The sequence below is a fragment of the Rattus rattus genome, chromosome 2, assembly GCF_011064425.1.
Source record: "Rattus rattus isolate New Zealand chromosome 2, Rrattus_CSIRO_v1, whole genome shotgun sequence".
NCBI classification, from domain to species: Eukaryota; Metazoa; Chordata; class Mammalia; order Rodentia; family Muridae; genus Rattus; species Rattus rattus.
In genome coordinates this window covers 12782866-12927044 of record NC_046155.1, presented here as the reverse complement: position 1 = coordinate 12927044, position 144179 = coordinate 12782866, and the positions used below count along the sequence as shown (strand labels likewise).

Genomic DNA, 144179 nt, shown 5'->3' with positions numbered 1-144179 from the left:
TATAGTTCGATGGAAAGAAACTTGCTTGCCATGTGCCAGGCACTAGATTCTATCCCAATGCTACCAGAATAAAATGAGATAAAATAGTAGAATCTTACATGAGTTTAAAAACATTTAATAGAAACTATCCCTGAGAAAATCCATTTGTTGAACTGAAGAAATATTAATTTGAGGTAGATAAAACTGCCTTTGTACAGGTTCTATATAATTAAAATGTGAATGCTATAGAAAATTTTGCTTTCTCCACAGCCTTTTTGAATGCACTCTTGACCTCTTTGTTCCTCAGGCTGTAGACCAGAGGGTTCAACATGGGGATGATCATGGTATAGAACACAGATGCCATCTTGTCACTTCCCATGGTGTGACTGGAGCTGGGCTGTAAATACATGAAGATGCCTGACCCATAGAAGATGGAGACTGCAGTGAGGTGGGAAGCACATGTGGAAAAGGTCTTCTGGCGTCCTTCAGATGAACGCATCCTCAGAATAGTGATGAATATAAACAGGTAGGAGATCATGATGACCACAATAGAGAAGAGATCATTGAACCCCACCACAAATAAAATCACCATCTCACTGACAGAGGTGTCTGAGCATGAGAGGGCCAAGAGAGGTGGGGCATCACAGAAAAAGTGGTCTATCACATCAGACTTGCAGAAGGAGAGCCTGAAAATGTTCCCAGTGTGAATAGAGGAATTCAGGAAGCCACAGACATAGGAGCCTACAGTCAGACAAACACATGTGTTTGTGGTCATGGTGGTGGTATAATGCAGGGGCTTACACACTGCTGCATAGCGGTCATAAGCCATGGCAGCCAAGAGGAAGCTTTCCGTAGTTATAAAGCTTACAAAGAAGAAGAATTGCATAGCACAAGCATTGTGAGATATGGTTTTGTCTATTGAAAGGAGACCTGCCATTACTTTGGGAGTGACAGCTGAAGAATAACCAAAGTCCACCAGAGACAGGTGACTGAGAAAAAGATACATGGGTGTATGGAGGTGTGAGTCCAGCAGAATCAACCCTACCATTCCCAGGTTCCCAAGCAAGGTGCTGAGATAGATGAGAAGGAAGACAATGAAGAGTGGTATCTGGAGCTCTGGGTCATCTGTTAACCCTGCAAAAATGAACTCAGTCACCTTGGTACTGTTCTCCATTGGGGATCATGTGCCCTATAGCAAAGAGAAAGAAGATAAGAATGAGAATGGAGAGGATGCTTCTGGTCCATTCTGTCTATTTTCTGCATGCCTTCCTTCAGCATCTCAATGTTCCTTTCAAACATTCTGATACAAGCAGTCTGTGGGAACAAAATTCAAGTTTTAATTAAAAATAGATCATACTATGTTTAGAAAAAAATGATGTGTCTCAATCTAATAACTCAACCTATGTTGAATTGAGGCCCAAAAAATGGTCATCATGAAATTCTTAGATAAGTTACTCACTGGAAAATTTCAAAATTCCTAACTTTATAAAACAAAGGTATCCCTTATTTTACACTATAATAGTTTAATGTCTTTATTTCTTCTGTATATGTAACAAAATACCATAAATTTGACAGAATATAAGTATCACAAATTTATCAAGTACTGTCCTGACAGTTGGAAAAATCTAAGACAAAGATATTAGCAATCCATTGTCTGCTGATTTCTTGGTCTTTTTCTCTCTTCACAAAGCAAAAGAGGCAACCATCTCTCCAGCCTTTCTTTCCATAAACATTACTCTCATTCATAAGAGGTCTTTCCTCATGTACTGGCCATATTTAAGACTCCACATTATGACTCTCACTTTGGAAATAACAAATTCAACATAGAAATTTGGTGACAAAAACAATAACATGTAAATGTGAGGTAAAACAAATTAATTTCAGTTCTAATTTTTTATTATTCTCATTGTGTCAAATCTGTCATAGGATAACTTAAGATACACCATCATTTGTTAAGGAAAATCTCGTGGTATTATGTAGTTCATTTGACATACAGTTTATCATAACATAAAAAAAGCAGGACAAAATCCTATACAAAGAATAAAGGCATCTATAACCAATGGCACTTAAATTTTATTACATTAATAGAGGTTTTAGATTTTACACACTGATGTTTTTAATCCGGGGGAAATTTATCTAGAGCAGAGGGATCAAGACTTTAAATATTCTTAATGTTAATTTAAATGTTCTTTAAATATTACTCACCTGAATAAATAATGCAGGTGAATAATTTTCTGTTTTTGAAAAAATTTAGGAATTATCTCAAAAACTGTTACCAACATTTTATTATATGTAAAATCAAGTTCTAAACAAATATTACAGTGAAAGAAAAATAACTTACTTTAGTCTTTTTTAAAAAAATGGGGAGGTTAATAGGAGAATATATCTTATTTGTAGAAGGAAATGAATAACATGAGAAGGGATTTTAACTCAGGAGGGGCAAGTTAGGCAGGTAAAATAACACTGTAAAAGTTATAAGGAATCAATCACATTATTACTTATTTACAGAATATTACCTATAATACATATAATCTGTGTGTATATATACATACATATATTAAATAAATTTATTACACTTAGGCTGATAATCCCTCTCCCAGGAATCATAAACTATGTAACAATCACAAAAATAAAATGCCAAACATGTAGTCAACAGCTATCTAATTCGACTTATAGCCATCTCAACAGTAGGGAAATAATGTCTAATGCGAAAACCTAGCTAACAAAGATCATGAGTCTTAAGAGTATCTTCTACTGTCACTTTACTAAATGAACTAATAATTTCTTACTGCATCCTTTAACCACAGATAAATGTGGCCTCACCCCTCACCAAAGAAACTTCTTTTTGCAACAGAAAAAGACCATTACAGAACAATGCAACTGTTTAAAATAAAGAGAACAACTGATCATGAAGGTTCCAGGCCCTGTGATTACACTTACTATATAACTCCCAAACCTACAGCTCAGGGAACAACATGGAATGAACAGAAAGTATGTAAAAGCGAGAGGATCAGGAAATCTGCAGTGAGATTGTGTCTCCCAAAGTGATAGAAAAACTTCATCCATGAAAACTTAACAATATTCTAAACAAGAGGCGTAACAGCAACAAACATGGAAGGGGGAAGTCTCACAGGTCTCTACTGCTAGACAAAACCTAGTCAAATAAGGAATGCTGAAAATGGGAGAAATAGTTTTCCCAGAGATGAGCACTCTAATTGGAAATTCAATACAAAGAGGTCAGCCCTGAAGTTACATACAGAGAAGTAATACTAAATGGACTGAGCAGGAGATAGATAGATAGATGGATAGATAGATAGATAGATAGATGAATGATAGATAGATGAATGAATAGATAGATAGATAGATAGATAGATAGATAGATAGATAGATAGATAGATACATGGATACATGGGTAGATAGATAGATAGATAGATAGATAGATAGATGAATAGATGAATATGACAGACAGACATAAATATAGATATAGATAGATATAGAGAGGTGTGTGTTGTGTGTGTGTGCGCATGCGAGTTTGCGCACACGCATGCACTAGAATAACAAGAGAGAGAGAGAGAGAGAGAGAGAGAGAGAGAGAGAGAGAGAGAGAGAGAGCACGCAAGGTATCTAAAATGGAAGGAACCAGAAAAAGAAAAGAGAAGGGGAAATGGCAGGATTAATATTGTAAAAATGGCCATCTTGACAAAAACAATCTACAGATTCAATGCTATACCCATCAAAATTCCAACTCAATTATTCATAGAGTTAGAAACAGAAATTTGAAAATTCATTTGGAGTAACAAAAAACCCAGGATCGCAAAAACTATCTTCAACATTTAAAATCTTCTGGGGAAATCACCATCCCTGACCTCAAGCTGTATTACAGAGCAATAGTGATTAAAAAAAATTGTATGGTATTGATACACAGACAGGCAGGTAGATCAATGGAATAGAATTGAAGACCCAGAAATGAACCCACACACCTATGGTTACTTGATCTTCAACAAAGGAGCTAAAACCATCCAGTGGGAAAAAAAAGATAGCATTCTCAACAAATGGTGTGGCTCAATTGGAAGTCAGCATGTAGAAGAATGCAAACCAATCCATTCTTGTCGTCCTGTACAAAGCTCAAGTCCAAGTGGATAAAACCAGATACAGTGGATCTAATAGAAGAAAAAGTGGGGAAGAATCTCAAACACATGGACGCTGGGGAAGATTTCCTGAACAGAACACATAATGACTTACTCTAAAATCAAGAATCGACAAATGAGACCTCAGAAAACTGCAAAGCTTTTGTAAAGCAAAGGACACTGTCATTAGGACAAATTAGCAACCAACACATTGGGAAAATATCTTTACCAATCCTATATCTGATAGAGGGCTAATATCCAATATATACAAAGAAGACAAGAAGTTAGACTCCAGAGAATCAAATAGGGTACAGAACTAAAAACAGAATTCTCAGCTGACAAATATGGAATGGCTGAGAAGTACCTAAAGAAATGCTCAACATCCTTAGTCATCAGGGAAATGTAAATCAAAACAGCCCTGAGATTCTATCTCACACCAGTCAGAATAGCTAAGATCAAAAACTCAGGTAACACTACCCAAAGACTATACATGGACTGACCCTGGGCTCCAACTGCATATGTAGCAGTGAATAGTCTTGTTGGGGCACCAGTGGAAGGGGAAGCCCTTGGTCCTGCCAAGGCTGGATCCCCAGTATAGGGAATTGTTGGTGGGGGGAGGTAATGGGGAGTGGACAGGGAGGGGAACACCCATATAGAAGGGGAAGGAAAGGGGTTAGGGGGCTGGTGGACAAAAAAACAGAAAAGGGATTAACATTTGAAATATAAATAAGAAATACCCAATTTAATAAAAATGAACAAAACTAAAACTGATTGCTAAATAAATGCATATACAAACTAACTTGGGAAATTTGAGCAATCAAAACAATAATAAAAATAAACCAACTTTATCACGAAAAGTTAAAAAAAAATCTCAGGTAATGACAGAAGCTGGTGAGGACGTGGAGAAAGGGGAACAATTTTCCATTGTTTGTGAGATTGCAAGCTGGTACAAACACTATGGAAATCAGTCTGGCTGTTCCTCGGAAAGTTGGACATAGTACTACCTGAGGACCCAGACATACCATTCCTGGGAATATACCAAAAAGATACTCCAGCATATAACAAGGACACACTCCATTATGTTCATAGCAGCCTTATCAATAGCCTAAATCTGGAAACAACCCAGGTATCCTTCAACATAAGAATGGATACGGAAAATGTGCTACATTTACACAATGGAGTACTACTCAGCTATCAAAAACAATGACTTCATAAAATTCATAGGCAAAGAATAGAACTAGAAAATGTCCTCCTGAGTGAGGTAACCCAATCATGGTATGTATTCACTGGTAAGTGGATATTAGCCCAAAAGCTTGAATTACACAAGACACAGTTGATAGACCACGTGAAGTACAAGAAGAAGGATGACCAAAGTGCAGATGCTTCAGTCCTTCTTAGAAAGGGGAACAAAATTATTCACAGGAGGACATATGGAGAAAAAGTTTGGAGCAGAAACTGAAGGAGTAGCCATTCAGAGCCTGCCCCCACATGGATATACAGCCCGTATATATACAGCCACCAAACTAGATAATGTTGATGAAGCTAAGAAGTGCACGCTGACGGGAACCAGATATAGCAGTCTCCTGAGAGGCACACCCAGAGCATGTCAAATACAGAGGCAAATGCTAGCAGCAAACCATTGAACTGAGAACAAGGTCTCCATTGGGGGAGTTAGAGAATGGATTGGAAGAGCAGAAGGGGCTTGCAATCCTGCATGAAAAACAATGCCAACCAACCAAAGCTCCCAGGGACTAAAGCAACATCCAGAGTACAAATGGACTGACCCATGGCTCCAACTGAATATGGTGCCTTTTTGGGCACTCATGAGAGGAGAAGCCCTTGGTCCTGTCAAGGCTGGACCTCCAGTGTAGGAGAATGTCAGGGTGGGTAGGTAGGAAGGTGTGGCGGTTGGTGAGGGAACACCCTCACAGAAGAAGGGGTAGGGGAGATGGGATAGGAGGTTATGGAAAGGAAACTGGGAAAGGGGATAGTATTTGAAATGTAAATAAAATTACCCAATAAAAAATAGAGAAGATGAAATGATATAATTATATTTTAATTGTATTTTTAATTAATAATGGAAACAGAAACTAAACAAACAAGAAGAGAGCAAGAATTACAAAGGTCTCTTGTCATTATTCGTTACAGTGAGAGAAAGGGTTTGTTGGTTGGTTGGTTGGTTGGTTGGTTGGTTATTTTGGTTTTTTGCCTTTTTGGTTTTGGGGGTTTTTTTGTTGTTGCTGTTGGTTTTTGTTTGTTCATTTTGTTTTGTTTTGTTTGTTTTGTTTGCTTTTGTTTGGTTTGGCTTTGCTTATGTTGACTGGTCTTGAATTTACACCAATCCCAATGACTCTGACTCCAGAATACTGGGGTCTCAGCATGTTCCACCGTGTATGGTTTGGAAACTGTCTAATGGATTGAAACATTATGTAATTTACTTCAGAAAATTTTTTTTAAAAAATACAAAGCATCCTTACAAAATATTATTTCTTGTCATACTAGTGCATTCTTCAAAGAATAGCACAAGGTATAAAACTTTCTTGAAGTCTCCTCCACTCCTTAATATTCTAACATTATTATACAGGTATAAGTCTACTACCTTGTTAATGCAGAATAATTAATTTTATCTTAATTTATTATTTTATATACAGAGAAGTTGAAATTTTTTGTGACTATCTGTATAATATTTGATATTTACTGTGTTCCTATCGCCAATTTAGAAACTACTTTATCATCAAAACTTACAAGTGAAGTAAATTATTAGTCAGAACTCAGAGATATGGAAACTGAAATGTACTCACATGTGAAAGCTAAAGAAAGCAAGCAAAGCCTAAAACTAACTTCTTTTCAAAGTAAATCTTGGCTCTCTGCCATGAAGAAATGCTATTTTAAACATGTTCATCTAACCTAAAAATGAGTACAAGTATTTGACTGACTCAGTGTTTGAGTGTTAAATTTATTGTCTAGAGTCAGTATGGATAGCTGAAAACCATAAATGTGGAATTAAATATGAATGTCAGTTTGTGTGTCTTTATGAAATAATCTACATTTATGAATTACAGTATAGAAACAAGAACTGAATCTACAAATACTTATATAGTTTTTAAACCCATGAAAGGAACCACTGATATTAAAAGGAACAATGCTTTTGGTAACATCCATATGCCACACAGAGTGTTGGCTATTGCTGGCTCCTCTACTCTCTCCAAAGGTACTTGCTGTTCCCTGTGGTTCACCAGATTATGGGCTCATTTCCAGGATTACACTACTATACAGATACATGCCACACATCCATTGACCTCCAGAGGCTTCATGGGCTGGACTATCTACAGCTGAGAATAATGCTTGCTCTCATAACTACATGATGGTGATTGAACTACTAAACACTTTAATCCACCCATCACAAGTTCGTAAACTATATCACCCACTCTAGAAAAGCCTCTAAGAGAAAATGGGAGCTTAAAATAACAAGTTCATAGTCTCATAGTCGGTTGTGGCTTGCATAAATTTTTACTTATTTTATTGCAGTATAAACTATAATCCAGCTTGCAAGCCTGACTTCCCCCTTATGTGATAATTTTTTTTTCTGTTCTGAGGGTTTTTTTTAAATGATAATGAGCACCCGGATTACAATGACATTTTATGTTGTTCCCAATTCAGTCAATTCAACAATTAATCCAGGTAGCTAATATTAACATATTGTCTGATAAAAAGTAAGACTAAAGACATAATTAACTTGTTCAAAATCATAGAAGCCTATCTGTAAAAATAAGAATCAAACAAAGTCTTTCGTTCTCTTTTGTACCTCATATAAAACACATATGTTCTAGTGAAATCTCATTGTTATTGAGGTACATCAATTAATTAATTAATTAATTCTAGCTATATGAAACATATTATTAAAACTGACAATATGGAAATCAAATATGTGAAAAGGCTAAGATTAGCCTTTCAGCTGCCACAGTTCACCTCCCTAAACTAGAAAGACAGTCAGTTGAGCTAGAGACTTACCTTCCTTCCTAAATAACACAACATTCTAGTCCAGCACCCTTGTATAGGATCAGGTCTTCAGTCAGAAATTCAATCCTTAAATGAAAGAATACATCTTTATTTGGAAAGTCTTCCTTAGCATATTATGAAAAGACTAAAAGTTTACTGAGAGCTATCAACAAATATATCTTATTTGGTGATAATCATTTCATCACTTACAGCTTAATCAATATCCAGTATGAAGCCTTTTACTATAAGAAAATAGAATACTTGCCATCCTTTTACTTGAGCTGAAGTCATGACATCAATAAATGTGATCGCTACAGGTTTTACTCCCTGGCCAATATTATGGGATTTAAATAATAAATCATCTCAAGGAGAAGTCATTGTTATTATTAAGTGATTACTAACATTTAGATGAATAAATGAATGATCATAGTGGCTCTAATACTCTGGCTGCTCCCTCTACATGAAGACAACAGTAGATAGATTATGATTTAATGGGTTGAAAAGGAGCCAGGAGATAATTATGTAGTTATGGAGCTCTGAGGGACAAAAGTATCCCATGAGAGTTTCAAACACTTTATCTCATCTGACTAGTAATCAGGTGACTGCAGCATCCGTGGGGATCTATCTTCACTTCTGTGGAAAAGCATGGGTATAGTTGCTTTATATATGATGGTTTCCCTTGAAAATGAACATGCCAAGCCTCAGGATAATGTTCAGCATCATGACTCATTGTGGCCATTAAAACACAGAGTTGCAAAGTATATTACTAAATAGAGTGAGTTCAAGAAACTCATCTTCTCTGAGTGGCCTGTGTAGCCTCCTGAGACCACAGATATATCTGGAGTTATACTGCTACCAAAGACTGTACCTGAGTCTGTAGCCATACTGTGGCCAGAATCTGTGTTGATGTCTGTGGCCTGTGTTGCCACCAAAGGTCTTGTGAATGTCCATGGTCTATATTGCAGCATAAAGCCATGTTGATGTCCATAGGCCATGCTGTGGCCAAGCACCATATTAATATGAGTGGCCTGCACTGCCATTTGAGACCATGATTTTGGCCTTGGCCTGTGTGGTCATTGAGGGCTGCGATTGGCATTTGTGGCCTGTACAGTGGTAAAGGCCCAGGTTCATGTCCATGGTCTATACTGCCAAAGGAGACCTTGCTAAGATCAGTAGCACATGCTGATGCCAGGGACCATATGAGTGTCTGTGGTCCACATAATCATGAGAACCGTTACATGTAAATCCATGATCCACTCAACTGCTAACTGTAAAAAGAAAGGAAGTTACTTTTCCCACAATTCAAGCTAATGGTGCAGAAAAAGAGACATACAAGGCTTCTGTGACAACCCCTATCACTACCACATCTCCAAAAGAGTAACAGACTAGACAAAAGACATATAGGAAAACTCTTGTTTCAGGTCTGAATCAGTACACTGACCAGACCTTGGGTGCTGGCTCTGTACCCACTCCTACAACACCCAGAGGAAGTTTGACTTCCAGAGGCTCTGAAATATCCAGGATCACAAGAGAGACTACAACATCTGCCCCAAAACCTGAAGTAACTGGGTCACCCAAGATCCAGGGACACAGAAACCCTGGCCCAAACAGTGGCATGGTCTGAATCTGTACCCTGAGCAGACCTGGGGTGCTGTCTCTGCATCCACTCTTACAACACCTAGAAGGAGCCCTACTCCCAGGCTATCTAAAATGCTGAGGGTCACAGGATCACAGGATCACAGAGCAAGCTGGACTCCCAGGAGATCGGACACAACCAGGAGCTCTGACAAACTCAAGATCACAGCTGAGGCAAAAATACCTTTCAGAACACCCAGCCTAACTGGGGCCACCAAAAGAACCAGGAAAACACAGACCACTGCCTAGAGAAAGGCACAGGTGCCTTACAGCTTGCACCAGTGTCCTGAGCAAACCTAGGGCTCTGGCTCCCCACCCACTCAGTAACACCCTGAGAAACTTTGACAACCAGGAGCTCTGACACAGCCAAGATCTCAGGATCACAAGATCTGAGAATCACAGGATCACAGGAACAGTTGGACAAAGAGGAGTTCTGATACAAACAGTATCACAAAAGGGACAGGCTCCTGCAACAAGAAGGGCAGGTAACATTACAGATAACCAGATGGCAAGAGGCAAGCAGAAGAACATGAACAATAGAAGCCAAGGCTACTTGGCATCATCAGAACTCAGTTGTCCCACTATAGTGAGTCCTGGATACCCAATCACACCGGAAAAGCAAGACACAATTTTAAATCATATCTAGTGATGATGATAGAGGACTTTAAGAAGGACATAAATAACTCCCTGAAAAAAATTGCAGGGGAACACTGGTAAACAGGTAAAATCCCTTAAAGAGAAAACACAAAAATCCCTTAAAGATTTACAGGAAAACCCAACCAAACAGGTGAAGGAATTAAACAAAACCATCCAGGATATAAAAATGGAAATAGAAAAAAATCACAAAGGGAGACAAATATGGAGATAGAAAACCTAGGAAAGAGATCAGGGCTCATATATGCAAGCATCACCAAGAAAATATAAGAGATAGAAGAGAGAATCTCAGGGGCACAAGATAACAAAGAAAGCATTGACAAAAGAATCAAAAGAAATGTTAAATTCGAAAATGTCCTAACGCAAAACATCCAGGAAATCCAGGACACAATGAAAAGACCAAATATAAAGATAATAGGTATACAGAAGAGAGTGAAGATTCCCAACTTAAAGGGCCAGTAAATATCTTCAACAAAATTATAGAAGAAAACTTCCCTAACCTAAAGAAGGACATGCCTATGAACATACAAGAAAACCTACAGACCTCCAAATAGACTGGATTAGAAAATAAACTCCTTCTGTCACATAAAAATAAAGAGACCTAATGTAAAAAAAAGAATGTTAAAAGCAGTAAAAAGAAAAGGCAAGTAACATATAAAGGCAGATCTATCAGAACTACAACAGATGAATCAACAGAGACTATAAAAGCTAGAAGATCCTTGACAGATGTCATACAGACCCTAAGAGAACAGAAATGCCAGCCCAGGCTACTATGTGCAGCAAAACTCTCAATTAACATAGATGGAGAAACCAAAATGTTCCATGACAAAACCAAATTTACACATCTTTCCACAAATCCAGACCTACAAAGGATAATAGATGGAAAACTCCAACACAAGGAGTGAAACTATACCTGGGAAAAAGCAAGAAAGTAATCTTCTTGCAACAAACCCAAAAGAAGAAAGCCTCACAAACATAATTCCACATCTAACCAAAAAAAAAAGAAAGAAAGAAAGAAATAAAAGACTTCTTTTTTTTATATTTTTTTATTATTATTATTAACTTGAGTATTTCTTATATACATTTCGAGTGTTATTCCCTTTCCCAGTTTCCGAGCAAACATCCCCCTCCCCACTCCCCTTCCTTATGGGTGTTCCCCTCCCAACCCTCCCCCCCTTGCTTCCCTCTCCCCAACAGTCTGGTTCACTGGGGGTTCAGTCTTAGCAGGACCCAGGGCTTCCCCTTCCACTGGTGCTCTTACTAGGATATTCATTGCTACCTATGAGGTCAGAGTCCAGGGTCAGTCCATGTATAGTCTTTGGGTAGTGGCTTAGTCCCTGGAAGCTCTGTTTGGTTGGCATTGCTGTAGATATGGGGTCTCGAGCTCCTTCAAGCTCTTCCAGTTCTTTCTCTGATTCCTTCAATGGGGGTCCTGTTCTCAGTTCAGTGGTTTCCTGCTGGCATACGCCTCTGTATTTGCTGTATTCTGGCTGTGTCTCTCAGGAGCGATATGCATTCACATTTTGATCATCCGTCTTGAGTTTCATTTGTTCTAGGCATCTAGGGTAATTCGAGCATTTGGGCTAATAGCCACTTATCAATGAGTACATACCATGTATGTCTTTCTGTGATTGGGTTAGCTCACTCAGGATGATATTTTCCAGTTCCAACCATTTGCCTAGGAATTTCATAAAGTCATTGTTTTGATAGCTGAGTAATATTCCATTGTGTAGATGTACCACATTTTCTGTATCCATTCCTCTGTTGAAGGGCATCTGGGTTCTTTCCAGCTTCTGGCTATTATAAATAAGGCTGCGATGAACATAGTGGAGCACGTGTCTTTTTTATATGTTGGGGCATCTTTTGGGTATATGCCCAGGAGAGGTATAGCTGGATCCTCAGGCAGTTCAATGTCCAATTTTCTGAGGAACCTCCAGACTGATTTCCAGAATGGTTGTAGCAGTCTGCAACCCCACCAACAATGGAGGAGTGTTCCCCTTTCTCCACATCCTCGCCAGCATTTGCTGTCACCTGAGTTTTTGATCTTAGCCATTCTCACTGGTGTGAGGTGAAATCTCAGGGTTGTTTTGATTTGCATTTCCCTTATGACTAACGATGTTGAACATTTCTTTAGGTGTTTCTCGGCCATTCGGTATTCCTCAGCTGTGAATTCTTTGTTTAGCTCTGAACCCCATTTTTTAATAGGGTTATTTGTCTCCCTGCGGTCTAACTTCTTCAGTTCTTTGTATATTTTGGATATAAGCCCTCTATCTGTTGTAGGATTGGTAAAGATCTTTTCCCAATCTGTTGGTTGTCGTTTTGTCCTAACCACAGTGTCCTTTGCCTTACAGAAGCTTTGCAGTTTTATGAGATCCCATTTGTCGATTCTTGATCTTAAAGCATAAGCCATTGGTGTTTTGTTCAGGAAATTTTTTCCAGTGCCCATGTGTTCCAAATGCTTCCCTAGTTTTTCTTCTATTAGTTTGAGTGTATCTGGTTTGATGTGGAGGTCCTTTATCCACTTGGACTTAAGCTTTGTACAGGGTGATAAACATGGATCGATCTGCATTCTTCTACATGTTGACCTCCAGTTGAACCAGCACCATTTGCTGAAAATGCTATCTTTTTCCATTGGATGGTTTTGGCTCCTTTGTCAAAAATCAAGTGCCCATAGGTGTGTGGGTTCATTTCTGGGTCTTCAATTCTGTTCCATTGGTCTATCTGTCTGTCTCTGTACCAATACCATGCAGTTTTTATCACTATTGCTCTATAATACTGCTTGAGTTCTGGGATAGTGATTCCCTCTGAAGTCCTTTTATTGTTGAGGATAGTTTTAGCTATCCTGGGTTTTTTGTTATTCCAGATGAATTTGCAAATTGTTCTGTCTAACTCTTTGAAGAATTGGATTGGTATTTTGATGGGGATTGCATTGAATCTGTAGATCGCTTTTGGTAGAATGGCCATTTTTACTATATTAATCCTGCCAATCCATGAGCATGGGAGATCTTTCCATCTTCTGAGATCTTCTTCAATTTCTTTCTTCAGAGTCTTGAAGTTCTTATTGTACAGATCTTTCCCTTGCTTGGTTAAAGTCACACCGAGGTACTTTATATTATTTGGGTCTATTATGAAGGGTGTCATTTCCCTAATTTCTTTCTCGGCCTGTTTCTCTTTTGTGTAGAGGAAGGCTACTGATTTATTTGAGTTAATTTTATACCCAGCCACTTTGCTGAAGTTGTCTATCAGCTTTAGTAGTTCTCTGGTGGAACTTTTGGGATCACTTAAATATACTATCATATCATCTGCAAATAGTGATATTTTGACTTCTTCTTTTCCGATCTGTATCCCCTTGACCTCCTTTTGTTGTCTGATTGCTCTGGCTAGAACTTCAAGAACTATATTGAATAAGTAGGGAGAGAGTGGGCAGCCTTGTCTAGTCCCTGATTTTAGTGGGATTGCTTCAAGAATAAAAGACTTCTTAGAATTGAATGAAAATGAAAGCACAACACACTCAATCTTATGGGACAAAATGAAGGCATTGCTAAGAGGAAAACTCACAGCTATGAGTGACTGCAAAAAGAAGCTGGAGAGAGCACACACTAGCAGCTAGACAGCACACCTAAAACCTCTAGAACAAAAAGAAGCAAATAGGAGTAACTGGCAAAAAACAATCAAATTCAGGGCTAAAGGCCGCCAAGTAGAAACCAAAAGAACTATACAAAGAATCAACAAAACCGGGCGGGGTGGCTGACGCTGCGGGGTTGAGGAAGTTCCTGCGGGTGGCTGTCACCGCCCCGTTCCTCTCCCAAAGGTGTTCTCCTGAGGCTAGCTGCCTGCGGGCGTCGCCCCGGGATGGAGCACATCCGGACAACCAAGGTTGAACAAGTAAAGTTACTTGACCGGTTTAGTACCAACAACAAGTCACTGACAGGAACACTGTATCTTACGGCCACACACCTATTATTTATTGACGCTCATCAAAAAGAAACCTGGATACTACACCATCATATTGCCTCCGTGGAGAAACTTGCTCTGACCACTTCTGGATGCCCACTCGTGATACAGTGCAAGAACTTCAGGATTGTGCATTTCATTGTTCCCAGGGAAAGAGATTGCCATGATATTTATAACTCTCTACTGCAACTATCAAAACAAGCAAAATATGAAGATCTGTATGCATTCTCTTATAACCCCAAGCAAAATGACACTGAGCGGCTGAACGGGTGGCAGCTCATTGACCTTGCTGCAGAGTATGAGAGGATGGGAGTGCCCAATGCAAACTGGCAACTGTCCGATGCCAACCGAGAGTATAAGGTCTGTGAGACGTATCCCAGAGAGCTGTATGTTCCTCGGACAGCTAGCCGGCCAGTGATCGTCGGCAGTTCCAACTTCCGGAGCAAGGGCAGACTTCCGGTCCTGTCCTACTGCCAGCAGGGCACTGAGGCTGCCATTTGTCGATGCAGTCAGCCATTGTCAGGCTTCAGTGCCAGGTGCCTAGAGGATGAGCATTTGCTTCAAGCCATTAGTAAAGCCAACCCAGGAAACCGCTACATGTATGTTGTGGATACCAGGCCCAAGCTCAATGCAATGGCTAACAGAGCAGCTGGAAAAGGTTATGAAAATGAAGACAACTATTCTAATATTAGATTTCAGTTTGTTGGAATAGAAAATATTCATGTCATGAGATCCAGCCTTCAGAAATTACTGGAAGTGAATGGCAGCAAGGGGCTTTCTGTCAACGATTTCTACTCTGGTTTGGAGAGTTCAGGATGGCTTCGTCATATCAAGGCTGTTTTGGATGCTGCAATCTTCTTAGCCAAAGCAATAGTGGTTGAAAATGCAAGTGTGCTGGTACACTGTTCGGATGGGTGGGACAGGACCTCCCAAGTGTGTTCCCTCGGTTCACTCTTGTTGGATTCCTACTACAGGACAATGAAAGGATTCATGGTTTTAATAGAAAAAGATTGGATATCGTTTGGGCATAAATTTTCAGAGAGGTGTGGCCATTTGGATGGTGACCCAAAGGAAGTCTCACCAGTGTTTACTCAGTTCTTGGAGTGTGTGTGGCATCTGACTGAGCAGTTCCCACAAGCCTTTGAGTTCAACGAAGCGTTTCTTCTTCAGATCCATGAGCACATTCACTCATGCCAATTTGGGAACTTCCTTGGCAACTGTCAGAAGGAAAGAGAGGAACTCAGGTTGAAGGAGAAGACTTACTCCCTGTGGCCTTTTCTTTTGGCTGACAAAAAGAAGTACTTAAATCCTCTCTACAGTTCCAAATCTCAGAGATTGACAGTCTTGGAGCCAAATACAGCCTCTTTCAATTTTAAATTTTGGAGAAACATGTACCACCAATTTGATCGGACGCTCCATCCTCGGCAGTCTGTACTGAACATAATTATGAATATGAATGAGCAAAACAAGCAGTTAGAGGAAGACATTAAAGACCTAGAGGCTAAAATTAAGCAATGCAAGAGTGGCATCCTAACGAAGGACTTGCTGCATGCCGTTCACCCTGAGTCGCCCAGTCTGAAAACCTCGCTGTGTCTGAAAGAGCAGAGTCTGCTCCCGGTGAAGGACACACTCCGAGCTGTAGAGGGCAGCAGCCCAGCAGATAATCGCTACTGTGACTACGCTGAGGAGTTTTCCAAGTCGGAGCCTGCTGTGGTCAGCTTGGAGTACGGCGTGGCCCGAATGACTTGTTAGCCTCCTTCAGTGTTCCCTGGATGGCTGTAGTGTGAGGAGGGTCTGTACACATGGGCAGGAGGTCTGAGTGACTTAGGGGCTTAGCAGCAGGTGAATAGCTGAGAAAAGGGAGCAGCTCTTGGGAGGAGTGAGTCAGCCAAGTGCCACTGGCAGTGTGAGTGCTGTTGTGTGTGCTTACTGGAAATGATTTACACAGTGCTAGTGAGCTGGCAGTCTGTTGATTCAGATGTTAATTACAGCCAAACTCAATAGCTTTCCTTGAGTGTGATGTAACTCTGAGAGAACAGACCTGACAACCTGAACCCTCAATGACTGACATGGCATGTGCTTTCAGTTCTGGAGCTGTGGCCGTTTGCGCATTCTGCCACTTAGTGACATTTTATCATTGAAGTGCCATGTGAAGTACTTCTGAGACAGCCTTAAAGTAGACTCTCGGTTTGTTCTGTGGGCTTTATAGCCGAGGACAGGATGTCTGATCTCTCCTTTAATCAGCCTTATTTCGTATGAAGAGCTGCACTCTCATTACCTGGGGGCCGCACACTGCAGCGCTCTACGTGGAGAGCTGTGAGTACTCCGCTAGTTCGTGATTAGCCAGCTCCACCCGTATTGAAATTAGTGCTACGGAAGGCTTTGTTCTGGTTGTCAGTTGTCTCGAGCTGCAGCTGACAGTTCATTATTCACAGCTTAGAGGACTCATTTCTTAGGCCACTATAAGCACATTTGGCATTTACTTTCGGCTTACTGCAGTCTATTAATTCCTCCTCTGGTTGGCTTTAATCCTTTGATAACTGTACATTTAAAGTGGCAAAGCTCCAAAGTGTTCTGAGTACTAGACACATTTTTACCTTCAGAGCAGCTGCCTACAGACTTTCAGGTAAAGGAAAGGGGGAGTGCTGGTGGTGGAGATTTGTGTGGTTATGATTTTAAAGCGACCATTTTTATGTAGAGCATATTTCTTTTCTCTTAATATAGATGGGACAGAGAAGGGAGCACTGAGGGAGGCAGTTAATGTCCAACAAACAGCAGCTTTGACGCTGGAAAAGGGTTTATTTTGCTTTGTTGGACTCATCGTTTATCCCATGCACTGAGACATACGTATCTGTTTTTTAAAAATCACTTGCAATTGGCAGTATTACCAGCTGGCTTTCAAACAAAGTTTAATACCATTGATGGTATAAGGTACAGTTCAGGGGCACTATGAAATCTGTGTACGTTATCTTATATATCTCCTGATTATATCTATATCTGTAATATTTCTTGTATTAGTTTTGAACATATGTATCTTTTTTTGGAAAAAAAAGCTTTATTGTATGTGATTTTATCTAGTCCTTATTTTTCCAGTTTACTTGTGTAAGCCCTTATGTAATAAAACACTGCATTTTAAAGCATAACAGAAATATACTAAAAAAATACAATGTATAATTAACAGTGTTTAGACATTGGGAAGGGAAACTTAATCTCTGAGGCCACACATGAAGTTCCGTGCCTTGGTTCCAGTCAGGCTGTGGGTTTAAACTTCTATGGCAGACTTCTTAGTCATCTTTTCGGTTCATTATGCTAATCATCAATTTCACATGTATATATGTGTTTACATGCTCACACACAGATAAGATCCTGAGTGGCCTTTGGGCATATGTTGGCAAAAGTCTGTAAATGTCTTATAAAATTAGGTTTACATTCTTTTGGTTTTGGGGTCTATAAAATTTAAATTATTTCGTGTATTATTTAAAGGGAATTAAATGTTCGTGTTTTAAAAAAAAAAAAAAAAAAAAGAATCAACAAAACCAGAAGTTTGATCTTTGAGAAAATCAACAAGATAGACAATCCCTTAGAAAGCCTAACCAGAGGGCGCAGAGAGTATTCAAACTAACAAAATTAGAAATGAAAAGGGAGAAAAAACAACAGAATCTGAGGAAATTCATCAACTTATCAGCTACTATTACAAAAAACTATATTCAACAAAAATGAAAAATCTGGATGAAACGAACAATATTCATGACAGATATCAGATACCAAAGTTAAATCACAATCAAATAAACCATCTAAACAATCATATAACTCCTTAAGAAATAGAAGCAGTTATGAAAAGTCTCCAAACAAAAAATAGCCCAAGACCAGATGGGTTCAGTGCAGAATTCTATCAAACCTTCATAGAACACCTCATACCAATACTGTCCAAACTATTCCACAAAATATAAACAGAAATAGCACTACCCAATTCCTTCTATGAAGCCACAATTATGCTTATACGTAAACCACACAAAGACTCAACAAAGAAAGAGAAATTCAGACCAATTTCCCTTATGAATATCAACGCAAAAATACTCAATAAAATTCTCACAGACTCGATTTCTAGCAGGAACCACAACCTCGCTGATCCCGACCCACATCTCACTGCTCCCAAACACCTTGGAAGAGAGAGCTCACCGTTCCGACAGATGGGCACTCCTGAGACTGCAGAGCAGGCCCTCCTGGTTGCCGCCCTCATGGAGAGCTCAAAAGCAGCCCCCCACAAGCAACTTGAGCTGTGGGACCACAGGTAAGACCAACTTTTCTGCTCCAAGCAACCTGCCTGGTGGACTCAGGACACAGGCCCATAGGAACAGCTGAAGACCAGAAGACAGGAAAGACTACACAGCTGAAAGCAGAACACTCTGCTCCCATAACTGGCTGAAAGAAAACAGGAAAACAGGTCTACAGCACTCCTGTCACACAGGCATATAGGACAGTCTAGCCAATGTCAGAAATAGCAGAACAAGGGAATACCAGAGACAACCAGATAGCCAGAGGCAAGCGCAGGAACCAAGCAACAGAAACCAAGACTACATGGCATCATCGGAACCCAATTCTCCCACCAAAGCAAACACTGAACATCCAAACATACCAGAAAAGCAAGATCTAGATTGAAAATCGAATTTGATCATGATGCTGGAGGACTTCAAGAAAGACGTGAAGAACTCCCATAGAGAAACAAAGGAAAACATAAATAAACAAGTAGAAGCCTACAGAAAGGGATCACAAAAATCCCTGAAAGAATTCCATGAAAACACAATCAAACAATTGAAGGAATGAAAAATGGAAATAGAAGAAATCAAGAAAGAAAACATGGAAACAACCCTGGATATAGAAAACCAAAGGAAGAGACAAGGAGTTGAAGAAACAAGAATCACCAACAGAAAACAAGAGATAGAAGAGAGAATCTCAGATGCAGAAGGCTCCATAGAAATCATCGACACAACTGTCAAAGGTAATGTAAAACGGAAAAAGCTTACTGGTCCAAAACATACAGGAAATCCAGGACTCAATGAGAAGATCAAACCTAAGGATAATAGGTATAAAAGAGAGTGAAGACTCCCAGCTCAAAGGACCAGTAAATATCTTCAACAAAATCATAGAAGAAAACATCCATAACCTAAAGAAAGAGATGCCCATAAACATACAAGAAGCCTACAGAACTCTAAATAGATTGGACCAGAAAAGAAACTCCTCCAGTCACATAATAGTCAAAATACCAAATACACAAAATAAAGAAAGAATATTAAAAGCAATAAGGGGAAAAGGTCGAGTAACATATAAAGGCAGAACTATCAGAATCACACCAGACTTCTCACCAGAGACTATGAAAGCCAGAAGATCCTGGACAAAAGTCATACAGACCCTAAGAGAACACAAATGCCAGCCCAGGTTACTGGGCAAAACTCTCAATTAACATATGGAGAAACCAAGATATTCCATGACAAAACCAAATTTACACAATACCTTTCTATACATCCAGCACTACAAAGGATAATAAATGTCAAAGCCCAACATAAGGAGGCAAGCTACACCCTAGAAAGAGCAAGAAACTAATCTCTTGGCAACAAAACAAAGAGAAGAAAAGCACACAAACATAATCTCACATCCAAATATAAATATAACAGGAAGCAATAATCACTATTACTTAATATCTCTCAACATGAATGGTCTCAACTCCACAATAAAAAGACATAGAGTAACAAACTGGATTTGAAATGAGGACCCTGCATTCTGCTGCCTACAGGAAACACACCTCAGAGACAAAGACAGACACTACCTCAGAGTGAAAGTCTGGAAAACTACTTTCCAAGCAAATGGTCAGAAGATGCAAGCTGGAGTAGCCATTCGAATAAAGAATAAAATCAATTTTCAGCTAAAAGTCATCAAAAAAGATAAGGAAGGACATTTCATATTCATAAAAGGAAAAATCCACCAAGATGAGCTCTCAAGCCTAAATATCTATGGCCGAAATACAAGGGGACCTACATACCTAAAAGAAATCTTACTAAAGTTCAAAAGACCCATTGCACCTCACACAATAATAGTAGGAGACTTCAACAGCCCATGCTCATCAATGGACAGGTCATGGAAACAGAAATTAAACAGAGACGTAGACAGACTAAGAGAAGTCATGAAATGAATGGACTTAACAGATATTATAGAACATTCTATCCTAAAGCAAAAGGATATACATTCTTCTCAGCTCCTCATGGTACTTAATTTTTGACAAAGGGGCCAAAACCATCCAATGGAAAAAAGATAGCATTTTCAGCAAATGGTGCCGGTTCAACTGGAGGTCAACATGTAGAAGAATGCAGATCGATCAATGCTTATCACCCTGTTCAAAGCTTAAGTGCAAGTGGATCAAGGACCTCCACATCAAACCAGATACACTCAAACTAATAGAAGAAAATTTGGGGAAGCATCTCGAACACATGGGCACTGAAGAAAATTTCCTGAACAAAACACCAGTGGCTTATGCTCTAAGATCAAGAATCGACAAATGGGATCTCATAAAACTGCAAAGCTTCTGTAAGGCAAACCACACTGTGGTTAGGACAAAACAGCAACCAACAGATTGGGAAAATTTCTTTACCAATCCTACAACAGATAGAGGGCTTATATTCAAAATATACAAAGACCTCAAGAAGTTAGACCGCAGAGAGACAAATAACCCTATTAAAAAATGGGGTTCAGAGCTAAACAAAGAATTCACAGCTGAGGAATGCTGAATGGCTGAGAAACACCTAAAGAAATGTTCAACATCTTTAGTCATAAGGGAAATGCAAATCATAACAACCCTGAGTTTTCACCTCACACCAGTGACAATGGCTAAGATTAAAAACTCAGGTGACAGCAAATGCTGGCAAGGATGTGGAGAAAGAGGAAGACTCCTCCATTGTTGGTGGGATTGCACACTGGTACAACCATTCTGGAAATCAGTCTGGAGGTTCCTCAGAAAATTGGACATTGAACTACCTGAGGACCCAGCTATACCTCTCCTGGACATATACCCAAAAGATGCCCCAACATATAACAAAGACACATGCTCCACTATGTTCATAGCAGCCTTATTTATAATAGTCAGAAGCTGGAAAGAACCCAGATGCCCTTCAACAGAGGAATGGATACAGAGAATGTGGTACATCTACACAATAGAATATTACTCAGCTATCAAAAGCAATGCCTTTATGAAATTCATAGGCAAATGGATGGAACTGGAAAATATCATCCTGAGTGAGGTAACCCAATCACAGAAAAACACAAATGGTATGCACTCATTGAGAAGTGGCTATTAGCCCAAAGACTTGAATTACCATAGATGAACAGAACACATGAAACTCAAGGCAGATGATCAAAATGTGAATGTTTCACTCCTTCTTTAAAAGGGGAACAAGAATACCCTTGGCAGGGAATAGAGAGGCAAAGATTAAAACAGAGACAGAAGGAACACCCATTCAGAGCCTGTCCCACATATGGCCCATACATATACAGCCACCCAACATCTTTAGACAAGATGGATGAAGCAAAGAAGTGCAGGCCGACAGGAATCAGATGTAGATCTCTCCTGAGAGACACAGCCAGAATACAGCAAATACAGAGTCGAATTCCAGCAGCAAACCACTGAACTGAGAACAGGACCCCCGTTGAGGGAATAAGAGAAAGATCTGGAAGAGCTTGAAGGGGCTCGAGACCCCATATGAACAATGCCAAGCAACCAGAGCTTCCAGGGACAAAGCCACTACCCAAAGACTATACATGGACTGACCCTGGACTCTAACCTCATAGGTAGCAATGAATATCCTAGTAAGAGCACCAGTGGAAGGGGAAGCCCTGGGTCCTGCTAAGACTGAACCCCCAGTGAACTAGATTGTTGGGGGGAGGGCGGCAAGGGGGGGAGGATGGGGAGGGGAACACCCACAAAGATGGAGAGGGGGAGGGATTAGGGGAATGTTTGCCCAGAAACCGGGAAAGGGAATAACATTCGAAATGTAAATAAGAAATACTCAAGTTAATTTAAAAAAGCCAGAAAAGTTATTTTGGTACAATGTCTTTTCCTTTAAATTTGATATTTATATGAAGTGTGTTTTTTTTACCCTTGTATCATACTATACAAGTACAAAAAAAGGAGATATTGTCTACAAGGAAAAAAATCTGAGGCTAAAGTTTGATACAGTTATAATCTGCTATAAATAATGTAAAATAAAAAGTCTATCTTTGCTCATGAAGATCTTTTGTATATTTCAGGATTCACTTAATAAATATTGGCTATTACAAAAAAAGAAGAAGAAGAAGAAGAAGAAGAAGAAGAAGAAGAAGAAGAAGAAGAAGAAGAAGAAGAAGAAGAAGAAGAAGAAGAAGAAGAAGAAGAAGAAGAAGAAGGAAAAATCCACCAAGATGAACTCTCAATCCTAAATAGCTATGCTCCAAATACAAGGGCACCTACATACATAAAAGAAACCTTACTAAAGCTCAAAAGACACATTGTACCTCACACAATAATAGTAGGGGATTTCAACACCCCACGCTCATCAATGGACAGGTCATGGAAACAGAAATTAAACAGAGACATAGACAGACTAAGAGAAGTCATTAGCCAAATGGACTTAACAGATATTTATAGAATATTCTATCGTAAAGCTAAAGGATATACATTCTTCTCAGCTCCTCATGGTACTTTCTCCAAAATTGACCATATAATTGGTCAAAAAGTGGGCCTCAACAGGTACAGAAAGATAGAAATAATCCCATGCGTGCTATCAGACCACCACGGCCTAAAGCCAGTCTTCTATAACAATAAGGGAAGAACACCCACATATACGTGGAAGTTGAATAATGCTCTACTCAACGATAACCTTGTCAAGGAAGAAATAAAGAAAGAAATTAAAGACTTCTTAGAATTTAATGAAAATGAAGGTACAACATACCCAAACTTATGGGACACAATGAAAGCTGTGCTAAGAGGAAAACTCATAGCTCTGAGTGCCTGCAGAAAGAAACAGGAGAGAGCATATATCTGCAACTTGACAGCACACCTAAATGCCCTACAAGAAAAAGAAGCAAATATACCCAGGAGGAGTAGAAGGCAGGAAATAATCAAACTCAGAGCTGAAAATCAACCAAACAAAGAGGACCATACAAAGAATCAACAGAACCAAAAGTTGAATCATTAAGAAAATCAACAAGATAAATCCTTAGCCAGACTAATGAGAGAACACAGAGAATGTGTCCAAATTAATAAAATCAGAAATAGAAAGGGACACATAACTACAGAATCAGAAGAAATTCAAAAAAATCTTCAGATCCTACTACAAAAGGCCTTAATCAACAAAACTTGAAAATCTACAGGAAGTGGGCAATTTCCTAGACAGATACCAGTTACAAAAGTTAAATCAGGAATAGATAAACCATTTAAACAACCCCATAACTCCTAAAGACATAGAAGCAGTCATTAAAGGTCTCCCAACCAAAAAGTGCACCGAGCCAGATGGGTTCAGTGCAGAATTCTATCAGACCTTCATAGAAGACCTCATACCAATACTATCCAAACTATTCCACAAAATTTAAACAGAGTGCTACCGAATTCCTTCTATGAAGCCACAATTACTCTTATACCTAAACCACACAAAGACCCAACAAAGAAAGAGAACTTCAGACCAATTTCCCTTATGAATATCAACACAAAAATACTCAATAAAATTCTGGCAAACCGAATCCAAGAGCACATCAAAACATCATTCACCATGATCCAGTAGGCTTCATTCTAGGCATGCAGGGATGGTTTAATATATGGAAAACAATCAACATAATCCATTATAAAAACAAACTGAAAGAACAAAACCACATGATCATTTCATTAGATGCTGAGAAAGCATTTGACAAAATTCAACACCCCTTCATGATAAAAGTCCTGGAAAGAACTCGAAAAGCTTGAAGGAGTTCGAGACCCTTATGAACAACTATGCCAAGCAACCAGAGCTTTCAGGGACTAAGCCACTACCTAAAGACTATACATGGACTGACCCTGGATTCTGACCTCATAGGTAGCAATGAATATTCTAGTAAGACCACCAGTGGAAGGGGAAGTCCTTGGTCCTGCTAAGACTGAACCCCCAGTGAACGTGATTGCTGGGGGGAGGGCGGCAATGTGGGGAGGATGGGGAGGGGAACACCCATAAAGAAGAGGAGGGGTAGGGATTAGGGGGATGTTTGCCTGGAAACCAGGAAAGGGAATAACACTCAAAATGTAAATAAGAAATACTCAAGTTAATAATAAAAAAAAAAGTCCTGGAAAGAATAGGAATTCAAGGCTCATACTTAAACCATATTCAGCAAACCAGTAGCTAACATTAAACTAAATGGAGAGAAACTTGAAGCAATCCCACTAAAATCAGGGACTAGATAAGGCTGCCCACTCTATCCCTACTTATTCAATATAGTTCTTGAAGTTCTAGCCAGAGCAGACAGACAACAAAAGGAGATCAAAGGGATACAGATTGGAAAAGAAGTCAAAATATCACTATTTGCAGATGATATGATAGTATATTTAAGTGATCCCAAAAGTTCCACCAGAGAACTCCTAAACCTGATAAACACCATCAGAAATGTGGCTGGGTATAAAATTAACTCAAATAAATCAGTAGCCTTCCTCTACACAAAAGAGAAACAAGCCGATAAAGAAATTAATGAAACGGCACCCTTCATAATAGTCCCAAATAATCTAAAATAGCTTGGTGTGACTTTAACCAAGCAAGTCAAAGATCTGTATGATAAGAACTTCAAGCCTCTGAAGAAAGAAATTGAAGAAGATCTCAGAAGATGGAAAGATCTCCCATGCTCATGGATTGGCAGGATTGATGTAGTAAAAATGCCCATTGTACCAAAAGTGATCTACAGATTCAATGCCATCCCATCAAAATACCAATCCCATTCCTCAGAGGGTTAGAACAATTTGCAAATTCATCTGGAATAACAAAAAACCCAGGATAGCTAAAACTATCCTCAACAATAAAAGGACTTCAGGGGGAATCGCTATCCCTGAACTCAAGCAGTATTACAGAGCAATAGTGATAAAAACTGCATGGTATTGGTACAGAGACAGACAGATAGACCAGTGGAATAGAATTGAAGACCCAAAAATGAATCCACACACCTCTGGTCACTTGATTTTTGACAAAGGAGCCAAAACCATCCAATGGAAAAAAGATAGCATTTTCCACAAATGATGCTGGTTCAACTGGAGGTAAGCATGTAGAAGAATGCAGATTGATCCACGCTTATTGCCCTGTACAAAGCTTAAGTGCAAGTGGATCAAGGACCTCCACATCAAACCAGATGCACTCAAACTAATAGAAGAAAAAGTGGGGAAGCATCTTGAACACATGGGCACTGGAGAAAATTTCCTGAACAAAACACCAGTGGCTTATGCTCTAAGATCAAGAATCAACAAGTGGGATCTCATAAAACTGCAAAGCTTCTGTAAGGCAAACCACACTGTCGTTAGGACAAAACAACAACCAACAGATTGGGAAAAGATCTTTACCAATTCTACAACAGATAGAGGGCTTATATTCAAAATATACAAAGAACTCAAGAAGTTAGACTGCAGAGAGATAAATAACCCTATTGAAAGATGGGGTTCAAAGCTAAACAAAGAATTCACAGCCGAGGAATACTGAATGGCTGAGAAACACCTAAAGAAATGTTCAACATCTTTAGTCATAAGGGAAATGCAAATCATAACAACCCTGAGATTTTACCTCACACCAGTGACAATGGCTAAGATTAAAAACTCAGGTGACAGCAAATGCTGGCGAGGATGTGGAGAAAGAGGAACACTCCTCCATTGTTGGTGGGCTTGCAACTGTTACTACCTTTCTGGAAATCAGTCTGGAGGCTCCTCAGAAAATTGGACATTGAACTACCTGAGGACCCAGCTATACCTCTCTTGGGCATATACCCAAAAGATGCCCCAACATATAACAAAGACACATGCTCCACTATGTTCATAGCAGCCTTATTTATAATAGTCAGAAGCTGGAAAGAACCCAGATGCCCTTCAACAGAGGAATGGATACAGAAAATGTGGTACATCTACACAATAGAATATTACTCAGTTATCAAAAACAATGACTTTATAAAATTCATAGGCAAATGGATGGAACTGGAAAATATCATCCTGAGTGAGGTAACTAAATCACAGAAAAACACACATGGTATGCACTCATTGAGAAGTGGCTATTAGCCCAAATGCTTGAATTACCCTAGATGCACAGAACACATGAAACTCAAGAAGGATGACGGAAATGTGGATGCTTCACTCCTTCTTTAAAAGGGGAACAAGAATACCCTTGGGAGGGAATAGGGAGGCAAAGTTTAGAACAGAGGCAGAACGAACACCCATTCAGAGCCTGCCCCACATGTGGTCCATACATATATAGCCATCCAATTAGATAAGATGGATGAAGCCAAGAAGTGCAGGCTGACAGGAACCGGATATAGATCTCTCCTGAGAGACACAGCCAGAATACATCAAATACATAGGCGAATGCCAACAGCAAACCACTGAACTGAGAACGGGACCCCCATTGAAGGAATCTTAGAAAGGACTGAAAGAGCTTAAAGGGGCTTGAGACCCCATATGAACAACAATGCCAACCAACCAGAGCTTCTAGGGATTAAGCCACTATCCAAAGACTATACATTGACTGACCCTGGGCTCCAATCTCATAGGTAGCAATGAATAGCCTAGTAAGAGCACCAGTAGAAGGGGAAGCCCTTGGTCCTGTCAAGACTGAACCCCCAGTGAACGTGATTGTTGGGGGAGGGTGGTAATGGGGGGAGGATGGGGAGGGGAATACCCATACAGAAGGGGGGGAGGGGTTAGGGGGTGTTGACCCAGAAATCAGGAAGAGGAATAACAATCGAAATGTAAATAAGAAATACTCAAGTTAACAAAGCTGGAAAAAAAATATTTAATTATGAAAGGCGAAAAAATTCTCACAGACTGAATCTAAGAACACAACAAAACGGTCATCCATCATGATCAAGTAGACTTCATCCCAGGGATGCAGGGATGGTTCAATATATGAAAATCTATCAACGTAACCCACTATATAAACAAACTCAAAGAAAAAAGCCATATAATCATACCATTAGATGCTGAGAAAGCATTTGATAAAACTTAATACCCCTTCATGTTAAAAGTCTTGGAAAGATCAGGAATTCAAGGCTCATACCTAAACATGGTAAAAGCACAACGTAACCAAAATCAAACTAAATGAAGCATGAAATGAAGCAATCAAACTAAAATCAGGGACTAGACAAAGCTACTCACTCTTTCCCTACTTATTCATTGTAGTACTCGAAATCCTAGCCAGTGCAATCAGCCAACAAAGGAGGTCAAAGGGATACAAATTGGAAAGGAAGAAGACAAAATATCACTATTTGAGATATTAGTATACTCAAGTGACCCCAAAAGTTCCATCAGAGAACTACTGAGCCTGAAAAACAACTTCAGCAAAGTAGCTGGATATAAAATTAACTCAAACAAATCAGTAGCCTTCTTGTACTCAAAGGATAAACAGGCTGAGAAAGAAATTAGCGAAACAACATCCTTCATAATAGTCACAAATAATATTAAATACCTCGGTGTAACTTTAACCAAGCAAGTGACAGATCTGTATGACAAGAACATCAAGTCTCTGAAGAAAGAAATTGAAGAAGAACTCAGTAGATAGAAAGACCTCCCACGCTCATGGATTGGCAGGATTAATTTGTAAAGATTGCCAAGTTGTCAAAAGCAATTTATAGATTCAATGAAATCCCCCATCAAAATTACAACTCAATTCTTCATAGAGTTAGAAAGAGCAATTTGGCAAATTCATTTAGAATAACATAAAACCCAGGAGAATGAAAACTATCCTCAACAGTGCAATAACATCTGGGGAAATCACCATTCCTCACCTCCATCTGTATTACAGAGCAATAGTGATAAAAAGTATATGGCACTGGTACAGAGACAGGCAGGTAGATCAGTGGAATAGAACTGAGGACCCAGAAGTGAAGCCACACACCTATGGTCACTGGAACTTTGAAAAAGGAGCAAAACCATCCAATGGAAAAAAGATAGCATTTTCAACAAATAGTGCTGGTTTAACTGGAGGTCAGCATGTACAAGAATGCAAATTGATCCTTTTTTATAGCCCTGTACAAAGTTCAAGTCCAAGTGGATCAAGGACCTCCATATCAAACCAGAAACACTCAAACTAATAGAAGGAAAAATGGGGAAGAGCCTCAAACACATAAGGGAGTGGGGAAATTTTCCTGGAATGAACAACAATGACCTATTCTCTAAGATCAAGAATAGACAAATGGGATCTCATAATATTGCAAACCTTCTTAAGGCAAAGGTCATTGTCATTAGGACAAAACAGCAACCAACAGATCAGAAAAAGATCTTTACCAATCCTAAATCTGATATGGGGCTTATATCCTAAATCTACAAAGAACTCAACAAGGTAGGCTCCAGAGAGTCAAATAAACCTATTAAAATGGGTTACAGAGATAAACAAAGAATTCTCAGCTAAGGAATATCAAATGACTAAAAAGTACCTTAAAGATATGTTCAACATCCTTAGTCATCAGGGAAATGCAAATCAAAACAACCCTGAGATTCCACCTCACACCAGTCAGAATGGCTAAGATCAAAAACTCAGGTGACAACAGATCTGGTGAGGATGTGGAGAAGAAGAAACACACCTCCATTGTTTGTGGGACTGCAAGCTGCTACAACCACTCTGAAAATCAGTCTGGGGGTTTCTCAGAAAACTTAACATTGTACTTACTACCTGAGGACCCAGCTATACCACTCCTGGGCATATACCCAAATAATGCTCCAACATGCAACATAGACACATACTCCACTGTGTTTATCGCAGCCTTATTCATAATACCCAGAAGCTGAAAAGAACCTAGACGCCCTTCAACAAACAAATAGCTAAAGAAAATGTGGTACATCTATGCAATGGAGTACAACTCAGCTATCGAAAACAATGACTTCATGAAATTCATAGGACAATGGATAGAACTAGAAAATATCATCCAGAGTGAGGTAACCTAATCACAAAACTACACACATGGCATGCACTCACTGATAAGTGGGTATTAGCCCAAAAGCTCGAATCACCCAAGATACAATTGACAGACTACATGAAGCTCAAGAAGAAAGATGACCAAAGTGTGGATGCTTCAGTCCTTCTTAAAAGGGGGGCCAAAAATATTCATAGGAGGACATATGGAAACAATGTTCAGAACAGAGACTGAAGGAATGGCCATTCAGAGGCTGCTCCAACTTGGGATCCAGCCCCTATACTTACAGCTACCATTGCTGGACAATATAGATGAAGCCAAGATGTGCATGCTGACAGGAGCCTGATATAACTGTCTCCTGAGAGGCTCAGGCAGAGCATGACAAATACAAAGGCAAATGCTAGCAGCAAACCATTGAACTGAGAACACGGTTCCCATTGGAGGAGTTAGAGAAAGGATTGAAGTAGCTGAAGGAGTTTGCAACCCCATAAGAATAACAATACCAACCAACCAAACTCCAAGGTATTAAATTACTACCCAAAGAGTACACATGGACAGACCCATGGCTCCAGCTGCATATGTAGGAGAGGATGACCTTGTTGGGCTCCAATGGGAGGAGAACCCCTTGGTCCTTCCAAGGCTGGACTCGCCAGTATAGAGGAATTTCAGGGCAGGGAGGCAGGAAAGTATGGATGCTTAGGGAGGGGGAACACCCTTATAAAAGAAGGGGTGGGGGATGGAATAAGGCGATTATAGATGGGAAACCTGGAAAGCAAATAACATTTGAAATGTAAATATAAAATATCCAATAAAAAATAAAATATATACAAAGACCTCAAAAAGTTAGACTCCAGAGAATCAAAGAGCCCTCTTAAAATTGGGTACAGAGCTAAACAAAGAATTCTCAGTTGAGGAATATCAAATGGCTGAGAAGTACCTAAAGAAATGTTCAACATCCTTAGTCATCAGGGAAATGCAAATCAAAACAACCCTGAGATTCCACCTCACACCAGTCAGAATGGCTAAGATCAAAAACTCAGGTGACAGCTGATGCTGATGAGGATGTAGAGAAAGAGAAACACTCCTCCATTGTTGGTGGGATTGTAAGTTGGTAGAACCACTCTGGAAATCAGTCTGGAAGTTTTTCAGAAAATTGGACATAATAACCTGAGGACCCAGCTAACCACTCCTGGGCATATACCCAAAAGATGCTCCAACATATAACAAGGACACATGCTCTGCTATGTTCATAGCAGACTTAAGGAACCCAAATGTCCTTCAAGAGAAGAATGGATATAGAAAATATGGTACAGCTACACAATGGAGTACTGCTCAGCAATTAAAAACAATGATTGCATGAAATTCATAGGCAAATGGATGGAACTAGAAAATATCCTGAGTGAGGTAACTCAATCACAAAATATCACACAGGGTATGCACTCACTGAAAAGTGGATATTAGTCCAAAAGCTCTGATTACCCACAGACCACAGGAAGCCCAAGAAGAAAGATTACTAATATGTAGATGTTTCAGTCCTTGTCAGAAGGAAGAACAAAAAATATTCATAGGAGGAGATGTAGAGACAAAGTTTGGAGCAGAGACAGAAGGAATGGCCATTCAGAGCCTACCCCACCTGGGATCAGCCCATCTACATAAAGCCACCAAACCCAGACAATATCGCTGAGTCCTAGAAGTCCATGCTGATAGGAGCCTGATACAGTTGTCTCCTAAGAGGCTCTGCCAGAGCATGACAAATACAGAGGCAAATGCTTACTGCCAACCATTGAACTAAGAACATGGTTCTAATTAGAGTTGTTAGAGAAAGGAATGCAGGAGCGGAAAGGGTTTTCAACCCCATAAGAACAACAACACCAACCAACCAGAGCACCCAGGGACTAAACCATCATCCAAAGAGTACACATGGACAGACCCATGGCTCCAGCTGTATATGTAGCAGAGGATGGCCTTGTCCAGTACCAAAGGGAGAAGAAGCCCTGAGTCCTACCAAGGCTGAACTCACACTGTAGGGGATTATCAGGGCAGGGAGTTAGGAAGGAGTGGGAGGTTAGTTGGGGGAAAGGGGATAACATGTTTATAAAAGGAAAGAAAGTGCAAAGGGACCAGGATTGTATGAAGGGGACCAAGGTGAGGAAAGGAGTGGTTTGCAAGGAAGCTAATATTCCAATCCAAGGATTAAGATCTATAATTAAAAAAGCATAGGCATTAGAATATCCAGTTATGTAGAGAGCAAATGTCAAATGCATTCTGAGAGACTACATATAAAGAGAAATAAATGACCATTCTTATAGTTGGGTCCTAGATTATTTTATTTTCCTTTTTATTGATTTAAATATTCTTCTGTATGGAGATGTATTTGTTTTGCAAGCAAAAATTGTTCTAATTATTATGTTTTTAATATATGCCCTATTTCTGTGCATCTAATAAATTCCCTTGCATATGAGAAACCAAAAAAATATATATGCAATAAAAAAGAGGAAAAAATAACCCTGAGATTCCACCTCACCCCAGTCAGAATAACTAAGATTAAAAACTCAGGTGACAACAGATGCTGACAAGGATGTGGAGAAAGAGGAACACTCCTCCATTGTTGGTGGGATTGAAAGCTAGTACAACCACTATGGAAATCAGTCTGGAGGTTCCTCAGAAAATTGGATATAGTACTACCTGAAGACCCAGATATACCTCTCCTGGACCTATACCCAAACAATGCTCTAACACATAACAAGGACACATGCTCTACTATGTTCATAGCAGCTTTATTTATAATAGCCAGAAGTTGGAAAGAACCCAAATGTCCTTTAACAGAGAAATGGATGCAGAAAATGTAGTACAGGTATACAAAGCATTACTACTCAGCTATCAAAAACAATGACTTCATGACATTTATTGGCAAATAGATGGAACTAGAAAATATCATCCTGAGTGTGGTAACCCAATCACAATGGTATGCACTCACTGATAAGTGGATATTAGCCCAAATCTTGAATTACCCAAGATACACAGACCACATGAATCTCAAGAAGGATGACCAAAGTGCAGATGCTTCAGTCCATCTTAGATGGGGGAACAAAAATATTCATAGGAGGATATATGGAGACCAGGTTTGGAGCAGAGACTGAAGGAATAGCCACTCCAAGTCTGCCCCACCTAGGAATCCAGCCCATATATATACAGCCACCAAACCCAGACAATATCACTGATGCCAAGAAATGCTTGCTAACAGGAACCTGTTATAGCTGTCTCCTGAGAGGCTTTGCCAGAGCATGACAAATACAGAGGTGAATGCTCACAGCTAACCATTGAACTGAGAACAGAGTCCCCATTGTAGGAGTTAGAGAAAGGATTGAAGGAGCTGAAGCAGTTTGCTACTGCATAAGAACAACAATACCAACCATCCAGAGCTCCTAGGAAGTAAAGCAACATCCAGAATACACAAGAACTGACCCATGGCTCCAGCTGCAAATATAGCAGAGGATGGCCTTGTTGGGCACCAATGGGAGGAGAAGCCCTTGGTCCTGCCAAGGTTGAACTCCCAGTGAAGGGATTGTCTGGGCAGGGAGGCTGGAAAGTGTGGGTGGGTGGGTGGGGAAATGCCCTCATAGAAAAAGAAGTGGAGAGGGGGAGGGGGTTCATTGATGGAAAACTGGGAAAGGGGTTAACATTTGAAATGTAAATAAAAATATCCAATAAAAATAAAAGAAAGTGGAAATGGAGGAGAGAGGGAAGATGAAAATTCAAGACTGGACTGTATTAAATGTTGAACAACTTCTTCCCTGAGTCATCTACAAATCCATCATTCTTCAGTTCCATAGACCACTGAGGAGTCATGGATCCTGGACATTAAAGGCTGTCCATCTCTCTTAAAAGTTACTGTAGGACAGAAATGGTAGAGGACACACAAGGTGTGTGTGGGTTCTCCAGGCCTCTGCTGCAGGAGCTCCTGATGTTTCCATACAGTAGTAGCCATGTAACAAGAAAATTTGTTGCCTTGAATTTTAACTTCCTATTCAAAAACAACTTCTTTCTTTCTTTATCCACAAGACCTGTGAAGTGTCCTCAGATCGTGGCTTCCCCGTGCACAATGTAAAAACTAAATTTTGAGCTCAACATAAATGATTGAGATTTCTTTGGTTTATATTTCAAGTAAGAACGATGTATTTCTGTGCCCCATACATATACAGCCACCCAATTAGATAGGATAGATGAAGCAAAGAAGTGCAGGCTGACAGGAATCGGATGTAGATCTCTCCTGAGAGACACAGCCAGAATACAGCAAATACAGAGGCAACTGCCAGCAGCAAACCACTTAATTGAGTACGGGACCCCCGTTGAAGGAATCAGAGAAAGGACTGGAAGAGCTTGAAGGGGCTCGAGACCCCATATGAACAACAATGCCAAGCAACCAGAGCTTCCAGGGACTAAGCCACTACCCAACTACCCAAAGACTATACATGGACTGACCCTGGGCTCCAACCTCATAGGTAGCAATGAATAGCCTAGTAGGGGTACCAGTAGAAGGGGAAGCCCTTGGTCCTGCCAAGGCTGGACCCCCAGTGAACAGGATTGTTTGGGGGATGGCGATAATGGGGGGAGGATGGGGAGGGGAACACCCATATAGAAGGGGTCGAGGAGGTATTAGGGGGATGTTGGCCCAGGAACCGGGAAGGGGAATAACAATCGAAATGTAAATAAGAAATATTCAAGTTAATAAAGATAAAAAAAGAGAGACTTTATATAATAAAAAAAAGAACAATGCATTTCAGTTGGAGGTTTTCTTCTTGAGATTGTTTTTCTTTTTTTTTATTTGTTATCACTGTATTTAATTGGTCTGTAGATTATTAATTTTATTACACCTATGTCATAATGGCATCAGATTTACTTTCAACTACTATTATTTTGCTCTTTGCTTTTCTCTGTCTTCGTTTTCTTTTTATATTTTTACTTCCTGAGAGCATCATACAGGAGTGCCGCACCTCCGTCACTGCCCCCATTGGCTCTCCTTCATTTAACTCCTCCCACATCCTTTTCTGCCAATTCATGATGCCCTCTTCAATTATTATTATTACATATATGTCTTGTCCATTGGTAGTGTCATTATGTTGGTCTTGCTCATATTGTTAAGTGTTCATGGGTACACTGTCATGTCTAGGGTACATTGTCTAACAGCCCAAATTCTGGTCCTCTGGTTCTTGTTAAAGCAAATTCTCACACAATGGAGTACTACTCAACTATCAAAACCAATGACTTCATGAAATTCATATGCAAATGCATGGAACTAGAAAATATCATACTGTAGAGAGCGGCGTGGCGAAATAAAGATGGCGCCGACATCCAGCCTTGTCTGGATGTCGACAACTTACTGCGCATGTGCAGACTTGTCCCCTTGCTAGGGCGGCCATACGATAATGAGATGTAGGGCGCCCTCCAGTGGTGAACAACGGTACTGCACATGTGCGGTTTTTGCACCAGGTGTCAGTTGACCGTTAATATGCTAATGGGGTGATTCATTCTCCGCCAATCCCTGGAGGACAAGTAGTGGGGTGATCCATGCCCCACCAATCCCTGAGAGATAATTAGCATACTGTTGTGTATATAAGTCGAGCGACATTGCTGCTCACATTGCTGCTCGGGGTCCCTGTTCAAGAGAGCTGTAACACTAAGAGAGCTGTAACACTAAGAAGAGCTGTAACACAGTAAAGGCTTGTTCGCAGAAGAATCCTGTTGTCGCGAGTCGTTCTTGCAGGCGGGACATTGGGCGCGCGACATCATCCTGATTGAGGTAACCCAATCACAGAAAAACACACATGGTAGGCACTCATTGATAAGTGGATATTAGCCTAAATGCTCAAATTACCCATGTTGCACAGAACACATGAAACTCAAAAAGGATGACCAAAATGTGAATGCTTCACTCCTTCTTTAAAAGGGGAACAAGAATACCCATAGGAGGGGATAGGGAGACAAGTTTAGAACAGAGATTGAAGGAACGACCATTCAAAGCCTGCCCCACATGTGGCCTATACATATACAGTCACCAAACTAGGTAAGATGGATGAAGCTAGGAAACACGGGCTGACAGGAACAGGATGTAGATCTCTCCTAGACACAGACAGAATATAGCAAATACATAGACGAATGCCAGCAGCAAACCACTGAACTGAGAACGGGACTTCCATTGAAGGAATCAGAGAAAGAACTGAAAGAGCTAAAAGGACTTGAGACCTGATATGAACAACAATGCCAACCAACCAGAGCTTCCAGGGACTAAGCCACTACCCAAAGACTGGCCCTGGGCTCCAAATTCATAGGTAGCAATGAATAGCCTAGTAGGTGCACCAGTGGAAGGGGAAGCCCTTGGTCCTGCCAAGGCTGGACCCCCAGTGAACAGGATTGTTGGGGGGAGGGCTGTAGTGGGGGGTAGATGGGGAGAGGAACACCCATATAGAAAGAGAGGTGGAGTAGTTAAGGAGATGTTGGCTTGGAAATTGGGAAAGGAAGTAACATTTGAAATATAAATAAGAAATACCCAATTTAATAAAGATGAAAAAAAAAGCAAATTCTCTTTAGATTTTGAAATCCTGGACTTTACGGTGAATTACATTAATTGCATCTATAAACACCATCAAGCACTTGGCACATAAGAATCAAATATTAATTACTACTTCCTTCTCATACAGATACATTTTCTTATATCATTTAGCTCATGGAACAAGGTATGAAGGTTAGGTTTGCACTATGCATCTTTGAGTCATTCTTATCTTAAAATATAAAATTCCAGGCAGATTTGTTTCATTCTTATAGCATCTAATTGAAAAATACAAGAATGCTACACGAATCCAGAAATGAGGAGGGTTAGTGATAAAATAAAAATAAAAGAATAGGTATAGAAAGCTATTATTTGGATTTATATTAGATTGGCCAAAATTTATAGTTCTGAGAAATGCAATAATTCAATTCAGAACATAAACATCTCTTTTTCTGGTCCTTGGAATAATTTTCTGTTTTCTCCAAATGTTCTGCATATGTTGGTCAGTATATTAGGCAGAATGACAGTATGGAGAGCAGACTCTCCAAAGAAAGGTGTGTATATTCAGGTTAGAATTTAAGCAATTCAATTCATCTATTGAAACTGTTCCATTATTCCATGTGTCTTATTATGTACTACTGAAGTTATCTCAGCACTTCAGTAAAAGCATATGCATGCAGCAAATACAGAGGTATGCAGCTAGGAAGCAGAAATAGGAAAGTGAGAGGAGACAGAGACCAGGTATTAAGATTTGATCCTAAATCATCTGACTCTTAGTCCAAACTCTACCACTCTCTTCAAATTATGAAGGATACTTGGTTGGTATTCGAAAGTTAAATAGTAATCAAACAATGTTGAATAAGTAGACAGAAATGCTAATTGCCCAGGTTTGATCACTGTAAAGATTTAGTTTCTTGGCATATAATCCACAAATGTGTACAATTAAAAGAATAATTAATTACAAAAGGAACTTTAGCTTTCTAAATCATGGGTCAAAAAATACAAACCATAATACTGTATATTTTACCAGACTGATGAATTAAAATAACAAAACTGGGGAGATGTCTCAGTAGGTAAAGTATTTTCCATACAAGCATGAAGACAAGAGTTTAGATTTCCAGTACCACATAAAAGATAGGCAAGGCAGTATATGCCTGTAACTCTGGAACTAAGGAAACAGAGATGGGCAGATTCTAAGCTTGCTAGCCTATTTGGTGGGTTCTATGTTCAATGAGAGACATTGCTTCAAAAAGAATTGGAGAAAAATATTCAAAGTTGACCTCTGACCTAGACATCCATATACACAGGCATATGCATCCCACACATATATGTGCACATATATGCTAAAAAATACAGAGAAAATACAAATAAATAAAATTGAAGGTGTGATTCTTATACTAAATTTAATAATAAACTTTTCTTGCAGATAATAACAAGGCAGTGTAATTTGGAGACATTTACCTGTGTACTTTCATCTGCTTTAAACTACATCATTAATACACTTCTATATAAAAGCTATAAACGTCAGAAATTATTTCTGTTGAACAGGTCATCATCTTCCAGAAGGAAACATTTCCAAGTGTTGCTTTTTATCCCCTTTCCTATGAACTGAAATAACCACTATTCTTGGGAAAGGTGAAACTGAAATTCTTCAGACATCAAAAGTTGCAGCTGCTCAGGAGGCAATCTACCCCTTACTTTGCTGTCTACTTCCCATTCACACTAAAAGACTGAGGGTAAAATTTGTTGAGTATTTTCAAGAGAGCACTTTTCACTTCTCTGTTCCTTAGGCTATAGATCAAGGGATTCAACATGGGAATCACTACAGTGTAGAACACAGATGCTATTTTGTCTGTGTCCATGGACTGACCAGAACTGGGCTGCAAGTACATGAAGATGATTGTGCCATAGAAGATGGACACAGCAGTGAGGTGGGAAGCACAAGTGGAGAAGGCCTTCTTTCGTCCTTCAGAAGACTTCATGTTTTGAATAGCAATGTATATGAAAAGGTAAGAGATGATAATTACCAAGAGAGTGAAAAAGACATTAAATCCCACAACAAAAAAGACAACCAACTTACTGATGTGTGTATTGGAGCACGCAAGAGCCAAGAGTGGGGGTATGTCACAAAAGAAATGGTTGATCTTATTAGAACCACAGAAAGAGAGTTTAAAGGTATCTGCTGCATGGACTGAGGCATTGAGGAAGCCACAGGTGTAAGAGCCAATGGTCAGGATGGTACACACCCCCGTGGTCATGGTGGTGCTATAATGAAGAGGTCTACACACTGCTGCATGGCGGTCATAAGCCATGGAGGCCAGAAGATAGCACTCAACAGTGGCAAACCCCACAAAGAAGAAAAATTGAGCTGCACACCCATTATAGGAGATGACCTTGTTCCCTGACTGGAGTGCAGCCACCATCTTGGGAGCTACAGCTGATGAATACCCCAAATCTACAAAGGACAGGTTACAGAGAAAGAAGTACATGGGAGTGTGGAGGTGGGAGTCTGAGAAGATGATGACCATCATCCCTCCATTTCCAATCAGAGTGGCAAGGTAGATGAATAAAAATATCAGGAGTAGAGGAACCTGAAGATTGGGGTCATCTGTCAACCCCAGCAGGATGAATTCTGTCACTTCTGTGATGTTCTCCATTGAAGTCATCTTGAATTTCACATAATGATTAAGGAGAATGAAGCTATAAAACAGAAAGTTATAAAGGTATAAAAATAAGACACTAACATACACACACAAACACACACACACACATATATATATATATAGTACACCATATAAGGCACATGTTCTACCCTCTAATTTTATTACAGTGCTTAATACTTTGAGATGAATACAATATACCTATTTGACATATCAGAAAGATAATAACTTGGCAATATTAAGTGAAACTGTTTAATAAAAGTCAAAGTAAATTTATCTCTTTGTAGTTTCTGAGTTCAAACTGGATGTGCATGCACATTATTATGTGGTTGTATCTGGCAAAATCATTTTTGAGTCCTTATTCAACTTTCTTTTTTTATAATTATTTTGTTGGTTTTTTGTTTTGTTTTTGGTTTTTTGGGTTTTTTTACTTTATTTTACTTGGATATTTTATGTATTTACATTTCAAATATTATCCCCTTCCCCCCTCTCCCATTCTTCCTCCCCCTGCTTCTGTGAGGATGCTCTGACTCCCACCTTCAGCTCCTTCAGTCTTTCTCTAACTCCTCCATTGGGGTCCCCGTATTCAGTCTAATGTTTGCAGTTAGCTGCAAACATTCTCAACTGTATTAGTAGGGCTCTGGCAAAACCTCTCAGGAAACACCCATATCTGATTCCTGTTAGCCAGCACTTTTTGGCATCAGCAATAGTGACTGGGTTTGGTGACTGCATATGGGATGGATCCCCAGGTGGGGCAGTCTCTGGATGACTTTTTCTTCAGTCTCTGCTCCCCTTTGTCCCTGTATTTCCTCCCGTGAGTTGTTCAATATTGTTCTCCCTTCTAAGACAGAATGAAGCATCTACATTTGGGTCTTCCTTCTTGAGCTTCATATGATCTGTGAATTTTTTCTTATGTATTCCATAAGATATTTGGATATTTGGGCCAATATCCACTTATCAATGAGTACATACCATATATGTTCTTTTGTGACTGAGTTACCTCACTCAGGACTTACTCAACTTTCAACAATCAGAAAATGAATACTTTGAGTTAAAATGTGCAAATCCATTCTTTCTTCTCTACCACATTCTGTCTTAATAATATGCCCTAATAGAAACTTCATAAAAAACTTTTGTATGCATAAATCGCAATGACCATAGAAATCAATAAAGTACACTACCCACAATATCTTGCTCCAAAATATCTACCTGAATTTAATACATTTATTCTTAAAAATCAAAACTTTGGGTCTGATTCTACTAAAAGAGAAATGTAAACACCTACCCAGCTATGATCCCTTTGATCTACAATGGTGTCCTGTCTGCAAAATATGCTTGGACAATGGCGACACAGAGCTTGTGGGGTAGTCAACCAATGTTTGATTTGAATTAAGGCCTACTCTCTGATATGGAAGCCCATTCCTGACACTGCTTGGGAGACCAAGAACCAGAGGCTAGGTAGCAGAGAAATCTAAGATAAAACCAAATACTGCTGATCTTCTTTAAAGAATGTAGTGATAAAGTAATCACTAGTGGTATTCTGCTATACTCTTATACCAGTTCCTTATTCATCCATCAACAGAAAATATGACTCCAGTAAATGGGAGCAAATACAGAGATAAATATCCAGGTATTACACAGATAGAGAAAGGTAGAAGTGGGAAGACAGACAGAAGAATAGACCTTGGAACACTTGGCTCGAAATTGAACGTCTCCATCAAATTCCTTCTCTCAGAGCTCAGGAGGAAGAGATGCAAAAATAGTGTAAGAGCCAGAGAGGATGGAGAACACCAGGAGCACAAGGCTTCTAAATCAATGAGCAAAGCTCATATGAACTCACAGAGACTGGAGCCATAAGCCCAGGACCTGCACAAGTTTGCACCATGTCCTCTGAGAATGTATTATGGCTTCCAGGTTAGTGTTTTTACTGGACATTTCAGTGTGTGAAAGAATGGATCTCTGATTTTTGTGCCTTCTCTAAGGCTCTTTTCCTTCTGTTGGTTTGCTATGTCCAACTTCATAGTGGTGGTCTTTTTTTCTTGTTATATTTTATCATTGTTATTTTGTCGTCTCTTAGAAGCCGTTCCTATTCCAATTAGAGAAAAGAAATGCTTCTGGATAGGAGGAAAGGTGGAGGGAACTGGGAGAAACAGTGGTTGGGGAAGCTCTAATCAGGGTATATTATATGAGAAAATAACCTATTTTTCAATAAAACAGGGAAAACGATCCTCTGTAAATTATAACATGCAGAGAACTTTTCCATCTTTAGGTTATGTCTTGTGGCAATATATTTTATACTCTCTTTTTTCTCACTAAATTTTGATTTCTGGGTCCCTTTTTGATTCATATGTGTGATGGCTGGGAATTCACACCATCCATGACACGTGTCTCCCATAAACCTTGTTATAGCATCAGTACACTATCCATCTGATAAAATGGTATTTCTTCATAAGTACTAAAAAACTACCACTATAAAACAAAAATGATAATGATAACTGATAACTACAAAGTCACATAAAGGTAGTATTAGAAATGGAATTAAAACCTTGGTCAATTTCACTCTAAATCCAGGTATTTTAAACATAGTTTCTAATATTATTATAAATGTATTCTTGAAGCATAGAACAAGTAAAGAGAGACTGTAGTAGTTATGTCATGAATGTTTTAAATATATAAATGATTATTTCATGATTCTATTAATATAAGTATACATACTTACAAATATATATAAACTTATAATTGTGTGTAGAAGTCATTGTATTGGTACTATTAGAGTTAGGTCCCTTTTGTACCCTCGAATCACTTATGCCGTGATTATCATACATTTAGTTCTATAGCCAACCAGCGTTTTGACTGGATTTAGGACCTTGAAAATAGTAATGGTATTAATTCCTTCTTGGCTCACTCAGCCCACCATGGTCCCTTGCACATAAAAGTAAATATGTGGTGAACTGAATAGAACATCAATGCCAAGGTAATAAAATAAATTTCATGCTATTAAAATTAACAACAGGCTGCTGATCACTTGCCTACCTGAGTCCATATTTCCTGTCAAAATGTTAGCTGATAAATACTCAGAAGAAAAAAATGTGTCTAGAGATGATCAGGACTGGAGAAAAGCTTATGTCCTACTTTGCACCATGTTCTCCTTCCAGTAAGTTATCCTCTTCAGGAAGCATTTGCATCATAGACTTGCCTGCCCCTGCAAACACCATAGGTTGAAGTAGGCTCAGAAGAAGAAAGAGAAGATATGCAGAAAGAGAGAAGGATAAGAGAGAACTGGGAATTAGAAGAACACTTCCTTTCTGCTTTGTATCAGTTTGCCTTTAACCACTACTAACAATTTGCTTAGAAGCCCTTTCTATATAAAACAAAACTAAGACATAACAGCCAGTCTGACCATGCAAGCAGGGTGCCTGGTTTCCCAAAAACTGGTCCAGCCTTTGCAAACAGTATTGCACTACTACTCCCAATTATATCTTCTCCTGCCTCTTTATACTCTTGAAGAAATTTTCTAGAGTTTTACGTTTACAACCTTCTTTGCTTGTGCCTAGGCTTATAAGCAGTAATATTTTAATCAACCCTCCAAAAGACAATACATTCAATTAAAGTTAACTGGCATTTTTGCTTTATTCTTTCTTCTGACATTTATGTGCTAATGTAGGCGACATTGTACTCTGTCTCTTTAGCAGACAGTATCCTAAACTAACATATCAAAAACTTGAAGTACGTGTTTCTTCTTGAGGTCACATAACTACTTAATTGCTCATGTATAAACTTAGGACCAGAGCATCTCAGCATCAACATTATTAATAAAATGAGCTGGACATTTAATTGGTGCAGATCATATGGCTGTAGGACATTTAGCAGTTCCTCTGACCTCTACTCACTAAATTCTTGAACACATACCCTCCAATTTTTACCAAATGGTTCTATGGAAAAGCATCCCTTTATCTCCTGATATATAGTGCCCCTAATGGAGGGTATAATTCTAAAGATTGTTCAAAAGAACTTATAAAAAAATGTGTGCAATTACATGGTTGGATAAATATAACATGGAACACAGATGATATAGAACACACAGATGTGAAAAAACTGAGTCCTGATGACATGCCTCATGTTCAAGTGACAGGGACAAAGTCAAATGCTTCTGTCAAATGTTGCTGCTTATTGATGAAGTGATTATCGGAAGGAAGGTAGCTTTTCAACTCCTGTCATTGTTTGATGAAGGAGACATATAAACCATCACACATCATAAGTCAACCTATTTTTCCTAACACAAGGTAAGATAAAAACTGAAAAATTTTCAAGAACTAAATGTAGCTGACTGAGTGGGAGGGAGAGCACTCTCATACAGGCAAAGGGTGGGGGAATGGCAGATGTGGGCTGGGGACTGGGGGGGGGCAAAGTAACCGGGAAGTGGGACATCATTTAAAATGTAAACGAATGGATGATTAATAAAAAAAAATTAATTACTTAAAAAAGAATTCTGAATTATTTTCCAAAACACCTCCACAAATCCTTCTGTAGTTAATTATATATATTCTATTCAGGTATATTTCAGATTTCATCAAAGGAGTATGAAGACTCCCTCAGTTATCATACCCCAATTGAAATGTTGGTAGGATGACTAAGTGTCATGAAGGAAGAAACAAAGACCATTTGTTGGTCATTTGATGGATGTTTTTGCTTATTATTTAAGTTACTGGCATGCACAGAGGGGACTTAAATGCTTATTAAACAAATACAAGAATTTCAGTACCATATCTAAGTTGAGACTGTAGCCCTTTTTGAGACAAGGGCATGTTGTATTGTTCAGGTTGACAAAAAATAACCCTACTATCTCAAGCTTATGAATAACTGGCATGAAAAACATGCTCCCCCATGCTTAGTGGGAATAATAATGTCCATGGTTATTTGCTACAGAACTGTAGGCAAGTCAGTTTCCAACTATCAAGAGAAAATGAACTGGAGTGAAATAAGGGGAAATTCAGCTACTGTGTGCTCAATAGTTTAATACAAACTAATTAATGATGACTTTATAAAGCTGTGCATTAGACATCTGAATTTGTTTCTTAGTGTTTTATGAGCACCATTTGGTGGCAAAATCCCATCTAGTAATATCACTGGCTCTCCTGTCTCTGCAAAAGTGTCAGAAAGTAACTATAAAAAACTTCTGTATATTCTTCTGAAGTGGAGCAGATGAGTCTGGCAATTAGAATCTGGGTATTTTGTATCTATATTCTGTCTTCCTTTCTCCAAGACCACACCTTTATTTCTACCCACAGTGTAAAGAATGTTGCTTTAATTTATTTAAAAAAAAACTAAAAGTCATGGAAAACATACCTATGTTCTTGGACTTCTAAGATCTTAATTCAGAACTGGATTCAAACACTTTGCTTTCTGAAGCCTGAAAAAGAAAATAACTGCTTGCCCTCTGAGAGCCTTTAACTTCAAAGAGTAGTAGAATTCCTGAAGCTGTGTGAAGACAGTTCAGAGACCCCTACAGTTTGGATGAGAACCACACCAAACTTGCTGAAAGGCTGAGATCTCCAAGAGATTGATGTCTATGTAGATTCAAGATCCTCTGAAGGGAATATCCCCAAGGAATCAACTCCAATCCAGAGCTCAGTGACATGTAAACATACAATCAAACAACACTTTCCTGAGGGAACTAAGACATTACTATAATAGGAACATTCTGGAAAGACCCCTCAAGGGACAAAGAGAGCCAATTTGTTCTGGTAGTAGGCTAAAATCATTAATAGGAAAATTCTATCTGGTATCTTGAAAGAAATCTTTGAGTATACACTTTTCCCTCACCTTACAAATTTCATATGTTGGAAGATGGCTCTTTACTAAAGTCTCAATGGGAAAGAATGTTTAAATAATCAAAACAGACTGTCAAAAAAATCTCTATTTCTCTTAAATTCCATTAATATTGCAAAAGTCCGTGTACAAAGAGTCCTGGGAACAAATACTTTCCAGAAACTCTTTTCTAATAAACTTAATTAAAAATAAGCTCAAGGTAAGAGGAAACTACTCTCTGCCCACATTCCTGACCCATGAGGAAATCGCCTCATGCCATCTGTGCCCCCTGGACACAGGGACCTAGGAACAGACAGGGGCAAGACCTGCACCTAGAGCTGAAAACCAGTCACCAGGAGTGCTTACACACCTGAGGGCAGAGGTAAGAACAACTTTTCTGCTCCAAGTGACCTGCCTGGTGGACTCAGGACACACAAAGGCAGAAGTCCTCTGGGACAGGGCACTTCCAGTTTCTGGTTGTTTCTGGAACTGATCTGAACTGATCTAACAGCCCCCAGCACCCAAATCCGGTGGGGGAGAGAGCTGAACACCCAGAAGTGTGGACAATCCTGAGAACTCAGAGGAAACTACTCTCTGCCCACATTCCCCAACCAAAAGGAAATCACCTAGTGCCATCTGTGCACCCTGGGTGCAAGGACCTAGGAAGAGTTAGAAGCAGAACTGCTCAGGATTCTGCCTGTGTCAAGAGCTGAAAGTCAGTTGCCAGGCGAGCCTACACACCTCAAAGCAGGGCTCTCTGTTCCCAGATCTGGCTGACAAAAAAAAAAAACAGTTCTACAGGAGTGCCGACACACAAGCCTACAGGAGGGTCAAGCCACTGTCAGAGACAGCAAGACAAGCTAACACCAGAGACAACCTGATGGGGAGGCAAGAGGAGGAACCTAACCAACAGAAACCAAGACTACTTGGCATCATCACAGCCCAGCTCTCCCACCATGGCAAATACTGGCTATCCAAACAGACCAGAAAAAAATAGATATAAAATCATATTTTATGATGATGATAGAGGAGTTTAAAAGGGACATAAATAACTCCCTTAAGGAAATACAGGACAACACACATAAACAACTAGAAGCCCTTAAACAGAAAATACAAAAATCCCTTAAAGAATTATAGAACAACACAAACAAACAAGTAGAGGAATTGAACAAAACTGAGAGGGATTTTAAAATGGAAATAGGAGCAATAAAAAAGCACAAAGGGAGACAACGCTGGAGACAGAAAACATAAGGAAGAGATCAGGAGTCATAGACGCAAGCGTCACCAACAGAATATAAGAGAGAGAAGAGAGAATCTCAGGGGCAGAAGATACCATAGGAAACATTAACACAACCCTCAAAGATAGTGTAAAATGCAAAAAGCTCCTAGCACAAAACATCCAGGGAATCCAGGACAAAATGAGAAGATCAAACCTATGGATAATAGATATAGAAGAAAGTGAAGACTCCCAACTTACAGGGCCAATAAATATCTTCAACAAAATTATAGAAGAAAACTTCCCCAACCTAAAGAAAGAGATGCTCATAAACATACAAAAAGCCTACAGAACTTCAAATAGATGGGACCAGAAAAGAAATTCCTCCCATTCCATAATAGTCAAAACACCAAATGCACAAAACAAAGAAAGAATATTAGAAGCAGTAAGGGAAAAAGGTCAAGTATCCAAATTAACAAAATCAGAAATGAAAACTAGGAAATTCAAACAAAAGCCTATGCTCAACAGAGCTGGAAATTTTGGAGGAAATGGGCAGTTTTCTAGACAGATACAAAGTACCAAAGTTGAATCAGGCTCAGAAAAACAATCTAAACTGAAGAATGCAAATCCATCCATTCTTATCAACATGCACAAAGCTTAAGTCCAAGTGGATCAAGGACCTCCACATCAAACCAGATACATTCAAACTAATAGAAGAAAAAGCCGGGAAGAGTCTCGAACACATGGTCACTGGGGAAAATTTCCTGAACAAAACACAAATTGGTCATGCTCTAAAATCAAGAATTGACAAATGGGACCTCATAAAACTGCAAAGATTTTGTAAAGCAAAAGACACTGTAATTAGGACAAAATGGCAACCAGCAGATTGGGAAAGATCTTTACCAATCCTACATCTGATAGAGGGCTAATATCCAAAATGTACAAAGAACTCAAGAAGTTAGACTCCAGAGAGCCAAATAACCCTATTAAAAATGGGGTGCAGAGCTAAACAAAACATTCTCAGCTGAAGAATATCGAATGGCTGAGAAACACCTAAAGAAATGTTCAACATCCTTAGTCATCAGGGGAGTGCAAATCAAAACAACCCTGAGATCCACCTCACACCAGTCAGAATGGCTAAGATCAAAAACTCAGGTGACAGCAAATGCTGGTGAGGATGTGGAGAAAGAGGAACACTCCTCCATTGTTGGTGGGATTGCAGACTGGTACAACCATTCTGGAAATCAGCCTGGAGTTTCCTCAGAAAATTGGACATTGCACTCCCTGAGGACCCAGCTATACCTCTCTTGAGCATGTACCCAAAAGATACTCCAACATACAACAAACACACGTGCTCCACTATGTTCATAGCAGAGTTATTTATACTAGCCAGAAGCTGGAAAGAACCCAGATGCCCTTTAACAGAGGAATGGATTCAAAAAATGTGGTACATCTACACAATGGAGTACTACTCAGCTATCAAAAACAAGGACTTCATGAAATTCATAGGCAAATGGAATGAGCACAAAAATATCACCCTGAGTGAGGTAACTCAATCACAATAAAACACACTTGGTACGTACGCATTGGTATGTGGATATTAGGCAAAAAGCTCAAATTACTGAAGATGCAATCCACAGACCACAGGAAGCTCAAGAAGAAGGATGACCAAAATGCGGATACTTCCACTCCTTCTTAAAAGGGGGGGAAATATCCATATGGGTGATATGGAAGCAAAGTTTAGAGCAGCAACTCAAGAATGGCCATTCAGAGCCTGCCCTACATATGGCCCATATATATACAGCCACCAAAACTAGATAAGATTGATGAAGCTAAAAAATGCATGCTGAACGGGACCGGATATAGATCTCTCCTGAGAGACACATCCAGAGCTTATCCAATACAGAGGTCAATGCTAGCAGCTGAACTGAGAATAGGACCCCCTTGGAGGGAATTAGAGGAAGCATTGAAAGAATTGAAGGAACTTGCAACCCCATGAAAGCAACAATGCCAACCAACCAGAGCTTCCAGAGACTAAACCACTACCGAAAGACTATATATGGACTGACCCAGGGCTCCAACTGCTTATGTAGCAGAGAATAGCCTTGTTGGGGCACCAATGGAAGGGGAAGCCCTTGGTCCTGCCAAGGTTGGACCCCCAGTGCATCGGAAAATGGGGGTGGGGCAATAGGGGGATGTAGAGGACGAATACCCTATGAGGGAGGGGAAGGGAAGGGAATTGGGGCTTATGGACAGGAAACTGGGACGGGGAATAACATTTGAAATGTAAGCTCCTAAAGACAGGAGCTATCATCTCACAAGATGTTGATTTAGGTACTATATGCTTTTACTCTATCTGGAGCAGGAAAGCTCTCACACAAACTTCTTATTTCTTACAGAATATGTTTCAGTACTTGCTGCCCTCCAGAAATGTTATGTGAAGAGCACAACTCAAGCACTGCTTCGCCTGCCAACCAGTTCTGTGGGTCTCCATAGATTCCCAGCTCCCTTTAAGCTAAGTCTTAAGGCCATCTTAACCGTCCTAATGTATCTTTAGGTATTAATACCGCTTTAATACAGCTCCTCATGTTGTGGCGAACCTCAACCATAAAATTATTTTTGTTGCTACTCCACAACTCTAATTTTGCTACTGTTATGAATAGTAACGTAAGTATCTGTGTTTCCCAATGGTCTTAGGTTACCTCTGTGAAAGTGATTTGGCCGTGAAAGGGGTGAAAACCCACAATGATCAGAACCACTGATAGCTACTGTGCTAACAGCAAGTTCTCTCTAGTACCAACATCTAGTGTCTTGGGCACTTGGCAGCTTTCCCAGTCTTGTATTTTAGTGAGTTCTGCTAATAGCCTTAGTGAATACCTGCATGTAGCTCATCTCCAAAAGAAGTCACTCCTCATCTTAAAATATGAGGAGCTTTTGTTTGTTTTCTGGGTTTCGTAGGTTTTTTGTTTTCTTATCTCCTTTTTTTTTAAAAAAATATTTATTTGTTTTATGTATATTAGTACACAGTTGCTGTCTTCAGACACACCAGAAGACGGCATCAGATCCCACTACAGATGGTTGTGAGCCACCATGTGGTTGTTGGGAATTGAACTCAGGACCTCTGGAAGAGCAATCAGTGCTCTTACCCACTGAGCCATCTCTCCAGCCCTAGCAGTTGACACCAGAGCTGTGAGCATGCTATGCAATTTTCTTGTCTTTATTTTATCTGGGAGGGCTTTTTTCACATTCCTAATTTAAGGCTGATTTGGGTGTTTCTATTATATGGATGGTGGGGAAGGCAGTTTATGTATGTGCAGGTTGTATATGTGTATGTATTTATGTGCCTTTAAGATGGTCTTACATCAACTGATTACGTTGGCTATCACTTGAGCCCTAGAAGTCCATGGAGCGCAGCTATTTCCCAACACTGGAATTACACGTATACACAGAATACCTGGATTTTTATGTGAGTTGTGGGGATGAAATTCAGGTCTTCAAGCTTGAATAGCCTGTGATACTTCTTAATGTTGTGTTCCTAAAAGGTACCTTTTCTGCATGCTTCTCATGACACAATAATACATGGCTCTCCTCTGCTCTTGAACTCTGAAGTTTCAGATATGTTTCTTCAAGGAACAAGCAACACCTACTTGCTTATTTTTGAAATTCTGAAACTAAGATCTTTATTGCTCCTGTCTAAAGAAAACACAGGGACAAAAAATGGAGCAGAGACTGAAGGAAAGGCCATTCAGAGATCGCCTACCTTTAGATCCATCTCATCCACAGACAACAAACCCCTAGCCCTATTGCTGATGCCAAGAACTGCAGACAGGAGCCTCGTATGGCTTTCCTCTGAGAGACTCTGCCAGCACCTGACTAAGACAGATGCAGACACAGCCCACCATTTTACTGAGCCCAGGGACTCCAATGGAAGAGATAGGGACTGACTGAAGGAGCTGAAGGGAATTGTAACCCCATAAGAAGAACAATATCAACTAGCTGGATCTCTCAGAGATCCCAGGGACTAAACTACCAAGAGTATACATGAGTGGGTTCATGGCTCCCACTACATATGTACCAGAGGATTGCCTAGCATGGCATCAGTGGGAGAGGTGGTGATTGGTCCTGTGGGGACATGTTGTTCCAGTGAAGGGAGAAGCCAGAGGGGTGAGAGGCAGGAGTGGGTAGCTGGGTGGGTGTGGGAGGGGGGATGGGATGGGAAGTTTGCAGAGGGGAAACCGGGAAGAGGGGACATTTGAAATGTAAATAATCAATTAAAAAAATTAAATGTTTATTTTGGAAATGAGCTTGAGATTAACCAATAACACCCAAGGTTTAAGTGTTCTTGATGTTCTAAGTTCTGCTTTCTTTTTCAGCGTGTCCAGACACCAGTGCACACTGGACTGGAAAGAAGAAGCAGAGCCCAGAATGGGTTGGTCTACAAGATCCAGATCTGGATAGGGGATGGGTATGGTTTCTCCAAGGAAGACTTTCTTGGAGGATTTTAGAGTTACAGCTCTTTTAGAAAATACTCAAATTGAACACCTCTCTTACGTGATCTTCACTGAAACAGCTGGTGCACTTTATTAAGGGTAACTAAGGACTATATATGAACCTTGGAGAGTGGGAAGTAGTTTTCAGTATGAACATAAACTCATTTGCTAGAGTTTAATGAACTGTGAATGACTCATTTATATACCAGGAACACCAGGGACTTGCTGGGTGGGTTCTTATTGGGAAAGACAAAGTTGAACTTGTATGATTGCTAAGGACCTCATGACCTTCCTTAGGTAGAAGATTGGAGGTCAAGCTCCTCAGACAAGGTCAGAGAATGGTAAGACCTGCTCAAAAGGGGAGTTATTTATTTTTCAAGGAGCTTAGAGGAGCTATCAGGAAACAGTAGACTTCACAGTCTTAGGTAGCAGGGTATCCCAACAGTCTTCATAACCTTCACAGGCCCTTTGTGATTTTAGGACATTTGGCCTCTTTTCTAAGAATAATTCCAGTATGTCTTATGCCAAACTGCACAATCCAGTCCCCCAGCAATATAGATGCATCCATATTCATTAATTGGAATGTGGCCTGTGATGGTCTAGTTATGATAACTCATTGAAGTTTTGTTTGTAAGAGCTAGAAAATAAAAAGTACATGACCAAACTTGCATGGAAAAGCAACTGTGTCTGTCAAAGCATCACCCTGTAGAACTCTGTGTTTAGTCCACAAAACAGTGGGCCAGGCTGGAACTCTCCCTCTGAAGCAGAGATTTGTGTCTGTGATGTCTGCCATGGATGGAAAAGTCCTGCCTGAGAGAAGGGTTTTATGTTTCAAACCCAGAAGTTACTTAGAACCAAGATGAGGAGGTAGGTGATCAGTTGAAATAATGTACTTGTGGTATGGATGGGGGTTCTTAAGAAGAATACTTACCTGGGCGCGGTTTGCCTGTTAAAAGACTGGCTCTCAGGGCATCATCTCTTCTGGAGTAAACTGACCACAAGCAGAAAATATTTTCATTCTAATTTGAATGCTTGTACGCTCTGGCATTTCTTTGATTATTTTTAAGAATTTAGATTGTAAAAAAATCTCAAAACAGCCAATTCTTCAAACAAAAACAAATGCACTCACTACCTGAACATTCCTTCCTGTGATCGAAAACTTTGAGTATACTTCGTCAAACTGCCAAAGTGAATGTGAACCTTGCAATGATGTCATTGAGTGAAGACAGAGTGAAAGGGACGCTAAGAAGCTAAAAGTGCATGTGCCTCATGTACTATGTCAGCCCGACAAACAGGACAGGAAGCCAGACGGCTACATATCTCCGATGTGGCCTCCGATGTACCTGTTTTATAATGTTAACTCCACTACTTCTTTTTAACTCCCAAAACTCCACTTTTATTCACCCTATCAAAGGAGACATAATAAATCTTGGTAAGACTCACTTAATTCATTTTAATTCTCTAAGTACTATTCTCATACCAACCTAAAAATAACGCATTCAGTCCTATTTTAAAGGGGCACCTTCCAGTGAAGGGGTTTTTGCCTGTAATCTCAGAATCTACGATTGTAAAAGTTTCTGTTTTGTGCTATACAAAAAATAAGTGTGATTATTTTTAAGATTGTGGAAAGAAAATAAAGTACACCCATCCCTTGCCCCGTGAGTGCCTCAGTTACAGAAGTATGGCTTCAGGTACAGCCTACTTCATAAACAAACCAATAGGAACTAAGAAAGTCAGATTCTTCAAGAACTTGCAAAGTTTTCTACAAGTTAGTTTAAAGTATTTGAAAGAACAAGTGTTTGTGGCTTGGCTTTCCCATCCAAATTAAGGGCCCCCGCTTCATCTTTTCTCACATCTTCCCTCAAAGAAGCTGTGCACTGACATTGCTCGTCTCTCTCCAGAGGCAGTTTTGATCTGAAGGAGATGCATCCTTCATGCTTCACTTTTAAAACTCATCCGTACGGTATTAAAGGTACGGCCAGACCTTTTTACAAGAAGAAAATGATGAATCAAGTTCTAAAAGCCTTGCTAAGCTTCTAATGCTCCAAAGATTTAACTCTGAAAACCAAAAAGGGCTAAAGGCTCAGAGTAGTGAGAAGAGTTACAAACGATGGGTCTTCTCTTTCAGTGTCTTCTGATTTGGGCGGGCAGTTTCTGCTACTGCAAGGAAAGAAGAGGAGGAGAACACTGTAACTGCAAATAGTGCCTGCTGTTCTCTAACGTGGGGACAGAATGCTTAGCTACCAAATGAATATGACAGTGAGTCACCAAAACCACAAGCTGCTTTATTCATCACATGTGTCAGTTAAAATACACTTCCACATAAAAAGCAAAATGCAGAGACACTGAGGGTTTAAGAGTAATGTCCTGACCCCTGATAGCAAAGAGAGAGTAAAACTTTGTGACCCATAAGGTCTGAATGGGGCATCAGTAGAAATAAAAAGTGAGAAAGAGAAAATCAGCAGTAAAAAGAACTGTGCACATAAGAAATATACCTTTAGGGGGGCTTGACAGCATGATCTAAATCTAAATGCAAATACATAATTAAAAAGTAATGAGAAGCATCTTCAAAATTAAGATTATAAGCCTAGAAACATCTACAAATGCCTTTACTTGTTCCTTGTTTTTACTCTATTAGCCCACTGAACAGAAGGTTGGGGACAGAAAGTGTGATCTTCCTATCTTGGCCTTAGTTTTATAGGGAACATGAAGCAGATATAGGTCAAAGGGGAGCTACTGTGAAAAGAGCTTAACGAAGCATTTTTCACAGTAGGTCTTGTTGTTCTGCTCCTTGAAGATGCCTTTGGGCAGCTGTGTCAGGCAGAAAGCACACACGAAGTGCTCAGGATGAAACTTATGCCCCATGGCACTGATGCAGCGGCCAGTGATGGGCTGCCCACAGTCATGGCAGAGGGTCCCTCGGCGGTGATGGTAATGGAGTTCACAGAATGGACGGCCATCCAGTTCAAAGAAGGAGCCAGAAGAAAAACTACTGAAGCAGTCCTAAAGGTGGAGTGAACACAGACAAAGGAGATGAATGTCAAGTAATAATACCAGCAAATAAAATGTTCATCATCAAAATTCCTGCTAGTTACGTTCCAGTTGTAGGATTTTGCTCAGGTCCCTGACAACAAAGACTAGATTACCCATTTTTAAAAGAGATCACAAATGCCCACAATTGGTTCTGTGTGTTATATTTCCTTTTAAAAAATGCTACCAAGGAAATGTGGATTCCTGTCCTTGGACTAGAAGCCATCTCATTAAGTAGAAACTAATCCTGTCATGGAAGAAAACTCTTCAATTTTCCCTAAAACTGAAGGTAATTGAGCATACAAACCCCACACACAAAGCACTCCGGGTGCCAGACAGTGTTCATGGCTGAAAGGTAGTTTTCCAACACGGGGCGGTTGCAGCCACCACACTTGGGTGAGAACATGGCTAAGAAATCCTTTCGGCAGTATGGCTTCTTGTCCTTCTCATGAAAACCTGAAAAGATAAAATCAAAGATTCATAGCTGAACTCTGGGTTCTGTAAAGCTATATTAGAAGTAAATATAAGGTCACTGTTAGAACCTCTCACAATGTCAGTGTCTCCATGTTCAAAAAGGAGAGAATTCAGGTGTCTTTCAGCATTGAGTCTGGGTTACAGTCTAAGTATCAGGGCTATTTTTCATTAATCCTGTGATACAAAGTTCTGTTCCTGACACTGATACAACTGTTACTCAACTCAGTCATCTTCTCAGAGGCATCAACCCTGTCTTTTTTTGTCAACTCATCTGTCTTCATGGTCTTTATAGCACTTACTTTATCTTAAGTCATTATGGTCTGCCTTCCCTCACTCAACTAGATACCATTGGTTTTGCTACATTATCCCTCCCCATATTTAAAATAAAATAATACTAAAGAGTAATTTTCTTTGACAAGTTATTCATAACCAACTAGACAGTGGAGGAGATAAATTCATATACCCTGACTTAAATGCATCCTAAACTTGACCTCTCTGTGGGAACTAATATGTCAACTAAGTGTGAATATCCTAACCAAAACTGTGTAACATGAGAACACACTCTATGCCTTGCCAGCCTAGTGGAATGCAACAAGATATGTTTAGTGAATTGCTTACGCTGCCTACTCAATAAACATTCTAGAAATATCCTGTTATCATAGTAGCCAGATCACAAAACTGTAATAGGATGCTAGGGGTATGATCCAAATCACATAGCTATTGGTTTTGTTCTTAGTTCTTGTCACGGTTATATGCAGTGTGCTTCACTTAATTGAGCTTCATTTAAAAAAATGAGGGGAAGGGGGTGAGTTGCAAAAATTACAAGACCTATGGACCTAAGACTCCAAACAATTTATTTCATACCTATCCAGTATTATCCCTCTGAACCCTACAGACTCAGAAAGCTCAACTTACTTTTATCTCTCTTTCTTTTCTGACCCCTTCAAAAGATTTTTAGAGTCTGTTTAAGGGAAACTGAATGTCAAAGCCCTTGCTACTTAAGAAAAAAAAAAGGTAATCTTTCTTGCTTTTGTAAAACACAGAATTCAGTTTTTTTTTAACTTCAGCATTCTTTACTCACCTGAGAACTTAATAAAATGCAGATTGCTAGATCCTCCCTGCTTCCCCCACCCCTATTCCCAGTTTTTCATTCAGTATGTCTGGAATGGTACTAAAGATTCTGCATTTTTAACATGCCCCCAAGTGATGTGAATTGGTATTTCTTAAGAAAGCTGCAAGACAACACAGCTAACCTAGGTATGACCTCCATTTAGAAATCTTCAGAGCAGTTGGTCTCCAGAGGGAGACAGTAGGGGAGTAAGAGCCTCCATTTCAACTTGGGTAAGTCTCAGGAGGAGAATCAAAGCGACCCACGAAACTTGCTATAATGTTCCCACACTTAGTAACCCAATAAATTGGGAAAGTTTCAGCATTACTGTCCCTAAGGCTCTCTCTGGGTCCAATTACCTCAAGAGAATGAATGAGAGGCACTGACAATTAAAAGTACCACAGAGAGACAGGGTGTTTTCACTCTACTGTGACTCTCAGTCAAGAGGGAAATTAGAGAGCACTTGCATGGCCTGGATAATGAACAATTAAAAAGAAAGATGTAGGCACTGAGGACATATGAAGACATAGTCCCCTAGGAAGGATGCTAAGGACCAATACTTTTAGAAACTAGAGCCTTAAAGAGGAATTCTCAGAACTAAGGAAAAATGCAATGAATTTAATTTCCCAGGAGACTCCATAGCTAAACTGTTATTATTGATGCTCTGTATGTGGAATAAAAGTCAGGATGCTATCTAATTAATGGACTGACCACATGGCAGGACACCCATTTACACGAAAGCCAGGAAAAAGAATAGAACTATAACCCAAAAAAGGAGCTTCTAACTAGTCAATAGTCCCTTCGACAGGTGCCTCCATTAATAGATATTTTCAGTGTAGTTTTGTGATTATTTCAAATCATATTTCAAATCAATTTTATCAGGTTATGAGGAGCCCAACTCAAGAACAATTAAATTAGATGTTTTGCAGTCATCCTAAAGGGTGGGTGTTTTTCATTTGTACATAACTATGACTGTGCTTCAAATGTCCCTTTACTTGTTTCCAGGCAATTTCTACATCATCAATACCAATGGACAGTACTGTCCACCCTCTCCTTAAAGGTCATCAATGAGAAACCAAAGTACTATTCCACCAAAAATCCAGCTTAAGGAATTTTTGCATTTATTGGGTTTATATAGTGTGGTTAACCCTGGAGCAGCCACATCACCAGAAAGTCTCCCTGAACATGGATAGCAACTTCCCTATAGCTGCATAGGTGGAATTCCCTCTTCTACTAACCTTACACACACTGTATAGTCTAGCACCTCCTGAGAACATACCATGTACCCCTAGAACAAAATCCTACTCAGCTAGCCAGGAAGTGGCCCTCTTTAGCCCCTCCTTGTGTGAAGGAATATCAATAATCAACAAGCTCAATTAGTGTCTCAAGCAAGTTAGCCCTCCCTGCTCAGATGAAGATGATGATTGTGATGGTTAGAGGAAAGAATTCTGAAGTAGACAGTATTCATTTAATAGCTAATTATTAATTAATTGTAATTTATTCTCATATTTCTATATCTACTTATACATTCAAATATGACACATTATAGTATGATTTAGGCTGTCTCAGTAAAAATGTTGCTTAACTAAAGTGCAATATAGAAGTGAAAGGCATACTGATTTATTAAGGGTATTGAACAAGTTCCAGTGAACGGACAAGTCACTTTAAAATAATTATGTCAATGCTACTGTATCAGGCTCTGTTGTCCAGTAAAGTATAATAAGTTGGTGCTGAGAAAGTAACATGGTCTAGTATCAGGAGAAGAACTGAGCATTAGTCAAAGAGCAGTTAAAATCTGTTAGCAAAACTGTGATGTGGAACTTCGCAGAAATGAGAAATGAAATCGAATCCCATCCCTTCAACTTTCTAGTTAGAGTTTAGGGCAGATGTCTCAGTCAATAAAGTGCTTGCCTTGTAAACACAAGACAAGGAACTCAGATACCCAGAACTCACCAAACAATAGAGAAACAAAGCAGCCATGGTGACACTGAGACACAAATATTTGTAATCTCAGAACTGTGAAGCAGAAACAGGTGGTATCTTGGGGCTTAATAGACAAACAGCCAATTCCACCTGGCAAACTTTCAGGCCTCACCTCAAAAACAAACAAACAAATAAACAAGGCAGCTGAGGAATAACACCTAAGGTTGCCCTCCTGCATCAATATGCACTTGGGAGGTATATGGAAGAGGATCAGGAGTCATCATCTTCAGATATGCTAAGTCAGAAGCCAACCTGAGATACATGACACTCTGCTCCAAACACAAAACAACAGAAAAGGAAAGGGGGTCTCAAGAGATTTCAGAAAAAAAAATCTTTCCGAGCAGCTAAAACGAGGTCACATACAAAAGGTAAAACAGGGTTGGTGAGGTGGCCCACGGGTAAATGGGGACCTATGTTTAATCACAGGCCCACCTGGCAGGAGAAACTAACTTGTCTTCTGATCTCAACATGTACATCATAGCATGTTCAAATTCACATACAAAATAAAAATACAATAAAAATGGATAGAATGAGAAAAAGTCTTAATGAAACCTCCCGACTATGGAAGCAGAGTTCAGTCTTAAGAGTGATGGGTGCAAACAGTCCCCACTATATATTAACTTAATTCCCAAGGACTTCTAAGTTCAGGCGACTTAAGGGCGGTGACAGTGTAAAAACATGTAAGAAATCATCTACATTATAAAAGAATCAGGAGAAAGGGGGGAAGGGGATGTCACTATGAAAATATCAGTAAGAGTGTGGTTTAGTTTTGAATAAATTACAGGAGTGGTCTCTAAGAAGACAGAACTAAGACTGAAAGGAACACCCACTTTCACTGTTGGCATCCTCAGCATGAGCACGCTTGCAACTGAATGTAAAGTTGACATTGATTGACAATGACAAGATTGGCTCAAAGACTCAAAAGCTATTGGAAGATCAGATGTCTCACCCTGTCACAAAACACAGGGATTACCTGAAGGAATTTAGTAGAGACTCAGGGTGCTCTAGCACACCTATGAACTAAGCGAAGTCCTCCACTGGCGGGGAGAATACAATTAATTAAGAAAATTACGAAAAGCTGGCAAATGAGGGCTTCCCTGCGGCTGCACCAGCCCTGCCCTGCCCAAGCTCTCCCACCTGCTTAAACTCTGTGGGTCAAAAATCAAACCTAACCACCAAACACCATAAAACTAAAAAAGTCCCCCAAGTCAACAACAAAAAGTCATCAGGGTGAAAAGGGTCCTTGTCAGAAGGAGGGGGGTAAAGTGAGGCAGAGAGAGGTTAAGGAAGGAGGGCACAGGTTATAAAGGTTCAGATATACATTCTACATGTATGGAGTTAGCAAAGAATGGAGACCAGAACACAGAGGGTCTGGGAAGAAAGGCAGCAACAGCAGTTTCCGAGGGTAGCTGGGGAGAAGGACCAGATGACTGCTGCTTAGTGGAAGACAGAAAGCATGTCTGGCTGGAGCGGGAGGGTGGGCCTCTACTGCCAGATCACCAACAAAATAAAAGGAACAGAAGTATTACCAATACGGCTGTGTGTTAAATAGGATCTCACAGTTCTACCAGGTAAAGTAGTGATAAGGACACTGAAAACTAAGCTAGAGGAAAGAAATTCAAATGTTAATTCCAAGGGGAATGAATAGGCTGGTGTATTTAAGTGATAGGGACACATTTGGGGAGGAGGCGGCCTGCATGTTTGTGTGAGTACATGGTGCATGGACCATGATTCAAGTATATGGGTCATGACAACCTTAGGTGGCAGCTCTCTCCTTCCATGCTTGAGACAGTCTCTTGACTGTCTGGACTTCAGGCTTCCCGAGATTCTCCACCTCACATCTCTGGTGAGAACACCTGCTGTCACAGGCTTGTGCTCCAAGCCTAGCTTTTAAGCATATCCTAGGATTCAAACTCAGGCCTTCTTCATATTGGTGCAGCAAATGCTTCACCTACCAAGGTATCTACTGAAGCCACAGTCTGTGTTTAAATGATAAATTTTCACTCTTTAATTTAAAAAAAATCAATATAAACAAAACTTAGTAATGTTGGGGAAAGGTATAGATGACATCTAGGTGTGAAATGGGCTTTTAAGTGACAGTGCTGAGAACCAAAACTCAGCAGACAGCTGTCCCCAAGGAACAGTGCTGTTGGCCTTCCCATCTCCCTCCCTTGGAGTTTGCTGTAGCCCCCTCCTACCTTCTGCACCAAACACCTCTCCACAGTGAGAGCAGAAGAAGTGCTCTGGGTGCCATGTCTTGTTCATTGCTGTCAGCACTTTCTGAAAACAGGACACACAGAGAGGTGTTAGAAAGCTTCTGAGTTGTACAGCATGCCCAGGGACTTCATGCACAAAAACTGGCAGGGGTAGGGCTTCACTTACATCTGTGATGGGAGCAGCGCAGTAGGCACAGCGTGGAGAGAACAGGTGATGGTAGTCTTTTGAGCAGTAGGCTAGTCCATTCCGTTCAAAGAAGGGACTGGAGCCAAGCTCCTCCTTGCAGTGAGTACAGACAAAGTGCTCTGGGTGCCAGGATTGCCCCAGCGCATGGATCACCTATAGGAACATCAAAAAGCCTGACATGGCAGTGCAGCAGAATGTACCTCTAGAGGGCACTCTGCATGCTGCATTTCATATAGACAACACTGCCTGCCTGAGCTGTACAATTACAAGGCTCAGACATAGGTTGCACTCAGACCACCTGTGGCCATGCTTATAGGGTAGTAAAAGTGATAAGCAGACTGATCAAGAAGCCAAGCAGATATTACTCCTCAGATCTGAGCACCTTGTGTCTCGTCATTCCAGAGTCAGATTGGAAAGCTCTGTGCCATGGGTTTGGTGATAATGATTCAGAGTCTCGGTATCTCTAATTTAAAGTTACATTTAGTTGAAATTGCATTGAATAAATTTAAGTCCAAGAATGTCTGAAGAAAGGGAGCAGCAAAAAAGGTAATCTCAGTAGTGGCAGTGAATTAGAAATTCAAACTCGGAAGCTATACTGTCCTGGACTTAAATGTTCCCTTTGCTTCTTATTTACTAGACCTTAGTCTTGCCATCCAATGTGAGTAAGCTCTTGCTCACTTCCTAGCTTTTGCAAATGGCACTCTAATAAAAACCTCCTTAACAGGTTGATTCAAGTATTAAATGCAGGAATATTAAAAAACACTCAGTTCAGTGTTCATATTACTGTAAGCAGTCAGTGATTGGTAACAAACACTCCAACATCTTATAATATAAATTGAAAGACCCATCCTTGAACACCCACAAACATGCTGCCCCACCTTCCCAGCAATTGGTTTCTGGCAGGAAGCACAGTGGCCCTTGGGGACTGTAGCAATCCCAAGATCTTGTAGTTCCTGTTCCAAACCCCCAAGCATTGAGTCGAGAGATGCCTTGTGATTCTGCTTGTCTGGCAAGGGTTTCCTGCTAGCATCTGCTTTCACTGAAACCTAGGACAAGGGAAGAACCGCAAAGAGAATCAGCCTGTGTGCACCATTACTCTTTTGACATCTACTCTACAACCCATCAGGTCACTTCCAATGGCTAATCTTGTCTACCCCTAACCTCCCTTCAAGGTGCTGAAGGCACCCAACATGAACACAAATAAAAACACTTTTATTTCTATTTCATTTTAAATTCCTTGGCCAAATAATATCTGATCATTTGTCATTCATTTGTAAATCTTCTGGCTGCCAAAATTGAGTGAATGAAGTTAAGTCTTTGTAGGTCTTACAGTTGCCCAGGTGAAAACTAGTTATTTCTTCCTTTTATTTATTTAATTGTCAAACGCCTCATTTGTTCTACTCAGCATTCTAAGAACTTGTTATAAAGCAATATATAAACATATTGAGCGTCTAACCTCATGAGTTTTCATTCTATGAGTAGCAGGTAATAAACATGTGCTGACGTCAGATAAAGAAGAGACGTAGGTTATATGAGAGTGATCGGCTGGAGTAGTGTGGTGAGTTTCAGTTGACTAAGGACTGCTGCCTTTAAGGAAGTGATACTTGAGCATATGTACTCAAGAATTCAGAAATACTGATATTAGTGAGAATGTTGCTTCACACAGAGAGAAGGCCCAAAGAATAAAACTATTTGGCATATTAAAAGAAAAATTACAAGATCAACAGAGCCAGAGCAGAAGGACTAAGACTGAACACACAGAAGACTGTACAGAGAAAAGCAAAAATTATCTAGGGCCTTTACAGCAAAATTTGATTTGTCTACTAAGGTGGTGAGTGTGGCTGAGACTAAGGAAAGCAAATGTGGAGGACACTTTGTAATGGTTTGTGTGGTATTGAAGGCCAGTAAAGAGAGGCCTGATGGGAATCTACCTATGGAGATCACCTAGAACTCTACTTATGATGGGATTTGTTCAAACACAGATCCAAATCAATTACTACGAATCATTGGAGCCAGTTTTACACACGCGCACGCGCACACACACACACACACACACACACACACACACACACACCCCTTTTTCCTTCAACATTTCATGTCATGGGTTGCTGCTACCATCTATTTACTTAACATTTATCTTATCAGATAGTGTCTCTCCACTGCCTCCTCATCAATTTTTTACCATCAATATTCAAAGCTTCACATCCAACTCCCCTTACTTTGTCTTCCCAATTGCATTTTCTTTTTTTTTTTTTCATCTTTATTAACTTGAGTATTTCTTATATACATTTAGATTGTTATTCCTTCCGGTTCCCGGCCAATATCCCCCTAACCCTCTCCTTCCCCTTCTATAAGGGTGTTCTCCTCCCCATCCTCCCCCATTACCACCCTCCCCCAAACAATCACATTCACTGGGGGTTCAGTCTTGGCAGGACCAAGGGCTTCCCCTTCCACTGGTGCTCTTACTATGCTATTCATTGCTACCTATGAGGTTGGAGCCCAGGGTCAGTCCATGTACAGTCTTTGGGTAGTGGCTTAGTCCCTGGACCAATTGCATTTTCTATTTCACAGTTAAAAGTCTTATTGTTGAAGAGGGCAGGCTCCCAAAATTCTTCTGAATGGTTTGGACAATATCCGCCTGCAGGCCTCTCGTTATTTAATCTTCACTGTCTGGAATAGCCTCATATTACTTTACCATGAAAATGCTCATTTCCCTCAAAAGATTGATCCTTAAACAAAATTCTTTCCTCTGTTTTATATAATGGAGGTTAGTGTTTATGAGGTATCTATTCACAGGGTTAATATCTAAAGGTACCAAATGAGTTACTGATTTTACATTTGAAAAATAACTTAGTAAAAATATTCTTCACATCTACATATTTTTGCTTGCATATTCCAAAATACTTCTGGATACATATGTAAAATGCAGTATATCCTGATGACCTGCAGGGGGCAGAATGGGACAATCTGAGACAAACAGCATGGAAATGGTTTTCCTGTATTTTTTTACTTACAATTTTATATAACGTATGTGGATTGTTTTTAAACCATACATTGTAGGTTAAATTTTAAATACAGCAAGATGCACTTTAAATCAACAAGAAAACACAGCATAAATTTCCTAATGATTATTGTTCTAGCATTAAGTATGCAGTGCAAAGTGTCAGTTCACTCAACTTTAGCGTAGATGTCAGCTAATTGTAAAGTATTAGCCATCAAAGAACCTTGTCTGTGACATTTTTTCATATGTCCCTCCAAAAACTATGTGTTACTGTGTGCCAGGACAGTGAAGGGGATTTGGGGAGTCTCATATCTCATCCCTGCCTCCCTCTATCATACATATTTTAACAGTCTGCCTTAAACATCTCATACTGATTTCATGGGTATACATCTTAATTTCCAATCAGATTTAAAATGGTTAGATTCTCTGTATTAAGAATTCTAGATCTACTTCCTTGATAAATGCTTAAGGCTCCTTATCTGTTTTCTGCTTCCTGCCAGGATGCATGTGCTTGTCATTTTCACTCTACAGACAAGAACAAAGAGCAGATTTTATCTCCGTATGGGCTCAGAACTTATCCTTCCTACATTGGCCTCCCTTGTCCCATCCCAGACTGCCCACTGGTCTTGGAGTCCTGCTCAGGCATGTGTCTGTAACAGCCCTTCTGCAAGATCATGCCTTAGGTCCAGTCTTTGCCCCTGGGACTCTAACTCTTAGCAATATTTATCTAGGTCTCATGTATTCTTCAAGTATCCATTCTAACTCCCATCACAACTGCTCTGATAAAATCTGCTTAACCTCTCAAAATACCTTGGCTTTACTCATTGGAAAATCACCAGCCTTTTCTTCTAATTCTTCTAAAAATATTGCAGAGTTCTATGACTATACCAAGAACAATCCAAAATGCTCCAGATCAAGGCCTGGAACACTGTACACATCTTTCATGCACAAATGAGTTTCTCCACTGAATTATATGTAGTCTAAGAAAATGAATACCACCTTAAAATTCCCAATAAGGGGATGAATACTGAACACTACCGAGCCTCTCTGGAACCCAGAGACGTCATAATGCACACAGTACCCACCTTGGCCTGAAGTTCGTTCAGGTGGGCCATGAGCTCATCCAACTGAGCAGCTGCTGAAGTCTTAGGAGGTAAGACTGATTGTTTTGGCTCTTGGACCTCACTACAGAGAGAATAGGAAAAAGCAAAAAATCAAATAAATGTTAAGTTACATATAACATACCAGAGGATGCAATTTTACATACTAATCTATTTGATATGAATCCAAAACCAGAGACAGGAAGTATTTTAAGTATAGTTGCTACTCTAAATTTTTAAGTAAGGTCTCTCTGTATTGTGTATCTGTTTCATTTTGATCAACTTAATAAATAATACATGCACATATACATACATACATAACCTATTTCTTCTCAAGTGTATTATGGAAAGCACTGGACATGCCTCCAATTAATAGAGTATGAGAAACCTCAGAACAGAGCTGTAAAGACATAGCAAGCATTTTAATAGAGAAATTTAAAATTATAAGTCATCCACTGTGAAAAGTTTTAAAGGTAACCATGAAACCTGCATAGACATTCCTCTAAGGATGACTAACAGTCATCAAATGTACAAAAAGGCACTCAAACTCATTTATCATCAGGAAAATACAAATCAATATTACCATGATATAGTCCTTCATACCCATCACAGCCTGAGGCAAATGCAGGCAAAAGAATAGAGAAATGAAACCAAAGGAAACCGTTGGTAGCGTGCAGTTGGTGTAGTCGCCATGCGAAACAATACGAAGGCTTCCAAAGAAATGAAAAATAGAACTACCATATGACCCAGCACTCTGCTGTGAAGGAAATGAAATTGACACACAGTTAAAAAAAAAAAGTCTGTACTCCTACGCTCCTTACAGTGTTATTTACATAGCCAAAATATGTAAATAACCAAAATATCTGTGGATGAGAAAATTAATTAGGGCAGTTAAACTATAATGGATGACATAAACACTGGAATATAATTTAGCCTTAGAGAAGAAACAGATCTTCATTTTTTTTATTTAACATAGATGAGCCTAAAGGACACTGTATAAAATTAAATAAGAAAAAAGTAAAATATTGCATGATTGTACATGCATGCTTACCTGTAGAATGTAGAAAGATTAAATACATAGAAATATAAAACAAAACAATGGTTTCTAGAAGCAAAAATGGGGGAAGGAAATGAAATGTAGGCCAGACAACCAAAGTAGAAGATACGTGTCTAGAGATCTAATTTACAAGTTGAGGTTTATAGGTAATAAAATTGTACATATTTGAAATTACTACTAAATGTGAAAATGTGTATATTTGCTTCATTACATCACCTTAAGCACATTAACACTAACCTCAGAGCTACCAATAATTCATCACTGTTGCATTATGGACAGCAATCAATAAAGCACTTCCCAGTGGTGTCATCTGACCCAGAGCGAGCCTAAGTTTGAATTCTCTACTTTGCTCTACCTGTGTCTTCCATCATTCGTAACAAAGTGTATTTGCTGTGTATTTCTTAAATAGCACAGAAAGCACTGTGTGAGGAAAGGATGGGAAATGCTGTACAGAAACCTGTAATAGAGTTTTATAAGGATGAAGTCATAACACAAACTGACCCCAAATGACCCAGATAATAAACAAACCAATGCTATCAAACAATATCCATATGCTTCACTTAACATTTATGGTGATATCCATTTTATAAGGTTGCCATGCATCTTTGTTCTGTTTTCAGCAAATGACTATCAAAACAAACATGCATACAGTACTGTTGGGTCAGCAGTACATAACTTCAGGATTACAACTACACATTTACTTAGGTAGCTAAAGTTGATTACATGGGAAATCCAAGGCAAGGGAGGTTGGTTGTTACGTCGTTCTCTTAAAAACTAGTTAAACAAACAGGCTGAGTATACAGCTGGATAGCAGTCTTATGTGGCCTTGAGGTGTACTAATTGTCAAGTCCAGCAGAAGGTCCAATCTTTTGTATGTAAGAGATTTTTGTCATCACACATTGCCACTAATGTAAACATTCACCTGCCTAGGACCTACCTACCCAGAAACTACGAAGCAGCTTACAACTCTCTGTAACTCCAGTTCCAAGAGATCAAACAAGGTTTTCTGATTTTTATGAGCATCAGAAACACAGATGCTACACATACAGAAATGCAAGCAAAATATCCATATACATAAAAATTAATTTAAAAATAAAAAGTTTGTTTAAAAACCTCTGAAATGAAACAAAAAAGAAAATTTATTAATAACATCTGTTTCACAAAATTACTATAGTTAAACCATATTCAAAATATTTGTAAAACTTCTATATATTAAAAAAGCAAACCAATGTAAATATGAGCTATATTTTTTTTTTTTTTTTAGTTCTTTTTTTTCAGAGCTGGGGACCGAACCCAGGGCCTTGCGCTTCCTAGGCAAGCGCTCTACCACTGAGCTAAATCCCCAGCCCCATGAGCTATATTTTTAATAAGTTTAAGAAAGATAAATTTAAATGTTTATTATTATAGATATGAATGGAAGGTCCCAAAAGGAAACTGTGTGTTCAACTTAATCTGCCAGGCTGGTCAATTAACGAGCTTCAATGATTGTGGCGAGGGTGGGAGGTTGTATGTCCAGAAGCTTATAGCCATTTGTCTTGCGCTATATTTAGGCCTATAAACAGCCATTTCTTAGTTATGCTTCACATCAACATATGAAAATATACAGCCCACAACCCTATGGAGTTAAGAAGAAGGAAGACAAAAATGTAGATGCTTCAGTCCAATGTAGAACTGGGACAAAACAATCAAAGGAGGTAAAGGGAAGAAGGGACCTGGGACGGAGGAAGGAGGGGAGTGGACAAAAGGGTGGTTAGGATCAGTTATTGGAAGGGACAGGAGGGAAGTACACCGGATCAGGAAATTGAATAGAAACATGTAGCACTGGGGGATGGGGAACTGGAGGTAGTCACTACAAAGTGCCAGATTCCAGGGAAGCAAGAGGCTCCCAGGACCCAACAGGGATGACCTTAGGCTGAAAATACAACAAAGGGAAACTACAACCTGTAGAGACGACCTACAGTAGATAGGCACACACACACAACCCATTTGAGGAATGGGGCCACCCATGCATCTCAAAATTTTTAACCCAGAAATGTTCCTGTCCAAAGGAAAGACAGGGACAAAAAAATGGAACAGAGACTGAAGGAAAGGCTAACCAGAGATTGCCCCACTTAGGGATCCATCCCATCTGCAGACACCAAACCCCCACATTATTACTAAAGCCAAGAAGCACTTGCTAACAGGAGCCTGGTATGGCTACTTCCTGAGGGGTTCTATTAGCACCTGACCGATACAGATGCAGATACTCACAGCAAACCATTGGACTGAGCTGGAGGACCTCAATGGAAGAGCTAGGGAAAGGATTAAAGGAGCTGAAGGGGATGGCAACCCCATAGGAAGAATAATATCAGCTAATTGGGCCACCCAGAGCTCCCAGGAACTAAACCACCCACCAAAGAGCATACATGGAAGGAGCCAGGACTCCAGAAACATATGTAGCAAAGGATGGCCTTATCTGACTTCAGAGGGAGGGGAGGCCCTTGGTCCTGTGGACGCTTGAAGCCCCATTGTGGGAGATGCTAAAGTGGTGAGGCGGGAGTGGGTGAGTGGGTGGAGGAGCACCCTCATAGAGGCAAAGGGGAAAGGAAGAGAGGGGGGATAGGATGGGGAGTTTGTGAAGGGGTAGCCAGGAAGGGGGATATCATTTGAAATTTAAAAGAATAAAGTGATTAATTAAAAAAAGAAAAAGAAAATATGTTTGATCTTATGAGTTCATCAATCGTTAAACAGTTTAAATGAGAAAATTTAACCTATTAATCACAATTTTAAAAACTTGGCAATATGAAGTGTTAGTCAAAATTTTACACACACACACACACACACACATATATATATATATAATACCTATAAGTATACATGGTATACACATATATATGTATATGTGCACATATATATGTATATCTTATATAGATTTCTAAAACCCTGTTCAAGACATAATCTATCAACATTTCAAATGTAAATAAATACCCTATAGTTTAGCACCTTTACTTTTAAGTCTACATCTTACAAAAACCTGAACGTAGACATGAAAACATAAACTAGGACTATTTGGGGAGAGGAAATAAAGTAGCGAGAGGGGAAACAGGAACACTTGAAAGGGCAATGAAGGAGGAATAGAATAAAAGCAAGTATAATGGCATGTATGAAAATACCATAATGAACAACCATTCTGAAATCAGTCTGGAGGTTCCTCAGAAAATTGGACATTGAACTACCTGAGGACCCAGCTATACCTCTCTTGGGCATATACCCAAAGATGCCCCCAACATATAACAAAAGACGATGCTCCACTATGTTCATAGCAGCCTTATTTATAATAGCCAGAAGCTGGAAAGAACCCAGATGCCTTCAACAGAGGAATGGATACAGAAAATGTGGTACATCTACACAATGGACTATTACTCAGCTATCAAAAACAATGACTTTATGAAATTCATAGGCAAATGGATGGAAGTGGAAAATATCATGCTGAGTGAGGTAACCCAATCACAGAAAAACACACATGGTATGCACTCATTGATAAGTGGCTATTAGCCCAAATGCTTGAATTATCCTAGATGCACAGAACACATGAAACTCAAGAAGGATGACCAAAACTCAAGAAGGATGATCAAAATGCGAATGCTTCACTCCTTCTTTAAATGGGGAACAAGAATACCCTTGGCAGGGAATAGGGAGGCAAAGGTTAGAACAGAGGCAGAAGGAACACCCATTAGAGCCTGCTCCACATGTGGCCCATACATATACAGCCACCCGATTAGATAAGATGGATGAAGCAAAGAAGTGCAGGCCGACAGGAACCGGATGTAGATGAGAGACACAACCAGAATACAGCAAATACAGAGGGCGAATGCCAGCAGCAAACCACTGAACTGAGAATGGGACCCCACGTTGAAGGAATCTTAGAAAGGACTGAAAAAGCTTGAAGGGGCTCGAGACCCCATATGAACAACAATGCCAACCAACCAGAGCTTCCAGGGACTAAGCCACTACCCAAAGACTATATACATGGACTGACCCTGGGCTCCAACCTCGTAGGTAGCAATGAATAGCCTAGTAAGGGCACCAGTGGAAGGGGAAGCCCTTGGTCCTGCCAAGACTGAACCCCCAGTGAACATGATTGTTGGGGTGGAGGGTGCTAATAGGGGGAGGATGGGGAGGGGACCAACCATATAGAAGGGGAGGGGGAGGGGTTAGGGGGATGTTGGCCAGGAAACCAGGAAGAGGAATCTAAATGTAAATAAGAAATACTCAAGTTAATAAAGATGGGGGTGGAGAAAATACCATAGTGAAACCTACTAGCTTTGCTGTGGTGCTTTGAAAGAGGAATGTTCCCCATTAGCACTCGGTCCCCACTGGTGATTGCTGTTGGAGGAGATTATTGGAAGGGTCAGCCTAGCTGAGGACAGTATACACTAAGGTCAGGCTTTGAGAGTTTATAGCCATGCCCTCAAGTTGGCGCTCTCTGTTTTGTGCTGTGGTTGAGAAGTGGTTCCTCAGCGACTTCCTCCTACCACTGTACACTTCTGCCGTGTCTCACTGCCACACTGCACTTTTCTCCCTCCACAGCCATAAGCGCAAATGAATACTTTCTTCTGAAAGTTGTGCTGGTCATAAAATTCTATCGCAGCAACAGAAAAGTAACAAACACCTATGCTAACTCAAAGTTAATTAAAAGACAAAAAGAGAAAAGTTAGGGATATATGTGTTCATACACACACAAACATAGCAAGAGAGATGTATAACAAAAGAGTTCATTATAATACAGGGTTTTTTAGCAAATAAAAAGTAAACTAAATGGTCTTATAGTCAAATTATGGTTCACCCATTTTACAGAATAAAATGAGACTGCTAAAACTGCACATATAGTGTTAAATTTAAGAAACAAGGCCTCGGGACCATATGAAAATTCCCCTTCCATAGCAGGCACTTTACCAAGTGCTATCTCCCAGCTCCAAATGTAGCTTTTTATCTGAGCCTGCTTATTCATAAAGCCTCATCACCTTACAATTGTAGAAAACTTGTTCATGCTCAAAAAATGCCCACACTCTTTTAAACAAGAGTCCGTGTATAACATGTAAAGAAGTAAGGTCATTGTCAAGATTCTCTAACATCAGCTGACTCAGCAATCCATTATTCTAAATAGGAAATAAGAACTTGAAGAGCTGATGGTGCAAACTCGAGCCCAAACAGGAAATATTCTTGAAAGGAACCTAAAGTAGAGTCCTCTGATGTGTGCCTGGCCTTTTAAAGAAAGCAAAGGTCCCTGGCTATCCCATGAGCCACAAGCTGCTTTGGGATTTGGAGATTTCAAATACAATACATGTATCTGAAAGAATGCACAGAATGCATGGTTTCCAAGGAAGGAGCCTCATCATGCTGAGGCTTCTTTTGTTTAATTCTGTTATATTTTGTGAATGGTTCCTCCCATTATTACCAAAAGTCTGCTTTTGCTCAGGTAATAGATAAATAATGTTTATAAACTATTGCCATGTTGCTATTGGTGAACAGTGGTTAGAAACATCTTCCTGGGGGTTGGGGATTTAGCTCAGTGGTAGAGCGCTTGCCTAGGAAGCGCAAGGCCCTGGGTTCGGTCCCCAGCTCCGAAAAAAAGAACCAAAAAAAACAAAAAGAAACATCTTCCTGCTGCTGTCACAGTTGCTACTAAGCACACTCTCAAGGGATACTGAGAGCACTGTGCTACTCATTTAGGCAAACCAGAGTATATGGTGGAAACAAACGTGGGAAGCTAGCTTCTGCGTTTAGCATTCTCTCTGGGCATGCTAGTGTTCATGATTCAGAATTACAATCACCTAGGAAATTTATAAAACTCCAAACATAGTTATGGAAGGGTTTTATATTACTCTCTCACATACATTTCCATTGTAGGTATGTCTTGGTAATGGAAATGTACCAGTCAAAGTATTCCAGCCCAGAAAATATAAGCAAGTTTGCGTTTAAAATGGAATTAATGTTATAGAAAATTAATTGCACAGATGGTGAGAGAGCTAAGAAGCAAAACAGAAGACACGGGGGTTATCAAAAACCCCCAGCAGCAAGCTATCACCACCCCTGTGCTTAAAGGACAGAATGCATAACAACATCATGAGAGCCCATGCCTCTGTTCAGTGTGCTGCAACAACACCAGGTTGTCATGCTTTAACTGACAGAGATACCACTGCTGATAAAGACATTGGAAAGTCAAGCACCAAGACAAGGCAAGTGCCTTGCATTTTCCTACTCTTCCTCTGCCGTTCTTGTTTTCTCTAGCACTTCTTGCTGGTCAAAGCCCATGATAGCTAACTGGCCTGGAACTTGGAAAATCCAACCACCAGAGACAGGTCCCTAGAACATGAAGGTTAAGAGTTGGTGCTCAGGGGAGATCCTAAGGTATACTGCTATTTGGATAAGATTTACTAAAAGAATTACTAATGCCATAGACAGACAGACAGATGGCAGCATGATAGTGGATCTAAGGAGTGTTCAGGTTCACATGAACAGTCTATGGTTTATACTTGCAATCTGACATGAGGCTGCACACATGTGTGTGTGTGTGTGTGTGTGTGTGTGTGTGTGTGTGTGTGTGTGTTTGCGTGTGTGTATATACATGCATGCATGCTATGGATAGTCTGTTGGCATAGGGCCTGCATGTAGAATAAGCTATAAACTTGAGGAGAGCAAGTATCTGAGCCTTTGCAAAAATGGCGTGGCCCTAACTGACAGAGCACAGAATAAGAAAAGGGACAGAGGCCAGTGACTCAGTGCTGTAGGGGAAGATGACCATAAAATAGTATCATGACCAAATAACTGATCTCAGTGCCAGGCATACTGGAAAATAGCTGATGCTTGAACTGGTTTCCATGTTACATATTTGAGTATTCATATACATTTCTATAAACATCCTAATAAAACCTACATTTGCTGAGAGCCTCTTAAGTTCAGTCACTGCTTTTGTTGTTTGTGTTTGTTTTGTTTTTAGCTAGGATAGAAGGGTAAAGACAATGGAGAAATAATCACCTACCACTTCCGGAAGCTGGAATAAATATGTAGCATGTTTATAAGTAGACTAGTTTCACTCCCACCACAGAAGAAAGTGACTTCAAGTGGCACATATTAAGATGACTTCCCATAGTTCAAGTCCATTCCCTGATTTAGCTCCCTATGTTTGCTCTATGTACTATGATCAGATAGTACAGTGGAGTACTCTGTAACAAGTACATATCCTTAAGAAAAGGGATATATATGTGTGTGTGTGTGTGTGTGTGTGTGTGTGTGTGTGTGTGTGTGTGTGTGTGTGTGTGTGTGTGTTATGATTAAAGAGACAAACATAAAAGAGGTGGCCTTTCTGTTTCTGATTTGTTTTAGATGACTAATTCTGCTTTGGTCTGGAGAAATGACTTAACAAGTGAATCTATTCTACATGTAACATTTACTAAAGGGGAAACCCTTCCACCAACTACCTAAACTTTGAGCAGACCTGGAAAGTAGAATTATGTATTCATTTGTCTGAGATGGACCCTTGCTGTCTTCATATAGCCTTGGTCCTTGTACTGCCATTGTTGGACCCTTGATTACGTTTCTTCGGTGTGCTTTCTCCTTTGAGCACTGTTGAATGACACCTGGAACTGAAGTGTCAATGCTCTGTGCTGATTCTGACACTTTTATCCTTTTAAGGTAGTAAAGAAAATGGAGAGATAGCCCCCAAACCCCAGTCTGGATATCTGTCTGGAGGCAAGGTACCTTGAGAGGCCACCGAGTCAGTGTAGAAGGGTTCTACCACCACTCAAAGACCCTGGGAAAAGGCATACTATAGATGAAATCCAATAATAATCTTTACAAACCAAATTGTCAAGTATTAATAATAAATTACCTGATAACTTTTAATTGTGAAGTTATTAATTAGAAACCAAAGCATACCTGTAGACATTGGGTTCCTGAATATTGGTTGTATACACGAGCTGCACCTAAGAAGTAAGTGACAGAAAAGAACAAAGAATGACATTTGTGTTAAAATGGTGGTACTTATCAACATTGAGAGTAAGGACAGTTCATAGCTGCCAAGGGTGATAACCAGAATGGCATTGTGGTGCACACTTGTAATCTAAGCTACTTGGGAGGATGAGGAAAAAAGACACATGAGTATGAGGTTAGCCTGGGCAGCAGAATGAGACCTTGTCACAAACTTAGTAATAGTAATGATAATAATAATCAATAAAAGGAATAACTTGCATATTGCTTAAATGTTTCCAAAGACAGAATTACCTTCCATCAGACCGAGAAACACCTTATTCTAAACAGAGAATTTGGCACTGAAAAGTTACTACCCTCCTGGTCTTAAAAACAAAGACATAGTGAGATGTGCCATCCTCAGAAAGCATAAATCGACACGATGGCTCAGGGAAAGTGACTTTAAACACAATGGTGCCTAGGGGAAGGCTATATCACAAATTTGTCTGTTTTATGAAAAGTAATAATGTGTCACCAAAGAAGTGACTGGACAGCAATTTATCTATTTATCCATTGAGCACATACTTATTAAGTGACTTATGTTCCAGGGCTTAGGATGTCGTACTCAAACAGCAAAATAAGACAATCACACTAAATCCAAATACTCTGGGAAATGGTATGGAGTGCCTGCCTAGCATCCAAGAGGCCCTGGGCTCTAATCTTAATGTCACATAAACTTGGTGTGGTGATATACTTCTGTAATACCAGCACCTGGGAGCTTGATGCAGGCAAACTCATCCTCTCAAAGTCAGCCTACATTGTTTGGGACCTAACTTAAAGAAACAAAAACTGAATATTCCAGAGCTTTCATTCTATTAGTAAGAAGTGGATATAAAAGTTAGTCAGGGAGTCCAAAATAATAAGTATGAAAATATAAAAAAGAGTATAAAATAACAATAATAAGTTCGAAAATAGCAGCTGCCATAAATGTTTTGACGTGGAAAAATTCACTGAGTAGAAGACACTTGAACAATGACTTGCACGAGGTAAAGAAGGCAAGCAGGTATCAGGGAAATGTGGCCCCTGTGCAAGGTCTGAAGGGAATGACAGCTGGGAAACAGGCAGGCCAGGGAGGCCTGTGCAGTGAAGCAGGGAAAGGGGCTAGATCTGCAGGTGGCAGTCACACATCACACAGCTCAAACTCAGACACTTGTAAGGGAAAGGGAGGGTTCTAGAATTAATTCATGTTGTTTGGTCTCTAAATTTTAAATTTTGAGAGAGGAAGAGAGACAGAATCTGACTGTGTAATCTAGTCTAGAACTCAAGCTCTCAGGGTCCTTCCTGTCTCACTGTCACCAGATTTGAGATTACAAATATACGTATCATAACCCCAATGAAGTACATATTACTAGTCAAACAACTTGGTTCTGTTGTATTAGAGACTGACAAAATAATTTCAATCAACAACAAGGTGTGGTAGCTCCCGCTCTTATGGTTTAGCCCCAGCATTTGATAAACTGAGGCAAGAAGATTGCAAGTTTGAGGCCAGTCTTAGTAACTGTCTCAGAGTAACCACAATAACAACAATAATTGTGGTCAAAATCTCTTGGCCTTATGTTTTAATTTTTTTAGAGGCAGAGTCTCAGCTAGCCTGGGCTAGCACCAAACTTTCTATGTAGCTGAAGCTAGCCTTGAAATTCTGTTCCTCATAACAGATGCAAGCCACCATACTTGGAGAGATTCTTTTTTATACCAATTTCCCCAAAGTAATTTAAAGTAATACATAGCTATATACATGATGGGAAGCTTCTTAAATTTGTTTGATCACTTAAACACTTAAAATCACATAAGAAAACAATTATGCTCAACATACAGTCACTTACCTTAATTGGTAACTTGGTCATTGCTCTCTCTAATACTTTCATTTGGAATTTTTCTTTTAAATGTTTATGTTTTAAAATATATATGTACTTCTGTCATATTTTTATTACTTTTAATTTTTACAGTCCATTCATTACCCCCCTCCCAGTCTGCCCCCCCCACAGTTCCTCATCCTATTCTTCTTCCCCCTTGTCTCCAAGAGGATGATTCCCCCGCCCCACCTCATCCTCCAGGTCTCCCCACTCCCTCGGGACTCAAGTCTCTTGAGAGTTAGCTGCCTCTTCTCCCACCGCAGCCAGACCAGGCAGTCCTCTGCTGTATATGTGTGTATGGGTACCTTGGACCAGGTCCTGTATACTGCCTGGGTTGTGGTTCAATGTCTGAGAAATCTCAGGGGTCTGGCTTAGTTGAGTCCACTGGTCTTCCTATGGGATCGCCCTCCTCCTCAGCTTGGCTGCCCTCCGAAAGGCCCAAAAAGCAGCTAACTGAGACAGACACAGATACTTACATCCCATCAATAGACTGAATTTGGGGACCCCTGTAGTTCAATTAGAGAAAGGCTGGAAGAAGCTGAGGAGTTCTGTCACTTTTTAATTTGTAATACTATCCTATCCAATGCTACATTTTATAGTTGGTAGATTTGAAACTGCTGTTATTTTTAACTTGTGCTTTTCTCTAGGGCATAATTTTTTAGTAGAAAAGTGATCTCTCTAGTACTGATGAACCTAAACGTTCAGGACACATTCTGGTCTGTGAAACATATTAATTCTACTTTTTATTAAAATGTGTAAATACACTCAGGAAAATGTCTTCTTTTGGTTAATTTAGTATACAAAATAATGGGCTTCACTAGGACATTTTCAATGCTTTGCTTGCGTTTGCCCTCCCATCAGCCTCTTGGTCTCCTCTCCCTCTGGTTCATTCCCCTCCACAAGTTTTTTTTGTTTTTATATTATTTATAGAACACATCAAAGATATATATGACATAAAGTGTAGTGTTTGTTTTCTTTCCATCCTCTTTTCTCTCTTGTATTCTGCTCACCCCTCAGTCCTTCCACATTTATTGTGCCCCTTCAACTTTGTCTAACACAATATTCCCATGTGTCTTCTCTATCCACTTTTTCGATCTATATTGATTGCATAATTTGATTACAGATCTCCAGCTGATTTTGCACATGATGCAGGCTCAGCTTTATGAAATGAGTTTTCAAGAGGGTAAGCATTTCCAAAAGACAGAGGATAACAGCCAACACATTTGCCAGTCTTGATAATTTTAGTTTTGAGGGGCAGAGTGCTGCTGTTTGTTTAGATGAAGTCAAGAATTCTGTGCAATTTGCAGCCAAATCCAGACGCATTTCTGCTCTTGGGTTTAAGTTGGTAAGAACACTTTACTGTGATGCTACTAACAATCCGTTTTCTTATTCTTACCATAAAAATTTGCTATCTTCAATGTTAAACTATTTCAACTCACTGCATTAACACAAGTAATATTGTTTGTCTTATTTTTAACAAGAAAATGAACAAATGAACTTACAGAAGTTTTATTTTGATGCTGTGTTGTACATAGGGTAAAAAATAAATCAAAGAGCTTGGAATGCTCCGATTTTCTAATTGAGACCTCTAGTGACAGTGATTTAATACTGGCATTTTTTTGATGATTTTCAAAGACAATCTACTCTTTCCACCTTGCATGTAAGCAGAAGAAAATGTGGAATTGAAAATGAGCACAAAAAAAAATTAAAATGTTTACAAGAGTGGTTTGCTAGAAGCGGAAATGTGTATCTCACAGTGATCTGCAAATACACTTCCTGCAGCTGGGCCTGAAACCTGAAGATTTGGTTTCCATTTTGCTTTAAGCCAACTGACAGATTATTATTAAGATTTCTAAGTGCTAGCAAAAAAATAAAACACTTAGAAATTTACAAACACAAATAAAAATGCTTCCATTAACATTCACAGTATAGTATTTGTGATGATGACAGTACTAAATTCTAATCACTATGGTAGTATGTGTGATTTCCCCATTACTTCTGAACCAAGATGTTTCCAAGTATGCATCACATAGACCACAGCATGGCAGCATACCAAATGGCTAGCAGATTTCTTCTGCTAGTACCTAAGATCAGAGAGGTTAGCTTATGATCTCACTCTTAGACTTCAGCCATTTCCCTGAATACTGTCATGAAAAGGTGTTGGGACTGACATTCTGTCTGAACTGGATCAGGAAGATCCTATTGAGTTAGTCATAATCAAATTAATATAGTAAAGCAAATACTAATGATAAAACTTCAAAAACAATTGAAAGTGTTTTATGAAAGGAAATCAGTGAGATGTCAGAAAAAGAAGCAAAAGCTCAGGTCTCATTCAAGTAAACAAAGATGTGGTCATCCACAAAGATCAGTGCCAACACTGTGGGTTCTACTACAAATGAGGTGGGAAGTCACTGCCAGAGTCAGGGTAAAGAATGTGATGCTCAGTCTTGTCTCAAGCCTCTATGAGGAGTCCATTAAGATGATAGGTTAGTTGAATCATTTCAAAACACATCACTCTCTAGTAGAGAGTCAGATAAGCCTTATGGGCAAAGACTGGAAACTAGCTATTCCTGCGTTCAAATTCCAGGTCTGGGATACTCATTTTATAGAATACCCAAAAAAGAACCAGAATATCATAGTTCATAAATACAAGATATGAAAAGCATTCACTCTTCTATACTAACTACATTCTCATGAAGCAAGGTTTAATTATAATTAGGGTCTATGCATAGTTATCCAAAAGAAGAGAATATATATCTCAGCAAATACGTACTTGATATTTTAACAATCATAAATTAACACATCGGATCTCTGGGTTTTCAAATAAATCATCTCTAATGGATTTAGGGGTTTGGGGTTTTTTGTTTGTTTGTTTGTTTGGTTGGTTGGTTGGTTGGTCGGTTGGTTGGTTGGTTTTTGTGGTAGCTACCAAGGTTTCACCGTCTCTAGCTATATGAAAACAATTTCTGAATGTATTTAACAGAAAATAATACAGACAAAATAACAGCTGTATAGAGTCACCCCGAGAAGACTTATCTAAACTATCAGGTGATCCCAGGTCTTACTGGGTGTGACTGCAGTCAAATTATAATGTGGCACTTGTGGTAACTGGTTCTGGTTCAGGAAGTAGCATCAAGTAGTCAGCATGTACTAGGCAATACTCTACTATTATGTCCGTACTAGAAAAAAAGGTTCAAAGGCTTACTCTACGGTCATTTCCTTAGTTAGGCTTTCCATTGCTGTGAAGAGATGTCATGACCAAAGCAACTCTTATAAAAGACAACATGGACTTGGGGCTGGTCCACAGTTTCAGAGATTCAGTCTGTTACCATCACAGCAGGAAGCATGGCATGCAGGCAGACATGGTGCTAGAACAGGAACTGAGAGTTCTACATCTTAATTTGAAGGAAGGCAGAAAGAGTCTCTCTCTTCTGTATTGGAGTTGAGCATAGGCCTTCAAAGCTCTCCCTCACAGTGACACATTTCCTCCAATAAGGCCACACCTAGTCTAACAAGGACACACCTTCTAATAGTGTCACTCCCTGTGGGCCAAGCATTCAAATACATGAATTGTGGTCAAACCTATTTAAACCATTACAGCCATTTTCTCAATTCTACTCTTTCCAAAAGCAACTATCTTTAAATCAATATTGAAATTATGTTCTTTCTTTAATATATATTTCTCCTTAATAGATAATATTATACAATTTATAATTTATATAATTTTTGTGTGATACAATTAATTTTCAGAAGTGCTGTCAAACATTGTCTACAATACTATAAGAGATCAAATCTTACCTTCAAGGGACTTGTGTTACCCTGTGTTGACAAGGCCTTTGGTGTTTGGGGAAGCTTGCTCTCCTGTGTGGGTTGCTGATCCAGGCAACAAGAAACTGGACTTGAATAGTCCTCACTGTCCTGAAGGGTGCAGCATTCCAGCTCCTCCAATAAGGCATCTATGTCACAGGAAACAAGAGGAGTATAATGTAGAATCTGTGAGTCTTCAGGATTATTTTCTTCTTAAATATTCTCTTCTTGTTTTGAATAAAAAAATTTACAAATACCTTTTTCCATCCTTATCTCGCTTCAGGAGTGTGGCATATCCCAGAAAATGTCTGAGATTTACTATGGTTGCATTCAATTTCATAGTCTCTTTACAATAATTTCTGACAGTCTAGGTATTGATTTTAACCAAATAGGACAGATCTCTCTCTCTCTCTCTCTCTCTCTCTCTCTCTCTCTCTCTCTCTCTCTCTCTCTCTCTTTCTGTGTGTGTATGTGTGTGTTGTGCACTTGCATATATATTTCTTATTAGAAAAATAGAAGCAACTGGATTACAATTTTTCAAAATATACCAACAATATACCAGGCAAAACATTTTTTTATCCTGATTTTTTAGTTTATCTCAAGGGTTAGCCCAAGATCATAACACAATAAATTGTTAAGTATTTTGGTGTTTTGTTGTTGGTTTATTTTTCTTGGATGTGGAGAAGAAAAAAAAGGTTGAAAAAAAAGAAACTAATGTATTATGCAATCAAGCAATATGTAGCAATCCAAATTACTCGGACTTCTTTTGCAGTTTTCTTGGTAAAAAGCCAATAGACTTCAGAAGAATTTCACTAATACCTTTCTGTTGCAATGTCAATAATCATAACGATTACAAATTAACCATGCCAATCATAGTATATGATGAATACAGTTTGCATTTAATTATCTTAACACCTTGAAGTAGAGGACATTTCTGTTCTCACTTTATATAAAGGAAAGAGACAGTGTAGCTCTCACAGACTGATGAACACAGAATCAGATCTCCAATGAGTGCTATCTTATCCCAGTCTCAACACTGTAAACTTGTACACTGAAGTTGCCAGTATCACCAGATTGTCTGACTCATCTTAAGCACAGCATGTTCTCTGAAGGTCTTTCTTCATCTATATAATGAAGCAATTGGATGGAAGAATATTTTTTTTCAAATTGCCAATGAAGATACTTGTCTTTTTTTTTTGTTTTTGAACTTCAGAAGACTTTTAAAATATGTTATACTTTGTATAAGCTTGCAAAGTATCAGATTATATGATTTCTGAGGACCCGCCTATCTCTGAAGATCTCAAATAAAGAAAATGAACTTTAAATGTCATTGAAAAACTTGCTCATGTATTTTGTATTTGGAGAGAATGGAGTTTTGTTCTGTCTAGTTTTTTTTTTTTTTTTGGTTTTTTTTTTCGGAGCTGGGGACCGAACACAGGGCCTTGCGCTTCCTAGGCAAGCGCTATACCACTGAGCTAAATCCCCAACCCCTGTTCTGTCTAGTTTTTAAGAGAGGCTGCTGTAGATCAAACCTAGAATTTACCAAGTAGCACAAGATGGCCTAAAACTCAATGATCCTTTTGCTTCCACCTTCTGACTGTTGGGGTTTTATGGGTGTGACATCATGTACAGCTCAAAAACTGTCTTCTCCCCACTGTCTTCCTTCTTAACAATGTTGAACCCAGGAACTTGCATATACTAAGTAAGGTATGTCGTGCCACTAAGCCACACCCCCAGATTAAGGATGACTATTTCTCAATATTATAGGGGAAGATCTAATTGTTTTGTTTTCACAAAAGAAATCTTCTGGAGAACTTGCTCAATCCCAAAAGTTTGACCTTTGTATACCATTTTAGAAATAACCAACCTGAATTAATCTCTTTAGGCTAAACTGCCCTTCAAGAAATAAACAGACAAGAAAAAAAAAGACAGAAGGGGAGAAGGGACACATGTATATTAAGAGAGAACTAAGAGACATATAACTAATTTTAATTTAGATCATTAACTTAAATTTAAAAAATAAACAGTCAAGAACACTGATAGTATACGTTGGAGATTTATGTTAACTTGTGGTCAAAAATTTACAGGCAAGTGAAAAATAAGTCCTGTTGCAAATTCAGAATTCAGTATTCAGCATGAGTTTCATAAGCATTAAGAAGAAAGATGATAAGTTAAAATTTTTAAAGGATATTTAACACTGTATAGTCAACAATATTAAATGCTAACATCTTAGAAATTTGAAAATATTGACATTAAAGTGATGTCAGTTAATCTTAGGTATGATAATGTTATTTCATGATATTGAGGAACCACTATTAAGGTTATCAGCTTCTGTTAGTATGGTTGTTTGTTATAGATTAAGACTGGATTACATACAGATAAGAAATATAACAATTGAAATTCCTTAAAAACAACGAATGGATGGAAAAAACACAAATATGTGAAGTAAGAATGTCAAGAGCTAATGATTATTGAAGCTGATCCAAAGGGTGCAATCAAAATTCATTAAACTGTTTTCTCCAATTCCGCATATATTTTCATTCTCTACAATAAAAGATTTGGGTTTTTTTTTTTTTAGAGTAAATAAAACAGAACAACAAAGCAAATGTTTTATCTCAGAATCTTATCAGCCAGCCTCAACTGTGAATTTCAGAATTCCAAAGCCTTACATATAAGAATGCAACCATTCTCTTTTCTGGTTTTTAAGCTTCACTCCAATCGGAAATCAGAGGCCTTCCTGGACCAAGAGATTTCTTTTATATTAAGCATGGTTATCCTCCGAGGCATTAGCTCACCAAATCTATCATAATTCCCCTTTCTGCTCATGAGTTACCAGGACTTTCACTTCCTGGTTCCAATGAGCACATGTTTCACCAATCCCCGAAGCTACTCCTTTGGCTTCGTGAAGACTCTTATGATTTAAGTTAGATGACTCATTTTCATGTGACAGATGTAAGATTACTAGGGGTGAGTGAAACTAGACTAAAAACTGCAGTTTGTCTCCCTAGTCCTTGACCTGTGGAAATTAAAGATCAACCTTAACTTGTCATGAATACAGTGAAGCCTCTTGGGGGGTCTCCATGGGTTACACTCATCTCATCCCTATATTTGAAGATTTAGGCAAAACCTTCTAGGTGAATACACGCTACTAACATCCAAGGCAGTACTTTAGAAAGGAAATATTTGCCCCCATGAGCCAACCTCAAGGTTGAATTTGTAGAGTTTGATAAAATTTCTACACAGGCAGAAAGAGAATCCTGTTACTGTTTGTTAAGGCAGGGTCTCACTCTAGCCCAAGCTTACCTGGAACTAAAAACGTAGCCCAGGCTGACCTTAAACTGTGGGCAGTCATCCAACCTAGTCTCTTAAGTGCTGGGATCGTGGGTGCACACTACTGTGCCTAGCAGACACTCCCTGCATTTTGTTTCATTTTGGTGTTTGAGACAGGGCCTAGAACTTGCTATGTAAATCAGACTGGCCTCAAATTTATAGGGATCTGCTTCTGCCTTCCATGTCTGACTAAAGATAGTATCGCTGGCCTCAAATTTTCTATTTAGCCAAAAATAACCTTTAGTTTTTGACCCTCCCGATTCCACCTCTGGAGCATCAGTATGGAAGCCAAGCAACGCCACACTCCATGCAAATTGTGACAATTTGAAGAGATCGTTGAGGGGTGACCTATAGCAAACTGTATAATCTCCAGTTAGCTTCCAAGGTTCTATACTTTCTACATTTCTTAAAGATTTCTTTAACTTATCCTCCTCAGAAAATCTTAAAGTATACATTTTTTTAAAACTGAATTACTCCCACTAGCCACTAGAATACACTTCTAACATAGGAGGAAAACCTGTAACATCATTTAATTTTACTTAGTGTCTGATGCTCCTGAGAGTGATCAAGATATTTTAGGTTTTCTTTAAAGGAAAACAATAATACTTATTTCAGAAGATTACTGCAAACACTGAAATGATTAACATATTTTAAGTTTTCCCAATATTAATTGCCCTTTAACTTTTGAACTAATTTTGAATTAAGTGTATTTTGATATTGTGGTTAATGCTATATTTGGGATTTTAATGTAAAATCCAGATTCTTTTCTACATAATATTGGTTATTTATTCTTTGAGAATTTGAAACGTGCTACCAATAAAATGAAGCAAAATAAGATCCTATCTGAAAAAGAAAAACAACTTGGTAATACTCTATGGATAAATGAAAACTTCCTTCCTCAATACTCACACAGGATATGCATGTATCAATTTCTCGAAGAATAAATAATCAATATTATATAGAAAAGAATCTGGAGTCTACATTAAAGTCCAAAATACAGCATTAACCACAATATCAAACTATATTTTACTAACAAAAGAGTTAGGCATTTATTTAAAAACACCTCTTTTTCCTTCATTAATTTCTATTCCTTTGTTTGTTCCTCTGTTTCTCTGGTTCTTCAAACACAACCCCAATAATTAGTTTTAATGACAATGTATCAGCTATGCACTTTGTTATTGTTGGAAGTTTGTGCATAGCTACAAACACAATGTGGAATTAATACAGCTTGAAAGGTGAATAAAAGTAACTTGGTGTTAAGGATACCAAGAATAAATAGGAGATAGATATAGACAGACAACAGACGGACGATTAAAAGTTGCCAAACTATACGAAATGAGCGCTAAGGAGGCAGACTTCACAGCTCCGAGCTTTGAAACCTACGGTCTTTCTGGGCATGGTAGCCAGCGGCACTTCCACTGGTGTCTTCATTACCTCAGAGTGAAAGGAAGGACTCTTTTTCTTGCTAAGTAATCTGCTCCTTCAAGACTTCTCTAAATAAAAAGCAACAAGACCCACTACAGTGATGGTATAACTATAGTCTAATAGTAAACTCCAGAGAAAGGAAGCCCCCTGGCCCTTCTGCAATGTCTACAGCCCTCTACTCTGCACAGTTATTTCACTGTCCTTCCACTGTACTCCCTCCCTCCTGGTTTTCTTTCCTTTCCCTCCTTCCCTTCCTTCATTTTATGTCCTCTTCTTTTCCCATCCTTTTTGTCTCTTTCCAATATCATATCTCCACAATGGCCTAGCTGTAGAGCCGCCCTATGACCTCCAGGAGCTGCCAAGGGGAAAGGCAAGTTCAATTATAATTCCTTCTGTTTCTTTGGGTGTCTGATCTATAGTTAGCTCTCAACCCTCTGCCTACTGTGCTGTACAACCCCATAGCTCCCCTCAACAACAACGATAGTTCCTCCTGCCTCACTCTTGTTTGAACTGAGGACAGAAGTGAAAACAAAAATCTTTCAGTCCTATCCTCACTCTAACTAGACCAAACTTCATTACAGATGGGGATGCATGGCAGCCAAGCCCACACTTCCTTGGAGCAGCTTCTCCAAAGGCCCCTCACTCACCCAGCTCTTCCATTGTCCTACACCTCCAATACTCTAGTCTTGAAGACTGTGAAGAACTGCATTAGCATGTGGTGAAGAAGAGAACCACAACGGAACTGAATGAGACAGTGCAAAGCAGCTTCTGTGACCCCTTTTGGTTCCTGTATTTGCTTAGCACTTCCTCACGTTTGATTTGCTGAATACTTTTCTTTTCTAGAAGCTCAGTTTTTTTGTTTTGGGGGTTGTTTGTTTGTTTTAAATAGTGCTGACAGAAAATGGCAGGCTGTGCAAGATTCTGATGCTTTGTTGGCCAGGGTGACTACAAAGACTGAAAGTTACATTTTGATTTGTTTTGTTTTTGTTTTTGTTTTTTTAATTTAAACACCTACCATATTCAAGTGATCTTCTTTAACTCATAGAAAGTTTAGGTTTATACTTGCGGAGTTTTCCAAGTTTAAGTTTCCCACCGGCTATCTTTTTCTGTCTCCTCCTTCCTTTTTCTTCCTTCTCTTCTTCCTCCTTTTTCTGTAAAACTAGTGGACCATAGGCTCCTTTTTTAAAATTTCTGCCTAAATAGCATCAACTTCATTTCACTATCTGTACTTACTTAGAAATCAAGCTCACTTCATTTCCCAAACTGTGATTTTTAAAAGCAAACCTTTTAAAAATTGTGTGGGTGAATGTATAGGCATTCTCGAGTTGTAAGAGTAGAGTCAACTCTCTCCTTCAACCACCTGGGTCCCTCAGATCAAACTCTTCAGACTTTTTATTAGCAAAGTGCCTTTATCTGCTAATTATAAATTCTTTAAAGTTGAATAAAAGTAGGTTCATGTTTGAATTCTCTGGTCCAGTTATCCAAAATGCAAACATTTATAGAATAAGGAAGAATCAATTCAGAAGATTTAAGATACTAGGTATTAAGCCTCCAGAATTTGAAATACAATGCCTTGTAACAATTTCTCCAGAAAGGTGAGAAAGGTCGGCTTTTTTAATCCTATTGTGCCTTTGTTCATCTCAAAAGGAAAAACACATTTACAACAGGCCCACCTACAGAAGGCAGTATGTAAAAATCTACACTATATAATTATGACCTGTGAAGTGGGTTTTGTCCAGGTGTTTACCAGTATACAAACAGGCACAGGGAGTAGCAACTGGCTAAAAGGACAGGATAAAGAGAGAGTTTTGTTACTTAATACAAAATCAGTTTACTTTAATATGTAATCTTGCTTCTGCAGTGCAGTGATCATCTTTTAAAAGGAACAAGTCATTCGTTTTACTAAGACCTTTTTAAAAAGGCTAGTTTTTTGTATTACTTTAAGCAGCCATTGGATGTCAGTGCTGTTCCAAATGTGCTCATTGCAAAGAACTGCAAAAAATTATTCCTATTGACACTGAAAAGGACACTAATCCTTTGAAAGTGCAAAACTCAGTAAAGACTATAAAGCATTTGCCTTATGTGTGTGGCAGAGTCAGATGCTGAGAGGTGAGAGAGAGAGAGAGAGAGAGAGAAAGAAAGAAAAATGAACTAAAATTTAATGGCTAGTGTAAAATTCAAAATTAGATTTCCAAACTTTGCATCTACCCATCCTCCTTTGTAGCATTTAACTTCAGATGTTTCCATCTTCGAAGAGTAAGGAGTCTCCTTGAAAGTTGTTTCCTGATTACAACGCGTAAAAAGCAAACTAAGGAATGCAAACAAAGGTTAAGAAATGCCTACAAACGTGTTAAGAGGGAAAAAACCACAAGAGTCTGCATTACCACCAGCTGCGGTTTGAACAATTGGAAAGCCCCCTTTACTCATAAGGAAGGTACTTAGCTGCAAACGCTAGACAGAGCTGCTATTATGACTGTGCTTCCTGTGCTGTAGAAACATCTACAAACCGCAAAGGCATGCAGCCTCGGGGCGGAGAACGTGACGGACCGCTAGCTTCTCCACAAAAATCACTGGGAGTCACGCTAATCGCCTCTCCAGCGTCATCTCAGGGACCACAGTCAACGCCAATTCCGTGACGCCTTATTCCTACTAGGAAACAACTTTACAATCAGTCCTACATGTTTTATTAAAATTGAATTCACAGAGGCATAACGAGTCCATGATCTCCAGGACCTAAGGAGTGAAAGGCTCAACACAAGATGGAGGAATGAAAACGAACGTAGCAGGTCGTAGAAGCCTCAAATGAACAAACCGAAGTAAGTAAAGACTATGACAAGGGCACTTCAGAGCACTTACACAAAAAGATTAACAGTAGAAGTAGAATTCTCTCCCAAGCACCCCTAACCTATAATTGGCTCAATATTTGTGCCAGATCTACGCAGGCGTCCCAGCCTAACCCGGAAGCAATGCCTCGCCGAACCGTAAACTCGGACAGGGAAAAGCTCCCAGCCTTCCTTCTGCCTCTAGTTTCCCATAATTTCCCTAGAAGCACAGACTAAAAAGGACTACGTCCCCCAGAATGCCCTTAGCGAAGTTGGCCTTGCGCATGCGCCTCAAGACTATCCCGCGCAGTCTCCTCAACCCCGCCTCTATCCTATCGCCGCCATTTTTGGGGACTTTCATCCGGCAACGGACAGGGCCTTTTTTTCTTAAAGGAGAAGCTGCAACGCAAATAATTTACCACTTCTCCCCTCAAGAGCTGGCGGCGCTGGGGACAGAAAAGCCAGAGCAGGAAGGTGGGGGTCCGAGTGGAGGCGGGATAACGTCCAGGCTACTTCTTAGGCTAGTAAGAACCCTTGAGGGAACAGCGGTGCCTCCGGGAGGCAGGTGCGCGCGCAGCCGGCAGGGGGTTGCGCGCGAGGCTGGGAAAGGTGCGTTTTGTCCTCGCCACCGCCCTCGCCAGCCTGTCCCTCCACCGCCCTAAGCTTGATCTGAACTCCTGAGGGTGGGGGGATAAAAATCACTTTGGGATTGTCGCGGACGCAGCCGTTTAACGTGAGAACGGGCGCGCAGGGAAGGAAACCCGCGCTCTCCCTCAGAAGGCCGTTTCTGATTGGTTGAAGGGGTGGGGAGGGCACCGAGTGCGCTGCTGCGTGTGAGAACGCGAGGGGCTGGGCAAGGGGGCCGATCCTCCTCCCCGATTGGCTCGTTGCGTGTCTGTACGGGTGCGCGCGTGCGCGCCGCCGGCGGTCGCGAGCTTGAGTGGCAGGGGGCGGGTGGGGGGGCTCCCTCGGAACGGGCGGAGGGGCGGGGGGAGAGAGGCGCTCCGGAGTGAGGGAGCCGGACGCTCCGGGAGCCGAGGGGGGCGGGGGGAGCTGCGCCGCGGGCGCCGCCGCCTCCACCGCCTGGGACGCAGGGGTGGGGGACGGACGAGCCCCGATGCCGGGGGAGACGGAGGAGCCGCGATCCCCGGAGCAGCAGGACCAGGAAGGGGGCCCGGCAGCGGCGGCCAACGCGGCTTCGGACGAGCTCCGGTCCGGCGTGGCGGCGGCGGCGAAGCCTGCAGAGACTGCGAGCAGCCGCGTGCTGAGGGGAGGTCGGGATCGCGGCCGGACCGCTGCGGCCGCCGCCGCCGCCGCTGTGTCCCGCCGGAGAAAGGCCGAGTATCCCCGCCGGCGGAGGAGCAGCCCCAGCAACAGGCCTCCCGACGGCCACGGGCATCAGCCCGCGGCCGCGAAGCCCCCGTCTCCTGCTCAGGGCAAGAAGAGTCCGCGACTCCAGTGAGTAACAGTCTTTGAAGCGTTGGGGAAGACCCCCCTTTAGTTCTTACACTACCCTCCCGGCTCCCGTAGCGCCCGCTCCACGTGACTCCCTGCTTGCTCTGCCCCCTGCCGGCTCTGCACGCCAGACGTCACGGCGCTGGCGGCCGGGCTCCCGCTGCTTCGCAGCCTGTGGCCGCCAGCCCACGCCCGAAGTCGCCCTGTGCAGGCTGCACGCCCTCTGCCTCCCGCCTACTCAGTCCTCACTCTGGCTTCTGCGCCCCCTTTGTCAGCCTATCGCTTCCAGTGTTACCTCTCATACCCGTTAGGAAATCAGCCGCACCATTACTAGCCCTGAAGAGTGTTTTTACTTGTTATTAACTTATCTTTGAGCCACTTACAAGGTAGCCTTTCTCGCCCTTCTAAGTGGTCACGTTCATTTGTATGGTCATGGTGAAAACACGGCTGTGCCAAATACAAGTATATTAACTACATGTATAGTTCTTTGTACCAGTATGTGAACTTTTTCTTTATGCGTATATTTTAACGTAGGTACTTACTCTTAAAATTACATTGATATGAATTATTACTTTGAACTAATTAGAGGCCCTTAACAGATGGCCAGGAGCGTAAATATTTTTAATTGCTCATTAGAGTAATGCTTAAGAATAATTAAGTTCATGAGTTTCTAAGTCAGACGTTTTAATCAAATTAGCTATTCACTGTTGCGAATATTATGTCATTTGATTTACAAGTGGAGAAAAGAAAATAAAAACAGGGACTTCGGTTTCAGATAACCTGTAACCTCCCAGAAGAGAGAGTGCAAGAGCTTGGCTTACCTTAGACCTAGGAAATTTTTAAAGCTTAGAAACAAGCTTGCTCCAGAATTAAATCTGTGACTTGGAACAGTTGCATAAGAAGCCTCAGGAATAAAAGCCAAATGTATCATATTTTGCTACTAGAGTCTTTTCCCCGGTTTTGAATGTGATTTAAGTTAACAAAGTTAACTTCTATAAGAAAACTTAGGAACTATAGTTCTATGAAAAGTAAAAGTCTCCTTACAAATTTTTAAGCCGAATTGAAAGTTGTAACTGCTGTATGTACATTTTTAGAAAAATCTTAATGTACTTAATCTCACAAATTTGGGCATAAATTCCTTAGGGAAAATCTTTAACCTATGTGTCCTTCAGTTTCTTCTCTGTACACAGTTATACAATACAACGAATAATCTATATGATCAGAGTTTGTGCGTATTAAATATATTGTGCAGCCATTTCACACAGTGTCTTACACATTAAAATACTAAATTCAACTTGTTCTTTGAGGAGTGGTAGCCAGAGGCAGGAGTACTTTATAGTGGTATTTTTGTGTAGGTTTTGTAAAGTTTTGCGGTTTTATATTATTTTACATAAAGCTGCCACTTGAGAATTATTTAAGTACATCAGAATCAAGTTAAATTATACCTAGAATGGTGTTTAGCTTTTTCCTACATGGTAGGAAATACTAATGGACCTTGAAGCCTACAATGTAATTGTGGAAGCAGTTGATCTTGGATGAATATGATTACTTGTATTAATTTTTTTAATCACAGTTTTCCTTGTGAAGAAAAAGCAATCTTAATGTTTCTTCACATGTAGTACTATAAATAGTTATGATCTTTATTTTGCCTTCAGATTTATCCCTTGTTCATGTATTTAAGATTATACCATTTTACCAGATTCTTAAAATTTTCATCGTTTTTATTGCACATTTTTACTTATTCAGCAGCCCGCAAATCAGATAGATCTCAATACATTCTAGCTTTGCAGTCCTTGTTTGAAAAGTAACTAGGGCTAGTACTGTTAACTCCTCTAGGCAGTACAGCACTAAATTAAATCTGGCCTTGTCTTCAAGGACCTTGGTAAGGAAGGAAACGTTGATTAGCACTCATTAATTAAACTTGTGTACATGGTTTGCAGATGTTCTGTAACAACACTTTTTTTTTTTTAAACTATGCAGGACATTTAATTGCAACCGAGTATGACATGTACATTAAGCAACAAGTTCAATCTTTGAAAGATGAAAAACAGACTAACATTATTTGACAGCCTTAAAGCATGGCATTTACCCATACACCTTTCAGAATATTGATACTCAAAGTTTGGTTCAAGATCAGTGACACTGGGAAGAACACAGGAAACTTACAGCTTGACTTTGCATATATGGATCACCTGGATTTTTTTCTGCATGCAGTCTTAATGTATTGGATGTTTCACTGTCCTTTATTTAGGGATCTAATCTATGCCCAGTGGGACAATGAACTTTTAAATTTATATCCTATTTATCCTTTGAGACATGCAGTTTTGGGTATCAGTGTACTGAACTCTGACCTTGATTAAGCTCTTCCAAATAAAATGACATTTAGAAGGGAGATGAGAAATGTAATTATTAAATTATTATAATAAATGTGTTCTTTTCAGATCCTTTTCCCTCCCTAGTTTTTCATCCACTTTCCCTATCCCTGCTTTTTTACCTACAAAATTCCTGTGGCCTATTAACCTGTATTTGTTTCTTCCAATTAAAGAAATAGCCAAATGTACAAAATCATTTAAAATATCAAAAACATAGGTTTAGATTAACTAAAATTTGTGTTATTAATGGACGACATTATATAGTGGAGAAAAGCTTGAACTTTATGTTCGGGCTGAAAATTTGACGTCTCGGCTTGTATTGTTCATTGGCTTAGTGACCATCATGAACAAGTCACTAGCATCTTAGAGCTATTTCCTCTTGTAGATATTTTGAGTTTGTGGCAAGAGCTTTACAGCTGAATAATCAGTTATACTTTCATAAATTTGACTCTTATACTTGACATTTTTGAGACTTGAGAACAGATATGAATGCAGGAAAATAAAAAATGCAGGAAAAATATTCAGGAGAAAGGCTAAGTTAACAATAATTATTATTATTGTTAATTAATAATCCTTGATGCATTATACACAAAGATCTAAATAGCTAGTAGTTAGGAAGTTAGATCCAATTGTATGAAGTGGATGTGTTTGTGTTATTCAAGAATTAAGCTCATCGTTTACTGTATTCTCGTTAGGATCCTCATTTCTTGAGGATATGCTTCAAGAAATGGGATAGTATAATAGTTTGAAGGTTGAGGATATAATTTTTTCCCCTTTGGCTTATTTCTTATGTTTTTTGTTTTTCTCTTTTGGTTCCTTTGTTTGGTTTGAGTTTTCTGTTCCTGTATTTATTTCTTTGAAGACAGGATCTCACTATGTAGCCCTTGTCTGGAATTTTGTATGTATACCAAACTGGCCTCCCAAGTGACAGATCTGTCAGTTGTCCTCAGCCTCCCAAGATTAAAGACATGTACCACCATGCTTGGCTTTTCTGGTTTTTGATAAATTAAAATATCCATGTGCAAACAGCAAAATCAAATTAAGACTAGGATAGGAGGCAAAATATCTTTATTCCACTTTATTCTGTTGTACAAAATTGAATTATCTGCATTCCAGATTTTAAAACTCTTCAATAAGTAAGACTTAAAATGTAGCTATTGGATAACCTTTTTAAACTGAGAATTGAATATTTTTAGAAGTCTTTAGGTTCATTTGAGTGACACATGAAGAAAAGTGTTGTTTTGATCTCTGATACATGGAGTTCAGGGTTCTTTCAGGTTGTTTATATCAAAAGTAAAATAGTAATGAACCTGTAGGTGGCATTTTCTTGCTGTGTTTCCCTTGAAGGGTTTGGGGAAGTATGGATGAGGTGATGAATATTCTGAATTGACAAACACAGCTCTTTGTTTCTAGAAGGCTTCAGTTGCACAGCACTGGAATCCTAAGTGGTTGGGATCCTAGGGCAGTCAGGGTGATGGTAGAAACATTGAAAGATTTCAGAAACATTTCAGGCATCCAGCAGGTAGTGCTCCAATTACTAAAGTAAAGGTGGTTCACAATTGCTTGTGTCAGTTGGGAAGTTTGTAACAGAATAAAGCCGTCATAGTACTTAAGCTTTTTAAATTGAGGCAAAAATCACAGCTTTTCTTACAAAACATCTTTTAATTATGTTAAGTTTATTTGCAGTCTTTCTGCTGCTAGGTACTATGTGCTATCTTTATGATTAAAATAGGAAGCAAGTTTACTTCTGAGTTTGGGGAAGGGATATGGAATTCATAATATTGTACCTACCAGTTACAGGTGATAGAAACAATGCCAAATTAAAAGTTGTAGGGATCACTTTGTTTTTTTAAGGCTTATAACTTTGAGCTTTTTACTTGTATTTAATTTTTAAAGTATAAGTAATACTTATACTTTACATATAAGTAATTCAGATATGTGTATATTGCCTTTAGAAATTTTTATTGGATTTGTTGCTCAATTTTGGGGTCCCTTAAAATTCATTAAATTTTTGTTAGGAAGATTGTTCAATAAATACAAAGTAAAGGAAGTGGTGTAACAAAACCTCACTTTATCAGTGAGAGTTACTGACATTTTACCATCCTTGCTGTACCTACTTCGTAGCATGTCTCGGATGTTGTCATTGCAGTCTTTTTTACAAGTATGTATATAAAATAAGGACATTCATTTTCTTTCATAACCACTTTAAATAAAATTAGCATTTTCCTTGTGTTTTTTTAAAAATAATTAAAAACAACTATTTCAGAAGTTAATTCTGTTTGTGTGCTGTTGATTATGGTGACCACTTTAAATTTACATTAATCGACATAAACTTGAGTTTGGTTATAATAGCTATTTCAAGTGATCAGCAGCCACATGGAATAGTATAGATGGTATTTCTACCACTACTGAAAGTTAGACTTTGCTTTGAACAACATATTATAGAAAGCTAGAAGCATCTAGCTTTCTATATTATTCTGAAGATGAATCTAAAATAAATACTTGTACCTTAAGGAAAATGTACAAAATTATTCATTTAATACTTGACTTTTTTTTCTTTCAGGTGTATAGAAAAAATAACAACTGATAAAGGTAAGATTTCTCTTGTGTGTCTCATTGCTTGTTTTGTAGTCTTAACAGGAAAAGCACTACACTTAAGCCTGATTATTCAGTGTTGTTCCATTCAAAGTGGACTTTATGTTAGTAGGCCTACTGGAGAAATATAGAATATATTTAGAGGACAGCAAGCAGATTTGAATAATACATTGTCTTTGAATTTAGAAAATCAATAATGGGCTATAATTTAAACGGCATGCTAATTTTTAAAGCTAGCCATTGTTAAGAAGTAACAAAAATTATATATAATAGTAAAGTGTAGGCAAATCTTGATAACTGGTAGACTAGTAGTTGAAAGAGGGCAAAAAGTGTGCTAAGATTTTAGTTTGATGAATAATTTAATGCCTGAGTGCATGTATAAATATATATGACATTTTATATTTCTGTTACTTAAACGAAGTTTTCTTTATAAAATTTGCTCTGCAATTGTTTAAATCACATCTAAAACTTTGGTTTTTATGTTTGAAAGAATGGCAGTGTGATTAGGAACCAATAACTTGAATTTGACTTTTGCCAAGTTTCTTTCTCAAGTTTCTTTTCTCTGATTCTTGGAGTGCAAAGCTAATATTTCAAATACCAGGTAAAAGTATTATCTATAAAAATGATAGGTATTTTTAGGGTTTTGTTTTTGTTTGTTGTTTGTTTGTTTTGTCTAGCAAGGTTCTTTTTAACTATTTGGAAAGTATTAAGATCTGTGGAAGGTCTGTTCCTCTGCAATCACTTTGAAGATCTTAGTACCCAGGGAAAATGTAGCTAGGTAATGTGTATTACAGTAGTTTTTACAAAAGAGTTTTTTGTTTGTGTTTGTTTGTTTTAAGAAGTTGACTTCTATCAGAGCTGAAAAGAGTTTTCTTGAAGAAAACCGTGGACTACTCATAGAGAGGATTTTTGCTTGAGTATTTTAACCAGAAATTGCTAGCATAATGTGTTACTATGCTGTTGGAGAAGTATGAAAACTTCATTCCAGCTTTGGGTATTTTCAAATTCTCACCTCCTCTATGTCTTCATTAGTCTAATGTCTGCAGAGTTTAAAAGAGGAAACTTGACTTCTGCTCACTGCTGGCTTCATTGGTCCTCAATTCTGATAATCCATCTACTTGTTTATTTGTCGATGTATATATGACTCTGTTCATAACTGCCTTTTTAACACTTTCTAAACCTTGTTTTCTTTACTGTATTATCTATTGCTATATAAATAGTAACAATAAGAACCTTGCCACCCAAAAATTACACAGTAATTTACTTTACATTCCAAGAATCAGAAAAAAAAAAAGTGAAGGAATGTGACAAAAATGTCACCAATTCATCCCAAACTTGGTAACTTAGAGTGCAACAATTTGTTGTTTCTTGGTTGGTCTGTTTTCCTCTACTATTAGTCTTTTGAGGGGTCTTTTCTAAATCCTTACACTTAATCATTCTTTTTGACAGTAGTTTGAGTTGATAATTTCATTGTGTGTTATCAGTATTTATAACCATGAGGGTTTTGTTGTTTAGTGTTTCTAGGTACGCATATGGCTTATACTTGTAAATGCAAACACTCAGATGTCTTAGAAGAACTTCCACAAAATTCCAGGCCAGCATGAGCTACAAACCTTGTCTTCAGCAAAGGAGAACAACATAATGTAAATTTAACACCCCATAACCCTTTACAAAAAGGAAGCTATCACTTGCAGATGGAACTAGAGAACATTAAGGGAAATTAGCCCTAGAAAGACAAATGCTGTGGACTTTAATGTTACTGTGAGTTGTAAATTACTCTGTTATAGAAGTAGTCAAAGAATGGTTACCAGAGGCCAAGATGTTAGGGGAGAGGAATTGTTGATGATAAGGTACAAGTTTTGTTTGCACTGCAAAGTGCATTTCAGTGTTTTCTTGTACTGTACTTCAGCACACAGTAACAATGTAATAGATGTTTCAAGATTGCTAAAGTCATTTTAAGTGCTCACACAAAAATGGTAAATCAGTGAACTGGCAATTGTGTTAATTTGCTAAGTTGAAGTGTTATATTATAAATACAAACCACACTTTGTGTGTGTTCTGAATGTAACTTCCAGGTTTCTGGAGCTAGGTTGGCAATTGCCAAATGCGAGGACAGAAGAGCAGCAATAGAGGAGGCACCTGCATTTATTTCTCGCAGAGTATATTTGCTTCCTTCTACTGCAGAAAACCACAATTGGGAAAGTTTTTACTACTCACGCATTAGTACTGGCACAGATAAAGGTCCCACACTGTGTTAGCAGTCACGGAGAATAGAAACAGCAAATGGTAGAAGTAACCTGGAAGTTTATGGGGCTGCAGGCCTTCAAAGAGAGACATCTCTGGAGATTTTATTCATGGCTACCCTCTTAAGGCATTTTGGATGTGCTATTAAAAATTGCCAAGCAGTGGTGGTTCATATACCTTTAATCCCAGATCTTAGGAGGCAGAAGTAGGTGGAGCTGAGTTCAAGGCCAGTCTGTTGCTCAGAGTGAGTTCCAGTACAGCCAGAGCTACAGAGTAGCCCTATTTTGGGGAGTCAGGATAGGGTGTGGAAATTGATGGTTGAATGAGCCTTGTCTCAGTTAGCTAATTATGTATTTGAAATAGGTGCTGAGACAAGGTTAAATTACTTTTATAACATTTACTACACCACTAAATAGAGTTACTTGCCAGTTAAAAATGAGTTCTGAGAAATTCAGGGTCAACCAGCCAAGTAGAAATTCAGTAGACGTTGGTTTTAGAGTTTTTAAACTGTAGGCTGGAAACTTGGGGTTTCTAACACAGTCTTGAGATTGAATTTCTTCCCAAAACTTAAGACTTAAAGTCCTTCAACTGATCTAGGTTGATGTTCAGGCCAGCAACTGAACACTACAACACAGGCATACTAATACTGAGAATTAATTTCTTAACTGTTGTGGTAGCAAAGATCCATAATCCCAGGACTTGGGAAGCTGAGGCAGGAGACTTAAAAGAGCTTCAAGTCATTTTGGGCTCCTGAGTGAGACTGTCCCAAACTCCTGATTCTGTACTTGTACGTGCATGCACATGCACATGCACACACAGGCACGCGCTCACACCTTATCACTGAAATGACTTTTAAAGTATTTATGCCTTTTGCTTTTGCCTTATGCTCTCCCATACATGTAGAACTGTATGAGTAAAAGTGTTTAGAATGGGGGTAGGTGGTTGGGTGGGTAGGGGTGTTTATTTTTGCTTTACTTTTTTGTAAATTAGTTATTTAGGTTTCTTAATTTTCTTCAGATTTCTCATTAAAATGTAGGACTAACAAACTGTTTATCTTAAATTCTCAAATCAGGACAAATGGCATCAGTTTGTAGAGATTTGCTCTTTCCACATGCCAAGCAACTGGTCTTTTCTATATAAGACACTAACTGCGGTTCCTCTAATTCATTGGTACTCAACCTTCCGCATAAGGCAACTATTTAATACAGTTCTTCATATTGTGGTGACCTCTCGACCATGAAAGGATTCTTGTTGCTATTTTATTAACTGTAATTTTGCTACTGTTATGAATTCTAGTGTAGATGTCTGATAAGCAACCCCTATGAAAGGATCATTTGACTGGGGTGGGGGAGTTGAGAGGGGTGAGATGTCAAGACCCACAGGGTGAGAGCCACTGCTCTAGGTGACCTCAGTTTGATACCCAGTTCCAGTATCACCTACCTGGGACTAATATCCCATTTCACAAGTTGCTCCCACAGAATTGTTCACCACTTCCATTGCTAATCTCAAGTCCCTGGTTTTTCTGCTAATGCTTTCCACCAACACCGTTCTCTTCATTGGGCCAACAAATATTCTAGAGTGACTGGTAGAACTTGGAGACACAGAATATAAAGGAAGTAGAACGGATATAGATGCATAGGGCAAGAGTATGAGATGAAAAGGTAAAGAGCATCCATACCCTTTCTGGCTTAATGGACAACCTTCCAGGAACCTGTTTAATGAGTCCAGGCTTTCTGAGATTGTCTGGAAGCTTCACTGAGTGGGTATGGTTGATTTAATCACTGGTTATTAGTAGTTAGCCAATTTAGCCCGGACTTCTTGCAGGTGAAGCAAAAAGTTTCAAGTGTTTAATCACACCTTAATATTTAATGTTTACTGTTCTAAAGCTGCCCAGAAACTACTAGGTTCCAGTCTTTTATTTAGCATACAAGGACAATTACTAGGTACTCTTAAGTACTGTATACTCTTACATTGTTTTTACTTGTATCTTAAAAACAGGATTCATTGCTGTTCCTTTTCTTTTTTTCCCTCAACTACAAAATGCAAAGTAAAAGTGTGTGAATGAGTTGGTCTCTATTTTCTCTCACGGATAATGTGGAGCAGGAAGCTTTTGAAAATAGAAGTTTGATGCAAGCCTAGTGGCATACAGTAATACCAGCAGGCAGGAAAATGTTGGTTTGAACCCAACTGGCACTAGTTTTAGGCCTTGTCCTAATTTAAAAAAAAAAAAAAAAAAAAAAGAGTGATGTGGATATGGCTTTCCGAAAATCAGTTCATTGTCTTTAAATAGAAAGTCTTACATATCTTGCTAACTGGGTGGAGAGCTTTGCTTTATTTCTCCTAAATAATAAAAACACATGGGATCTCTATGATCAAAACTTCTTGGAGATAAAAATCTCTTTTCTGTTTTTTCTCCGACTGGCCTAAAAATAAAACAAAATCCTCCCATCTCCGTCTCCCAGGTGCTGGGATTTTAGGCCTGTACCCAACCAGACCAATGTCAAACTACTTTGAAAAACATGTTCTTTTCATTCTTCCCCTACACTCTGGTTTTGAGAAATGGCATTGTAACTCCAATTAATGAACCTTTCTGGAGTGGTTTAAAAAGCAAGCTTAACAAAATACATATGTATCCTCTTTAACAAGTCCCCTGAACACTCTAAAACCTTTTTAATTCCATCTCTCCTCTTGGAATTTGAAGAGTGTATCAAATGAATTGGATGTGATTTTAGACCTCCTTTCCCCTAACCTTTCATTTAAAAGTGAAGGCACTGAGATGTAAGGAAATTTAAAATTGTTGTATTGCTTTACATAAGAAACCACACTAAATTTAGTTTCTTAAAAATAAATGATTTGATATTTTTCTGAGATGGATGAGTAATTGTCTTTGGGACTCATTGGGCATTTGTGAAATCAGATAACTTTGGAAAGGGCCATCTGGCATATATAGCAGCTGTTGCCTAGTTATAGGTTCTCTTCTCTTGCTTGTAGATGGCGGCTAGATAAGCATCATTACGTGACAACCTTGAGGTAGCTTTGTAAAAGAGAAAGTACCACTACAGAAATAATAATGTCTCAGTTATGTCACAGTTGCAGTATAGTAAATCACTAGAATTCTCTACCTTTGTAGACTTTTTACATCTCCAATGTTAATGGTTCACGGCTGTTCGTTATCACCTATCTCATTGCTAGTCTTCTTATTCTGCATTGAAAACGTAATTTTTCATAAAATATACAATGGAATATGATCGTTTCTGTTGCCCATTTTCCCTCTCCGTACCCCCCCTACACACACACTCTGTCCCCAAACCTAGCTCACTGTTTCAATTAAAATAAATCGTTTTTGAGACAAGATCTCAGTCTAAGCTGACATTAAATTTGTGGGATCTTTCTGCCTTGGACTACTAAGTGGTAGGAGTCCAAGAGTGCCATCAAGCCCTGCTTTTGTATAAACATGCAAATCTGGAGTCAGGTGTGATAAGCACACTTGTAATCCAGCACTACCGCTGCTACATAGAGCATTCAAGCCAACTGGACTGTATGATACCCTATTTCAAAGAGAGAAACAAAGAGGGGGGTGGGGAAGCAGAAAACCCAGTCATGCCACTTAACCTACTTGAATTCTTTCCATAATTGTTATGATAAAATCCAATTCTGCCAGAGTCGTCTTAATGTGATGACTGTCAAGTCTTAAGTCCTTTTGGTCTGGCCTTTTCTTCTTTCTTTGGGGTATTTATATGCACCCTTTTGTGCTGTTCTAATATCTAGCTATTATTTATCCTTTAGAGTACAAGGATGTTTATTAAACACTGAGCTGAGCTAATTGTCATGTAAAGAGGCCATTAAGTAAACACAAATATACAAACTGCTGCTTAAAGAGAAAGCAAAACCAGCCTTTTGATTCATTTTAAGAAATAAAACTAATTTACCTACTGTAAAAGTCAAAAGCCGTGATTTTATCCTAAGCTTTTAATATCACCTAAAAAAGTGTGTAAGTATATTGAATTTATACTTTTCTATGTATGCTCTATAGGGTAGTTTATGAACTGAATAGTAATAAACAGGAAACTAGAACTGTCTAATTTAAATGTTAACATGTATATGCACATATAGTATGGTTAACTTAAAATAAGTGAACCATTTACCCTGAGATGGTAAATTTCACTTCAGTTGGTAATTTCCCTTACATTCTGGAAGATTTTCCAGAGCTCATTTCCCAGCTCCCTAAATTATAGTATTGTTCACCTAAATTTCAGCACTCAGAACGTGGGGAATACAAGGATCAGACATGGTCATCCTCAACCTCAAATACCCAGTTTCAGACTAACCTAAGCTACATGAAACCCTCCTGTGTAAGTTGGGGAGAATAAATGCACCTGAACAAGACTCTGGGTCATTGAATTTCTCATAGTTTGAAAAATCTATCACATTTTCTCTTGGTTTGTGTTCACAAAAAAGTTATTTCTGTTTAGATACATAAATATCATGTGCACCTTTAAGTCACTTCATTATGTAGATAATCTTGGTCTTGGCTCTTTGTAAATTATCAAATCTGAAGGAAGTTTACTGTGAACTCTTCCTGTTCCGTGGTTAGGTACAGATAGTATAGGGAGGATTTGGATGGACTTTTCTGTACTCTTCCATTGTGACCTCCATAACTTATGTGTGAACATGAGGAAATTGGTTACTTGCTTTTCTTTCCTTGGACTATAACGATATGACACAATTATTTGGCATGTTTATGTGAGCTAAATTTAGAGAAATGGAAAAATAATTGCTGGCACTTAGATAGGTATTTGAGGTTTGCTAGTTCTTGGTAAGACAAAATTAAGATATGAGAAGGCCTTTACACTAGCCTCTAACCCAACTAAACACAGCCTGTTTTAACTAAGAACCAATTATTAGCTGTATTTGACTTTTCTAAGCTTTAGTTGGATAAATAGGTAAACTGAAAAGCAGAGGATCAAATACTGGGTTACCCCACCTATTATACTTCATCGTGACCAAATGGCTGCAATTCCCAGAACTTTATTTAGCTTCATCTTGATTCTTAAGAGAATTAGGAAAACTATTCTAATTGGTAATATCAATATCTCATTGTCCCACTAACCATTCTTGTCAAATTGTCTTAGCTACTCTGGCTTCCTGCTGGCACCACCTTTTTCTGTTTGGTCATAATTACTTATGATAGTCTGTGTATCCTATTGTCAAATCTGTTCTCTTTGTGTAGTGAAGTGATAATTATGTAATAAAAATGTAGAGCATACAATTATTTGACAGTATTTATGGTAGTCTGAAATGAAAATGGTCCCCATAGGCTCATAGGGAACATCACTATTTGAAAGAATTAGGATATGTTGCCTTGTTGGAGTAGTTATGGCTTTTTTGGAAGAAGTATGTCACTTGGGGTGGACTTTGAGGTCTCAGAAGCCCAAACCAGGTCCAGTGACTCTCTTCCTGCTGCCTACCCATTTTGATACAGAAAAATGAGCTACCTCTCCAGTGCTATGTCTGCCTGCATGCCACATGCTTCCCATCATGACAGCCATAGACTAAATAAACCACTGAGTGTCAGCAGGCCCCAATTAAATGCTATCTTTTATGAGTTGCCCTGGTTATGGCAGTTCTTTAAAGCACTAAAACATTAACTTGGTATTATACAACCATGGATTCTTATCTAAATTTTAGATGTTTCCATTATTACCAAAGAGAACCACTACACCATCTAAGAGCAATTATTCCTCCTCTCTCCTACCCTGATTACATTCCCTACACCAAAAAGTAATTTCTACTTTTGTGTCTAGATTTTTCTGGATATTTCATATAAACAGAATCATAGAACGTATGACTTTTGTATGTATTGCATAGCACACTTTTAAGGATCATGTTTTTGTTTGGTTCCTAGTTTCTTCCACTGTCTTGAAGGCTTGGGGTTATATGAGACCCTACTGGTATAATTAGGCTACTGGAAACAGGCTTCCAAAGTTTAACCTGTCCCACCTGCAATCTCTATTTCTTCTGTCTATCCAATGAGAATCTGCCTCGTGCATCTATTGCCTTATCTTCCTGCATAATGGACAGAAATCTGTAAATTTTTCTCCCTTGCTTTTGTCAGATATTTTGAACAGTAGGCACAAAAGTAACTCATAGTACAGATGTACAAGTTTTTGTCGATTGATAGATATTTGGGTTATTTACACATTTTGGCCATGGTGAATTATGATACTATACCATTTCTGTATAAGCATTTGTTTGATTAAATCCCTGTTTTCGCATTTTGACATGTCATTTGTCTTGGCTAAGACAAAATGCCAGAGAAAACAACATACAAAAAGAAAGGCCTTATTTTGGCTCCTTGTTTCAAAGGTTTGTATCTATTTTCATTTGGTCTATGTTTCTGGGCCTATAGTTAGGCACAATTATTTTTCTCCTTTTATTGAAAATAGATCCTTTCCTCATACAGTATTATCATGGTTACAATTTTCCCTTCTCTACTCCTCCCAGTTCCTCCCTACCTCCCCTCCCATCCGAATCCATTCCCTTTCTGTCTCTCCTTTAGAAAGAACATGCTTCTAAGAGATAACAACCAAACATAACAAAATAAGAATAAACAAAAACCATCACATGGAAGTTGAGCAAGACAAACCAACAGAAGTAAAAAAGCCCCAAGAGAAGTCACAAGAATCAGAGACCCACTCATTCACACATTCAGAAGTCCCATAAAAATACTAAACGGGATGCTACAATATATACACAGTACCTGGTACAGATCCGTGTCAGGCCTGTGCTGCTGCTTCAGTCTCGGAGTTCATAAGAGTTTTGTTTGCATGGTTTAGAAGGCCTTGTTCTCTGTTGTTCTCCACTCCTCTAGCTCTAAACTCTTCTGCTTCAGATTCTTCCTTGGGGTTCCCTGAGCTCAGGAGGAATTTGATGAAAACATCCCATTTAAAGCTGTGTGTTCCAGATTGTCTTTCTGTGTAATGTCTGGCTGAGGGTCTCCGTACTCCTTTTTACATTCTACAGGAAGAAGTTTCTCTGATGGTGGCTTGAGTGAGACACTGATACGGGCTTATAGCAGAATATCATTAGAGTCATTTTATTATTACTTTTTCTTTTTAAAAAAATTATTAACTTGGTTTTTAGGTCTTTGGGCTATCTAGACTCTGGTTTTGGTTACTAAAGCAGTATTGGGTGTGCTTTCCATCTTGCTTAGTGGACCTTAAGTCAAATCAGATTACTCCCATAAGCTTTGTGCCACCATTGCCCTAGCATAATTTTACAGGCAGGACAGTTTGTAGATCAGTAGTTTTGTGACTAGGTTGGTGTTTACATTTCTCTTTTGGTAGTCTACAGAGTACCTTCACAAACCAAAGACACTAAAACGGACACCATGTAGACAGACACCAGCTCACCCTCTCCATATTCAGTAAGTTTTATGGGAGTTGTTTTCAGCAATGGAGAGCAATCTATTGTCTTGTCAGCAGTGTGGGTTGATTTGGGGGATTTCTATGGGACCCCTTTGACCCACAATGCAACTAAATGTAATTTAGTCCCAGGATTGGAAACTTCTTTGGTGATAAGAAACAGCTAGTTGGGATTCCATCTTCTTCATTCTTTGGAGACTTCACTAGGAACACCTTCATATATTTTAGGAAGTTTACACTGCACTGGGTTTCCATACCACCCCTCAGATGCCCCTCAATTCTAGTTGTCTCTCCCTGAGTTTCTATCCTCAACCCCATCTCTCCTCTTCCTCCTCTTCCCTACCTTATCTTCTTGTTCTCATGACCCAACATTACTCCCAGTCACCCATAAAATCTATTTCTTCCAGGGAGATCCAAGTGTACCCACCTAGACCTGACCTATTGTTGCTTAGTTATCATTTATTTAACAGCTAATATCCATCCACATATACGTGAATGCATTCAATATTTATCTTTGGGGATCTGTGTTAGCTAACTTGGGATGATTGGGGGGGGGTTCTGTCCATTTGTATTTCTAGTTCATATCCATCTGCAAATTTCATGTCATTCTTTTCAACAGCTGAGTAATACTTCATTGTGTAAGTGGACCACATTTTCTTTATCCATTCCTCTGTTGAGAGATATATCTAGATTGTTTCCAGTTTCTCGCTATTATGAATAGAGTAGCAATGAATACGATTGAACAAGTGTTCTTGTGGTAGGATGCAATGTCTTTTGGATGTATGCCTAAGAAGGGTATAAGCTAGATCTTGAGGTAGATTGATTTCCAGTTTTCTGAGCATCCACCATATTGATTTTCATCCACTAGTAATGGACAAGTATTCCTCTTACTCCACATCCTCACTAATGTGAGGCACTTGGGTTATTGTATTTTTTTACAGGTACAAAGTGGAATCCCAGAGTATCTTTGATTTGTATTTCCCAGGTGACTAAGGATGTTGAAAATTTATTCTTGCCATTTGAGTTTCCTCTATTGAGAATTCTGTTTAGATCTATACTTCATTTGTGGAAAGGATTATTTGTTTTGTTTTTTGACAGGATGAATTTTGTTCTTTTGTTTTTTGTCTTTTTTTGATACCAAGTTTCTTGATTTCTTTATATTTTAAGATATTAGTGTTCTCTCAGATATAGTTGGTAAAAATCTTCTCACATTCTGTAGGTTACTGCTTTGTTATTAGTGTAAAGAAAACTGCTCTATGTCAGTCAGGAGGAAGGCCTACTTCCTAACAGTCCACTAAGCTATGAGTTTATCTGTGGATTAATCTACTTAAGTTAGAGCTCTCACGAATCAGTCACTTCTGAAGGCTCAGCATTGTTACATGTCTGCTTGCATTGTACAAGGGTTCTAGTTACTTCATTCTTTCCGGCACTGTTTTTATAACTATCCTAGTCAGTATGAAATTAGTCTCATGAGGCTTTTGGTTTGCATTTCATTGATGGCTGATGTTTAGTATCTTTGCATGTGGTTTTGTTTAGCTTGTTTATTTTTAGTGAAATATTTTGTTCAAATATTGTTTATCTTTTTAGTTATTTGCCTTTTGTTAAAGTATTGTAGCAGACACAGTTTACAGATATTTTCCCCACTCTATATACTGTCTTCATTGTGAGATTTTAAAGTGTTAGCTCTTAAAGTTTATGACCCATTTTGAATTAATTTTTAAAAACTAAGAATCTAGCATCCTTCTTTGTATGTAAATACTATTTTCCCAATAACATCTGTTGAAAAGGTTGTTCATTCCCACACCCAGCAGTCTTACAACCTTATTGAAAACCTCTGTGTGTGTGTGTGTGTGTGTGTGTGTGTGTGTGTGTGTACATAGATGGATGGATGGATTTATACCATATTTATAAATAAGGTCTGAAGTCAGTTTACTGGCTTATTATGTTTAGTTTTTTACCAGTACCACACAATGGTTACTGTAACTTAATAGGTTTTAAGATTCTGAAAAACTTCCAACTTTACCCTTTTCTGCAATAGTTTTGACTACTGTTAGTCTCCAGAATTTTCATATGAATTTTAGGATCAGGCTAACAGAATCTGGATTTTTTCTTAATTTGTTTTTCTGTTTTGGGGGAGATCATCCGCTTAGCAATATTTTTTACTCCTACTTTGTAAAGGGAACTATTTTCTGGATTTTCTTTGGGGATTGTTCATTTGCTAAAAATATTTAAAACAAAATTTTTTTATTGATCTTGTATTTTGCCACATTTGTAAATTTATTAGGATATCAACCAGTTGGTCTGTATGAAAATAAGGTCATTTAATCTGTAAGCAGTAAAAGAGTTTAATTTCTACTCCCCAGCCCTGCTTGGGTTCAACCTTTGCTTTGCTTTTGTTTTCTTTCTCCTTTTTTTGGTCTAATGGAGTATTAAACAGAAGTAAAGAAGTCGTCTATGACTTTCTGCTTAGATAGAATACTTGTTCTTCAATGCCAACCAACCAGAGCTTCCAGGGACTAAGCCACTACCCAAAGACTATACATGGACTGACCCTGGGCTCCAACCTCATAGGTAGCAATGAATATCCTAGTAAGAGCACCAGTGGAAGGGGAAGCCCTTGGTCCTGCTAAGACTGAACCCCAGTGAACGTGATTGTTGGGGGGAGGTGGTAATGGGGGGAGAATGGGGAGGGGAACGCTTATATAGAAGGGGAGGGGGAGGGGTTGGGGGATGTCAGCCCAGAAACCTGGAAGGGGAATAACAGTTGAAATGTAAATAAATACTCAAGGTAATTAAGATGGGAAAAAAAGGAGGAGGAGGAGGAAGAAGAGGAGGAGAAGGAGGAGGAGAAGAAGGAGAAGAAGGAGAAGGAGACTTGTTCTTGCCCCAGAGTATGATGTTAACTGGGTTTTTTTTTGTGTCTTAGAAGTAAATGTTTGCTTTTGTCAGTTTATATCTGTTGAAAAGTTTTAGTTATATTATTAATATTTTATTTTATATATAAAAATTCATACTGTTTTGAGTCTTCAAATATGTCTCAACATTTGGTATATGAGGAATATCAATTGATATGTAGGTGTTTTTTGCTTTGGTGTTAGAATGTTGGCATCATAATATGATTGGAAAGTGTTTGGTTCAATATTTTTGAGAGTTTGAGAAAAATTAAGTTGGGTTATTTTGGTTATCTTTTCTAATATTCAATGGGATTGACTACTACGTTCTGAGCTTAGACTTCTGCATGGGGAGTTTTTGTTTTTTGTTTATGGAGTCCCTGAGTTTATATAATATGTTTAGATTTTTGTTTTTTGTTAATGTTCAGTTCGGTAGTTTCTGTATATAAACTTCTGGGTTTTGTCTAACATGGTACATAATTATTCACTGTTTTCTTAACATCTAAAGAAACTTTATTAAGTACTTTCAGCTATATATCACTAGCCCAGAAGTAAGTTAATAAAGTTTCTACTTTTTTTAGATATGTATGACATTTCTCATGGAAATGTCTAGGAAGCTCTAGGAAACTGACATACTGAAGATGAGATACAATAAGATACTAAAAATAATTGAGTATAGTTTTAGAATTGGGTGGTAGATAGTAGTTGAGATTATTATAAAGTGTGTTCTCAAGTAGTTCAGACTGCTTTGAAGAGATAATGGATATTAAAGTCAATCTAGGGAAACCTTGGAAGGAAACTGAGTGTGTTGGATAGTGGTAAGTCATCTTTGTTATAAAGTTGCAGATGATTTAGCTTGTGTTCTGTCATTGAATTAAAAGTATAGTTTATAAGCAAGGAATTTATATGTTTAGCTGAAGTTTTCTAGCAATACTTACAAGATCCTGCCTAATTTCTGTTTGCTGCTTATATAAAAGCATTTCCTGTGACAGGAAAGAAGTAGAGGAATGGATTGCTTAGCAAAAAATATCATTCATATATATATATATATATATACACACACATACATGTATATATATTCATATATATGTATATATACACATACATACCCACCCAAATTTGGTCATTTGGGAAAGTTTCAATCTGCCCAAGTAAATAATGCTTTCTGTGGCAATTTTTGCTAAAAAAAAAAAAAAAAAAACAACTAAATGTTTAGCTTATAGATCATAAACTATCTCAGTCAGCAGTTTCTTGACACATAGTAATCAATAGCTTAAGACATACCCCCTACTATGAATGATAGATTAACAAGGATTTTGAGAATTTTGTACCAGCAGAAACACTCACCACTTAGACTAGTAAGGACAAAATCAGAATGAAATGAAAAATTCTTGAGACCAAAACATAAAGGTATTTCAGTAGGAGATGTAATGCTAGCAAAAGCATACTCTTGCTACCATTGGGCTTGGAGTACAAAGCACTGTTTACAAAGATTATTCATAGGCTTTACAATCTAGTAGTATTGGCATTTTTAACACTGAAGCCTTGCCATACATTTGTATAGCTATCAGAATGATAGGTGAGACATATTACATTGCTATGTTGACATCATTATAAATGAATTGAGCCTTTTGTTATTTACATATTTAAAAACCTGGAACTATATTTTACCATGAGGTTACTGTACAGGTGAGTTTAAAATTCATGGTGTGAACCTTAGTAAAATTTAGCATCAAAGAAATCATTCCTGTTAGGACATTACTTTTAAGTAATTTTTAGTAACATTGTAGTTGAAATATCTTGAACTGTCATTGTTTTTGCTACCTCTAGTTCAAGTTCTCCTTCTGAGACCACTTTCTTAATTTAACTTGGAGCTAGCTAATGATTAGAGTCCCATGAATCAATTTCTTGGGTCAGTTTTGCGTTGTGTTTTTTACTAAAGGTACTGTTTAGCAGTGAAAAGTATTTTACTTAGAATAGCAACATAAGGATAAATGTTGTTCTTAATAGTTGGAACTTTAGTAGTGTGCTTGCATGAGCATTGGTACAAGGGCATCTTACCAAGGGGCTAAGTCATAAGGCAGTATGGCTACCTCGTTTCAGCAAACATTAACTGCCTCTCAGAGACTAGTGAGACCTTACATCAAAGGCCCCATTGCTGTGGTTTTTATCAGTACAACAGCCATAACATATTCAGAACATAGCATTTTACAGCAGTTTCCCATCTTCTGGCTCTTATATTCTTATCTCCCTTCCACAATGTTCCCTGAGCCTTGGAGTAGATAGCATAGATGTCTTAGATAGGGCTAAGCACTCAGCAGTCACTTACTCTTTGCATTTTAGTCAGTTAAGGGTCTCTATTAACCTACTGCTTAATTTAAAAAGAAACTTCTCTAGTCAAGGCTGAGAGAGCATCAAACAGTAAATGTAAACATAAAAGCAATGTGATATGTCTGGATAAGAAAAGAACAGTGATAGGTTTCCCTTCTTAAAGCATATCCTAGCTGCCTCCCAGCTAAGGGGTTTTCATCAGGTTTTCCCTGAGCATAAATTTGCTCTTAAGGAATAAACTTCAAATTCAGATCAAAAAACAGTTGATCACCCCTATCACAGTCGTGCCATTATATAGAAATGGGTATATCTTGCCTAGCAAATCAGTATTGTAGAACTCAAGGTCTACAACTGGACGAGACTGTTAATAACTTTTCCAGCACTGTGCAAAATAAGTACATTTCAATCCTATAAACTTGAGTAAGCAGAGACAAAGCATACAGTTCAGTTACAACTTGATTGTCTTATAATCGAAGGGTTTGCTGTCTTGTCTTCATCCGTAGATACTGATCATTCAGTTCTGGTCAGCAATTGCCCTTGGGATTTCTTTTATTTTGATTTGTTTTGTTTTTTGATATTTTTTATTTGCATTTCAAATGTTATTCCCTTTCCCAGTTTCCCGCCCATAAGCCCCCCTTCCCATCCCCCTCCCCCTTCTATAAGGGCGTTCCCCTTCCCAAACCATCCCCCTTCCTTCCTCCCCACCCAGACATCCCCCTACACTGGGGGGGTCCAGCCCTGGCAGGACCAGCCCTTGGGTTTTTTTAAAAAATAATCTCACTGGTCTTAATTCATGAATCTTCTATACTACCCTGAGTGATAGATTATTGGAATCCTACCTACCACATGTGTTTAGAGTTACTATTGATGGGATGAACACCATGACCATGGCAACTCCTATAAAAGAAAGCATTTACCTGGGGCTTGCTTACAGGTTCAAAGGTTTAGTCCTTTGAGAGCATTAGCAGGCGTGCAGACAGACGTGGTGCTAGAGTGGTACATCCAGATTTACAGAGAGAAATACTAGGACTGGCTTGAGCATTTTAAACACCCAGAGCCCATCCAACAGTGGAACATTTCATCCAACAAGGCCACAAAGCATTCAAATACAGGGCTATTCCTTTTTGTTTGTTTTGTTTTTGTTTTGTTTGTTGCTACTGCTTATTACAATTATTAGATTTTTAAGAATGGTTACTGGTTAACCATTGAAAAGATTACACGTTTCTTGAAAAGAATTACACGTTTTCATCTAGATCCCAAGGAAGAGAAAGAAGATGATTCTGTCCTCCCTCAGGAAGTTTCCATTACTGCAACTAGACCTAGCCGGGGCTGGCGCAGTAGTAGCAGGACCTCTATCTCTCGCCTTCGAGACAGTGAGAATACTCGGAGCTCTAGGTCCAAGACTGGCTCGTTGCAACTCGTCTGCAAGACAGAACCAATTACAGATCAACTTGATTATGGTATGGTGCAAATACATTATGCTTACTTCAGATACATAATTGGTTCTTTAATCTTAAATGTAATGTAGACCATTTACCTAAATGTTTTGGGAAACAGATAATATGTAGGTAGAATTTGTTCTAGACACATTGTAGATGGTCTCGATTTGTAAAACTGCTTCATACAGTAAGTTTACGTAAGTCTTTGGCTATGCAAGTGTCTCAGTAAATCTTGCTTTGATTTTCTAGACGTTCCAGAAGAACATCAGTCTCCCAGTGGCATTAGGTATAAAGTTTATTTTATACTTATATCTTTGAATATTTCACTGTATCAAATCTTTGGGACAATTTCTATTTGACAGAATTTTTGAACTGTTAACTGAAAAATAACTTGTTTTAAGTTGTCACACTTACTATCCAACATTTGGTCTTGAATGGAACTTAAAATGCAAAACTTTTAGTTTCCTAGTCCCAAAAACATGTCTTGAGTAACTTCTATGGATAAACTTACCTGCGTTGGGCACCAGTTTAAACTAGAGTATCTAGCTCAGTGCCTTTTATGGTACTTTAATAATTTAATGTTGGTTAGTTATTGTGTGATAGAACACATTATCAGACAAAGAATTACAAAGCCAATTCTCTAAATCTTGGTGCCTTTGGATAATTATCTCTCATTTTTACTTAAAATGTTATATTGTATTTGTGTAGTCTGAGTTCTAAGTATTACTTGTAGTAAAGTAACTTAGATTGTAGTCCAACCAGATCATAAGGATAGAAATTTTAGGTAATGTGAATTTTTGACTATGTGTAAGTATTCTAACTCAGTCCTATTAGTTCTTAAAACGAGAATTTATCATTTTCGTTTGCTTATTTGTAGTAGTGATGAGGAAGAGGAGGAGGAAGAAATGTTAATCAGTGAAGAGGAAATACCATTCAAAGATGACCCAAGAGATGAGACTTACAAGCCCCACCTTGAAAGGCATGTTTGAAATTTTACTGTACATGCTGGTAAAAAATACATAGGAATACACTTGTTTTTGTTGCATGATTAAATAAATATACAAATAATTTTAAATGAATGTTTTAGAATTATAATGTCTTATATAGCTCTCTCTTTTGAGCTGTTGAACTTTAATATATAAACTGTTCTATTTAATAGACACGTGCATGTTTTAATAAGGTTTTCTGGAATGTTTAGAATTGTTTTGCTTAGTATCTTATTTTTCTTTGTAGTTGTAGAGAGACTTGATTTTTGTGATTTCAGCCTGTCTTAGTTTGGGTTACTATTGCTATGATGAAACATCACCACCAAAAAAAAGCAAGTGGGCGAGGAAAGGGTTTATTTGGCTTACTCTTCCACATCTATTGTCTTATCACTAAAGAAAGTCAGGACAAGAATTCTAACAGGATACAACCTCAAGACAAGTGCTGGTGCATAGGCAATGGAAAGGCACTGCTTACTGGTTTGCTCAGCCTGTCCCCTGAGAGAACCCAGGTCCACCAGCCCAGGTTTGGTCTCATCCACAGTGGGCCTGCTTTCCCCCCATGAATCAATAGTTTTTAAAAATCCCCTTCAGGCCAATCTTACAGAGACATTTTTCTCAATCGAGGCTCTCTCCTTTCAGATAGTTATGACATCAAGTTGACATAAAACCAGCCAGTATAGAACAATATTTATCCATGGGTGTGCGTGCGCATACACAGACATGCACATATATGCATGTGTATGTGTACACACATCCTGGCTATGAGACATGAGTATATAATTGGTATAAAGTTGTGGTTTGTAAGCTGAGAATCGCAGCTTCAGAATACTGAGATAATGATAAACCCTAAGCTTTAACCTACTATTATAGGCTACCTTTAATGAATCCTTTGTTAGAATATTTGTGTTGAAATGTTTTTCTGTTTTCAGGGAGACCCCAAAGCCACGGAGAAAATCAGGGAAGGTGAAAGAAGAGAAAGAAAAAAAAGAAATTAAAGTGGAAGTAGAAGTAGAGGTGAAAGAAGAAGAGAATGAAATTAGGGAAGATGAGGAGCCTCCTAGGAAGTAAGTAGGCAGTTTCTACTAAAAGTGGAAACCTACCGTTCAAAGCCACAGATGCAGGTTCACATCCACGTATTTCCAGACTTGGGGCACTTGCATTTAATCCTAGCATTTGGAAGGAGGGGGCAAGCAGATATCTGTATGAGTATGAAGTCAACCTAATCTACATAGCTATTTCCCCGACTAGCCAGGGCCACATAATAAGACTCTGAAAAACCCAAACACACAAAAGACAGATGAATATAAGTCCAAATGAGCAATAAAGACAGTATTTTTAGGGGTACAGAGAGAATAGAGAAAGACAGAAAAATATCTTAGGTATGTGTGTTCTCAAAAACTAATAGGTTAAATTATGCACAAACCTTGATCACACATTTTGTTGCAAGAATAAGATTAAGTGCTTTCTTGTCTTCTTGATTGCATTTTTAATTGTATTTACATGGTAAACTTTTTACTATAACTACTTTTCAAGTAATAATATTGAAATTTATCCAGATATTCCATAGCAATTCCTAGTTTACTCCAAGATAAAGAATTAATTAAGAGTGAAATTCAAAATAAGTAAATAAATAAATAGTGAAATTACCTCAGAGTAAGTCTGGCTTGATGGCCAGATGTATTTGGTTTTTGTATTGTTGGTTATCCAATGTGTCTGCCACATGTTATTTCATGCTTAGAATATGCCTTTAGCCATATTTAGAGTATTTAGTCAACTACTCTTTCTTAAATTATAGGAGAGGGAGAAGGCGAAAAGATGACAAAAGTCCACGGTTACCCAAAAGGAGGTGAGACATTTCTGCTTCTGCTATTTATGTCCTAAGTCTGGTACTAGGCATTTGATTGATTTTTTTTTTTTTCATAAACAGAGGGGGTGTTGCTTCTTTAAAATTTTACAAATATGGGTACCTAATTCCCTGATGCACACACAGATGGTATGTTTTCATTTTCATTGCATGATGCTGAATTGTCTGAAATTCTTAGTTCTTCTATAGAACTTGCTAGCTTATTCATGTTTTTAAGCCATCAAACATTTGACGGTTTGATACTTGCGTACAAATTTTGTGAAACCTATTATCTATAATCATACTATATATGGAATACCACTTCTGTTGCTAACTTTTTTCTGACATTTCGGCATTAGAAAAAAGCCTCCAATCCAATACGTCCGTTGTGAGATGGAAGGATGTGGAACTGTTCTTGCTCACCCTCGCTATTTACAGGTCAGTAAAGTTGTTACAAGACAGTCTTTACAGTGTCCATTACTTGTCTCCTAAGATGTTACTTTGTGTGGGATTTGTAAACATTAACATAAAATACAAAGAAAAATGTTCCTAAGGGTAAAGAACAAATTCATTGGCTTTTGATTCTGAGTTCCTTAAGTCTTAAGAATGTGGAACCAACATCTGGAAAGGGGTCTTGCCAATGTACAAGGCTGAGGAACAAGAAGGAAGCATGAGAAAAAACTGAGTTCAGTTTGTTAAAAATTTTAATCCATCTGTGAGGACAGAACACATAAATGTATCTCAGCTTTATTGCATTGAAGATTTGAGTTTTCCACACAGGAACTTTGGAGGATACATTTAAACCTTAGCACATCCTATTTAATGATAAAGGACTGAAAAGTCTGAACCTGAGTACAAGACTTATTTAGATTCTCAAGTGTTACAGTATTTCCCAAAATGCAATAGTAGATTATTGTAACAACACACAGAGACATAGAATAATAGATTTTAATATCCTAAAATGATTATAGCATTCAAACTCTAGTAATTTCTTTGAGAATAGTACAAAATGGATGATTTTTTTTTTATTTTGATTTTTTTCCCGCCTTAAGTTAATAGATATTTCTTGAACTTGTTGGGATTCTGATTGTGTACAAGTCTGGCATGAAATGGGAATGGGAAATAGGAAATGTTGCTTAGGAAATGCCTGTTAGTCTTTGCAAGCAAGTATAAGACTATGGCCTTACTTTTGGATTGTGATTCTATTAACAGTAATTGTGGCTACTATTTGGGGGGGGGCATAATATGCCACTTGCACACTCATTACTGTGCTTATATTTTACAAAAAATGAGGATAGAGAAATCTTACCTTTTTTTTTTCCCTTTTTCCTTTCCTTTTGCTATTTTAGCACCACATTAAATACCAACATTTGCTGAAAAAAAAATATGTATGTCCCCATCCCTCCTGTGGACGACTCTTCAGGCTCCAGAAACAACTTTTGCGACATGCAAAACATCATACAGGTATATTTCTAAGTAAAAGGTTTACCGAAAAGCCAAACAAATTAAACTTGTGTATATAGAATAATAATAAAGCAAGATTTTCTAGTACAAGTCCTATTAAAAGAACCTAGTTGGGGAAAAGTTATGAAAATACATATTAGCAAAATATAAACATAAAAGTTTAAATATGACATTTTTGAATTGTGCTTGGTCACATATTTATAACCACAGCACTGGTAAAACTGAGTTTGAGTTCCCAGCCAGACTGGACTATATAGATAGAACCTGTTTTAAATGATAGAGATAGAAAAGATGTGTAAGGTCTCATTAAGAGGTCCTGGCTAGCTTGGAACTCACTGTGAAGACCAGGTTGGCCTCAGGCTCTGAACAAACAGTCCTGCTATAGTCTGCCAACTATTAGAGTTTTCTAGTGTTAAATACCCTTGTTGGGATAAAGCACTTTCCCTGAAAGCAGGAGGACCAGAGATCAGATACCCTAGAATCCAGGTAAAAGCCAGGCAGGCATGGTGGCAGCCTGTAATCCTAGTGCTTGGGAAAACAGGAGATAGTATTTCTAGAGTAATTTGAATAGCTGAAATCAGTGCTTTCTGGGTTTCAAAGGCAATCCTGCCTCAAAGAATGAGGTGGAGAGTGATTCCAAAAGTCACCTAAATTAAGCTTCATGTAAACATGCAAAAATAAATATTTTAAACCAGCAGACATGAATATTACAGGATATGATCAGACAGAACATTTATTCTTTGACTTCTGAATTTTTTTCGTAATGGGAATATTGATCTTTTTTACTTAGCATGTATTCTGTGTCAATTGTAAACTTATACATAGCCATGCTAATCTGTTTACTCAGTAACACTAAGTGGTATTTTTTTACTTAATAAAACCAGAAGTTTAGCACAATTAAGCAATTTGTTAGTGATCATCTAGTTAAACTAACAGAACAAGGATTTTTCAATTCTGCCACAGGTAAATACTTGTCAATAAAGATAGAAACTTGATCATAGCGGCACGGGAATAAAAGTAGAGTGAATATTAATGAGAAAGCCTAAACAATAAAGGAGGTTTGCTTTCATTTAATGTCTAACTGTTAAATAGCTTGAGATGATTATGTTTGGAGATCTTAAAATCTAGTTACTGAATTTGTTCGCAAATTCTATCAAAATAACTCATATGTATAGAAGCTAATTAATGTTATGGAGTAGGCTCAAATTCCATTCATTTATAGCCACAATCTCAAAGAAATTCTGCTTTAAGCATGAATTGTTTACCTATTCTAACACACACACACACACACACACACCATATCCAGTTGGCACATAGTACTAATTGGATAAGTCTCACACTTGAGAATTATATATCTGTTCTCTCTTCAGTCTTAGACAATAAGACTTAAAATTCCCTTTGAAATATTATGTCCCTTACCTAACTGATAATGATAGAGATACTCTTGTCAGATGTACACCCGGCGTACTTGCCTATTCTGTGAGATTCCTCTTCACTCAGTTGTTGTCTTAGCTGTACAAAGGCTTTTCGATTTTTTTTTTTTGCAAGGCTTGTCACTTGTCAGTTATTAGTGTTAATCCTGGGTAAATGGAATCATAAGTTCTTTCCTACACCTATATCTTACATTTTCTTCTAGTAGTTTTAGTGTTTTATGATTCACATTGAAGTGTTTGATACATTTGTATTTAATTTTTGTAGAAGGTGATAACAGGTCTGATTTCAGTAGACATCCAATTTTCCCAGCACCGTTTGAAGATGCTGTCTTGACTCCAGTATTTGTGTTGGCATCTTTTTATTATTGAATTTTATAATCTAATTTGATTTAATAATTTTGTAATTAAAACATATTAATGTTTAATAAATACCATCCCCCAAAACAACTTAGGGAGGGAAGGGCTTATATTGCTGACATATCTACATTATAGTTCATCAAAGGAAGAACTAAAGAAGATGCCATAGTAGACATTGTTTAATAGCCTGCTCAGCATACTTTCTAACCCCTGGGCTACCTGCCCAGTGGCACCAGTAGCAGTGAACTGAGAGCCCTGCAACATCAGTTATTAATTAAGAAAGTGTAGCGCAAGCTTACCCACAAGCCAGTCTACTGGAAGCATTTCCTCAGCTGAGATTTCTTTTTGAGAGTAGAGCTTGTATTAAGCAGACAACAGAGCATCTTCAAATATCAGGTGACTATACTTGTGTATAAGTGTGTTTAGATTGTGTATTTTGTTCCATTGATCTACACATCTATTTTTATGCTGCTACCACACTTCTACTATAGCTCTGAAATATATTTTGAAATTGTTTGGTTTGGTTTGGTTTTGGGGTTTTTTGTTGTTGTTGTTGTTTTTGGTTTTTTGTTTGTTTGTTTGTTTGTTTTGCTCAGGATTACTTTGGCCACCTAGTATCTTTTAGGATTACATAAAGAACAGAACATTGGGGGCATTTTCATTCTGGTTGCATTACATTTATAAATTTCATTTGATAAAACATTCATTTTCCCACTATTCTAATCCGTACTCATGAGAGATCTTTGTTTTGCAGTGCATTTCTCAATGTCTTTATTCAGAGATTTAGTTTTTATCATCACGGTCTTTTACCTCCATATTTAGGTTTAATCCTAGATACTTTATAATTTCTTTAAGGGGAATGGGCCCTTATCTTGGTTTCTTCGTTGTATAGAAAGGCCGCTGTAGATTGATTTTTTTTTTTCTTTAATACTACAACTTTATAGAAATTGTTGATTGGTTCTAGAAGTTTTATGGTAAAAATTTGGATCTTTGTTATGTATAGTGTATCATTTAAATAGGGCATATTTGATCTTTCTTCTGCTTTTGTATACTTTTAATTTCCTTCTCTTATCCTGTTGATTCAAGCAGTGTTGAAATGGAGTGAAGCTAGAGGATAGCCTTCTCTTGTTCCTGATATTGATTGGTTGGTTGGCTGGTTGGTTGGTTGGTTGGTTGGTTGGTTGGTTGGTTGGTTGGTTGGTTGATTTGTTGATTTATTTTGGTAGAGGAATTTAGATTCACTTAGCAGACATAGTTCTAGGTGTGTCTATCCAGGGTTCCTGGGAAAGTGTAGTGATGTTTTGAATATGGGCATCAGCACTGTACTGCCAACTAGATTATGGAGGTCTGAAATGAACTGAGTAATTGCATTCCCTTCCATCTGTTTCTGGATATTCATCATGGACGAAGCTTTCCCTCCAGTGAATTGCAATCAGCTCATTTGTAGGTGAAATAAACCGTTTTTCCAGTTATTTGTCTGTTACTTGGTCACAACAACAATAAATGATGTAACTTAAACCTGAGAGATGTTCACCCTTAACCGATACGTCTAAAAGAATTTTTAAAAATTCTTACAGGATGTCATAACAGCATATCTTGATGCATTACTCCTCAGTTGGACGCTTGCTAGATCCACCTTACCCCTGTATCCTCTTTTTTTCTTTCTTTCTTTCTTTAACGAGTATCTCACAGTAGCTATCTTCTTGGCCCTCCACCTCTTAATATCTTTTTGTGATACTTCATGATTATGAGAGCATTCTGGATTTTTTTCAAAGATTTCACATGTCTATTGAGATGACCTTGTGGTTGGTTGGTTTGTTTGTTTTGGTTTTTGTCTTTGAGCCCATTTATATATTGAGTTCATTTCTGCATCTCTGAGATATAACCATATATCTTTTTGGTATATGTCTGTATTCAGTTTGCAAGTATTTTATTGACAGTTTTCGCATATATGTGTGTCAGGGATATATTAGCCTGTTGTTTTCCTGTTGTGTCTATACCTGGTTTAGTTATTAGAGTGATACTGGCTTTTAATATTTTTCTTAAGCCGATTTTATGTTGCTTAATGTATGAACTAATAATCAAACATTTTTTTTGGTGTTAAATTTAGCTTTCTCAGAATACTTCCTCACTGTAGAGTGTGTTATGTGCTGTAGAGTAACTGCCAGAAGACTTGCTCACCTGCAAACTGCAGAAAGCACTTAGCAGGTGCCTTAATGGAACATTAACCACATTACTTTTCTTCTTAGACCAGAGGGATTATATCTGTGAATACTGTGCTCGGGCTTTCAAGAGTTCCCACAATCTGGCAGTACACCGGATGATTCATACGGGCGAGAAGCCATTACAGTGAGTGTTTACTTAATAGTGAACATCTGGGTAGAAGTGCAATTTATCTTGCATGGAGATTGTCCCTTAAAAATATTTCAGTTGGGGGTTCAGGATTTAGCTCAGTGGTAGAGCGCTTGCCTAGCAAGCGCAAGGCCCTGGGTTCAGTCCCCAACTCTGAAAAAAAAAAAAAAAAAAAAAATTACAGTTGACACTGCTGTATACTTTTACTAAATTAAAGACTGAATATTGGGAAATTTTTTGTTGCTTTTTTTCTTTGCTTTACGCTTCTTTTTAAATGTATCTTTATTAGTTTGAGAATGTATTCTTCCTTAACCACTTCCCACCCAACCCCAACCCCCTTATGTAAATAGTCCATGAATGCAATTTATGCTTCCTATGTGCTTAAGTGTGTGCTTGTTTTGCTGTTTCTTAAACAACAAAAAAGTTTTTTAGTTAGCTTACTTAAGCTTTCGTAAGTATTGTATGGCTATGTAAATTTTTCAGTTCTTACCTGGCCCTTGATTTAAGATTCCTCCTTGATCGTTTACCTTTGTATTTCCTTTAGATGTGAGATCTGTGGATTTACTTGTCGACAAAAAGCATCTCTTAATTGGCACATGAAGAAGCATGATGCAGACTCCTTCTACCAATTTTCTTGCAATATCTGTGGCAAAAAATTTGAGAAGAAGGACAGTGTAGTGGCACACAAAGCAAAAAGCCACCCTGAGGTGCTGATTGCAGAAGCTCTGGCAGCCAATGCGGGTGCCCTCATCACCAGCACAGATATCCTGGGCACTAACCCAGAACCCCTGACACAACCTGCAGATAGTCAGGGGCTTCCTCTTCTTCCTGAGCCCTTGGGAAACTCAACATCTGGAGAGTGCCTACTCCTAGAAGCTGAAGGGATGTCAAAGTCATACTGCAGTGGGACAGAACGGGTGAGCCTTATGGCTGACGGGAAGATCTTTGTGGGAAGTGGCAGCAGTGGGGGCACTGAAGGGCTGGTCATGAACTCGGATATACTCGGTGCTACCACAGAGGTTCTGATTGAAGATACAGACTCTACTGGACCCTAGTGCAAAGGAAGACTTTGGGCACTGGGACAGTACAGACTTTGTATTTAAAAGATAAAAAGGACAAAAAAAAATTTAAAGCATTTAAAAATCTAGTAAAAATAACTGAAGGGCCTGCTCTTTGCATTGTGGATCACAACACACACACATACACACACACAAACACACAATCCCCATTCCGGGAACTCTCTCTTCTCATCCTTAAAATATTGATGTAACCTTTACCAGAAAGGTTGATGAAAAAGCAGCAACATACTAGGTTCCAGCCAATAGCAGACTTCCTGCTCATTGGCAGATCTCCTTTTCCCAACCTATAACTCTGATGTGCTCTGGATCAGCTTTGAACTCATAATAGTATATTACTGTCATCTAAATCCTTTTTCCTATACTACTGCCCTATGGCTCTGGCTTCTCCCCACTGCAACAACCAACATTTATCCTCAAATATATAATTCTATTTCCTGGAGGCTGGCAGCTTAACTTGGCACTTTAGGGCCCCTTGGCAGGATGCTGTTAAAACAGCACGCATCTCTCACCCCTCTTCCATTACTCACTGGGTTTGGGGAAGGAAGGATACATGGGGACCACCTCCCTCCCTTTCAATGGATCCCAGCACCTCAGTTTCCCCCCACTCCTGAACCTCCATATTGCTCTTAATGGTGCTCACTTGCTTGGAAGCAGGCTCCCAAGAGAGAGGGGACTGCCCTCTCTACAGTCTTTCTGGCTGTAAGATAGGGCTCTATGTCAGTGAGAAAAGTCCCAGGCTAATGGCAGAAATTTGCACTTTGAACATGTGTGTTTTTGTGTTGTGGAACCTGAGATTCCTTATTTATTAATGGAAAGTCTGATTTTTGGGGGGGAGGGTCTTTGTTGCTATGTTTTGTGGGGCTGGGAGAGTAGATTATTCTGACATGGGATCCTTCCTACAAGAGGTACTTTGAAGGCAAGGCTTAGAGTTAAAGAAGCACAGCCAGCCTCTAAAATCATAGTTCTCCAGTGGCCTTTAAAGAAAGCTGGTCCTCAGCACTAACAGAATCACTACAGTAGCCTAGTGCTTTTTTGGAAGCCTTAGGGAAGTTTGATAGGTTTGTGGTAACTAGTGTGCTCTTTGAGATTTTAAGAGCATTGAGATAAAAAGAAGTTTGAGGGGATGAGGAATGTTGGTCAAGGTCTGAATCACACATAAAAGATTTTCTCCTGTGAATTTATCTTCTCTCTCTTCACCATTTCTTTGCATATATATCCCTGCTGGCCCCTTGTTTTGATTTTGGATTTTGTTTTGTTATTGGTCATTCCAGCTCTCAGTTAGTGGAAGACCAGACCCTGTCATTCATGAAGGAACAAAAATCTAAAAGTGCTAGAGATTTGGTTAAGAGTAAACTGTTCTGTCTTATCTCCCCTTTAGAAGAGATAAAGCTTCAATAGACAAAAACAAAATGAAAATCTGTACAATAATGTTTTTTGGTTTTCCCCAGAATTACCTATTTTCCTCCAAGTAGAGATTTTAATCCAATGCCTTGTAGATTGTTTATTACTGTCAGTGGGAGACATGGATCGTGTTTTTACATGCTTATACCTCTCAGAAGACTAAAACCGTAATTCAGCTCATTTTTTGAAACTTAGAAGTGCAGTTCTTCCCTGTGTACTTCAGAATCAGCCATTGAAGACTGGGCCAGCTGTTGTCAGAAATACATGATGACTATTGGGAAAAATAAGAGTCTGACTGAGAACAAAATAAGGAGCAGCTTGTTTTTCACAAACACTAAAACTGTGGAGTTTATCGAATTTTCTCTGCTTGATTTTTTTTTTTTCCCCAAAAGGAGAATAACAAAATGTCATCTCTGAAAGACGCTTACTGTACACCCACCTATGTCAGTGGTTGGGATGCCAGGAAGGAGGGAGGAAGACACCTACAGGAACAGTCTTAAACACATTATTGTTCCCTCTAGGGTGTTGCAGAAGGCGTGAAGACAGGCTTTCCTGTCTCACAGAGTTTGCGGTTGACTTGGTACATTGCATAGATTTGAAAATACTGTAAGAGTAATTATAAATGGATCAGCAACAAAGTTGCTCCACTTGATACTGTTTCTCTAGTATCTGTGTCCTATACTTACCCTTGTTTTTCACATTTAGATTGTCTCCATAAGTTAGAGTGGTTACTCATCAGATAGATCCACCCACAGCAAAGCAAACTGCATAGTAAACATCTCATTTGGGGGGATGGGGGGAAATAAGTTTATTGCTGTACTTCACTCTGCTCCCCACAAAAGCAGGTAGCTCTAATACTTAGAAACTTCCTGTCCTCACTGGGGTTGGGGTAGGATGTAAAGGGGGCGAGGTCATCTTAGCTGCCATCTGTTGACAAGTTATTTTAGCAGTTTGCAGTAAACTTTTCATGAATTCATATTTTTCCATTTGAGAGCTAGTGCTAACATAGTAAAAAGTCAGTATGAGCAAACTAAGCCGCATACCATTTCCTTTTCTCCCATGCCACTCATTTAATTGTCCTTCTAAGGGGTCCTTTTAATCTTGAAAATCGATATTTCATACTCATTTTGTTATCTTTTAAGTAGTCATACCTCCATTTTCAATTGGCAATTGTAAATTTTTAGATATAGTTGTGATAATTACTCGGTATTTCTGGGAGTTATGTGGCCTCCTTGCTTGGATCGCTAATGTATTTTGCATAATTAGGCCCTAACACATTTTACAGGGTTTAGTCAGACACTGGCTGGGAGTTCTGGGAATGAGCAAAGAAAACATCAGCATAGAGCACTTGGACCTCCCTTGCACCTGTTTGGAGGATGAACATGAACTACCACCAACCTAAGTGAGGTCTTACAGCCTTGCTGCAGGACTAGTTTCCCTCCTGTCTTTCTATCAATTTTCCACTATACTCAAGAAAATAGGAAAATTGTAACGGGGCAATTATATCTCCTAAAACTTTTTGCCTGTTAAAATGCGCAGGGCCCTTTTCCTGTGATGAGAGATAGGTGGTTACTTGATCTAGGTTTAAAGTTATGTAAAAGAAAAAAATTATAATAAAAGGGATACTTTGCTTTTAAAATCTTGTTTCCTTTTAATCTAGGTAATCATATTCAAAATAAGTATGTAAAGAAGAAAAATAAAAGTTGTCTTGGAAGCAATTGGTCTTCCTTGGTTGTACTGAGTTAGTCATGCAAGGGTAAAACAGTTGATGCTGCTAAATGAGGAAAACAGATGCCCCTGGGGTAGGCTTTTGTATGCAGCTCATTGCTCTTTGTTAAGAGTTGGGAAGCGCTGCTAATGCCCAACAGGCCTTGTAGCTCTGTTTGGCCGACTCCACATAGAGTTTTGGTTGCTTTCTAGGGGATGTTAAGGATACTATCTATGAAGTACAGATTACTGTGGTTGCATTTACCATCAGTGCCTCTTAACTAAACTTTCGTGTCAAGTAATAACTTTAAAATAAGAAAACATAATCTAACCTTGCCAGTTCTACGGCAGCCTTTTCTCATTATTGTTCACCTATGTCAATTTGCTACTGAAGTGTTTGAACTTCTTGGCAATATCTGTGATATAAAATAAGGACATTCACTGACCTGTTTCAGGTTGAAACTTTGAAACTTTAGCCTATTAACATCACCCACTGAGTGCAGTTCAATAGAATGACAGATCAGTAAGACCTCTTTAACTCTTTTGTCTTCATTTCAAAGCCTTGTTCATTCCCTTGCTAAGCATGGAGTATGACGGACTGGGAAGAAAAAGAAGCATGTTGTCACTTGAGTAAAACTGCCTGAGAAACGTTACCAAGTTTGGGTTGGGTGTTTCCTTTGGGAGAGAACAGGCCTAAACAGTGTCTTTCACATCCTTTCGCTACCAGGAAGGCACCATGATTGAGATTAGAGATGCTCCTTTAGCTAATTTTTAAACAAGTCTAAACCTTCCAAATAATGGGAACGGAAACATGGCTACAAAGGACCTGTATCACGTAGTCTTTGTTCCTTGCATGTATCAGGAGCTACCCAAAGGAATTGTAAAGTCAGTGGGAGTTAGGGGGGAAGAGCCAAAGAAGACCAGTGCAGAAATATGAATCTAGCATATTGCACTCATTTCGTAGATAAGTTTCTTATATCAAATGAGAAAACTATTATTTACACCCAAAGAACACTATTTAGCCCAGAATTACTCAAGAATCCAATGAAGTTTAAATGTGTAGCATAATATCTGACTCATTTAATAAATGATACCTATTTTAATACTACATTTTGCCAGGATAAAACAAATTAAAATACAGCAAGCATAGAAAGTAGAATAGTAAAATCAAATTATATGGGTAAATACCAGACTACATTAGGCAAGGGTGGGTGTCATGAGGATTAGTGTGATAGTGACCTTGTTGCTAAGTACAAAAGCAAAACAATGACATAAAAACAAGTGCTAACTACTGAGTGGAGGAGAGATGGAGGCAGACGCTTCGGGAAAAAAAAAAAAACTGATTAAAAGGGCCCTTTGATTCCACAGGCACAAAATCCACAGCCAGGAATTTGCTGCCACCTCTGAGTCAGGCAGGGGGTGGGGATGGGGGTGCACAATCCCATTAGAGAATGCCCAGTAGATTTAGTCTGTGGGAGTCACATTTCTTATTTGGACTAGTGAAGACAGAAGCAAACCAGCTCACTTGTTTCCTGGGACAGTTGATTTAGGGGATGGCTTTCGCAGAGCAATCACCTCTGACCCTTCACCGCCGGGACCTCTGTAGCCGCTCTATCTGGCTAGCAAGGAAGATTCGTTCAGACCTGACTGCTCTTATGGAATCTTATGTAAGTTGACTATTTTGCTGTTGTCTGGTTGTCTGTTTCAACTCTTCAGCCCAACTCTTAACCATCATGTTCCAACCCCCATAACCAGTTATAAAAAACTCTAATGTGTATGATATATACATACACATATATATGTGTATACGTAGGTATGTATGTATCCCTAGTCATTCATATATTAAACACCTATAATTTGGCATGTTCTTTTCCCTTGAGAAAATTCACATACCTTAAGTGTCTTCATCCAAGCTGTTTAAGGTGAACAGGTCCTTAAGTGAGAATAAACATCATTTGGTTGCCTTTTTCTCAATTCTACCAAGGTAGACTGGGGGCTTTCTAAGTCTTGGTTCTTCATAGAATTTTTGAACCTTAGAAATAAAAAGATTACAGAATTAAGAAAAATTTTGGAATTTTAGAGAAATATATAGTTGCCCTCTGTACAGTATAAGCTTACCTACATTTTAGTATTCATCAGAACTTGTAACAAAGAACAACTGTCAAATAAGAGTCTTTGGAAAATGTTAAATTAACCACAGTTGTGGGCTTGTTTTCTCATAAAGGGCCTCTGTCTAAAAACCTGCTGTGGTACTATTCCAAACCTCTGATCAAAGTTATAAATTTAATTTCTCTTAAGAATTGATAACTTTGGAAAGCCTTGCCAGATATGAGACTAAGATGCTTACCTTTTTAAAAACCAGTTGTATTCTAAAGGATTGATACCACTTTGAGAGTGGACATTGGGGATAGGAAAATTCAGGTGGTGCTGTGTGATCATGACTCCTCATATGAAGGGTTTCCATTCTAGACATTTTCTTTACAACTTGGATCACTGACTATGGAAGTCAAGGAGATAGTATTTGTGATTGAAGAAGGAAATTGAGATGATACCGAACATGTGTTTTGCTATATCCTTGGCTAGGTAAAACATCAGGGCCTGAATAAAAATATCAACCTTGACTCAGTGGATGGTGTACCAGTGGCAAGCACTGATCGTTGGAGTGAGATGACTGAGGCAGAGCGACTCCAAGAGAACCTCCAGGCTTACCGTACCTTCCAAGGGATGTTAACCAAGCTCTTAGAAGACCAGAGAGTACATTTCACCCCAACTGAAGGTGACTTCCATCAGGCGATACATACTCTTATGCTCCAAGTTTCTGCCTTTGCCTACCAGCTAGAGGAGTTAATGGTGCTTCTGGAACAGAAGATCCCTGAAAATGAGGCTGATGGGATGCCTGCCACAGTTGGAGATGGTGGTCTCTTTGAGAAGAAGCTATGGGGATTGAAGGTCCTTCAAGAGCTCTCACAGTGGACTGTGAGGTCTATCCATGACCTTCGTGTCATTTCTTCTCATCAGATGGGAATCTCAGCACTTGAGAGCCATTATGGGGCCAAAGATAAGCAGATGTAGCCATTCGCTCATACCTCTGTCTCTCTTTTTGATCTAATGAAATATTGATAGTTCCCTGGAGCCTAGTTTTCTCAGCATCAATTTTGGAACACTTTAGACCACATGCATTTCATCAAGTAGGGTTGGCCCACATATGAACAGATAGATATACATGATTATTCTGGCTATGCAAATGTGTGCACCCATTTTGTTTGCATTGATGGTATAATAAATGATGCCACTATCCTTCCACCATAGTACTGCTTTAACCTTCCTGATACTAAGTAACCTTTTCAGGTGTTTAACAGTCTTACAGGCAGAAGAGAAATTGTAACTAGTTTTGGCTGACTTAGTCTTTTGAAAAGACTGAATAAACAAATTGGAAGTCCTAGACTATCTTCATTCAAACTACCCTAATAAAAAGAGTATTGTTGTACAGAGGCAGTGAGTGTTCCATGGGCTTTGTATATTCTGTAAAACTTTACATCTTTGTCCTGGAGGGGAAGATGTGTCTTCCAATCTATCCCCAGCATTGAAAAACAACCCTTGTTACAGATCCTCAGGAGTCAGCAGCATCCCACCATGTTAAAGGACTATTTGTTGCCCACATCTTCAGATTACATTTGAGAAGGAAAAAAAAATGGGGCCTGCAGTACTTCCATACTTGGGGCTGAGGATATGCAGTAGCAGCATGGCTTAATGTGGACTAATGTATTTGGATATTGGGTTAATCTCCGTTTATAGCAAGTTGACAGATCTGTCATATAGGTACTATGACCAGATGTTCATGGACAGAGGTGGATAAAATGCTACTCAGGTTAAAGAGTCACAGGTCTCTAGCTTAATTTTACATTCTCCAGGCTTAGTCATGAAGGGAGGATGAGGCCTAGTTGGCCCCCAGTGAGAATGCCAGAGATTCTTAAACACAGTAAAGCTCTACTTTTAATGTTCTTGTAAGAGCCACTGGTGTTGAAGGCTAGGAAACACATTCCTGGGGAGGGTCATTTGCAGTGAGGCCTGTACACTGTGAATCCAGAATTTGTCAGTATCATTTGTTTTTACTTATCTTTAAAACCCAAGAGACCTTGAGTTGGGGACCTAAGTCTAACCACATTCTGCCTCATAAATGGGGAGAGCTAACTTCTATAAGTTTCATGATACAGGGATATGTGACCCGTCTTGTATCCTCTTATATAGGGGTTCCATACAGGGTAGTATGGAACTCCAAGTACATGACAGGACTCAGCCAAGCACTGTGGTAGCTCAGGGGAAGCGAGACCCTGCTTTCCACTCTGTGTGTGGAAATACATTTGTGTCTATAAGAAATAAAGAGACCAAAACCCATAGTGGATTATAAAGAATTGAAAGATCACTTACAGCCACAAGTATGCTTCCCAGGTTGGTGGAGTATAATATAGAATATCCTTGAAGATAGAAACACCAAGAGTTGACTCCTGAAAACAAGTTAGACAACAGTGAACATCTGAAAACAGCACAATAAAAGACCTTTTTATTTTATTCCATTCATGATTTTGGTATAGATAGTTAATTTTCTATTAAGTTTAGGCTTATTTTTCTAATTTTTTAAATTTTTTTATTGGTTATTTATATTTCAAATGGTAACCTCTTTCCCAGTTTCCCCTATCATCCCCTCCTCCCTGCTTCTATGAGAGTGCTCCCCTACCCACCGCCCACTGCCACCTCACCATCCTAGATACTGGGTCATCAAGCCTCAGAACCAAGAGCCTCACCTCCTATTGATGCCAGATAAGTCCATCCTCTGCTATATATAGATTGATCCAAGAAACATTCTTAAGAATCTCAAGCATATGGGTATTTATTTTGAACACCAAACATTTCATTTTTTCTTTTTATCCATGACTATCAAAAATTCTTTAAAAGCTTTTGTAGTGAGATTGTTTTTACTGCTTTTCACTTTTGAATGTGCACTAGCATTAAGAGGGTTCATTTTTGACCATGAAGCTCAAAGTTTATCTCTTTAAAGAATTCATATTCTTAAGTTGTTTTGTCAGCATTTTTTAAATTAGTATATGTTAACAAAGTCATATTTAAAGAACAGCGTGACTACAATTTCATTATGGGGAATAATATTATAAGCAGTCCGTATCATGAATGATCCCTCTTCTAGGGTTTTTGTGGCTCACAGGTGTGACAGATTGCAGGATTTTCAGAAAATAGTGAGTCTGGCTTATGCTTTATTTGGTTAATTCAGGAAACTTGTTGATGGTACATGGCAGCATCCCAGCACTGGGGAAGCTCAAGGATTGGGAGTTAGAGGCATGCTTAGACTGTGTAGTAAGAATCTATGGACCTGCACATACCTCAAAAAGGAAAACACACTTACAGTGTGCCTCATAGTGTATACAAACCCTTCAGAAAAGAAAAAATGTGGGGAGGGTCTGGGGAGATGTTTCAGTGGGTAAGAGTTATAAACTGGAGTTTGAATCCCTAGGTAAAACTTGAACGTAATTTTATGTGCCTGTAATGCCAGCATTGGAGAACAGAAACTGAGCAGATCCTTTGAAGCTCACTGGCCTTACCAAGATAGTGTCCTGTGAGACCATGTTTCAAGACAACAAGGCAATAATAAATGAAGACATTTGGCAGCCTGTTCTGACCTGAGCATTCATGCAAACTCATATGTACTACACATACACACACACACACAACATATTTAAAAAAACAAAGCTGGTTGTGGTCACGCACACTTGTTAATCCCTGCACTCGGAAGCATAGGCAGGAAGACTTTAAGTTTAAGACCAGCCTGGTCCAGCTCCAGGACTATATAGGTCCTGCCTCGAAAGAGAAAAAAAATAAAAGGTAAATAGGTACTTGGCCATATAACACAAATAGAAATCCAAGTGAGATAAAAATGTGTAAACAGTACATCATGTTTATCAGAAATTCATGAATAAAGGGCTGGCAGTGTACTAGTGTAGTAGTAGTATCTTCATAGTACAGATACTGTGGGCACACATTGATTCTTTTCATAGCTTATATGGCAGCAAAGATCTTGCTGGGCTTGGGGAGTGGTGTGTGTTTCAGTGTTCATGAAACCCAGTGCCTCACAAAATAAGCATTCTACACAGAGCTCCAGTCTAAACATTTGGAAGAGTATAGTTTTTAAGGATTCTCATTAATAAGATTTTTCTTTAGATTTTACTCCGTTATTTTATAGACAAGTCTATGGATAGAATCTTGTACTAAGATATACAAATTTCAATTCCTCACCATTAACCTTTACATTGTTTTTAAAATTAAAAATTCTAGAGACCTCCCCACAAAAGTTTTAGCCCTTTCTGAAGAGATTCTGAATTGCATGAATGAGGCCTGACAAATTTTCAAGATGATAAGTTGAAAAACATAAATCAGCACAAACTTGAGATCAAGTATAGAATAGAATCAGCTTTAAAATACTGGGGGTTGAAGGAAGTGGTTATTTTAATAAAACCTGAGAGTATAAAGTCATAGCCCTGGTATTGTTGTTATTTTAGGCTGTTGTGAATGACAGCCCAATGAATGAATGACACTGTTCTGATCTTTGGTCAGGGGGAAAAAAAACAAAAAACAAAACGAAAAGTGGTTTTGAGTGACTTGATCATGTGCTCTTGGGTACCAGAGCATCAACTCATTTATTACTTTTATTAAGGGGTAACCTAGCAACATAGGAAGTAGGCCTCCACCAAAATGAGTGGGGGAGTTGAATTAAGAATTCAACTGATTGTCATGTGTGTGATATGGTGTGATTTGGGAATTCTTTAAAGAATAGTTTGGCCTCTAAACTTTAAGCTTCATGGTCAAAAATGAATCCTCTTAAGGCTAGTACACATTCAAAAGTAAAAAGCAGTAAAAAACAATCTCACCACAAAAGCTTTTAAAGAATTCTGACAGTCATGGATAAAAAAAAAAAATGAAATGTTTGGTGTTCAAAATAAATACCCATATGCTTGAGATTCTTAAGAATGTTTCTTAGATCAATCTATTTTGGGCACATAAAAAATAAAAGATGCAAGAATGGCTAACAATAGAGTTCTTTTCTCAGCAAGACCACAAGTTGCTCCTTTTATTTCTGTGTCTTTGGATGAACAAGGGGAATTTCAAGTGATTTCAACACTGGATAAAATGTAATCCTCTCAGCTAGGGCCAGGCTCAGTCAAGCATGCTGGGTAAATCTGCATGATGCCAGGCCACTGGGCAAAAATCCCAGGGGCAGGCAGTCTGGAAGAGGATGAGTACACCACACCACCAAGCCAAATGCTTCTGCAACGCTGAATGTGTAGTCCAGTCACCTAGGCTGTAACTGAAGGTTTAGTTTCATTTCACAGGTTTTATTCTCAGTCAAGCTTTTGGCTGAGAAAGGTCTCTAGTGAGTGCATTCCTAGTTATTTTAGAGGTGAAAGTACATTGGTGAAAATAGAATTGTCAAGTCTGTGTTTCTGTCTGGACATTGAGGGAGCAGGGAAGAAAGCGATGCATTTACTTAGCATAAAGACAATGACACTATTTTGTGCTATTTAATCCTTTGAAATATCATTTTTCACAGATGAGGGAAATGACAATGGCCATTTGTTCAAGTTTATTACTTTATGATAGGACTAAAATTTTTATTCTGGTCGTAGAACTTTCTTTCACACGCATGTCATGAGAGATCTGGTTACCTAGATCATCTGATTCTGAAATCCATCCTCCATCTGTAGAGTTCACTTTCCTTGGATAAAGCCAGTATCGACTTGTCCCAAAGGGCATCAAAGCCAATTTAAGTTCCCAACCTACGACAAGTCACTTTCCCTGCACTCCCCTCTTATGAAATGGAAATGATGACAAATACCTGACCTCAGAGGTTGTTAAACAGTTCAGACAAATTATCTGTATATACCTGTAAGTGGTGTCTGCACTTCAGGTGTATTTAATTATTCAAGTAGCTTAGATTCAAATTACACTTCAGACTGAGGAGTAAGCTCTAAATAGAGATTGTCATTTTCTCCCTAGGATTGACCTTGTCAAGGACTACCTAGTTTTCATTTTGTTGACCCTTAGGCTAGAGAATACCAAGCTAACCTCACTTCCAGCCTCCAGGAATCCTACATCTCTGGAGAGTTTGAAGTGCTATTCACTGCTCATGGAAGATGCCTTTCACAGTAGTGTAGTCAGACGGGCCCTGGAGACACCTGGCAGGCCCTAGACTGGGTAGCCAAACAAATACGCAAACCTAGGCTCCACCCAAGATGTGTTAAAGCATGCATTTAGACTCATCTTTCTTATACCCACACCCTCTTAGTACAGGAAGGAACTCAAGCCTTTAGTCCTATCCCTTTATTAAGCACATAGCATGAGGAAATCAAAGACACTCCAAAATGTATCCCACTATTCCATCTCCAAAGAGAATGAGAACTGTGACGATATAAGTGCACACGTGGGTGTGTATAACACACACACACACACACACACACACACACACACACACACACACACACACATCTCTGCATTAGATCAACTTTCAGAAGGCATCAGCTGTCTATTTCATCCTCATTAGCTTACATCCAACCTCCTCAGCTCCTGTGCCTCTAATAACTCTTTGGAGCTCTAAGACTAACTTCTTTGAGACTCAAGGGTTGGAACCCTTCATAGTTTCAGCAATTCATAAACCTTTTACTCCTTAACCACAACATCTCTTGTAATCTAATAGTCCCATACCCTATCCCTCTCTGACTTGCAGAATCCATTCTAAAGTCCTTCCCAGGACTGAAAGCACCCAGAAAAGATTTTAAATAATATTCCAAGAAAGGTGTTTTTATATCAAATCAGCCTTTATGTCATAAAGCTTGGATAAGAGTTAAGATATTTCTCTTACTTAACAACTACCAAAACAATTCCACAATATCCACAAAACTTGGGATAGCAAGAAGGTTGAGGCTTATACACATAACTTGAAGAAAATACCAATAATTCCCAAGCTAGCTCAAATCTCTAAAGCTCAACTTTTGGAAGTTGTCTGCCAAACTTCAACCAATTTTAACAGCAATGGATTTTGACAAGGTTACTTTAGGTCCTTGCTGGTACCGAAGTGAATAATACAGATAAATGAACATGGTGTTTGCTCTATGCCAGGTGTTCTCATTGCTTTCCATGCATTAGCTCATTTATTCCTCTTAAGAAGCCTGTTAGATACTTACTAAGGATACTTGTTTTACAAAGGAAACAGGGAAAGCATGGAGCTGATCATTGATTGTGCTTGAGACACTTGCGGCCTCTTGGGAGAGAACAAAACTACAACTATGAAGGATCTGGAAGTGTTTAACATTTCATGTAGATAACACAGAGCTGTTAAAGCACCACACACACACACACACACACACACACACACACACACACACACACACACACAATTAGAAGTTGGGCACTCTGGCAGTTGGGCATTGAAGGACAGTGTGGATTTTGCCCTTAGGAAAAAATAAAAGGGAAAGGCAGGCAAGAGCACTGCAGGTAGGTGCAACGGCACTTGTTAGGGCTTGGCTACTGGAAAGCTTGTAGCATGCCCGAGACCATTCAGGGTGGCTGAATCTCAGGGCTTTCTGAGACTTTCAAAGAGGAGACTGCAGGAGCAAAATGATGACATCTTGGAAAAAGAATCCATGAATGTTTTTAAAGCTGAGGAGTGCTAACATCAAGCCTTTGTTCTGGAAATTAACTGAGACAGCTTGGTCTGCACTAGAGCTAAACACAGCTGGAGGCAGAATAATTCACTGAAAATATGCTGTTTGCTTCTCAAGGTAAGACATGTATATATTGGAGGTACCAGGATATTGAGACAAATACAATATAGCCTATTCTGAAGTTTGCTTTCTGGTGAGTGAAGACAAGCAACACACAATAGTATAACTTAGATAATGATAAGAATTACATGGAAAAGTGAAAGTTACCAAGAGTAGTAGCCACAAAGCAAAGTGTAGAGATCGATGAGGGACAGGCTTTCATTTCTTCTGCACCTGAGTCAGGAACCACACATGAACTTTCCTAGCCAATGCACATCCACAGGGGAGGGAAAAGAAATTGAAACTGGAAGATTACATTTTCTACAGTAATTTGTTGCTAAAACCTCAGCAGCAAGCAGCATATTATGTAAAATAACATCTGTTTTCTAGCCATATGAAATGGTTTATGTCTGCCATTATTTTTCACCATTTTCAAGAAGGCATTGTTATTTTACTCTACCTTAATTTTCAGGTTACATTTCCCTGAGATCTGAATCACCCATGAGTAGATCTGAGTAAAGACATTTTAAGTAAAAGACCCCAAGGCTGGAAGAAGTTTCTTGTCTTCAAGAAAATGAAATGTTGATGGGGCCGAAGCCAACCAAGCAGAGAAAGAATGCCAAGGCCAAGGTCTTTCAGCCAGAGGCCAGGAGAAATACATTGCTTCTTACACAGTTGTATGAGAGGAACATGACCCGAAAGCAACTTGGGTAAGTATTTCAGGAAAAGCATGTTAGACCCTCTACTGGCATCTTAGGCTGTGAGTGATTGATGGAATAGAGGCTAAGCAGAGCAGTTTGCTGTAGTTGTGCACTGTCAAGAAGTGGGGCAACTCTCGGTTACTACAATCACATAAAGACAGAGATGTGAGTATCTTCAAGGTTGGACTTCACCCACAACCCACCATTAGAGACAAAGAGAGCATTGGTACTACACAGAGGTAAAATGAGTGATTATACTCTTTAATAGAGGTGGTGAAGAACAGCAGCATATGTTGGTATATGCATATTACTCCCGAACTTCAGAAGCTAAAGCAGAAAGATCATGAGTTTGAGGCCAGGTGTTTGGCCACCCTAATTCACCATCATGACCTAGCACATAGATTTCCAGAGCGAGAACTAAGCCCATCTTTGTGGGCCTCATCCACCTGTGAAAATCCAGTATATCAAGCTGGAGGAGGCCCTTGTGCTGAACACTAAGTCAATCCCAACCAAAGACAACCAAAGCCTTTAAAAATGTCTGGTTGAGTTTGGACAGTGGTTTTGAGATACAATCAAAGAAGACTTAATATGTAAGAAACAAACAAGCCAAAGATAGGGCTCAGGATGGATAGATAGATAGATAGATAGATACATACATACATACATACATACATACATACATACATACATAATAATGTATGAAATTAATATATGTATAAACACACACACACACACACACATATATATATATATATATATATATATCAATTTTATGAGGTGATACTTAATAGGTGGCACCATAAACTCATTTTTGTCTACATGTTGACAAAATTATGAAGTGGGTTATTTTGTTCTATTATTGTGGTCTGAGGTGGTAATTCTAACAGGTTCTTTACATTGTCTCTGCTCACTGAGCTGTGCACCTGAGCTCAGCTTATAATAATCCTGGAGTACTGTCAGGAGCACAAGCTCAATTCTAGCCATCAGGAATTATATTCATTTGTCACAAGTGACAAAGTTATGAATGGAAAGGAAATTAATAAGCACAAACAAATACACAAATGACTCTAAAGTCAGTGTGTGGTTAATACTGATTTGTTACTATTCTTCCTAGATAAGAAAGAGCAAAAATTCCTACTTAAAACAATGTCTAGGTACCTAATAGTAGAACCACCATTGTTTTCTGATGGCACCAAATAGGGAACAAAACCATACATTACTGAATCCTTCCACAAATTAATGAGGCCAAGTCTGAATCCTTTGGAAAATACCTCTAGCATTTCATACTGAGGTGTCCCAACATCCCCTATGTTAGGGGTGCCTCCTTAGTTGAACCAAGCTAATAAACCTTATTTTGAATCATGTTCTTTTCAAGAAATATTTGATTCAGAGCTGCAACAATTCAAATAACCATTGAAAAGATTTAAGTAGGAACATAGCTTATATTGTCAAAATGAGCATTCAAGTGGTTGTGGGAAGATGGGTTTGTGAGGGCAAAAGCATGAAAGCAAAATCTGCGAGCCTAAGTCAGAACAGTGACCATAGGCATAGAGAACAGAATTATTCTGAAAATTGAAACAGAAGATTTTGCAAAGGGTGTTAAAAAAAAAGAAAAAAAAAAAAAAAAAAAAAAAAAAAAAAAAAAAGGAGGTAGAAACCAAAAGCACCTGCTCCCGAGTAGGAAAACAGGAAATAAATCAAGCAGGAAACAAGAATGGGGATTAAATATTGGATAGTGTATAGGACTTTGTAATGCTGATTTATGAATGTGCAAAATAGCAAATGGGAAAGGAGAAAAGGAGGCTGGAGGAAAAGGTCAAGCATCAGCCCTCAAGACCTTTAAACATATTGCTGAATTTTAATTTTGTTTTATAGACTTAGATCTGATAGTCCAAGGCAGGAAAGAAAGAAATCAAAAACAGGAGAAAATCAACAGGGGTCAAGCCCATTCTCCTGCCTTAACCACAGAGGGGACTGAAAATCTAAGCACTGAGTCTTAGTTGGTGAGAGACACCAATTTTCATTCCCCATCTTGGAAAAGTCTGCATCTTCTAAGAAGTTTCTACCACATTTACTTAATCCTCTCTGTGTCCCCTTTATCCTTCTCATTATGACTGTGTTAGTCAAGTTTTTATATGAAAGAATCCCTGAGATGATCAATTTATAAAGAGAAAATGTTTGCTCTGCTTCATATGTCATCTGTCTACATATAGATGGTGGTTCATTCCATGCCAGCCTGTGGTATGGCATCAAAATAAGGACAGTGACACGAGGATTACAAATTCCGGGCCAGACTGAGAGGTTTAGTGAGAATTTCTCTTAGAAGAAGAAAGAGGAAGAAAACGAGAAAGAGGGGGGAAAGGAGGAAGAGAAAGCGAAGGGAGGGGAAGGGAGGGGAAGGGAGGGGAAGGGAGGGGAGTGAAGTGGAAGGAAGATGGTTAGGTGATGGGGATAGACCATAGAACAAAACTCATTAATTCATGGCTAGATGCCAGAAGGCAGAAGAAGAAAGATAGCAAGTCTCTTATATTCTCTTTAAAGGCAGACAGCCCCCACCCCACCCCTGTCGCCACCACCAATAACTTAAAGTCCTCCTACTAGATCCTACCTTCTAAGGGTTCCACCACCACCCGGCAGTACCAGGCTGGGTACCAAGCATGCAACATACGGGTTTTTGGAGAAGGTTAATAACCAAACTGCAGCAGTGACATGATCCCTGATCAGGATCCATGCCCTGGCCCACTCTATTTATTGTGGCCATTCTTCTACATCAGCTACTATGACTGCCTCTGCTCCTGACACTTTCCCTGCTGCTGACAGTAGAAAGAGTACTGACTCAGGGCCTGGTACTTTACACTTAGCAGCTCTTGTAACCCTCTTCACAACCTCTGATGCTTATCTCATTTCCACTTTATGGAGGAAGCACCCAAAGCTCAGAAAAGTTGACTAACTCAAACTGCAGAACCAGGGAGTGGTAAACCGCAGTGGCCCCTCTTTGGCCTTTTTTTTTTTTTTTTTTTTTTCCACCGTTCAATTACTCATGGTCAGCTTTAGTCTGAACACATTTGTTGTGGATTGGTTCTAATGTTAATTCAGCTCCTGAAATCACATGGGAACCCAAACATCTGTGCTGAGGGTTCCTGTCCCAAGTTGGCTCTGATTGGGAAATAAAGTTGCCAATGGCTGGGCACGGAGACAGAAGCAGGACTTTTAGGACTCTGGGGAAAGAAAAACAGCAGAGAAGGCAGGATTCTGCCATGACAAGGACTTAGGAGACAGACCATACTGGTAAAGTACAGGAAAGGGAAAGTGTAGGTGCAAGGGGAAAGCAGCACCCCTTCACACCCCCCCCATGTGTGTCGGGGAAACTGCCCAGCAGGGTCCAGGGCAGCAAAGATAAAATATAGATTTAATAAGTATTAACTCACGAATATCACAAGGAAGTGTGTTAATCACGTGGATGTTCAGGAGTGGCCCAATCATCGAGCTAGTTAAGGCATACTAAAAATTAAGATTGTATACATGAGTCCTTCCATCTGGGAACCAGAAAATAGGGGCAGGTGGCCAGGAGCCATGCACATACCAACCAGAAGCAAAGAGAGGATTTGACCACAACTGTATCACACTTTGTCTTGAGTTCTTCTAGAGCCAGCACATTATTATAACTTTTATTATAGAGCATTGTTATTTATGTTCTGTTTTATTCTTAGTTATGACGCTTAATTTCTTACTGCACCTAATTTACAAATTAAAGGTTATAGATACATGTATGTATACATGTATGCATATGAAACTATATAACATATACATACAAATATGCATATATATACATATTAGACATACAGATAGATGACTGATAAATGATAGACAGCTGATAGGTATGTAGGATAGTCAGACAGACAGACAGAGCATATGTGGGTGCAGACCTCACTTATGGTCTGCATCAGTGACTAACGTGTTCATGCTTCTAAGCCCACACGATCTCACTTCTTTGTGGCATGATTTCTGACCAGTATCTTTTCCCCACAAACAATATACATAAATTATATTTTTCTGTATGTAACTATAATGCTTCTTGCAACATTGAATATTCGTTGTTTATATGCATGCCCTTCTCTTGCAATGTGGGCATTTGAAAGGCATGTCTGTGTCTTCCTTGGTATAAGGAAGGAAATCACCAAATGCTATCTAAAGAGGAGAGCAGTCAGGGACAAGTAGTGACAAAGTCAGTGTCTAATGGAAAACCTGATTTCATCTGTGTGCTTACCAATCTTTCCCACAGAGGTAATGACTTCTGTAAAGCACCACGGAATAAGCTGCAGGGTCTGGATTCTAGGAGGAAGTTGCTCTAGTACAGAGGGTACTGGACCATGGTACATGCAGTATGCCTGGCCCCTTTACCCGATTCGGTTCCTATCATGATGAAGAGATCAGTACATCTTAGATATCTGCTCTATACTGAGGGTTAGCAAACACCTCTTATAAAGGTAGCATATAAATGTTTAGGCCTATGAGCTGCAAGAATTCCGTTGCAACTATCCAACTCTCTCATCTACCCAAAAGGCATTATAAACTTCAAACAAGTGTGGGGCTGTGAAAGGCAGCCTGGTTCCCGGTTGAGCTAAGGCTAGAAACCCCAGAGACCCTGAAGGGACAGTAGGTGCTTTGCCTGATTTCTGGGCACCAAGCCCCTGTCACTAGCTGCAGCCCTCCATAGATTTGTGGCTATCAGTCATGTAAGGGCAATGCCCCAAAGCCCTCCATAGGTAGAGGACGTGACCTGTGTTCATGTAGGCTCAAGACAGATCTCCATTTTAATGAGATACCTAAAGGCCTGGAGGCTTAACCAATAAGCTTTTCTTCCCAGATAGTCCTCCCTGCAAAAGGTCTTTAATCTCAGGCCCACCCTGAGAAGTGGGGTATGGTTTTACTCATCCACTTTCTGCCATAACAATAAATGCCTTAAAGCCATGGACTGCCTCTTTTCACCAGGATCAGCAGAAAGGAGCCATGGAGAAGGCCTTTGCCTATAGAACTGAGGCCCTTTTGTGCTCCCAGCCATGGCTGCCACTGATGCCAAAGCCCACCTGCCACCCAAGCCTCAAGCCATCAGGCCAAGGACTCATCTCTATGGGACCAGTCAGAGCCCCCTTCTTTTCCCCTCAGCCCCAGGCTAGATCCAGCCTGCAGGCTCCCACTCTGTTCTCAGATCTTCTGCAGCTTCCTAGATGCCCAAGAGGCTGAGAATCAGATGACCCAGTCATCACCACAGGCCCAGGGACCCCTGAACCAGCTCTGGCAGTCCCATGCCTCAGACTGGCTTCCCCACCCTGCTTGGGGACCTATGGTGGAGTGAAACAAGTTCCTTGGGACCCAAACAAGTATCGTGCTATTTCCAATAAAACCTTGCTACAAAAGCAGTCCCCTGCCCTGTGGGCCACTGGCTGACACATGTTTTATGTGGATATTTTACTGCACAGACCTGGTATCGTTTCCTCTCCATCATTTTTAATTTTGATACAATCTAATTTATTAATGTGTTCTTTCACAGGTTCTTCCAATGCCATATCTAAAAAAAACCTTTGCCTAACCCAAGCCCACAAAGAGTTTTTTCTTACAATGTTTGCTTCTGTGCCTTTTATCTTTAGCATATAAGGTGGTCTTTGAAAGGAAGAATTCATACAAGAAAAGGAGGGAGGAAAGTAAATGAGAGAGAAAATAAATGAAAGATTTATTTCAAATAAAGGCTCTTTCCTTCCTTCCTTCCTTCCTTCCTTCCTTCCTTTCTTCCTTCTTTCTTTCTTATTTTTTCTGCACTAGACTCTTCAAGCCAGAACCCACAAAGGCTCTCTTTGAATGTGAACCTGAGTTTTGAACCTCCTACCTGGTTGATCTCTTTTACCTGTGATTTAGAGACTCCCTATTCTTTCAGTGCTGTAGTGTGACTTTCCCCAACATACATGCCAATGTTAATGTGCACCCTAAACTGCTTTTAAAATTGTAATTTATTGGTGCTGGGGAGATGGACCAGGGGTTAAGAGCACTGGCTGCTCTTGCAGGGGACCCAGAATTTTTTCTCAGCACACATGACAGCTAACAACCACCTTAACTCCATCTTCGGGGTGGGGGGTGGGGATGGGAGGGATTACAACTCCCTTTTATAACCTCTAGGGGCATCATGCCCACATGTGGTACACATACTCACATACTGGCAAAACACCCATTCATATAAAATAAATACATCTAAAAATTGAAAAAAAAAAAAAAAAAGAAGAAAGAAAGAAGATTCTGTTACTGCCAAATAGCACCTCCCAGGGGACCAAGTTTCCACACATGGACCTTGAAAGGATGTTCTGGTTTCCACCTCAGCCCCTACTTTATATATGTGATTGTTCTCAGAGAAGAGACTCTGCTCACAGCCACAGCTCCTAAGCAGTCATACGGGGAAGCCAGCCCAAGTCTGTCTGATTTGGCTCTGGCCCCCACTCTTAAGTTAGCTTAAGGTTTAAACAATCACAAATTTGAACTTTTACAAGCTGAAAATCAGGCTTCTAACATGGCTTTCACACAGTAGCTCATCCAACGTTTTCTAAGATTCTGACACACTATTTCATCACACACAGGACAAAACTGAACAAGGAATGACGAAAGCACAACATTTGCCCCAGATCAGGTCTACTGCTCTGAACTACAGCATTGTGTAACCACTCCTGATCTTTGCTGAGTGTTCGTGCCTTTCCTGGTTTTTATTTTTTTAAAGCATATTTTAGCACTAAGTTGAACTATCTTACTATCTTTGACTTTTTTTTAAAGTTTTTTTCCTCCTATGGTGCTTTCCTTGCATTTACATCTGCACCCTACATGCACGCAGTGCCCTAAAGGGCTAGAAGAGGGTGTCGGAACCCCTGGAACTGAAGTTACAGATAACTGTGAGCTGCCACGTGGGCACTGGGAACCAAGCCTGAGTCCTCTGCATGAGCAACAAGTGCTCTTTACCACTGACACATTTCTCTAGGCCCAGAAGTTGTCTTTAAAATAAAGAATCAAATAAATACCTTTTTACACGGTAAGTTCTAAATACTTAGTAAGCACCATAAATTACTATTATTGAATTAACTGTTATTAACAATTTAGTCACATAATTTTCAATTTACCATGTGACTTTGTATAAGTGAATTAATGTCTCTGAATCTAGGGTATTTTTTAATCCATAAAAGGGTATTTATTACCTAGGGTTTATAAAGATTAATTAGAATTTTATTAGAGTAGCTGTCAGTAAAGGGTAGTGACCAGGTTGCAGAGGATTTATGAGAACCACCAGTCATCCAGCCCTCAGGAGTCAGTTACAATGGGCATTAGATGCAAAGTAGAAATGATAATAAATGTTTCTGTATGCCTGAACTTTAATTATCCCTTCTCCTCAAAATTCAGTATCGATAACAATATTGTCATGAAAAAGCATCTCTGATAGATTCCAATTTGTAGCTATAGAAGTTAAAGCATTAAGACACGAAGGACATGCTTGGGCTCACATAGATCACAGAAATCTTATCAAATCTTCTCAGCCATGAGCACCAGGATTTCTCCGTATGCTTCAGAAATTGACTCTAAACTTGAAAGTGTCTAGGCTAATTTGAACCAAGTCCTATTATTCTCTCTTGTTATGAAGGTAGGGCTTATGGTGTGTGATGAAACCTGTGTTCTAAGAATATTTCCAAGCTAAACTACCTCTCCAAAGGTTTCCAGTTGGTATTAGTGGAGGCGATTAGCTGTGGCTTGTTTAAGCGAAATAATCTCCTAGCAAAATAGCTCCAATAGTGAGTGAGGGGAGGGGTGTGAAAATCGTTGATTGTAATGGAACATCCAGAGTTTGAAATACATTTATGTTGTGACCTAAATGTACAAGCGTGCATCGTCTTGTGTGTGACACACACACACACACACACACACACACACACACACACAGAGAGAGAGAGAGAGAGAGAGAGAGAGAGAGAGAGAGAGAGAGAGGAGAGTTGTCTCACTGCTTCTAAGACACAGTGCCCAAGGCTTGGGTAGTAGCTGTGTCATCCATGTTGGAGACTGTCTATGCACTGATGTAGCCAAGGCAGTGGTCCAAGTGCTTCACACAGAGGTTTAGGGTTCTCCCTGTGTCACTATGTGTACATAGTCTGGATGTGGCCCTTGCCATTCTCCATGGTGAAGCACTTCAAGCAATCTCAATAATGAAGTTTTACATTGCACAGATTGTATACCCCAATTAACCATGAGCTCTCTCTGTATTTTCAACTTTGGTAGCCTGGCATCCCAGGATTCCCCAATCCTGTGGTGTCCACCGAGGACCAGGAATTACAGAGGAGTAAAGCACATTTACAACTGTTTCTCAGCCCTTGGTGTGACTTGGGGCTACAGAAGGGAAATCTGCCACCTGGGACCTGAAATATGCCCAGCCTCAGGGTATTGACTCAGCTGGAAGCAAGATCCTTGTCAATAAGCAGTCCCATCCCAGGTTGCTCTCCGGTAGAAAGAGTAGAAAGGACACCTGTCTTAGTCAGGGTTTCTATTCCCACACAAACATCATGACCAAGAAGCAAATTGGGGAGGAAAGGGTTTATTCAGCTTACACTTCCATGTTTCTGTTCATCACCAAAGGAAATCAGGACTGGAACTCAAGCAGGGCAGGAAGGCAGGAGCTGATGCAGAAGGCCATGGAGGAGATGTTACTTACTGGATTGCTTCCCCTGGCTTGCTAAGCTTGCTCTCTCTTATAGAATCCAAGACCACCAGCCCAGGGACAGCACCACCCACAATGGGTTGAATCCTCCCCCCTTGATCACTAGAGATAATGCCTTTCAGCTGGGTCTGATGGAGGCATTTCCTCTTCTGAGGCTCCTTTTCTCTGTGTTAACTTCAGCTTGTGTCAAGTTAACACACAAAACCAACCAGTACAACACCCCTTAATCAAAAGCATTTAGAAATGAAACCTGGATGGATTCGATGCATTGGGTTGTTCCAGAGAAAGATGATGAAAAGCATATAGAGCCCAGGGACCCTCTGAGTTCAGCCCTGGAATAAGATGTTCAACTATCAAGGACCTAGCGCTTTTAGTTCCTTGACCTTTAGCACATGCTGTGGTAACATCCTGCTATGAAAGCTTGTAAATGTAAGGCTTAAGAATGAACTGGGGTACAGCCAGGAGCAGGTTTACTTCTGGTTCTGGAAAACTGAGCCCCTCTTCTCCCTGTTGGGCCAGCTTGTGACACATGAAGCCTGGGTTGTCACCCTCACTCTGGGCAGAATTCCTTAAGGGTTTTCAGCATACAGTATGCAAAGGACCCCTCTTCTGAACTAAGGCAGGCAGTGCTAGCAAAAGTATAACAGCTGTGCCATCCTCCAGAACCCTGGCTCATTGGCACATTTCAAGCCGACTTAATGCATTGAAACACTGAGAACTATTGTACAGCATAAACCCAGCTACACAACAACGGACCCCCAAATCCAAGATTTTTCCCTTGCTCTATGTGGGGTATGTGTCATCAGACAAAAATTGGGAAGGCTGAACAGATTCAGAAACCCTGGCATTCTCATATCTGAGAGCGGTAGGCATTTCATCTGCTCTCAACCCAGTTCCTGTCCTGAAGCATGTGACCATGACACCCCCACATGAAGATCATGTAGCACAGAGTTTCCATGCCAGTGAGATATCTAGATGGGCCCACCCCAAGGGTTTAGCCAATAAGTTTTCCTTCCCAAATATTCCTTCCTGAAAAAGGTATTTAATGTCTGGTCCATCCTACGTAAGTTGTATGCAGCCTTTTTCCATGACGAACAATGAATAAACAGTTTGAACAAGCAAGGATTGTCTCTCTCATCACGAACTGCCATGGGGAAGCCTTCGTCATACAGAGCCGAGCTACCTAAGTCTCCTGAAGAAGTTCCCTCTGTGCTCATGGACACTCACTCATAAATAAAGCCAGAAGTTCCCCCCACCTCACCCTGGGCTTGTCCTCAAAGAGGTGCCTCGAAAGGTTCTCGGGTAGTTAGTTCCCCTTTACTCCACTCAGTTTCCAGCGGCAACTGGACGACGAGGAACCCCAGTTTCCTCGGCCTCACCCTGGCTGGGGCCCCCATCTTAGGCTAATGCCTCCCACTTAGTCTGCCCAAGCAGAGTCATATCCCCCAGTGGTGAAACAGATGGGGAAACTACGGTACTATTCTTTTTTCTGAAGCTTTATAAGAACTTTTATTTTTCCTGAGATAAGTCACACTCCTAAAAAAGCCCCAAAGGCTAGATGCTCTCTAATATCATCATGTCCTCTACCATCTTTCTTTTATATCTGTAGAGGCCAAGTAGTCACGTGCTGAGGTCCCAGTACATGGCAGTGCTGGCATTCGCAACCACTTTCCTTTGACGCCAAAGCACAGTTTCCATTCTCTCATCTGTACTTGCTATTTCCCCCTATGGCCTAGGGCGCTTGCATTTTAAGCAAGGCTTATGGAAAGGGCATATATTAGTTACTTTTTTGGTAACTATGACAAAATAACTTCCAAAAACCCAAATTAAGAAAGGAAAGACAGTTTGTTCTGGCTCAGTTTTAGGGTCCAGTCATCATTGCTGGAAAGTCACAGCAGCCACAGTGTGAAGGGGATGGTCTCCCTGTATCTGTAGTCATGAAGCAGAGAGAAAGGAGTGCTGGTGTTCAGACTGCACTCCCTTTTCAATTTAGTCTAGGACTCCAGCCATGGATTAATATCCCTAACATGGAGAGTCAATTTTCCCACCTCAATTCAGTTTACAAACTCTCTCACAGATATGCACAAAAGTTTATCCCCCTGGTGATTCTAGAGTCTGTAAAGTTGTAAATCAACATTAGCCATCTCTGAGCATATGGACTACTTCTGGTAAAATATGGTTGCAGCAGGGTGCTTGTACATGGGTGCTTGGTTTCTCAACCACTATGATTAAAAAAAAGGTTCCCTATCCAGTTGCTGCTAATGGTTCTTTACCTCTGAATGTTTGAACTGGAATCTAGGTCTAATCATCATCTCAAATGAATTCTTCTACTCTCCTGGTTGTCTTTCCTAGCCCTACCTTCCTTGAACAATACAATCCTCTTCAGGCTTGAGCTATTGGGTATAAACTGCCACTACGTGGCACAGGCATTTGTATCTCAGTGAGGTGGACTGAGTGACTTGGCCTAAGTCTGGATTTGATCTCAGGTTTGTCTGAATCAAGACTCTGGTGTTCTTTTAGCCCAGTGTTTCCTTTCAATCTCTAGTTTCATTAAAGGCATGATTTTGTTAATTTGGATAATGTCTCTGTTCCGTTTAGTCAGAGTTTGGCTAAGGGTTTATCAATCTTGTTGATTTTCTCAAAGAACCAGCTCTTGGTTTTGTTGATTCTCTGTATTGTTTTCTTTGTTTCTAATTGGTTGATTTTAGCCCTGAGTTTGGCTATTTCCTGAAATTTACTCCTCTTGGATGTGTTTGCTTCCTTTTGTTCTGGATCTTTTAGGTTTGCTGTTAAGTTGCTAGTATAGGATCTCTCCAATTTCTTTATGAAAGCATTTAGTGCTATGAATTTTCCTCTTAATACTGCTTTCATTATGTCCAATAAGATGAATATGCTGTGCCTTCATTTTCATTGAATTCTAGAAAGTCTTTAATTTCTTTATTTCTTCCTTGACCAAGTTATCATTGAGTATAGAGTTATTTAGTTTCCATGAGTTTGTGGGCTTTCTGTTGTTTTTGTTGTTATTGAAGTCTAACCTTAATCTGCTGATGTGAAAGAATGTGTGAAATTATTTCAATCTTCTTGTATCTGTTGAGGCTTTCTCTGTGCTTGATAATATGGTCAATTTTGGAGAAAGTTCCATGAGGTGCTGAGTAGAAGGTATATTCTTTCGTTTTGGAATGAAATGTTTTATAGATATTTGTTAAATCCATTTGATTAATAACTTCTGTTAGTTTCACTGTGTCTCTGTTTAGTTTGTTTCAATGACCTGTCCATTGGTGAGAGTGGGTGTTAACGTCTCCCACTATTATTGTGTGAGGTTCAATGTGTGTTTTGAGTTTTAGTAAAACCTCTACTACAAATGCCCTTGCATTTGGGGCACAGATGTTCAGAATTGGGACTTCATCTTGGTGGGTTTTTCCTCCAGTAGATAGACAGATTCCTCAGTGGAGGGATGGGGCCATCAACTTACCTTCAAAATTTTTTACCCAGAATCATTCCTGTCTGTCTTAATTAGGGTTTCACTCCTGTGAAGAGACACTATAACCAAGGCAACTCTTATAAAAAACAACATTTAGTTGAGCCTAACTTACAGGTTCAGAATTTCAGTCATGTATCATCAAGGCCTGATAGTGTCCAGATAGGCAAGGTGCAGGAGGAGCTGAGAGTTCTGATGAAGATCTGAAGACTACTAGTAGAATGCTGGCTTTCAGGCAGTTAGAATGAAGGTCTTAAAGCTCACACCCACAGTGACACATGTACTTCAACAAGGCAACGCCTACTCCAACAGGGATACGCCTTCTACTAGTGCCACTCCGTAGGCCAAGCATATACAAACCATCACACTGTCGAAAAGAAATGCATAGACACAAAAATGGAGCAGAGACTGAAGGAACTTCAGTGACTGGCCCAACTTGGGATCCATCCCATGAGTAGACAC

General features: G+C 39.2%; 6 protein-coding genes and 1 non-coding gene across 8 annotated transcripts; 4 read left to right on the top strand and 3 right to left on the bottom strand.

Annotated features, from left to right (window-relative positions):
• Positions 1 to 208: 208 nt before the first annotated feature.
• Positions 209 to 1153, bottom strand: LOC116893689 (olfactory receptor 5B12-like). The gene has a single exon (XM_032895406.1). It carries the CDS (start codon positions 1151 to 1153, stop codon positions 209 to 211), a length of 945 nt encoding a protein of 314 aa, XP_032751297.1.
• A 13007-nt stretch (positions 1154 to 14160) lies between these two features.
• On the top strand, positions 14161 to 16402 carry LOC116890998 (myotubularin-related protein 6). Its single transcript, XM_032891676.1, has one exon. The coding sequence runs from the start codon at positions 14247 to 14249 to the stop codon at positions 16098 to 16100; it is 1854 nt and encodes a 617-aa protein (XP_032747567.1). The 5' UTR covers positions 14161 to 14246; the 3' UTR covers positions 16101 to 16402.
• Positions 16403 to 37739: 21337 nt separating this feature from the next.
• LOC116893688 (olfactory receptor 1444) lies at positions 37740 to 38699 on the bottom strand. Its single transcript, XM_032895405.1, has one exon. The coding sequence runs from the start codon at positions 38697 to 38699 to the stop codon at positions 37740 to 37742; it is 960 nt and encodes a 319-aa protein (XP_032751296.1).
• Positions 38700 to 41023: 2324 nt separating this feature from the next.
• Positions 41024 to 41126, top strand: LOC116895093. The gene has a single exon (XR_004387257.1). It is a non-coding gene; the product is annotated as a small nucleolar RNA U13 (small nucleolar RNA).
• Positions 41127 to 52471: 11345 nt separating this feature from the next.
• Lpxn (leupaxin) lies at positions 52472 to 83661 on the bottom strand. Its single transcript, XM_032891675.1, has 9 exons — positions 83433 to 83661; positions 78022 to 78179; positions 72281 to 72327; positions 63292 to 63391; positions 60084 to 60251; positions 59185 to 59358; positions 59001 to 59082; positions 53545 to 53693; positions 52472 to 53210 (listed from the first exon to the last, which is right to left on the bottom strand). The coding sequence occupies exons 1-9, from the start codon at positions 83443 to 83445 to the stop codon at positions 52941 to 52943; spliced, it is 1161 nt and encodes a 386-aa protein (XP_032747566.1). The 5' UTR covers positions 83446 to 83661; the 3' UTR covers positions 52472 to 52940.
• A 2960-nt stretch (positions 83662 to 86621) lies between these two features.
• Zfp91 (ZFP91 zinc finger protein, atypical E3 ubiquitin ligase) lies at positions 86622 to 120912 on the top strand. Of its 2 annotated transcripts, none has more exons than XM_032891673.1 (11): positions 86622 to 87065; positions 91998 to 92026; positions 108173 to 108379; positions 108608 to 108644; positions 109239 to 109337; positions 110274 to 110408; positions 111140 to 111190; positions 111547 to 111625; positions 112537 to 112651; positions 116691 to 116790; positions 117338 to 119925. In XM_032891673.1, the coding sequence occupies exons 1-11, from the start codon at positions 86725 to 86727 to the stop codon at positions 117846 to 117848; spliced, it is 1704 nt and encodes a 567-aa protein (XP_032747564.1). In that variant the 5' UTR covers positions 86622 to 86724; the 3' UTR covers positions 117849 to 119925. The 2 variants fall into 2 exon arrangements, with proteins under 2 accessions (XP_032747564.1, XP_032747562.1); XM_032891671.1 differs by having other exon boundaries at positions 86624 to 87065; positions 109236 to 109337; positions 117338 to 120912.
• A 581-nt stretch (positions 120913 to 121493) lies between these two features.
• Cntf (ciliary neurotrophic factor) lies at positions 121494 to 126105 on the top strand. The gene is made up of 2 exons (XM_032891674.1): positions 121494 to 122647; positions 123564 to 126105. The coding sequence occupies exons 1-2, from the start codon at positions 122534 to 122536 to the stop codon at positions 124050 to 124052; spliced, it is 603 nt and encodes a 200-aa protein (XP_032747565.1). The 5' UTR covers positions 121494 to 122533; the 3' UTR covers positions 124053 to 126105.
• The last annotated feature ends 18074 nt before the right edge of the window (positions 126106 to 144179 follow it).

Bases quoted from the DNA above. Each gene is read 5' to 3' on its own strand.
- Zfp91 (XM_032891671.1), top strand. From the start codon at position 86,725: ATGCCGGGGGAGACGGAGGAGCCGCGATCCCCGGAGCAGCAGGACCAG. The intron at 111,191-111,546 runs GTGAGACATTTC...TTTCGGCATTAG, and splicing joins CCACGGTTACCCAAAAGGAG to AAAAAAGCCTCCAATCCAAT. The intron at 111,626-112,536 runs GTCAGTAAAGTT...TTGCTATTTTAG, and splicing joins CTCACCCTCGCTATTTACAG to CACCACATTAAATACCAACA.
- Cntf (XM_032891674.1), top strand. From the start codon at position 122,534: ATGGCTTTCGCAGAGCAATCACCTCTGACCCTTCACCGCCGGGACCTC. The intron at 122,648-123,563 runs GTAAGTTGACTA...ATCCTTGGCTAG, and splicing joins CTGCTCTTATGGAATCTTAT to GTAAAACATCAGGGCCTGAA.
- LOC116893688 (XM_032895405.1), bottom strand. From the start codon at position 38,699: ATGACTTCAATGGAGAACATCACAGAAGTGACAGAATTCATCCTGCTG.
- LOC116890998 (XM_032891676.1), top strand. From the start codon at position 14,247: ATGGAGCACATCCGGACAACCAAGGTTGAACAAGTAAAGTTACTTGAC.
- LOC116893689 (XM_032895406.1), bottom strand. From the start codon at position 1,153: ATGGAGAACAGTACCAAGGTGACTGAGTTCATTTTTGCAGGGTTAACA.
- Lpxn (XM_032891675.1), bottom strand. The intron at 59,359-60,083 runs GTGGGGCAGCAT...ATGTTCCTATAG, and splicing joins AGAAACCAATTGCTGGGAAG to GTGATCCATGCGCTGGGGCA. The intron at 53,211-53,544 runs GTTTGTATGCTC...CTCCACCTTTAG, and splicing joins CGGAGTGCTTTGTGTGTGGG to GACTGCTTCAGTAGTTTTTC.